A 144179-nucleotide genomic window follows, 5' to 3' on the forward strand; every position below is an offset into this window, starting at 1 on the left:
GCGACGCAAGAACCCTAAAATAAGACAATGCACAAATGTTAAAGTATGACTCCACAAGCGTTGACCATTTTTAGACGTCTACACAAACCTATATTATCTCATAATGAGGAAATAATTACAATTAGATACATATTAAATCTAGATTAAGTGTAATTCAAAAAGAATTGAGTGTTTTGCAAACGTTGTGAGAGTAAGCCTCAAAGTACTTTTTTCGGGCTAGTAGTTATGGGTGGAGTTGTATGAGGATTTGAGTAAAACTATAAAATGTGAAATGTCATGGTGAATACATAAGCAAAATCAAAGATTGGTTGAGAGAAGATCACAACCACCACCCACAACGCCACCATGTTGTAATTGGGGGAGCAACATGATCGTGTGCAACATGCAATGCATGAGGGGGACCTTGTACTTGGAACACCACCACTCCTTCAGAATAGATTTTAATTATAGACTTTCATTCGCTCTGATAATTGTCATTTGTAAATTTGCAGACATTATTTGACAATCATAGGGTTTATTAACAAACATAAAATCATTCTAGCATAAAACATAATAATTTTATATACACCCATATCAACCTGCTAGATCTGTACACAAAAATGATATGAGATAATAAAATACTTTAAAAAGACATTAAAAACCAAAGTAATTTTTAGAGTCTGACAATATTAGGTGACTCTATATCCTCATGCAAACCTTCCCATGATTGCTCGTTACAACTATATCTTCATGCAAAACATAATGGCCAAGAAAGCACGTCTGACAGGAGTAAGCAAGTCAATTTAAACCTATAAAGTTTTTGTTTACACAAAATCTTTGACCATGCTATGCTTGTAGAAAGGCTTCTCAATGTAATAAATTTGATCTAACTCACCCTTATTTGTTGTCAGAAGTCATAAGACTTAGTAGTAGTTAGGAAGAAGGATCCCTTCTTTGTCCCCTTAAATGAGCCCCACCTAACTCATTCAACTATCAAATCACTTTTAAATAAGGTTGTAGTGTATAATTATTGGGGCATCTTTAAGTAGGTATCAAGCAACACTTCAAAATGATCACTTTTTGACTCACGTGCATAACAGATCCCAAACGTTCGTCATTACTATTTAGAAGCCAATACAATAGCCATAGTTAAGTGCATACACAAAAAAAAAATCGTCATATCTAATATATCATTTAATATATCATTTAAAATCTGTGAATATTAAAAATTAGCTATGAGGACTTGTGGTCTTCCCCTAGGCTCCTTGGCAGTTATCTCACTCAATCCTGCCCGCCGGCAGCACCTAATAAACACGGTAAGAGAATCCCAAATGCGATCCGCCAATAACTAGGAATTACCTACATGAAGCCTGGAGATTAAAATATTACTATGCTAATTTCATGGCGATGAGCATCTTCAAATTCAACGACTCGACGATAGTAGGAGTCAGCCGGGCAAAATTATCTCCTGAAATTTCAAATGGAGGTAAGTTCGATTCTCACTGACGTTACGATTATTTTTAGTTTTGATTGCTTAAGCAACCATTCTGAGTTGTCTGAAACTGTCATCTGAAACTACGTTTATCTGCCAACTATAAAGGATTTCCGGTCATTAGAGCAGAGAAATTTCATTTCGCAGCTCAAAGCTTTCGAAACCGTAGGTTTAATCTTTGCAGCAATGGAGGAATTATTAAGAAGGTTAGTTTGTACAAGACAAAGCATCACGATCAGACATGCCGCCGCCTTATTTATTTTAGCATGGCCTACGGTGGGGGAGTAGGAGGCGATGGAGGGAGCCGTGGCGGAAACAGCGGAGGAAATGGCCGTGACAATGAGGACAATGATGAATATAGTGATATTAATTATTCGTTGTGGAAGGCGTCCTTGACTGGCCTGATAATATGTTGGCAAGTTCTTGCTAAGGATAGGTCTAAGATGCCCTTAGACAGGGGTTTTATATTGATGTCTTTGGCAGCCGGCTGTATCTGGCACTGGCAGTCGTTCTCTGCTCTTGCTAAAACTGCAATTACTGACAGCCTTCCCATTCCATTAAACAGCAATCCAGATAATCCTGAAAATAAAACTGCAGAGGCAGGGGATGCACCTGATTTCGTGTGGGAAGTTAAAGGTGGGAAATGGAGAAGAATTATATCAAATCATTTGAAAGATGATTTTTTCGTGGAAGGGAGAATTGCAGGTCAGGACGAGACTTCCGAGCTACATAGAGGGAAGGAATTTTCTAAGGTTGATACAGGAATACGCAGGAAAAGCTTGAAAAATATTTTTTCAATCTCAATAGGACGCTGCAAAGACTTTGTTCTTCATCTTATGCTACCAGAAGGATATCCTGGGAGTGTGAGTAATGATTATTTGGACTATTCTCTATGGCGGATGGGTCAGGGTATTGCCAGTCAAATGAACTCTGTTCTGACAACTCAGGTAATCTTGTTAATTTATCTACATGATTGCTCTGTATTGTATTTTAGATTTAACTGTTCATAAATTCCTTTCATTTTATTTTATTATGAAGGGCAAATTCCTCATAGATTTTTGATTTATGCTGCTACATGCGCAGTCTCTTCTCTACGCATAGTCATCTCAATACATGGGATACAGGGAAAGGGTTGAGGGTGGCTTTTTGAAATTGGGTATGGGAGTATATTATATAACATTTAAATATGCACCTGGGTCGGAGATTTGAGCACAAATACCGAGCCCTGTGCCTGAACCCGAGTTTACAAAATGTGCTTAATTTGCATATTTTTAAAGTCCAATGGAATGGAGGAATTGAAAACCTCGAGCTTGTATTTTGAAATTCAAACCTATTTTTCCATCAAGCTGAGTGTGAAGCAACTTAAGGATCAAGTTTGGAACAGCAAAGAGTAAGAGAAAGATCATATGTATAACGCATTAGCCTTTAAACTTGAAAGAGTAGGAAGATTGAACCATATTCTATTGTATGGATGATGATTAAGGATGAGACCATATATAATAATATGTGCAATCCAAAAAGTGCTGCCAAAGGGAGCCTAGGTCGAAATCCCTGGTGGTGACATTTCATTTAACATACCTAATATTGTCTTTTAAAATTAAACAGGCTATTTTATGCTTAAATCTTCTACACTGGCTGGGTTCATCTACCTAAACACTGTTTGGATTCAGTACCGCTCTGATATTTGGAAACAAGAAGTTCTGTTGATTCTAGTGGCCAATTTGAAAGTTCACTACCACAAAATCTTGGCCTATCTAAATTTAAAAGTGCTCTGACACAAGCATTTGTCAAACTATGCTTCAAAAATGGGCCCATTCCAGCAACATCGTTTGGAAAAATGCGAGGAAAGTACAATGTAAGGCATGTGAATATTGCTAAAAATATGAAATTTATTATTTCTTCACCAAGGGTGAGGAGCTTTTGTGGCATACGTGATGAAAATTAACAAATACTGAACAGAGATAATCATGATTCACGTTTATAGGATTGCTAGTGTTCTGAAATATATGCTGGCATTCTATGTTTAGACTGACTTATTTTCCAAAAATATTGAAGAAAGAGAGTTATTGTTTTAATATTTGGAGTATGCCAATGGTTGTTCAGACTCTTTGAGTTTTGTGAGAACTCTATCCTTAAAGACTAAATTTTATAGACTATAATTCAAACTGTTAATTTATGGTAAAAATTCAAATCAATGAGCTAAAGTGTCTTGATATTATAGAGTTTTGTATGTTTTCGATTGTTCAAGTGTGGGAAGTTGATTAAAGACACTTTAAATCCTCTACTCATATAAGCATAGCGGAGGACAAGTTAAAGACTACATGTGTGGTCAGAGATGGGGTGGACACATAGAATTGGATGCCATTTGGATTGTGCAATGCTTTGACAACTTTTTAAAGAATTATTTTACACATTCTTTGATAAAATGGCGGTTGGAAACTTTAAAGCATTCTTGGATGATTGGTCGATCTACAGTGGTCAGGAGACCCACCTAAAAGCCCTCAAGGAATGCATGGAACAATGTAGAGCAACACAATTTGCACTGAACTCAATGAAGTGCCAATTCATGGTACCACAGGGTAAGTTGCTTGGGCATATAGTTTGTAAAGCCATACTGAAGATGGACCTAGACAAGATAAGGGGATTGTGTAGATGGAAGCACCACAAAATGTTACAAGTGTAAAATCATTTTTGGGTTATGTTGGCTACTATAGAAGATTTGTAAATTTTTTTGTTTAGATATCTTACTTGCTCGACACACTCACAAGGGCGGGCTAACATTCACATGGATTGATGATCAGGAGAAAGCCTTTGATGAATTGAAGGTACGATTAATCATTCACCTATCCTTGCATACTCGGATTGGAGTAAGTCCACATGCATGTTGATGCATCCAACTATGCAATTGGAGCAACATTGGCATAGTTGGGATCCCAAGGATTGGATCATCCAATGTTCTGTGCTAGCTGATTTTTGTCAAAGGCAAAGAAGAACTACAACACAATGGAGAGGGAAGTGCTTGGTATGGTCTATTCTGTACAAAAGTTCAAGCATTACTTGTTGGCAACACCATTAAATAGAGTTGTTGTGTTAATATGTGGAGTAGGCCAATGGTTGTTTAGACTCTTTGAGTTTTGTTAGAATTCTATCCTTAAAGACTAAATTTTATAGACTATAATTCAAATTGTTAATTTATGGTAAAAATTCAAATCAATGAGCTAAAGTGTTTTGATATTATAGAGTTTTGTATGTTTTCAATTCTTCAAGTTGGGGAAGTTAATTAAAGACACATTAAATCCTCTACTCATATAAGCATAGCGGAGGAAAAGTTAAAGACTACATGTGCGGTCAAAGATGGGTTTTGAACATAGAATTGGATGTCATTTGGATTGTGCAATGCTTCGACAACTTTTTAAAGAATCATCCTACACATCTTTGATAAAATGTCGGTTAGAAACTTTAAAGCATTCTTGGACAATTGGTCAATCTACAATGGTCAGGAGACCCACCTGAAAGTCCTCAGGGAATGCATGGAACGATGTGGAGCAACACGATTAGCATTGAACTCTATGAAGTGCCGATTTATGGTACCACAGGGTAAGTTGCTTGGGCATATACTCTGTAAAGCCATATTGAAGATTGACCTAGACAAGATAAGGGGATCGTACTAATGGAAGCACCACAAACAAGAGTAAAATCATTTGTGGGTGACGTCGACTACTATAGAAGATTCGTAATTTTTTTTAATAGATATCTTACTTGCTCGACACACTCACAAGGAAGGGCTAATATTCACATGGACTGAGGACCAGGAGAAAGCCTTTGATGAATTGAAGGTACAATTAATCAATTCGCCTATCCTTGCATACCTGGATTGGAGTAAGGAGTCCACATGCACGTTGATGCATCCAACTATGCAATTGGAGCAACATTGGTACAAGTGGGATCCCAACGATTGGATCATACAATGTTCTTTGCTAGCCGATTTTTGTCAGAGGCAGAAAAGAACTACAATACAATGGAGAGGGAAGCACTTGGTATGGTCTATTCAGTACAAAAGTTCAAGCATTATTTGCTAGCAACACCATTAAACTTCTAGGTTGATCACTAGGCCCTCATGTACTTGATGAACAAGCCAATTATTTATACAAGGCTGGGTAAGTAGGTGAATATTATTATTGCAAGAGTTCACATTTACCATCATTGTTTGGCTAGGGAAAAGCCATGTCATAGTTGACCAATTGTCAAGGATTAAGTTGGGTGAACCTTTCGAGGGAGTGAATGATGACTTCCTAGATGCTCATATGTTCTAGATTGCAGTACTACCTCCCTGGTATGGGAATGTTAGAGAATACCTCTCCACTTCCACCTTTTCAAAGGGGATGCCGCTAGGAGAGAGAAGGAAGTTAGCCTTGAAGAGAAACCCTTAAGCTCATTAATGGGTTACTGTATAAAATGGGGTTTGACCACGTCTCAAGGCAATGACTCATGCATGAAGAAATAGCCGGAGTACCTAAAGAAGCACATGAAGGGCTTGTTGGAGGACATATGGGATTGGATGCCATAGCTCGAAAAATTCTTCTAGCAGGTTTGTGGTGGCCAACACTGCACATGGATGCTCGAGAATGGGTGTGGGATGTGACACTAGTTAGAGGGTTGGGAAATGTTTGAAAAGAGATTATATGCCATTTTCCCCATCACAACCACAAGAACTCTTTGAGATGTGGGGCCTTGATTTCATCGGTCCACTCAAAGTCAGCTAGCTACACAAGTGTAGATACATTATCATAGCTACTGATTACTTAACCAAGCGGCTAAGGCTAGAGCACTTTTAGATAATACGAGGCAATACAATAAGGTTCATTTATGAGCAAATTGTAACTAGATGTGACATCCTTATACAAATTAGTAGTGATTGGGAGGACACTTCGTGAACCGTGCCTTGTCTGATGATGATTGAGCTCCACATTTTTCATAGTCTTTTAATTCCATACTACCTGAGAGCCAATGGACAAGCGGATTCTACAAACCAAGTGCTTATCTTGGTCATTCACAAGTGCTACGACATTGAAGAAGACTAGGAAGAAAAGTTGCCAGTTGTACTATGGGCATATTGAATGACGTACATGGTCACTATTAGATATACACCATTTCAATTGATGTACGGTCATGAAGCGGTGGTCTTTGTTGAATATATGGTATCGAGTTTAAGGATTGTGGTGGAGAATTGACTAGGAGATATAAAGAGTTTAAAAGAATGTTTTTTCCAGTTGAACAAACTTGATGAACAAAGGGTGCTTTCCCAGTGGGCAACTTTGAGTAATGCAAACACAAAGGAAGTGTTGGCACGACAAACATCTTCGACAAATGAATTTCTTGTCTAGATAGTTAGTTTTAAAATATAAGTTTTAACGAAATCAAACCAAGCAAATTCAAGGTAAGATGGCTTGGCCCCTTTAAAATCCAAGACGTATTTGACAACAGGGCTATCAACTTAGAAACTCTGGACGACACACTGCTAAAAGACAATATTAATGGCTCAAAGTTAAGGCCATACAGGAGAGGAGAGAGACCACAATTGCAATCAACATGTTGGATTGGACAACTTGCATGGATGAACCTATCAGCTAGCTTGGAGCAATATTGGAAGAGAAACCTATCGCTAAGGAGGTTGAAGGAGTCTTCATAGCAAGGATAGATCCACATTTGACTACTTGTCTGCTTGGTCCATCAGCTACTGAGTTGAGTTAAGTCTTTACAAGTGCTCTTGGATAATGTGTGCGCCCTATTCTAGAAGGACGGGTTACATAAACCATGAACCGGATACATACACAATAGATGAAGGAAATGGCAAACAAGAGGTAAAATGTCTGAGATATGCTGATGGAGATGGAGAAGGCCCAAAGCTATGATTTGTATTAATGGTGGAATGCTATGTGGTAGTAGAAAGGTTAGGGTACTTGAGGCCGTAATTGAATATGCAAAGAAACAACAAATACCATCATGCCATTACCTTGCACAAATGGGCTTTGGCGAACTATACACAAACCATTAGGCAACTTGAAAATACAAGGGGAGGAGGTTAGTTGGTACCAATAGCCTGGTGGGAGATTTATTGCTGGTTGTTGAGATTTGGAAAAAGGTATGCCAACATTTGCTATCGTTGATAAAATTTGACTTAGAATACATTGGTTCTTGTTGCAAAAATGAAGAGACCATATGACTCATGTATGTGCAAGCACGATAAGGAAATAAATGTAAAAAATATGAAAGGCCGAAAGAGGAAAATAGAAAATGGGGAAGAAAGTAAAAGGAAAAAGCTTAAAAAATTAAAATGGTGAAGTCAAAAAATATTAAAATATTGACTTCTAAAAAGTATATGGGCCATGTGATTTTTATGTTGGATGGCATAAAAGGGGAGTAAATTATAGTGCCAATTATAAATAGAAAATATAACCAAAAAATTATATAAAGGGACACAATAGGAAGTACGACGATATTATCACTTTAATGTATGGGCTAAGGTTTATATTCAAGGAATCATTCTACACTTTAGTCAAAGCCTATGGTGGTTACTTCACAACATACGACCTCTTCCCAATGTACAACATCCTTTGGATTCCCCCCTTATCTTGGTTGTATGGCACCCTCCGGTCTTGGACATATGACAAGACTCACTTGATGATTACACTCCGGTTAGCACATTCTCATTGTATGACGAGTTTGGCGTCATTCCTCTGACCCACTATATGGTCACTCCATCTCTATGTACAATGACTTGTTTCCTTTATTCGGCTATTTAATTGCTTCATTGAGCGATGGTCAGTCCTTGCACAACGTCTTCCTACCGTACAATGAGCACTCTTCCATTGTACGGTCTACCCTCCATTCTAGTGTATGACCATTCCAAGCTTGCAGTGTATAGGTTGCTCTCACCATTCCCCATATGTGCTACGTACGATGTCCACCCTTGATCTACATTTTATGATGGGGTTGTATGACCTTCACATGGTATAGGGTTAATTTACTTTGTGTAGCGGTATTGGCATTTCATTTGACAAGCACATGAGTAGAGAAAGATTGGTATATCGAGCATAAGGTTGCAAGCCATAAACCTCTCCAATATACGACCACCATCGCTCTTCATTGCTTGCGCTAGACAACATTCTTCAATTGCACGACATTTTGACATTGTACAACCTCTCACACGATTAGGCAGTTATCAATTTTTTTTTTTCAAAAGGTACTACTTATTTAAATTCAATTGTACATTTCTGAGCATATATTTTTCAAATTTGGACAGCAATAGTAGTAAGGGGAAACAATCGATGGATCACTACGGGCTGAGGATTGCAATGGGAAAAAAATAGTAAAGGAAAAGAGGAGGATAACATAGTCGATTCCATGACTTGGGAATTTCTCACTTGCAGTGAATGTCAGACATGGTGGTAGAGTAATCTAGACAATCATGTGTTGAAAGTGGCGCCAACACACAAGTAGACAAAGCCACCCAACTTCCATTCTTCAATTCTTGGGAGTTTGGACCACAATTGAAAGCCATGGTGGCAAATTACAATCGACATTCTCACAAAGTAGTAATCGACTACAGGGGTTGCTCAATTACCATTTCCTTCTGGCTAGTGGACTTCACAAGGGTGTTTGACATCCCATCCATTGGAGCGATGTGTGCAAACTAGAAGGGAAAATTACACTACAGCATAAAGAGGCAGCCCTTCACCAACCGTGTCACCTGACTTAAATCAATAGGAGAAGGACAACATATGGAGTGCTCGGAATAGAGGACTGTGTAAGCACTTGTTGGCCAATGCTGAATGGAAGTGTATAATGGACTTAGTAAAATGTCAGTTGATAGGTGCTAGCCGAGCTTTTGACGTAGCTATATGGATGGATAAATGAGGTAAGTTCATGGCCAACTCCATTTTTTTGGACTACTTTAGACATTCAGGCACTAGCAGGGGAAGAGGCACAACCGACAAGGAAGAAAAGGAAGCACAAGGACATGTCAAGAGAAGGTGAAGATAGTACAAAAGGTAATGATGAGCCTATTGAGCTGTCCTCGTCCACATCGATCACCATACCTAGGGACACATTCCTCAATTTACACTCCTGTTGCATATTCATTCTAACATGCATCTTGTTGCTAAATGCAACTATAATTGTCCCAATGATAGTCACAACAAAAGACCTCATGTGACCCTATAACTTGTATAAGATTAGGAAGCACTCCTCAAGTGACCTCATGTCTTTTAAGCTGAGTTACCGGGTTCGGCCCCCCTAGACCCCTGGTACTGGTCCGGTACGGTCCTGTTCGGGGTTGGGGTCCGGTTCGCCTGTGGTTCGGACATGGTTCGTGGTTCACAGGCTTGGTTCGAACCAGGGCGAACCCAAGAGGACCCAGGGTTGAACCCAAGAGAACCCAAGTCGAACCCAGGGGTCTGACAGCCCAAAAATGGATTTTTTTTTGAATTCCACCACATAAAAAATTAAAATGACCCTAAAAGTGAGTTTTAAAACATTAACTTGGCTCATTTCACACAAGCAACATGACTACAAGCAAGGGGAAACGAAGATGTGGGATATGGAGCCAAAACATACTGATTCGGATAAATTCACTTCTCAGCTTGTTGCATTTGATGACTCAGATAGCTAGCAAACTTAAAGTGCAAGTGCAAGTGTCATTGGCATTGGCATTGATTCATCTAATGCCAATGTCAATGATGAGGAGGAGAATGAGGATGACGAATTAGAGAATCCATTTGATGATCAAACTTTAAATTGTTGAAAGTTGAAACAATGATACTAGAATATTCTATCATTTTGATATTAAACTTGATGTATATGATGCTGTTATGGTATGATCATGATGCTATGATTACAAGTTTATGTTGGTTTTGTTGTTTATATGATGCTATGTGACATGCTAATCTTAATTCATGCTTATAGGCTGCATATATATATATAATTTACATGTTTTTGTAGTAACAAACCCAAACCCCTTTTCAAAATTTTGCCGTACCGGCATACCGGTGCCCGAACCCGAACCGGCAACCTAGCTTTTAAGGTATGAGATATAACACCTGCAACAGCTGATTATCACCTATAGCAGCTTACCTGATGCTCTAGCAGCCTGCACAATTCATGCATTAGCCTCCAGAACAGCTGTAGCACTACTAAGAGTGACCTACAAGTGAATTGATAGTGTGTGTATGACTTTGGAACCCTCCTGATTTGAACTACCCAATCAATTTCCAGTATAGGAAACACAATGTAATGCGTATGATATCTGAGAAACCTCAATAGGAAGATACCCAACTTTCAAGGGATGCTAGTAAGAGATGTATAGAGACACAAAAAAGTTCACCAGAACTCTCATAATGTTTGGAGATGTCCCTGAGATGTCCCCATAGAGGCCTTTGAGATGGGGGTACAATTTTGATCAATAAAATAAGTAACAAGGACTAGGGTACAAGTCTCCTAGTAACTATGAATCACTTGATTGTTTTTCACATTATGAATTGTTTGTCAGGTCAACGTGCTTGACTACTACACATACTTGTGCATTCAACTCTCCCCTTGGGAATTCGCTTAGATCTACTCTTGGTAATGCTTGATTGCTCTTGAATTCCTTTATTTGACAGCACGTGCAATGGAGTTGCGCAAAGTATTCTAAATGCCTTACACATGCAGATATAGAAGAAGAACTAATTCAACTTTGACAGCTTCATAAGAAGGCAAACCTGTCTTAGTAAACTTGTCCATGTATGGGATCCTTCAAAATCAAACTCGGTGTACGGGTTCATATAAAGCTGAACCCATCACTTAGGACTTTATCTTCAATTGTTGCGGTCCCGAGATGTCTGAATCGTCTTTGAACTCCATTAACCTATTTTGTCTATTCTGCATCTGACTATACATCTTTGTCTTCTCCAATACTATTTTGATGACGTTAAAAGCATGTTTCAAGCTCTTCTTTAGGCACTTGAACTAGAAAGGACAGCTGTTCAGCTGAATCAAATGAATTATGACATTTTTAGGATTCAATTAGGTTCAATGTCACCATGATAGAGCATGAGACTATCAAACAGTGTCGATTTCTTCCTTGCAATTCAAGAACACCAAACTTATGTGTCAATTTTTCTCTTGCATAATAAGACCATCAAACATGAATGTCGATTCTGTTCTTGCATTACAATGCCAACAGTTTTGAGCATCTATTCTAATCTTGCAATATGAGATCACCGAACTGTGAGGGTCAATTTGTTTTGCATTACAAGTCTGCCAACTTAAGAATTAGTTTTTCCTGGCAATTTTCTTGTTGACAACAAGAATGAAACAATGACAAGAGACTGCGTGCTTTTAAGAACTTAAAATACTTTGTTTCATGGCAATCTGTAGTTACCACACACATTCTTTGGGAGTTTCAAACTGTTTTGAGGAAGATCAATAACACTTGGAAGATTTGAGCTAAAGACTGCATCTGATAACTTTTATTTTTAGCTTGTAACTTTCTCAAAAAAGCAATATACATCATTGTTTTTAAGTTGACGTTTACAAAAAACTCTGAAAAATAGGATTTGAAAAAAACTATATATAATGTAATTTTAACTTATCCCATGCAACAGTTCATTTCGAGTTTGCAACTTTTTTCTTAAAATTTAATTCAAATAAAAATAGATGTCAATTATGTGTTTCACAATGGTTTTCATGACTGCTAATTTATACATTTTCACAAAAAACCAATCTAGATTATTGTTTCCAAGTTTACATTTTATATTAATTTAATTGTTATCATTCCATGCGACAATTCATTTCTAGATTGCAAAGTTCATCTTAAAATAAATTCAGATTGAAATAGATAGCAATTATGTATTTCATCAATATCCCGTTGAGAGGGTCAGAGACTTTAAAATTGATAGAAATAGTGGGGATTTGAAGTGTTTTGATGAGAAGAATTAGGTTTGGGACCCTCCCTGAAAATTTAGTAAAATTAAACTTTGAGGGTGTATCCTCCTGTGGCAATCCTGACAATGCTGGTGCAGGTTTCCTTGTCAGAGATGTAGGTGGTAACTTTTTGCATGGTGTTCTCTCTTACTAGGAGTAAGAATCGATAATGAAGCTGAATGGGAAAGATTGTGGTTGGCATGGCAATGGCAATTGGTAAAGGAATGCAAATTCTAATTGTGGAAGGGGACCTCTTGATTGTATCAATGCATTGAAGAAAGGCTTATGCCCTAACTAGCATTTTAAGTGTTATGTAGAGGAAGCATTAGCTCGGGGATCTAAGTTTTGTGAAGTTAATACCAACATTGCAGGTGGAAAGCTAATTATGGTATGGTTCAGGATCCCATAACTATGTTATAATTGTCACATTTGTTTGTTTTAGGAGGGATTATATGCTCATTTTCCATCTAAGCTCTAATGATTCACCACCCCCATCTTTTTTAAGATCCTTTGGTCTTTGGGTCCCTGCGGGATGCATTTGTTGAAACTATATGTTATCAATATGTTAAGTGTGGTTTTAATTCCATGCGTATGATATTCTTTGTAAGGTGATCTACATTAAAGTGGTGCATGTGAAGGGTTTATTTGTGCCTATGTGTTTGTTATGTGGATGTATATTTGGTGGCTTGTGGTAGGGTGGTTGTAGGCTGGTGCCATGCATGTTGTCTACTAGGCCTTGGCTGGAAAGGTGATGACATCTCTCCTAAAGGGATTTATCAGTGTTCGAGGGATCCACAACTCAAGGTTTTGTCTTTCATAGTAGGCTTGCTTCCATTTTCAGTTGTAAGGTTTTGACTGTGTGATGTTTCATCAAAGTTGTTCATGGGGAGGATGGTTTAGGTCACTTCAGGTTCATAGAGGCCTTCTCGGTCTAAGGCCATGATTAGACAAGATTTCATTTTGAAATTGACTATGTATGTCCCAGATGCTATGCAGTTGCTTTTGGATCAATTTGAGGGGATGCCACTTTTTGGCTCTTCAACAAAACTGGATGGTAAAGGGAAGAAATTAGGGGGAGGCTCCAACAAGTGGGCTCTTTCGAATGTTGGGGTTGTGAATGAATTGTTGAATGATCTTTGGAAGGAGGTGCATGCATTATGAGCTTACTATTCAGAGATGGGCAAGGTCTTGTTGGGTTTAATGGTTATGCATTGTGGAGGGTTCTTAGAGGTCACTAGCGACTACACAATTCTGGTTTTCTGTGGAAAAATGGCACACTATTGAGGTGGACAACAGAGGTTATTCCTGGAGTTCGTTTTTTGTCTCTTGACTCTACTGTAAACATGAGAGGCAAAAATGTGCTTGGATTGGAGGAATTGGCTAGATGGATTTTTTTAAAGTCATTTAGTGTAGAGTGCTGGAGGGTTGTTTAAGTTGGTTGGTTATGCTTGCTTGGAGGGTTATTTTTTTCTGCTGGCATTCCTGGTTGTGGCATTTTTTTGGCTTTGGAGGCCTTGTTTGGTTCCTGTCATTGGTAGCGGTGGTGGTTCTTGTGGTTAGCAGCTTTGGTGGTTGTTTGTTTTTGCCTTGATTTTGTGCTGTTTCTATTATTTGAGTTTTGCTCAACATCTATATCTATATTTGTATTTTGTATTTCTGTTATGCTTTTCAGCTAGGGGTCTGTATAGATTTACCCATCTAATTATTTTTAAAAACTATGTATTTCAGTGTTTTAATTACTGCATTTACTGCAGCCCCATATAAATCAAGGTCAGAAAATTGCCAATAAGTGCCACTCCCAATGATTTTATAGCCATATCATCCATTCATCTTGTACTCAAGGAAAACATGTGGATGCAAAAAGAAAAAGGTGTGGTGCCTATCAGGCTATAATTCTATCCCTGGTTTTTATGGGTCAGAGCTTGTATACTTTATTCCTTGCATAGAAACATCGAACCGAGTCTTTATCTACTAGTTGTCCTCGAAAAGTAAATTCTTTTCTTGAAGACTTAATTAAAATCAACTAAAGAATTGTTTTTCAACTTCTGTGTCCAGAACAATTCACAGACCATACGACTTTGTTTTGAAGTTACAAATTATTTTCTTTGTCTCTTTTATGGTCCTTTCTGACCTTTGAATAAAATTTGTTTGCACTCAAACCAAGATTAAAAATTCTTTTCTATGTTGCTTGAGATATTATGCAGTTTACTTTTAACAATTATGGAAAGGGCCTTGAATGAATAAAAGATAGTTATAAATTTTTTATTTACTTATGGATTGGCTTGCAGGCATTACTTTATGCTATAGGATTGGGTAAAGGTGCTATTCCAACAGCTGCAGCAGTGAATTGGGTCCTGAAAGATGGCATTGGCTACCTGAGTAAAATTCTGCTATCTAAGTATGGGCGTCATTTTGATGTTCATCCAAAGGGTTGGAGACTTTTTGCAGATATTTTAGAAAACACTGCCTGTGGTATGGAGCTCTTAACTCCTGTATTTCCTCACCTTTTTGTCTATCTTGGTGCAGTTGCAGGAGCTGGCCGTTCAGCAGCAGGTTTGATTCAGGTATCTTCACTTCCAACAATTTGAAATTTAACTACAATTTGTCAATTAATGATTCTGCATTATAAGGTTTACTTTGGTTGTAAAGCAGAGTAGCCTGACACTGTTACTTATGGCATTGATTCAGATTGTACACATTAACTCTCAGCTTGTAGTTTGGTGACCTAATATTTTCAATCTAGTACAATGTGTACTGATTTCTTGTTCAGTAACTGTTAAATTCTTCAACATCCTACAGCTATATCTAGTAGTTAATAAAATAAGGCATTATGTGTGTACATTTTAACATCCTGCTTATGAAAATAAATACATTGATTGAGTACTTTCCTTGTCTAGAAGCCTGTTAGTGGGTATAACTTTTAACTTAGACACCATAAGCCATTCTAATCTAGATTTAACTCTTTCTAAGAATAGCACAAACTTTCATGCTACATGCGATGCAACTAAACTGACTAATGATCATATATAGCTCTCTATATACAAGGGAATGAGGAGCAAGAAAGGTGAGTTTTGTCAACATCAATATTGATATTGAAGACATGAGCAAGCATCCTGGTCTTATCTACATGCATAAGAGATGGTGAGAGAATCATGTAGGTTTGTTAGCCTTAAAAAGATTAAATGTGGTTTTTTATTCAAATTTTGAGAACACAATATTTGATTATTGCAGAGTATGCAAAGGTGTGTTGTGGTTAGTTACTAAATATTTTGTATTCAAATATTGAGAACACAATATTTGATTATTGCAGAGTATGCAAAGGTGTGATGTGGTTAGTTACTATATGTGCCTCTGGGTAAGGCAATAACGAAGAAGAATAATGTAGGTTGTTATAAGCCTCTGGGTTGGTTACTAAATATTTTGTATTCAAATATTGAGAACACAATATTTGATTATTGCAGAGTATGCAAAGGTGTGATGTGGTTAGTTACTATATGTGCCTCTGGGTAAGGCAATAATGAAGAAAAATAATGTAGGTGTTATAAGCTACTAAGTACTTTAAAGACTGTTAATGATATTTCTATTCCACCCTTAAATACCGTGCTACTTTTATAACAAGTGGGAAAAGGAAAACAATACCGATATTGCAGCTTGGAGATCATCATTTGAATGGAAGATGAATAATATACATTAAAGCATTGGTTAGATTAGTGGGATGACAATAGGCAGTCATGCACACAATCACCAATTGCCACTTGTAAATTTCAGATAATGGCATGAAATATCTGTTCAAGGACAAGTGCCTTAAAAGCTATTTACAACAACCTATTTCGTCAAGGAAATGACATAGATTCAACATACAAAAGAAATGACTACAACATTCAATTAAAAAAATATGGTTAATCCATTGATAAAAGTGTAAAGAATGAATGTGAAGCTACCATTTTGGGTTTGGGTATGGGGGTTTGGTAAGTGGATTCAGCCAAAAACAAATGGGTTTGGGTTTGTTTTAGGTTCATCCATACATAAAACATATAAAAATGAGAATTATATACATATTTACAGTCTAAAAAACAGGAATTAAGTTCAGAATTTAAATATATTAAATTAAATTAAATGATATTTAAATTTGAAATATTATATTAAATTAAAAATATTGAAATTTAAATGTAATTGTATTAAATTTTAAATACTAAAATTTAAAGTGTTTGAGCAGTTTGCTTGACTCAGAAAAGAAGCATGCATTTGAGCGAACAGAATTTTTTTATATTTTTCGACACATACAAACTGAAACAAGAATAATTCTTTATTTGCAACAGTGGATAAAGCTTACAAGAACAAGATATACATTTTTCTGACCTCTTCATTACAGATGTCAATCTGAGATTAACAGCAGCAATTACATTCATCAATTTGGAGCAAACAGCAGCAGCACAATATCCCTCAATAAATTTTATAATGCAGTCTATTATCAGAGAAGAGTTGCTGGTGCTTGCTACGACTCAGCTTGAGTCCCAATTCCTCAAGAGTCTGCAATGAAGGGTCTGACTTGAATGCAACTTCAAATCTGGAACAGAGTTTGGGCTACGAACAGGCAGAACTTCATTGGTATGCTCAGGTCTGTAATTTATATTGTAGTGCACAGAATTGATTACGTCTATCTCCATAATAAAAAGCAATCTGAAATTACACATACAGTCTGAAACAATAGTAACCACAAATCTCAATTAACCCCTCTAACTCTATCTGTCCATTTCCAAGTCTTCAACCTAATCGATTCACATTGAAGAAAATAAGCATAGCATGCCCTTTTAAATATGCATATCAGTTATGACTGGAATAATATAATGAACATCAACTGTGATGGAAACTTGAGTCTCAACGTCCCAGGATTTTTGCAAAGGATAACACATCTTGAATGCAAAGTCAATAGCCACGCCCAAGCAGAATTATTCTGGTCACTCCATGGCTCCTATCCAGCTCCAAAAACTTAGAGGGTAACCCCATGACTAGCCAGTGAGAAAACCACGACTTGCAATAGAGAATAAGAATTAATTCCAGCTATTTTAAAGTCTGTCCACTGCTAAGCACGACGAGCAGAATACTCACGACTTAATTACCATCCTTGTTAACTCTAGGCCATAAATATAATCTCCACACAATTTCCTTAACCAACAAAAATAGTCCCAGCTATGATAATGAATGGAGACGCGCAACAACAAATCCACGACCCCTCAAAGCTTCTTAATTCGGCAATTACAATCATAAAGAAATCCCATGATGGTCTCTAATTCCCACACACAAGTAAGTCTTCTTCATATGCCCAGCAAATGAACTTTAAGATATTCATTATATTCCATTCTCATGTAGCGAAAAGGAGCAAATAGACTTTACACTAGTAAAAATAATCTTCAAAATACTTGAAATTTGTCTCTGCAAATAGACTTTACAAATCTCTTGAAAATCTCAATTGATTAATCCAAACTTGAAAATCCTCTTAATGCTCAAATGTGAACCCTGGCTGAGTTCACATCTGAATCGGTACCAAGAACAAGGGTTGTCATCCCAGCTTAATCCTTCAACACCTTGTTGAACCCTGTGTAGAACCACTCTGGTAAAGCAAGAGGGTTTCCGTCCTCAGCTCCAATAAACCTTTGGGGTTTTTGCCCCATAGGTGAGAGTTTGGCTACAGGGACAAATGTTTGAATCTTCGTAGAGAAGACAACAAGATTCTAAATCTTCTGTATTTAACAAATGAACCCTCAACCACCTTTTATAACCACCCCGAGAACTTTCCGGAAAGCGTATTATAAAATCACTTTATAATTTAATTTATCCTTATAATCCATCATTTAAAACTTTCCTTTCTCTTTCCAACGAACTACAATTTTAATTAAAATGGCAACCTTAGTAAAATAAATTAAATATAGCTCAAAATTATACTTGAGCTGCAAAAATGGTTGAAATGCATCAGAATTGAAAATTGACTGCACAAGAGTGATAATGATGATGAATGATGATAGTCGGACCCAATCGGGTGACTTACTATAAATAGATGCTCTCTCCAAGAATCTTGGAGAGCACACACCATAAGCGGAAAATAACCTCAACAAGTGCCCTTTGAGTTCTCTAGGCCATCTGAACTTGCTGGTAACATCAAATAACCACTCTGATACTGTTGACACATACCTAGAAGGACAAAATTAATTGCAAAGCAAGAGAACTTGAAAATGGGGACATTACATTTGAAATGAGAGTTTTATGAACCCAATTTTACTTGATACTTTGGGTCTATAAAATTCAGTGCTTTAGGTTTAAGGCCACAATGGATGTGAGAATCCTAGTAAAATAGAACATAACATAGGTTGGGTTTGGCCTTAATGTGATTTACATTAGCATTTTTCATTGGGACACATGTTAGTATGTAGTTCACTTGAGATATCCATGGTTGGGAGACACTCTTAGGAATCAACATATATGCATGTTTGCGAGGCTAGATTTTAGGCTTCTATGATTTTCCTCACTTAAACCAAAATGCCTCCATTTTTGGCATTACATGAGTACTACCTGCAATCAATCATCTCTTCATTGTGGGGACACCCAAAGGTTAGAGTAGTTAAAGAGCTCATCTAGCACCAACGAGAGATACCCTCTAGGCTCAAGGAAAAACCAGCGATGGGACAAATTAGAATGAAGCAACAAGCTGATCAACACTGCAGTGGAAGGGCTTTTGAAGCAGAAGATTGGGTATTTGTGCAATTACAACCATATATGTGGATGTTAGTGGGACAACAGAAGAAGGATACCAAGCTTACACCCAAGTAGTATGGCCCTTATAAGTTTTTGCGAAGGATTGGTTGTGTGGTGTGTATATTGGAGTTCCCAAGTCAATACAAAATGCATCTAGCCTTTCATGTTTCTTGCTTGAAGAAGGTTATTAGATAGAGTTTCAGCGTAGATTGAGTTACTAGAGCTTGACGAGGAGAGAAAAATGATTTTGAAACCTGAGGGAATCCTTCAAACATGCACTATGAGGTTGTGGATGAGGGTGATCATAGAGTATTTGATCAAATGGAAGAATTATTCAGTCAAAGATGCTGTTATCACAAAAGCTTGCACCCTTGCTGAGCTATCAACTCAACAACCTTGTGAAACATGGAAACAACCCCGAAGTGTGGGACCTTGCATGAGGGGGTTGAATCTCCGGAGAAGGCCAGCTTCCTTCTCAATCCAGGTGTAGGTGTTGAACCAACTCAACACTTCAAAACTAACTCCTAGGCCTATCCTAACAAACTGCAGAGGTAAAGGGAAGAGAGAAATGCTTGAAATAAAAGGAGGTGATACACCAGGAAGAGATTGTTCCTCTTCTTACTCGAAATGACACAAAAAAACAACTAAAACACCCAAGATATGTACAAACTTCAGTTGTATGAGTGATCCCAATGCATGTATGAAGGTTAGAATTCACTGAATGCCAAGAGGGGAGAAGGTTTCCCACAAGTCACACTCAGAAATAAATTTAACACAGCATATATGAGAGAAGAACCACAAAACATACACCTATGATGAAGGTAAGGAAACATACACAGTATACATAAGATGAAAGTAGGCAAGAATGGTGATTTCAATTAATTATAAGGCCAATGGCCAAACTTACAGTTGCACAAATGCAAGATAAATACAAGAGAAGTGGGAGAGCATGGAATAGCTCAAGCCAGCAGGGAGAGAGCCCTTTACAACAAGGCTTAACAACCTTATATAGAAAAATGGTTATAAGAGTGATCATGACCCTTGCATGTCAATCTGGGAATGCAGGGAAGTGCATGCACTTGACTTGTACATGCAAGCAACCTAGCCATACCCACAAAAGGCAATTTTGAGAAGGGTCGATTGGCTAACCTTCCAAAGTCAGAGTATGCGGTCATGACACAAGTCACCACAACAAGCATGGCCCCGTACCTCCCTTGATGGAAATCCTGCCAAAAACATTAAATGCATCCCTGTGGCTCCAAAAAAGAAGGTGCATAAGTCACCAAAACTGTCGGAGCATTTAAAGCCTTGAGTGTCGATCACGCCATCCGGAAGTGTCGCCAGTCGGAAGGAAGTCCGGGGACCTCAAAAACTTAGGTTCCCGAAGTGGGGAAGACAAGGAAAGAACTTTGGAACCTCGGGGTTCCGGGATGGAGAAAAGAGAGTAGCAGGGAACCTCGGAACCTCGGGGTTCTGGAGTTCCAGAAAACTAAAAGAAAGGCTAAGGAAGGAACTTCGGAACTTTGGGGTTTCAAAGTTCTGGGGGAACTAGAGAGAAAAGGCAAGGAGGGAAGGAACTTCGGAACCTCGGGGTTTTGAAGAAAAGAAGGAAGTAAGGCTAGGAGGGAACTTTGGAACCTCGAAGTTCCGGGAAACTGGCAAGGAAAAGGCGGAACTGAGCAAAAGAACTTTGGAATCTCGGGGTTCTGAAGTTCTGGGGAAGGGAAGAAGAAAAGAAAGGAACTTTGGAACCTCGAGGTTCCAAAGAACTAAAAAAAAGGGGCTAAGGAAGGAACTTCAGAACCTTAGGGTTCCGGAGAATGGAAGAGAAAGGGAAAGAAAGAGGGGAACCAAAGGGAAGGAACTTCGGAACCTCGGGGTTTCAGAGAAGGAAAAGCGAGAGAAGGCAAAGAGAAGGAACTTCAGAACCTCGAGGTTTCGGAGAAGGAGAACAGGAGAAGGCAAATGGAAAGAACCTCCGGGGTTCCGGGGAAGGAAAAAAAGGCCAAGGGAGGAACTTCCTCCGGTCAAGGCAACACTTAGCACTTCATGATTCTTCTGCTTTCTCCCTGATCAACTAGGGCAGTCCTGGTCCATGGATCGTATCTCTGATCGGTTCTTACTGATGGACCAAGGGGGTCATAAAATGACAACAGATGCTACGTGGGAAAATGGAGATTTTTGTAAAAGCATCCATAGTTGATCTATGTTGAAGGCAATGCTTCTCTAAAGAGAGTGGGCTGCTATGCCCTTAACCCATTGATTGTATTAGGAGATGTTGTCATGTCCCCTCCTTGATCGTTATATACATCCTAAATAAAGTAATTATTATTATTAATTAATATAATAATAATAACGAATTTTATTTGGAATTTATTTATTTATTAAATGTATTATTTAATTAATATCTATTAATATTTATTACTAATAATATTCTTGAAATATTCAAATAAAAATAAATAATATAAATAATATAAATAAATAAATAAGTAACATTACATATCAGGTTATGGTGATTTCCAGATTACAATGATCATGTCATATTAAATAAATTCAGTAATAAACTATAGTGATTAGCATAATGAGAATCATGTGAAAAGACACGATATTAATTGGAGAACACTAAAACAAAGGTATCGATAGTTATGCATGACCATAATCGGTGAATATCTTAAAGTCTAATAGTAAATATAATAAATAGAATTGATGGCAAACAAAACCATTAAAAAGAATTATTGATGGTTTATTAATATTAAAACCGATAGTCATATTAAAACAAGAGAATTAGGTATCGGTAATTAAAAGTAATAAAACATGACCGATAATTATCGAATTGGTATAATCAAGAGAGATGCATTTATAGTCACGACCTTTGGGTTTCAAAAAGATGTGACCTTTTCATGAATGGTTACATGAAAGATATATAAGAAAATAGAATCAGGTGGAAAAGGGGATGGTGTGTACCGAAAAAAAGAGAAAAAGAAAATAAATATAAACTTTCTTGCAGCACGGATCAGATCAGATCCGAACTTTTATGAATTTAAAGGCAGTAACATCCCTGTTCTGGGTGGTATGCATGGGGGGATGTGTTTAGTAAGTATGCTTAATATATGAGGCACATGAAACCCGATAATGTTGTATGCAGAATGTAATATTAATAATATTATCATAAACTACAAAGATACTAAGACTAAGGCATTCATACTAAACAATTTCATATACTATGGCAGACCAGATTTGACGCAAATCAGATTTGTCTGCCCCTACAGTTACTAAGTGGAATAATGATCGTAAATGGGTAGGGAAAGTAATTTATATTATAGGGAATATAATCTGATTTATTGACTAGTGACTTAGTAAATCGGTAGGGAAAGTAATTTATAGGGAATATAATCTGATTTATTGACTAGTGACTTGGTAAATGGGTCGGGAAAGTAATTTATAGGGAATATAATCTGATTTATTTATTTTATGTGTTTATACAAAGGTTGATTAGTCAACTAATATCTTATAAAGAACTATTCTGTAGTGAAACATATAGTGTAATACTACCTAAACTTAAATATATATATGTATGTATGCGGTATATATATATATATATATATATATATGTATGTATGTATGCAGTATATATGTATGTATGCAGGATATTTATATGTATGTAGGATCATGTAAATGTAGGCTTAATTTATGGATTGAAAAATGATAATGAATTGTAGGATGTTATATGAATAATGTGGCTATATGATGGAGGCTATTGGGAGGAAATTATATATAAATGTATGTATGGAGTATATATATATATATATATGTATGTATGTATGTATGTATGTATGTAGGATATTTATATGTATGTAGGATCATGTAAATGTAGGCTTAATTTATGGATTGAAAAATGATAATGAATTGTAGGATGTTATATGAATAATGTGGCTATATGATGGAGGCTATTGGGAGGAAATTTCCTTAGCCTAATTCAGGGATTATGATAATCCCTGGTAGGCAGTATATACTGAATATCTATATGCATATATATGGCTTGGTTGACTAAGTTCATCCAAGAAGAGGCGGATCTGGCCGGTCTCCTCTGAGGACTTGGATGATGGGATGCATCATCCAAGGCAAGGAATTGACATATGGTCTTCCTTGGATGGCTTGGGTGTAAGAGGTTACATCCAAGACAGGAATCAAATTAACTTTCGATTTTCTGGATGGCTTGGGTGTAAGAGGTTACATTCAAGACAGGAATCGAATTAACTTTCGATTTCTTGGATGGCTTGGGTGTAAGAGGTTACATCCAAGACAGGAATCGAATTAACCTTCGATTTCTTGGATGGCTTGGGTGTAAGACGTTACATCCAAGACAGGTATCGAATTAACCTTCGATTTCCTGGATGGCTTGGGTGTAAGAAATTACATCCAAGATAGGAATCGAATTCACCTTCGATTTCTTGGATGGCTTGGAACCAAGATGGGTTCCAAGAAGGCGAGCTTCACAGCCGCCTAAGGGCATATCTCCGTATGGCATTCGTATCCTTTTTATTAGATAAGAATCGTGATTAGTGTTAATTAAGTATTTTAAGGTTAAATTGCAAGTTAGATTAGTTATATATGTATATTTGTTGTATTCTAACAATCTGTTTTGCAGGATAGTGATCTCTAACTAGTAGGGACATTATAGATGTGTAGCCGATTTGTGGTTAGCATAACCCTTAATTAAGTTATATAATCATTAATATAGTCTTCAATAGGTAGTTTGGCTGGCTTGGTTGGTATCCAAGGCATGAGTATGGTATATAATATTATAAAGGAGGTAGTAAGTGGTAGTTGATCATCATATTTTGACTTGTATTCTTGTTGAAGACTTTTGGAGGTTTTCCTTCTCAAAATGGTTATTTTCCAACTATTTGCTGTTGCATTTTGTAATGTTCCCTTTATGTTAACATTATAATTTAATTAAATGATTAAAATTTAAGTTGTTGCATATAAATAAATTTATTGATGACTTATTTTAATCATTTAATAAGGTTATTAAAGTGAATTATTTTAATCATTTAAAAAGGTTATTAAAGTGACTTTTATGTCAACAAAGAATTAAAAGGGGTCAGTTTATTAATTCCCACTTGCAAAACTAAATATAAAAAGTGCATGAAATTTTAAAAGGGTTTTTGGAAGCTTTAGGGAGTTCTAAAAAAAATGTTTTGAGTCTCTTTTGGGTAGGCTTGGTTTTGTTATTTCTTTTTATAGCTTAGAGAGCTTCTGGCTTTTGTTTGAGAAGCCCTAGTTAACTGGAGATCGAGGGTTTACAAGTAAGCTTATAAATTTTGCAATGTCTCATTTTGAGGCAAATTATGCAAAACATGATTTTAGGTATTCATTTGCATGAATTATTTTGGAGGTTATTAAGAGTTTAATATATTTGAACAAATGTAAAGTGATGAAATGGTTGCCCTTTTGCTTACATTGGCTAATGAATAGTTCGAGCGATTGATTATTGAGGAGAAAGTTTTAATTCTTCCTTGCGTGAGATTAAGATAGAAGATTATTTGCTAAGTTATTATGTAGTTGATTTGAGCTGTAAATTTAATATTTATTGGTGTTGCATTGATTTCATTAGCAAATCAATTTTCTACTATTGCTTTGGACACCCAAAAGTGAAAACTATATGGCTGGGCGTTTTAATTAAAATGTGTTTGGAGGCCGTGGGTTATTCTATACAAGCCATGGAAAATAAATATTTCAGCTGGGTAATTTTAATATAATATGGATGGCATCGAAGGGTTTGGCGTGATGTTATTATGAGGACATTTGGAAGATTATTCAAAACCTTAGAAATCAAAGGCATATCATACTAGGTGAGCTTGGTATTGGAGAATTTGGTTGGTGTGGTTTCTCCTTCAACGGGTCTGTAGAACATTGACATGGCTTTAGGAAATTTTTGATAAATTTTTGTGTGGCAAAGACTGTATAAGGAATGGAATCATGTAAGCAGCTAGGTTGAAATCCCCTTGCAAGTCATGCCATTAATTCATTGGTTGGAGTGATGGGCCTGTAGTTAAATATTTTCCTACCCTAGTGTATTTAAGGTCTCTTGTTGGGCATGGTTTTAGAAGGGTTGTTTTGGCTGTTCTTATTGAATTCATTGTACAGGGATGTATCTACTATCCTTGGCATGAGAGTTAATTGTATATTAGATGATTCTCCTTTGTATGGCATGTGAAATTTTATTCCTGAGTCATGGTCTTGATCTTAATTTCTCTGGCGTGGTGTTTTTGCTGGTTGGGTGTTGGATAGTTCATCATTACTGGAAAGACATTAGTCTAGATTTATCTCCATTTGTGGAGAAGTATTTGCAACTTTTGAGGTATCTGATAGAGTTGGAAAGTAATAGAGCAAGAGTTATACATTGAAGAATGGATGCAACCCATGGTAAGAAGGTAGATTGAGCTCAAAGCCGTTATCTCATATTTGCTGGGGGATGGTGTAGGTATTGAAGTGGACAAAGTTTGTGGCAATCTCTTGGTCTTTCCTTTTGTATGTGTTGTTAGACTTGATAACCAACTTGAAAGGTTTGCAATGCCCAATGCGTGTTATGGTGCTTCTTATAATTTTCATAAGCTTGTTGTAGAGTGGTTTGCACTTATCATTGAATGTGCTCAAGGATTTGAATAACTTTGTCAACTTGCTTTTGAGTTGAAGGAGTTATTGTTGTTGCTGGAGGAATATGATAAGCTACGCTAATGGGCACCAAAGGTTAGAAATAGAGTTGTGTAGAGCTTAGATGTAGTCTTGTTGAATAAAAGACAAACTTTAATCTTAAGTACATTATTTCTTCATGTTGTATGCTTTGAGATAATGCACTATCATCCTATTTATCACTTTTGTTTGTCCATTAGTCTGGGGACAAAATGGTAGATTTGTTCAACCTTGTATGTAGCATAGACCAAAATTCTTTTCAAAAAGCACACAAGAACCTTGTATCTCTATCTAACATGACAGTTTTTGGGATTCCAAAGTGGATCTAGACATGTTGAAAGTGCAATTGAGTCGTTTCTAGAGATTAAATTGCTTTCTTGCAAGGAATTAAAATTGCTATCTTTGAGAATCTACGAACACAATCATTACCATGCTTGGTTGTAGGGTAGCCTAATAGGAAGTCCTTGGAAATAGATATCGAGAATCTCATTGGAACCAATAGAGTTTGTACAAACCTTTCTTGTCGATTAGTTTGGCAATTGCACATGCATCGTAAGACTTGATGTATTTTGTGACATTAAAATTGAGTTGTGGTCAAAAGAAGTACATTTGCAACATTGTAAGAGTCGTTTCAACTCCAAAATGTTTTGTAACCTTGTTGAAATGAGCTTCCCATATCAATTTAGTCTTTTTTCCTCGTGCAGAACGTATAAGTGCCCAAGGTGGAAGAGGAGTCCATCTTGCACATAGAAATCTAGAACTAAATTATTGCGAAGTAACTTTTGATAGATACTTTAAAAATCCTTGCTAGAAGAATACAGTTTTGACCATATGTTGACTTCATGTCCACACGTGTCAAGAATTGAAAGAAGAGCTTGAACTGATAGATGACTCATTTTGTGATTGGATTGACACTTCCCTTTTTATGCTTGCTGTTCAAATGGAATTCCTAAAGATAAGAAGACCATTTTGATTCTGCTCTTGCTGCAACTTGTTCTATGTCTGCAAGATTTTAAGCAACTTATGACCTATGTGGATCACAATCTTCTTGCCCAAATTATAATGCTTGCGACTCTTACATGCATGAGCAATAACATAGAGCTGACAAACATATGTTGGGTAGTTTCTTATTGGTGTGATGAATGTCTTGTTGGAGTAATTAGGACATTTATCTAATTATTTATTAATTAGGTTCTTTATTACTTTTTCACTCAAGCTAAACTTAGGTGCTTTTTGTTATCTAGAGTTTGCTTTTCTAGCCTTAGTTCTAGCTATAGTTGAGCTTAATTTAACTCATCATGCCTTTCTCTAGTTCTCCTAATTTTAGCATTATGGTTTTGCATCTAGGGTTTCATCATCCTTTATAAGGATTCATTCATTCATTGTAATTGTATCTCCAATATTGTTTTGTGCAGTAATACAAAATTCTCTGGTTAGAGCATACAATCTTTGCTGATCTCTTTTGTGTGACATGTGTTTTGCTTGCAGATGAATCTTGGCTCCTGCGGTTGATCATCAACTCCTACATGTTGAGCATCAATGTTATTCAAAGAAGATTGATGAGCTGGCACATCTTTTACAGAAGCACAATATTCGGCCACCTTCATCTAGTACATCTTCTTATACCACTTTAGGATCTGGACATTCTAGATCTTCTTCTATGGCATGTGGTGAAGACAAGATGAAGGGCCATGCTCTCTTTGCATCCACACATCAGTCCTCTAGGTGGCTTCTTGATTTAGGAACCTCACATCATATGGCATCATCAAAGGGCATGTTCTCTTCTTTTGAGCATTGTGCATTTACATAGATTTTGATGGGTAATAACACTTACATGAGTGTTAATGGGAGTGGTTCTATTGAGGTTGATGGTGGCACATTTAATAATGTTCTTTGTATCCCTGCATTATCTTCCAATCTCCTTTCCATTTATTAGATTACTCACAGTGGGACATGCAAGATAGTTGAGTTCACCTTTGATTCAATGCTCATTAGAGATTTGCATAGTAGAGAGCTTGTTGCAATTGGTAGTGTTGATCATGCATCTCGATTGTATGAGTTTTCTCATTTTGCTCCCATTGAGCATGCAAATCCATTGACTGGTCCTACCTCTCATGTATCAAGATTGGATCAAAATCTGAGGAGAGGTTTGGTCACTTGAACCTGTGTGCTTTGGTTAGCCACAGTGGTTCTTGAGATTTATTTTGATCCTCCACCTCTTACTTCTTTAGAGATTAGTTCAATTCAGTAGGCAGATTGTTCCCTTTCAGTTTCAACAGAGTGGGATGAGTACTTGCCATATATTGTAGGGTTATTTGATACATCACACACTCCAAACATTGGGGACATGATTGAGCATATTTCATTCCTCCTTGATGGCAGCTTGAGCATTCCTGTCATCCCATCTTCAATGCCTTTAGAGGTTGTTCATCAGGTATTTTCACATTTGTTTGGATTTGCTTTGGCATCTTTTGATTCAGACAGCTAGATAATAGTTGAGTAGTCTTCCATGGCACACATCTTGAGACTATTCCGTCCATCTCCTTTCATGGAGTCGCTTCTGCCTTGGCCATTTGATTTATTTCTTCCCAAGGGGAGGAACGTGGTTTGCCACTCTTGAATCTTCATTAGCATTCGTCCTCGAGCCTTCATCTTCGGCATTGGAGCTTCTCTCCTTAGGGGGGGGATACATTGTCTCTTCATTTCTCATCTACGGGCATATTCTTATTCATAGTTTTAATCTCAAATGGTTGATGATTTGATAAGGCAAGTATTGGCGTAGAATAGAGTATGCATTTCAATTTTATGAATGCTTTCTATTGTGCAACTGACCAAATGAATATTTATTTAGCTTCATCTTTTGTCTAGCGACCAAGTCACATAAGAGAAAATAAGTACGAATCTCTTGTAGAAATTTGCCAAACCTAAGAAGCAATAGAACTTTGTGAGATTCTTGGTTGTGGCCAATCTTGGATGAATTGAATCTTGGCCAAATCCACTTGCACTATATGTGCATATACAATGAATCCTGGATGGTGTATCCCTTGCATATCAAATGAACATTTCTCCATGTTTGCACACAACTTATGTGTAAATATTATTGACTAAATTGATGATTACAAAAGGAGATGAAAGCTCCTTATAAAGAGTTTACAAGACAATATTTCCATAAGGGAAACGATCGAGAATAGAAACGTGAAAGGCATAAACAAAAGTTATTAAAAACGAGTAATTAACATACAAAATAGAAAGATACTAATGTAAAATTCCCTAACTAGAATTTGGTAGCAATCAGTTTTATAATCAGGACATAGCAGAAGATTGTTTGTGCAGTACAACCAATGGTGGGAATACAATCTTATACAACATCTCTTAATTTGGAGTCTTCCTTATTTGCATTGATTCTAAATCTATATAAGTAATCACTGATAAATATAACAAACTAGAGCAGTCATTGCAGACATGGAAATCAATTTATTCCTTCAAAGAACAGGGGTGAGAATTGTTTTCATAATGCACCCGGTTCGGTAGTGACAACCGTTGATTACACTTCACGTTGATTCATCGAAGTGTACTATGCCTGTACAGTGTCGTGTCTGAGACTTTGCATTTACTCTCTTTGCAACACCACGATGCCCTTCCCGCAACTAACACACCGCGATGATGACAAATTCGTCTTCCGTCATAACAGTCGGATCCTCCCGCGTTACTACCCGATATCGGGTTATCACGACACACTGTGGAGTTTTACACAGTGGCAATGGTTTCGGATTTCAGAAGTGCTGACGATAGGATATGAGATGCTTGTTTTATCTCCCGCATTTCCATTGTTCAATACGCACACCGTGGCAACCTGGAATCTCCGTTGACTTTGATAGGGTATATGACGTCGGGCTTCACTTCCCCCGTGATTCTGTTGTTCAACACACACGCTGTGGCAACTTGGAATCACCGTCGACTACAATAGGATGTCTGACGTCGGGTTTCACTTCCCGCGATTCTGCTATGCAATATACACGCCCGTGGCAAACCTGGAATCCCTAATGAATTCCACTTATTCAAGCAATTTGATTCTTTTCCAGAATTGTGAGACCAATAGGTCAGTTGGAGACTGACGAAAGGCAAGATAGGTTTGTGTGTTAACACACGCAAGATTCAAATATTTCTTACACGCATTTTTTTTTATAAAATCCGATTCTTCCCTTGTTTGCCAAATCCTTATTTAAAAGACAAATAGCGGGTAAAATTCCCGTAGGAAAACCAACTCCCGCAAGGATTAAAGAATCAAATAATAGTTAGGCAAAATAATTAAGCAAAACTAATATTTAACTTTTAATCTTTATTGAAAAATCAAATATTGAACTCTTATTATAATATATTAGTCATTATTTGAACTAATATAAAATAAGGAAAGTTCATTTTATTCACAATTAATACCACCAAATGGTATTAATTTCATGGGGACATCACAATCTCCCCTGCCTCGTGCTGCTTGCCCTCAAGCAACTCCAAAACTCTTTCATTTTCCCAGGTAGCATCATCCTGAGGCAGATTTTTCCATTTCATGAGATATTCCCTGTTAGTTCTGTTCCGCAGTTGCCTGTCCCGTGTTTCCAAAATTACTTCTGGAATCATTGTGAGCTTTCCTTCATCATTCAAAGGATGTAAATCTTCGGAAACTGACACCTGTTGCCCCAAAGCTTTCTTGAGACAAGATACATGAAATACATTGTGTATCTTGCTATCCACTGGTAAATCAAGTTCATAGGCTACTGCACCAACCTTCCGAACTACCTGATATGGACCATAAAACCGAGGTTTTAATTTTTCAGACCCACTACGTTTGAGAGAAGATTGCCGATAAGGTTGCAACCTGAGAAATACCAAATCTCCCACTTCGAAATGGCGTTCAACTCGCTTTTTATTTGCATAAGATTTTCTGTTGATTCTGAGCACATTGCAAATTCTCCTTAAGAGCTGACAAAATGTCTTGGCTTTTTTGAAGCCAATCACAAGATTTAGGTACATTACTCTGCTCAAAAGCAAGGTCAAGAAAAGAGAGTACATCATAGCCATATAATGCTTTGAAAGGAGACATATCAATTGACATATGAAAGGTAGTATTATAGCAATATTCACCCAAATATAACCAACGAACCCAAGCCTTTTGATGATCGGCTATATAGTTACGAAGGTAACCTTCGATCCACTTGCTCACTATTTCCATCTGTCCATCAGTTTGCGGATGATAACTGGTACTATGATTCAACTCTGTACTTGTCAATCTGAAAAGCTCCCCCCAAAATATACTAAAAAATCTGCTATCTCTATCACTGATTATAGTCTTTGGTAAACCATGTAAATGAAAAATCTCTCTGAAGAATAACTCTGCAATCTGAACTGCTGTAAATTCTGTAGTGATAGAAAAGAAGTGTGCAAATTTAGTTAATCTATCAACCACAACAAAAATACAATCTTTACCTTGGTATCTCGGTAAATCTGTGATGAAATCCATTGATATACTTTCCCATTTCTGATCTGGTATAGGTAGTGGCTGTAATAAACCTGCAGGATAAGTTTGCTCTGCTTTATTTTGCTGGCAAGTGGTGCATTCCTTGACATAGCGTAGGACATCGTTTTTTAATCCTTTCCAAGTGAACCTTTCTCTTATTTGTTGATATGTTTTGAAGTATCCAGGATGCCCTGCTAGAGGAGTATCATGCATAGATTGGAGGATTTTTTCTTTCAACTTCGAACCTGGAATTAAATAAATCCTGTCCTTGTAATAGATAACATCATTAACAACTTTATATTTATCATCTTGTATATTACCATCTAGCAAATCACATGCAAAAGAATCCTTTGAATATTCAACCAACAATAAAGATTTCTAATCAACTGTTACTACAGATAATGCATTGATTTCAGGTGTTCTAGATAAAGCATCTGCAACAACATTATTTTTACCCTTTACATATTCAATCTCAAAATCATAAGCTTGGATCTTACTAATCCATTTCTATTGCCTGTCATTTAAATCTTTTTGTCCCAGGAAATATCTCAGACTGTTATGGTCAGTTTTCACTACAAATCTGGTACCAACCAAATATTGTCTAAATTTTGTCAATGCATGCATGATTGCCAACATTTCTTTATCATAGATAGAATACAATTTCTCAAGGTTATTAAGTTTCCTGCTTTCATAAACTATAGGATGTTTGTTTTGCATTAAAACTGCCCCTATTCCTTCACCAAAAGCATCACATTCCAACACAAAAGGCTGATTAAAATCTTGAAGAGCAAGTACTAGGCAAGAACTCATTACCTCTTTAAGTTTCTCAAATACCTGTTGAGCTTCCTCAGTCCATCAGAATTCCCCTTTTTTGGTAAGATCTGTCAAGGGTGCCCCAAGCTGTGAAAAACCTCTTACAAACCTCCTGTAATAACTACATAAACCAAAGAATCCTCTTAATTCTGTAAGATTCTGTGGTCGTGGCCAATCCAAAGTGGCTCTTATCTTTTCTTGATGAACCTGTACCCCTGTTGCACTGATCATATGCCCTAAATACAAAATTTCAATCATTCCAAATTCACACTTAGAAGCCTTTGCATACAGTGATTGAGATTCCATAATACCAAGAACTATATCAATATATTTCAAATGCTCTCCCCAAGTTTTGCTATAAATCAATATATCATCAAAGAAAACTAGCAAAAAATTCCTTAATTGTTTGTTAAAGATATGATTCATACAAGACTGAAATGTTGCCGGAGCATTTGTTAGACCAAACGGCATAACCAAGAATTCATAATGACCATAATGACAGTGAAAAGCAGTTTTATGAATATCTTGATCTCTTAACTTAATTTGATGATATCCCGATCTCAAATAAATTTTAGAAAAATAAGCAGCACCACGCAATTCATCTAACAATTCATCAATTCGAGGAATTGGATACCTATTTTTGATTGTTTTCTTGTTAAGTGCTCTGTAATCAATACACATACGAAGAGTTCCATCCTTCTTTTTTACCAACACTATAGATGATGCAAAAGGACTAGAACTAGGTCTGATATGCCCCATTTCCAACAATTCCTTAATTGCCTTTTCTATTTCATCCCTGAATGTTTTAGGGTGTCTATAAGGAGTTGTGATAATTGGTTTAGCACCTTCTTCTAATTCAATAGTATGTTCAAATCCTCTATTAGGTGGAACTCCTGGAGGAATATCACTAAAAACCAAATGATGTGAATCTAATACTTTTAACAAATCATCTTGATAAGATTTAGATTCAAAGCCTGATACCTTGTTGGAGATTAAACATTGTGCTGACCATGCCACATCTCCATGTTTGAAAATAGCCTCCATTCTTTTAGCACTAACGATCCTGGGACCACTGTTAGACATACCACGAAGGACTACCTTCTTATCATCAATTTTAAAAGAAAATTCCAATCTTTTAAAACTCTGTGTATATTCATCTAATGTTTCCATCCATTGTATACCCAAGACAACATCAGTGTCAGCAAAATCAGTCACATAAAAATCATCAGTAATAGTGTAATTGCCAAGAGTAATATTCAATTTAGGGACTTTATGAGTACTAGATAAATTAGTTCCACCTGCTACTCTAACATCAAATCCCTCATGTTTTTCAGTCTGCAAACCACATCTTTCCACAAGTGCTGCATCTATAAAATTATGAGTAGAACCACTATCAAGCATGACAATCACACGCTGTCCATTCAAAACTCCTCTAACTCTGAAAATATTATAATGTGGAGTTCCAGTCATAGATGCTATTACTCCTCCTTGTTTAGTACCTGTTTCTGACTTTGTGTTCTGTGATGCTTGTTCTATGTTAGGATCAACATTCTCTTCATCCTCACTGTCAGACATAACCTCAATATAATGAATTTTCCCCTTCGCTAAACATCTATGTCTAGGCTGCCATGCCTCTCTACAATTGAAACATAGTTTTTTCCTTCTGAGTTCTTCCCTTTCTTCTTTATCTAACCCGTTTTTAGGGAAATTATCTTTATTGAAAGGTTGTTTGTCTTTTTCTGGTTTAGGTGGTGGTCCTTTATTAATTTTTTTTTCTTTTGAAGATGGTTCTAATTCTCTTGCTCTTTTGACAATTGTTTGTAAGGTAAGAGGGTTTAAGGACTTAACCCAACCTTTGAGGGAATCAAACAATCCATCTATAAATATTACAATCTTGTGTCTTTCTGAAATTTTAGTAACTAAAACTACCGATTTTTCAAATTCAGAAATATATTGCTCAACAGTTCCAGTTTGCTTAAGCCGAGTCAAATCGTTAAGATGTAATTCAGGATCTTTAGAATCAAATCTGTCAATAAGTTTCTCAGTGAACTCAACATAAGTACCTATCAAATTATGACCCAAGGTTACTTGCCCATGATGCCACCATTCATGTGCTACACCTTCAAGATGTAATGTAGCATATTTAATTGCCCCATCTTCCAACATAGGATTTAATTGGAAGTATGTGTCTAATTTTTGCACCCATGCCCGAGTAGTTGTTTTACCTGTTCCATCAAAATAAGGAATGGACATTTTCCCAATTTTCCTTTGCAATTCACTGTTGTTTCCTCGCTGTCCTCTTGGCCTATGTTTCATTCTGACATCTAAATATTCTCTAAATGTCATTGTTGATCTGAATTCTTCTCCAGAACCTAACCAATCCTGATGTATTTCTTCCTGTATTTCTCTTATTGTAGGTTCATTTTCAGGCGGCTGGTTTCTAGCAGTAAATGTAGGCATAAAAGGTCTAGCTGTTCGTGTTCTTTCTGGCTGATTATTGACAGAGTGTTCATCTCTACCCCCATTGTTTCCCCCATTATTTTGCTGTTGATTATTCTGTCTTCCATTAATTTGGTGCTGATTTATATTATTAGCCATAAATTGGGTCATCGAGTTGGACATTTTGTTAACATTATCTTGCACATCTTGCTAACTTCTGACTAATACAGCCAATAGGTCCCTATTGTTATCCGGTTCTCCCATGTTGGTTTCAAAAATAAATTCCTCATCAGTTTTGGTGTGGCTATCCTCAATTTCAAACGGAATAGATGAACTACTCTGTGCTAAAGGAGAGTTTTGAAACCCGTTTTGATGGGCCCTAGTACTTCGGAAATTATAATTTCTCTGGTGCATACTCAACTGTGCATTAAGTTTTCATGAATTTCCAATAACCCTACAGGCTGGCAGGATTCAAGAGCTCTGATACCACTATAAAATTCCCTAACTAGAATTTGGTAGCAAGCAGTTTTATAACCAGGACATAGCAGAAGATTGTTTGTGCAGTACAACCAATGGTGGGAATACAATCTTATACAACATCTCTTAATTTGGAGTCTTCCTTATTTGCATTGATTCTAAATCTATTTAAGTAATCACTGATAAATATAACAAACTAGAGCAGTCATTGCAGACATGGAAATCAATTTATTCCTTCAAAGAACAGGGGTGAGAATTGTTTTCATAATGCACCTGGTTCAGTAGTGACAACCGTTGATTACACTTCACGTTGATTCATTGAAGTGTACTATGCCTGTACAGTGTCGTGTCTGAGACTCTGTATTTACTCTCTTTGCAACACCACGATGCCCTTCCCACAACTAACACACCGCGATGATGACAAATTCGTCTTCCGTCATAATAGTCGGATCCTCCCGCGTTACTACCTGATATCAGGTTATCATGACACACTGTGGAGTTTTACGTAGTGGCAATGGTTTCGGATTTCAGAAGTGCTGACGATAGGATATGAGATGCTTGTTTTATCTCCTGCATTTCCACTGTTCAATACGCACACCGTGGCAACCTGGAATCTCCGTTGACTTCGATAGAGTATATGACGTCGGGCTTCACTTCCCCCGTGATTCCGCTGTTCAACACACACGCCGTGGCAACTTGGAATCACTGTCGACTGCGATAGGATGTGTGACATCGGGTTTCACTTCCCGCGATTCTGCTATGCAATATACACGCCCGTGGCAAACCTGGAATCCTTGATGAATTCCACTTATTCAAGCAATTCGATTCTTTTCCAGAATTGTGAGACCAATAGGTCAGTTGGAGACTGACGAAAGGCAAGATAGGTCTGTGTGTTAACACATGCAAGATTCAAATATTTCTTCCACGCATTGTTTTTTATAAAATCCAATTCTTCCCTTGTTTGCCAAATCCTTATTTAAAAGACAAATAGCGGGTAAAATTCCTATAGGAAAACCAACTCCCGCAAGGATTAAATAATCAAATAATAGTTAGGCAAAATAATTAAGCAAAACTAATATTTAACTTTTAATCTTTATTGAAAAATCAAATATTGAACTCTTATTATAATATATTAGTCATCATTTGAACTAAAATAAAATAAGGAAAGTTCATTTTATTCACAATTAATACCACCAAATGGTATTAATTTGATGGGGACATCACAACTAACTAAACTGTTTAGAAGACTCAAATGACCATTAAATATTACATAATACTTTAATACCCTTCCTTAATGGTCATTCCACTAACTACCCTACAAAAGAGTAGACAAAAACTGTAGGTGATTTGGCCATGAATGCATAGAAGGCTGACTCCTCTTCAGAATAGTCTGCGACATGAGTTTGCTGCTAAGACTCTCCCTGGTTGGACTTTTGATCAGCCAACTGCTTTTTGTAGAACCTCTAGATATGACCAAGTTTACTACAATAGTAATGTGATATTCTTCTTGAAATTCTCCTCAGAGTTCTTTTTGTTGATGTCGTACCAGCAGGAGTTATCTTGATTGCTATCTTACCTTTTAATATTATTTCATTCATTTCTCTTATCGCTACTGCGATTTTCTATTGTTTGTTAATATTTATACAAGTGATTCCTTATGGTTAGTTAACGGATAATTAAAGAATGGTGTCAGTTCTAATCGCACCCTTTGCATGAGTCATATTTCCCGTCTAGGGTCATGTCCCTTCATCCATCTTGGTCAGGCATTTAGTTCCCTTGGTTGGGAGTCTTGGGGAATGTTCGTCGAAGATCATACTGCATATTTGCGTGTAATACCCATCAAGGATTTTGTGTACATATACGTGTATTGTCTGTGAAGAGATTGCGCTGCACATTCGCATTATCTGTGAGGAGATATATTATGTTCATATTCATACAATGGTCAATGAATGATATGCCGTGATTGATATTTTTGCTGTGTGGTTCGTGTAATACATGCTGTGCACTCACATATCCATGTGATATTCATGCTGTACATATATTCAATCTGAAAACTTAATCAATCAGTTTAAACACTTTGAAGAAATATATTCATAATCGATATCTTCAGCACAATCTATATATTCAGAATTCTTAATTAGAACAATAATATCAAAAATATTGTTCTGTACCTCTGTGATTTTTAATTCTGATCCAAATTTAATAGTTTTGTCCTTTTTGCTGAGTGGACTCACCTTTGCCTTTGTCCTTGGTAGTAAATGCTTGTTCCACACTAGCCATGTGATTGCTACTACCAAATTGTTGTCTCCACTTGGCTTGCTGAAAGAGCTTATTGCACATCTTATAAAACTTGAAGTCAACATTAGTGGATGTAATGTTGAGGGCTTCGATGAGGTGCTCATTGTTTACCTCACTGGGTAAACAGGAAGAATACAGAAATCGAACAGCAATGTACAATACAAATATAAAAGAAGTACCAGAATAAGCTTTCCATTAATGTCAAAGGATGTTCATATTATATCTGTCGCCAACATTACATCTGACACGACTAACATTACACACCACAACACCCGGAGGTGATACAATATATGATTGCCGAAGGGGTGCGACCCAACCGTCGTGACTCCAACTACCTACCCGTCGGCTAACTAACTATTGATAATTAACATTACTAACTATACACTTTTTCCCGATAACATCATCCCCCCCAAGAAAAGAAGTCGACTCCGACGACTTAATACAAAATAGAGATGAATGGCAGGAACTACTGACGCTAGTCGGGCCCAGATCTTATACACTTGCTGCGTCCTCGCCTGAAAACCTTTTCTGCTACCAGCCAATGCTCAAGTGCGGATTTCACCAATATGGCTTCCTTGGCCATCACAATCCTCCTGTGCCTAACCCAAACTTGTCTGCAAAACACGTTTTTCAGTCTCAGCTTCCACCCACTGCTACTCAATTGATATGGTCTCCCTAGCCAATTTGTCCTCGATAGCCACCCGTGCTGCTCTCCCGGCATCCAACTCCTGGGTACGCTGAACTAAGTCGCACGCGACTATTGCCTCCAACCTGGTGGTCAGCTCCTCCCGAGCCCTCTATGCATCCACCACGGCAACCTCACGTCCCGCCGAGACATCCTCCGAGTTCCTCAAAGCGTACCAGTCATGCCTGGAGGTGACCACAATCCACTGGCACAAATGCTAGGAGACACCTCAAATCCTCCATCACACTCCCCAAAGGCTAAAAACTGAACTGAATAACTCCCTGGTGTCATACAACTGTGCGGACCTGCAATGCCTTCCCTCAAACTCTGTTTGTTCCCAACCTCCAAATCCGTCTCCCTCTACGGCTTATGGCATTCCCGCCAATGCTTAGCTGCAGGCTTCCTTCTCACAGTGCGGACAAGCACAACACTTCCCGTGGTATTCTGTAGCTCCAAAATAAACTGGGGGTCTGGGGGCAACGCCCCCAGCGGGGTCGAGGGGCAGCGCCCCCGCGGGGTCTGGGGCAGTGCCCCCGCGGGGTCGAGGGGCAGCGCCCCCGCGGGGTCCTGGGGCAGCGCCCCAGGTGCGCTCCCTGTCGCAGTACAGGGCGGGGTCGAGGGGCAGCGCCCCCGCCGCCAACACCAATTTACAACGTTCAGAACCCCATGAAAGTCCATGGCGCACTGCATTTCTGTGATATTTTATGATGTCAAAAACCCTTCTTCTACACTCCAATATTTTTAGTGTCCAGGCTCCAGATGTCATCGAATCATTTTTCAATCCGTCGTCGTTTTTTTTTTTTTTTATTTTTTTTTTAGGCACTGTAATGTCCCGCCATACCACCTCCAATCGTGCGGTGTAATTGGTTCTTTCTGCATTTGTGCGGTGATTGTCTTCCCTTCGGCTGCTTTTCTTCCTTCGGCATGTGCGGCTTTCCCTTCGGTAGCTTTTTATCTCCTTCGGCATGTGCGGCTTTCCCTTCGGTAGCTTTTTATCTCCTTCGGCGGTTTTCCCTTCGGTAGGCGGCTTTATGCCCACGCGGCCCTTCGCGGCTTCCACCGCACGATGGGCTCCACCTTCGGTGGTGCCACCGCACGGTGGCTTCCACCTTCGGTGGTGCCACCGCACGGTGGCTTCCACCGCACGGTGGGTTCCACCTTCGGTGGTGCCACCGCACGGTGGTGTCCATCGTTGGTGGTGCCACCGTACGGTGGTCTCTTTTCCTTCGTTTTTCTTTCTTTCTCTTTCTTTCTTTTTTTTTTTTTGACCGTACGGTCGCCTGTCATACGACCGTACGGTTTTTTTTTTTTCCTCCTCTCCTAATTTAGATGTCTTAGAAAGTCGTCTGTTCGGGTCCCATGTCTCTGGGATTGCCCTTCATCCTTCTCGGTTTTCCTCGCTCGACAGTCTCCTGTTTTGGTCCTATACCTGGCGAGTCGCCTACGCGGCCTCTCGAGTCTCCTTCCATCCCCTCGGGTCCCCCTCCGAACTCCCGGGTGTCCTTCCGGCCTCTCGGGTCCCCTACACACTTCTCGTGGTAGGGTTTCCATTTGAACCTATTGGTGGCAAGTTTATTTTCCATGGCCATCCGAAGACCTGGAACCACAAATTCTACAGGGACCATGGTCTCCTTCCCGTACATAAGAAGAAGAAGAATAATAAAGATTTTGAAGGCTGCGGCCTTCCACACAGGATTCCAATCAGTGCCGACACTCTTCGGATTATTTACGTCCCCAGGGTTTGGGGTGTCTCCCTTCCAATATTCTTTGTATTCCGGCAGGTACACCTCTGTTGGTTGCTCTGGTTCCTCTACTTCGAGCCTGTAGCTTTGGAACATTTCGTAATCTTCCATCTGCCAGTGGAAGAGCCCGTTAGTTGAGCATACCTCATCTTCAGAACATCCCTCCAATTCTAGCACCCCTTCACTGTTTGGCTCCGTCGCGTTCTTGCCCTTACTTTCATCGGGACCCCCTTCCCCTTTATTAGAGTCCTCCAAGTCGGAAGAGGCGAGCTCTTCGCCGACATTTTGGGTGTGTAGGTCAATGGTATATTTTCGCCCTCCCTTCTCCATGGAAAGTGTATTTTTCTTCCAGTTGTGGTTTACCCTTGCGTTGATCAACCACACTCTCCCCAGGATGGCATCATAGCCTTTCTTCTTCGAGGGAATGACCACGAAATCTAACAAGAATGGTTGCGTACCAATTGTCACTTGCTGGGCCATCAACAGGCCGAGTGGCTTAATGTCATGTTGATCCGCTCCCACCAGGTTGAATGTGGGTGGCCATAGGGTGGGCTTCCCCAGCCGCTTCCATGTTTCTTCTAATAGTACATTCACCCCAGATCCACCGTCCACAATGGTGTCCTTCAGAATGGTCCCACGGATACCCATTTCTACCACAGCTGGGTGTCTACCACTACTCACGGCTAGTAACATCGGGTTAGTCGAAGGGCTGACGGAAACCTCCACCTGTGGTGTACTCTTCGTAGCGGTGGCGGGAACCCCTACCTATGGTGCACTCGACGATGCGGTGCTTTGCACATTGGTGAGGATGGCAGTCCTCAATTGTGGCATAGAGTCTAGAAGGTCTTTTACCTTTATCGGCACCTCCATCTGCAAGATTTGCCCAATGATGTTATTTTCCGCTTCCGTACGGGATGATGTACTCGCCACCTCGTTGTCCCGTCGTTCGGTCGTCATCTCATGTTCAATATTGGCCTTTGCCTCCTGTAATCTCTCCTTCTCCGTACGGGGGTCGGGATAAGTGGCTTTTTTCGTCTGGGCGCGGGTGATCGCCAGTACTTCTTTCTCACCAGTCTTCTCAGCCTTCTCAATGTTGAGGAGATTAACCCCTGCCTGCGGGCAATTTGCGTCCTCATGGTCGCCTGGCCCACACCAACGGCAGAGGTGCTGAGGGGTGGCTTCCTTCGTGCAATCACGGGCGAAGTGCCCCCACTGATTACAGGCCCTACATTGGATAATTGGCCGGCCCTTGACGTCATACTGGATACGGCTTCCGTTATTGGTATTGTTGCTATTCCTTCCACCGCCGCGTCTGTTGTCCCGGTATCCTCCAGATGATGCATTATTGTTTGCCTCCGATGTGGATGGCTGCTCCTGCGCAAAGAGCACTTGCTGGTTACGTGCCTTCAGATTGTATGGGCATTCCTTCGTAGAATGACCCATAATCTGGCAGATGTCGCAAAATGCCTTCTTGGGACAGGCACCTTTCGTGTGGCCGCTCTCCTTACACTCCGTGCACCATAGTTCATCGTCCTTACTTGTAGTCCCCTTCATTGTCTTAAATTCTTTTAACATCCTTTCCATATCTTTTTGAAGGGCTGTGACTTTCTTCCTCGGCTTCTCGTCACTACTACTCTCTTCTTCCGATGTGTCATCATCTTCAGATGATGATGAAGGTCTATTCTTCTTCTTTTTGGCCGTCTTATTTTCACTTTCCAGGTCCATGGCCCGGTTGTATGCGTCGTCGTAGGATGTTGGAGGCACAATTTTCATCTTCCGTCGTAGCTTAGGGTTCAAACCCTCGACAAACCACCTCTTCTTCAAGCCATCGGCCGGTTGGCTTTCCATTTTCCCGACTAACTCTTTTAGTCGGCGCCCGTACGCCCGTACGGTCTCCTTCTTTCCTTGCTTTGTTCCGTAGATTTCAGAAACTATCTCGTTATCATCTCGGAGAAGCCGGAATTCCTTCTCGAATGCCTTCTTCAATTCATCCCACGTAGTTACATTGGTTTTATCCAAGTCTGCATACCAGTCAATAGCCACTCCTCTCAGTGTGGCGGGGAACTGCTTCATCCATTCATCCTGGTCAGTCACCCCGTTGGCTGTCCAGATGGTTTCGCATGTACGGCAATGCCGTGCGGGATCATCTTTGCTATCCCCGTTGAATTTGGGTAACTTCTGTTTGGTCGCCATTGATGGAAATCGTCTACTTGGAGGTGGTTGTGGCTGTGTCTGCCCTCCGGTGCTGCTCCCTCCGATGCCGCTAATGCCTCCTGTGGTGGTGACCAAAGGTACGGTGTTCTGCCTTGTACCTACCGTGCGGTTACTTCCTCCGATGCCACTGATGTCTCCTGTGGTGGTGACCGAAGGTACAGTGTTCTGCCTTATACCTACCGTGCGGTTAACTTCCCCTTCGTCGTCACCCGTGCCAGGCTCCCTTCGGTGATCCTCCCTTTGTGGCACTTCGTCGTCACCCGTGCCCGGCTCCCTTCGGTGATCCTCCCTTTGTGGCGTGAGAGATAAGTTTTTGAACCGATCTCGAGTCTCTTCAACTAGTTCTCTCCGTAACCTAGTTTCCTCCAGAAACTCTTCAAGGCTTCTCGCTCTACCGTAGTCTGGCGACGCATAGAAATTCCCCTCGGCTTCTGCACCTTCCGTGACACCTCCTTGGTTCCCTTCGGGCAACCCTTCGGCAAGTCGTCCTTCGGCAAGTTGCCTCAGCCTCCGTCTACGTTCTACACGTTGTTCCAGAATCAAAGCCTTCTGCGCAGCCTCCCACTCGTCGGTTTCTAATTTCTTATTTCTGTCTTTATTCAGTAAATTGGGCATTAATTGTGGTACAATTTCATGTTTCTCAACACATAAATCAAAACACAACACGTCTTTATTAATTCATTCTTTTGTATACAATCAACATAATTCTTCTGCTTCTAACAGTGTTCTTTATTTCTCTCCTTTCACAATTTAAGGATTATTTGTCCTTTGTCGGTCTTCCCTACGTCCGTCATCTTGGCGCTCATGAAATTCTCGTAAAATTTGCTGTCGTCGGTTCTCCGGGTTTACTTCACCAACGGGTAGGCCCATTGTGTCTGTGCGCCATCCGTGTCTTCCATTCCTGAGTTCGTCTAGGCAACGGCGCCAAATGTTTACCTCACTGGGTAAACAGGAAGAATACAGAAATCGAACAGCAATGTACAATACAAATATAAAAGAAGTACCAGAATAAGCTTTCCATTAATGTCAAAGGATGTTCATATTATATCTGTCGCCAACATTACATCTGACACGACTAACATTACACACCACAACACCCGGAGGTGATACAATATATGATTGCCGAAGGGGTGCAACCCAACCGTCGTGACTCCAACTACCTACCCGTCGGCTAACTAACTATTGATAATTAACATTACTAACTATACACTTTTTCCCGATAACACTCATAGGATCGTGGTAAGCTTTTCAGTGTAATGACCACCATATCCTCTTCTTCCATCTTGCGACCAATGGCCTCAAATTAATAATGAATGTCTTTGATCTTCATAAGATGATCTTGCAAAGACATCTTGTTGTCCATCTTAATCGAGAACAAAATGTTCTCAAGGAAGAAAGCTTTGCCTTTATTAGACGTCTCATGTAGATCCTTTAGGTGATTCCATATCTCTTTAGCAGTCTTGTTTGATGGCACTTCTAGAAGCATCTCATTGGTGATTGATAACTTCGACAACATAACCGCTTCATGTTTACACTCATCAAACTTGTCCTAGTCTTTGCCTACCACTATGGGACAAGCAATATTACCCAGAACAATCTGGTCTAGACATCAGTACTCAAAAATAGAGAGCATCCTTTGCTTCCAGGTATTATAGTTCTTGTGTTGAATTATTGATTGCTTTCCAACATGATATTGTTCAATGATGCCATCCCTCCCATTTTCCAATGACACGATAAATGATGTCAACTTAAAACTTCGATTTTTGTAAAAAATCAGCCAAAAAAAGGTCTAATTTTATGTCATAAACCTATTAAAACCTTCAGCATGCAGCTGGCATCAAAGTTCCCAGACTTGGACTCGGCTCTGACTCGGCAAGGCCGACTCGACTCGTGACTCGGCTATGACTCGGCAACAACTCGGCAATGACTCGGCAAAATAAAAAAACCCTTGAAATTTAGAGATTTTTAACGATTTAAAACTTGTTTTATGCACTCATTATTGAATAAAGCTTAAAGACACTATAACATCATCAAATAGAAGCTCTGGTTCATCCTCAGCCTCAGAGTAGTTTGTCTGCCTCCTACAAAGGCGTCTAAGGTAGGTCCTGGATGACTGAGTAGCCATATTCTCCGCCTGTGAGGTGCCACAATGATTAACATCAGTTGTGCCTGTGTCAGATCGTGCTCTATCCTCCTCCTCTGGCATAGCCACAACCTCAGCCTCTCTATCTGCCATATCTGACATTCCGTGGCGCGAGTCTTGGAGCTCGAACTCGGCGAGTTTTACCGTAACTCGCCTGGCGAGTTATGAGAAAAATTCGCCGAGTCCGAGTCACGAGTTTTCAAAACTCGCTGAGCTTGGTTCGACTCGCCAACTCGGCGCAAGTCAGGCGAGTTATGAGAAAAATTTGCCAAGTCCGAGTCACAAGTTGTCAAAACTCACTGAGCTTGGCTCGACTCGGCAACTTGGCAAACTCGCCTGACTCGCAACGAGTTTGGGAACTTTGGTTGGCACAAATTTCAAAGCAAGCAGCCTAGAAACTATAAACCCTTTATTTTATTGAAAAAATCAGTAAAAAACAAAACCCTTGTAGAAACAAATTCCAAGGTCTACAAAGTGCCACGATTTTTTAGGAAAAAAATCATAAAAAACCTTGTACAAAAATTTTTATGGAAAAAGTTTGAAAACCCCTTCATACGATTAGAGAATGAGCAACAACCATACATGTCTTTACGCAACACAAAACACCCAGACTCAAATTTGTCGAAAAAACGACTAGAAAAACTGTCCAGAAAAAAAAGCACCTCAATCTTGTATATTCATTGCACAATTTGTGACTATAAAAACTTTCATCGCGGAAAACCCAGAGTCAAAGAACTCCTGACATGGAAGAAACAAATGCCGTCGTGTGGGGAATGAAAAACCGTTGTTTGTGGAAACTCGTTGGCTAAAGAAACCTACAAACCGAGCTTAAACCTACAATTTTATAGCAAAAATCATTGAAAAAAGTTGTGAAAGAAGTCTCACGGCTGCGGAAAATACAAATCCACGATTTGTAGTGAAATCCATTCTCGTGGCAAACTAAACTGTTAATGCATTATAGCTTCGGTAAGATAAATGATTGAATGAGAGATAAATGAAGTTTCTCATTCAATCATTTATCCTATTGATAAACTATGATGAAAAACTTCAAGCTATTGTTCCTTCATTTGATGATCATTCTTCATTTGTATATGTTCAATCTACTTAGTCCGATCAATGCATAAACCATCGATAATCATATCATAGCATAGAATACCGATTAAATTCGGTTTACATTATAACTGTGATCACCGATTATTATCGGGCTAACCAATGTATTTCGATTTATATCGGTTTATATATTAAACAATGAACAATAATGGTTATCGAGATTAACTAGTATACACCGATTGTTATCGGGTGGAAAATTAAGCATACACCGATTGGTATCGAATGATTAGTTAAGTGTACACCGATTGGTATCGGGTAGCAAGTTAAGTATAAACCGATTGGTATTGGGTAGCAAGTTAAGTATACACCGATTGGTATCGGGCTGTTAATTAAGTAAACACCAATTGGTAATTGTAACGATGAGTCAAAGGGTGCGATCAAGTAATGTCTTGATCGGTCATGTCTAAAAGACATGACTGGTCAAGGCATTGCTTGATCCTCCCTGCTTGCATATACATATCAATCAGCATTTGTGAGAAGGACATCGAAACCAATAAATGCTCCTCTCACCTGCAATATAAAAGAAGATAATCAGATTTATCATATTACATAGATAAAAGTAAAGATAACCTAGAATATAACTTGCATTTTGAATTGAGAATTGAATAACATTTATATAAACAACTGTTGCACAAACCCTATATGCGTGCGCCCAAAAAATACAAAAAAAAAATTGTGTTTGCAAAAGCTTGGTCTGATGCACGCAGGAGCCCTCAACTTTCAAAAAGAGCCCTCAATTTTTCAAAAAATCGATCAAAAAAACCCTTCAAATTTGCACCTACGATATTTTCATTAAAAAATTGATTAAAAAAATTTCTAGATAGAAGCCTTGAATTTTTATTAAAAAACTCGCCGAAAATTAAACTCGCTTTGATACCATGTAAATATTATTGACTAAGTTGATGATTACAAAAGGAGATGAAGCTCCTTATAAAGAGTTTACAAGACAAACTTTCCATAAGGGAAACGATTGAGAATAGAAACACAAAAGGCATAAACAAAAGTTACTAAAAACGACTAATTGACATATAAAATAGAAAGATACTAGCTAAACTTTTTAGAAGACTTAAATGACCATTAAATATTACAATAATACTTTAATTTTATGTTCCCACAAAGTGTCAAGCACATTGCTTGATATGGTGCATATGTTCATCCCACATTTTGGTGAAGGTAAAGATGTCATAAAGGTAGATTGCAACAAATAAAGTAGTGTGTCTTGAGGATATGATTCATTATCTACTGACCACTTGAACAAACCTTCTTTTGCCTTGAAGGTTATTTTCTAGATGTTTGTAGGTTCAATAGGGATTTGATGATACTAAAACTTGAGGTCAAATTTGGTGAAGAACTTTGCATTATAGATCTGTTCCAGTAAGTCCTTAAAACTTGGAATAGGCTAGCAATTTTTTATTGTGATTTCTTAGAAAGCACTATAGTTGATGCACAAACCTCCATGTGGTGTCCTTATCCTGTGCAAGCAGAATTTGGCTGTGCAAGGCAATGAGCTAGGTTTGATATGCCATTTATCCATGAGTTCATGGAACTATTGCTTGATCTCTCAATTTTCTAGAAATGATCTATTGTACAATGAAGCATTAGGTAGAGGTAGTCTAGGAATCAAATCAATAGTGTGCCTTATCACACAGTGCGTGGGCACTTCCTTTGGTGAATAAAAGACATCCTTGTATTCTACCCTACTTGCAGTTCTACTTTGAGGTCTTTGTTCATGTTGCTGGAGGAACTGTAGTGTGTTTTGTTGTCACAATAATGTTTTTACATTGAGGTCTTGCCATTAAAAGCACAATATCTTTCTAGAACTGACTAGCTTCTTACATTGTTTGGCATGAATAAGTGAAAGCTTTGGAACTAGTTTTGGTATGTAGTATCTCTCTATAGTTACATCTCTTGGATTTGATTCGTAGACTACATGTTGATTGTAAAACATGAGATGCCTCTAATGGAGTGACATTCCAAAGGGCTGTATCTTGAAAAGGCTTGATGTTGTACATCAGGAGACATTGCTGAGTGATGCTTTTTGTAGAGCTTGCACTAAAGCATCCAATGGAGTATGGAAGGCTTGATGTTGTACATCAGGTGACATTGCTGAGTGATGCTTTTTGTAGAGCTTGCACTAAAGCATCCAATGGAGTATGGTTGCAGGCAAGGTATTAGTGGCAAGTTAAGTCTTTGAACTGCTTCAGGAGAAATCAGGTTCTTCTGACTTTTTGTTGTCAACAAAGAAATGCACTGGTTATAACCCCTTGACTTTTGGATAAAAATCAAGACTAGGAATCCTTCTACTTATTAAAGTTATAACCCCATTATTATAAATAAGACTTCTAACAACTAATGCCATGTTTTGGAATGGAATGAGAACAAATCCATGATTGAAAATTTCAATAATTGTATAATGTGACCGAAACACACTTTCAATATGATATTATGATGGGTAGAAAGGTTTGAATAGGTGTTTCGTACCTTGCCATATGATATTATGATGTATATGGGGTTATGTGGTAGCAGACCTGTGTGTGTATAACCTATGGGTAGGTATATTTGGTCAATGAGTAACTTGTTGAATAAGCTATGATGCCGTATATATATTTGGGAATTAGCTGTCTAGATGTGTAACTTGTGGGTTAAGGGTTTATGGTAACCTTAGTGTAATTAGAGGTGAGGCTATTGTATCATAAGGGCAACATGTAAAGGTATTACATATGGTTTGAGCTCTTAGAGTGATATGCTTTAGAATGATTCTTACATGAGAATTTATGGTGTAGCCGTACCTCAAGGGTCTTCTTTTGTTTTGAATATATTGAATACTTAAGTAATATTGTACCATGCTATTCTTTGTGTTGTGTGATCTCAGCTTTCTTTCTGCATATTTTCTATAATTTGATGTTTGCATCTTTACCTTTTCTTTTAAAGCAATGACTTGGGCAAATGGAAGAGATTTCTATAGGATTGGGAGTCAATTTGTCTAATTTTTTCAAAGAAAACTTTTCATCATGCAGCGTAAATTCCTCCTAGCAGAAACTTTCCCCAGAACAATTTGTGCATCATTAAAAACTGTTCTTTTAGAGCTTTCTGGCAAGTCAATTATAAAATGCCAAACAATATTAATGGAAGTATGACCCTGAGAAGCTGCCCTTCTGGAACTACTGTACTTCATTTTTTTTCCGATTGCAACCTAGAAAAGAGGGGAAATTATTCATATCTTGCAATTCAGGTAAACAAATCACATCTCAAATTTTACATTGCGAAGAAATTTTAAGATCTGCTTGCTGACATGTTATTATTTTCAGATTGAGTAGGCAAGGAGATTCATTAGATGCAAGTGTTGTTGAAACCCTAGGTGTTATTAAAAGCATGATTAATGGAATAACTTTAAGTTTTCTAGTAAGGATGATGTTAGAGAATGGTGGATTAAAATCAAGAGAATAATTGTTAATTTTTTTTTTGAAACAGTGATCTGGTTAGGAACCTTCAGTTTGAAACATGGATCTGGTAGAAAAGCTTCTGCAATAATTGGTTCTAGTTTTCTTGGGAAGGAATGGAATCTTAGATAGATGGAGGATGAGATCATAAGTAGAAGCAACAGTTATAGATGAAGAAGAATAAGAGGAAACATTACCCTCAGATCAATAAAGCAACACTAAAGTCGCTTCAACATTGCAGGTTTATGGAGTTAAATAAAAAGATCCATAAACCTTATAGCTTCATCAACATTGGCTTGCCTAAGCGATTGCATTTAAAAATAAAATAAAATATTGAGGCATATGTATATGGTTAGAAGGATCAGAAGTTTGAAGATTTGAAGATCACTATGGACAAATATGTTTTACTCTTCTACTTTGATGCTATGCGTCGGTCGGATGAAATGGATATAGTTTTTGGGGATCCTTGGTTAGAATTGTGGGAACATTAATATTGATATGCAAAATAACTCTTAAAGGTTTGGTATGTGAAAAGGAAGGCAAGTTTGGAAGTTATTGTCGGGCGTGATGAACTAACCAAGAATAAGGTTGTCTATAAGATCTACGATCAAAAAGAGTTGATGACAATGAAGTACAATCTAGAAAAGGTTACAGAGAACTAGAAAAGAGAATAGGAGGATCTAGGTACTAGGGAAGGAAATTTGTAAACTTCATCCACTCAAGAGCCAAAGGAACAAGTGGAAGATAAGGAAGAGGAGTCAAATGATGTCAAATAAGTAGCTAAATCTCCAATGGTTGCAGCATTTTGGCATTCACAACACCATTGCAGGCAACAATTACAGTTGCACGTTGCAGAGTGTAAGGAACAACAGTTATGGATATACTTGGCATTCAATTACTTTGGATATACATAGATCAAAGATGCAACTATTACAAATAAACATAATCCAGGATCAACAAGCACAAACATATGCACCTAAGGAGGAGCAATTATTGACATGCATGGAAGAAAGGTAGGACAAAGGAGTTATGGCACCATCAAAAGCCATTGACTATGAAGATTTTATGTGGATCAATGGATGATCGAGCTTGTTTACAATTGTCATACAAAAGGAAATATATGTAGTAGAGTTGTTGTATGCCTTAAAGACTTTTTATTCTTTTTTTACTATAGAATTACTTTGTAATCATTTTGTGCATTTACTAGTTTCTCATGTTTACTACATATATTAATCAGAAATTTTAATAGATCACTAATCCACATACTTTTTATTGACATCAAAAACAACCTTTGTAGTAAACAATTATATTCCAATCCTTCTACACATATGCTGGTTCCTCATGTTGATTGCGTATATAACCTGAGGTTGTTACAAACCAGTCACATGAGACTATGATTTACTTAAGTAACTTCCTCTAAGTATTATCCAGAAAGGCTTATGGATCAACATGTCCATGTACTTGTTATTGACATGGATAAGAGGCGTGCCTGGATGATGAAAATTGAAATGTTGAATGCTAAAAGTAAAACTTTACAATTTTGCATTAGTTTCTAACATAATTATTGGCACTTTTAATGTCTTTGGTCCTAACAACTTGCTTTTTCATATGCTATATAAAAAAGCTGATATCCTATTTAGCCAAACAATTTCACCAAAAACTTGAATTTATAGTAAAATTCAGAATTGCACTCTTGAATCATTAAGTGAAGTGTAACTAAATTGCTTTGCTTTGGTATCCTAGAAGGAAGTTAACTTTCTTCGTAAATTTTTGGAGAAACTGTGTAGTTATTTTGTCATTCCTTACAAAAGAAGAGATCGCCTGAATGAAACTAGCTTCCAGTTTAGAAGTTTGCTTGAGAGGTGGTGGTCTGCTATGCTTGTAACAGATCATGCACAATGCTTATGACTTGAAATCAGTTGTTTTCTGCTGTACTGAAGGAATTGAGATAGCCAAAGACTGCAATCCATCTCTAGGGTAGTAGATTGTTTTCTTGGTCCACTTCTAGTTATTATGAGAAGGACCTGATATTGTATGTGGGGTTAAACAAGGTATTTTTATTGTCTAAAACATCAAAATGTTCCATCTTCCTATTGGAGTCCAGACAAGGCAGATTAAGACTCTGACAACCTAGTGGTAGATTAATAAAAGGAAAACTTTATGTGCATGTTCTTCACAGACTTTTAAGGGCCATTTCATTAGGAAGGTGAAGTGCATTTTTGTATCAAGAGACTTGTTGGATTCGATCTTTACATCATAAAAATAAGTATATTGGATGGTCATCATTAGTTATGCATATTGTAACTATAACCAGGAAGGATACAGTAAATCATACTTTCCTGTTCATGTGAATGTGCAGGATTGTCACTAAAAAGGTAGTGGATGTTGGGAAAAACAGGCATATGAATTATAAATTGCAAAGACAATACTATAGAAAATTGTTATGTCTGATGCCATAGCAGTTAATATCTGTTCTTCACTGTTGATATATTCATTTTGGAAAAGCCTATGCTTATCTTGTTTCATTTTCACTATTCTTGCTTTCATTTGTAGATTTCCTGATCCTTTAAAATTGAGCAGGCTGCTACAAAGAGCTGTTTTTATGCGGGATTTGCTGCACAACGTAATTTTGCAGAGGTAAAATTACTTTACTTTTTGAATGTACATTCATATTTAGGATGTTTGTTGGATTAAACTGTTGAAGGCTATGGTACTCGTTAGTTTGGATTTGAACATTGCCTATAGCTTCCTGTCAACAAATGTAATTTTTTATTAATGGCGATCCCAGTGACACCTTTTATTAATCATAATTAAATTTGTAACTTGTTGCATATATGTAATGTGTTATTAGCATTTCTACTGTTAAATTTTCATCTATGATTTTTTTTCATTTGTAGTTCATAATGTATCTTCCCTAGAAAATGTCTGTTTAAAGCTTTCTTTTCCTGCTGGCAGGTAATAGCCAAGGGTGAAGCTCAAGGAATGGTGAGCAAATCTCTTGGAATTATGTTTGGTATTGCCTTGTCAAGCTATGCTGGCTCATCGGGATCATTATTGATGGCGTCTTTTGTGATAGTGACTGGGATTCACATGTTCTGCAATCTTAAATCATACCAAGCTGTTCAACTACGAACCTTGAATCCGTATCGTGCAAGTTAAGATCATTTTGAATCTTCTATTTATAGAATGTTTTCTTATTTTTCTCTCAATAAAAATGAAGTAAATATAAATATTTATAGTGATTTGACACACCACGTATCTTTCTTGAGATAGATACAAGGCTATAGAACTTATCTGATACTTTGCTCACATACTTTGCCCTCCCAAATCATCCATCAAATTATTTGTCAGAGCATTTGACATGTATTGGCAATCCATCTAGAAGGGATAAGAAATTCACCTTCCTTAAAAAATGTAAAAATGTTGCCATACCCTTTTTTTTTGTGTTGAAAAGATAGCTTTTTCGCTGTACACAATATTTACATGTTTCATCTAGAATATGTTTTTCAACTGCAGCTTATTGCAGTGGGACAATAAATACAAACTTGAAACTACTCATTGCATGCACAAGTTTTAAAATGTAAATGTCTTCAAGGCTCATACCTCGTATAACAATTTTCCACAGAGAGAAATAATTAGTCTCTTGATATTCTATTATTATCGAGAAGTCATATAAATAATAATATTTCATATAGCTTATGAGGATCTGTCTTGCATAATATATTTATTTGATTATTAATAAATATAAAATTGAATGCATGTCAGTGAGCAATAAGAAAGAAAGCATGCTCTGTCTACCTTGGGAGCAATGTCTAGGAAGAGAAGTGAAGGTTGCTTTGAATCTAGTGATGGAAGTTCAAAGACATCATTGTGGGTCAAATGCTGCAACATGGTCTGGATGACTACATAATCTCACATCATACTAAGTTGGCAGAATGGATTGAGCCAGAAGAAATGGGAATTGAATTAAACAAGAGAGATGAAGAGGAAGATTAAGTTGTCTTGTTGGTGGAGAGAGATGAACATGTAGACCAATTTAGTGCACAAGCAGCTAGATCATGAAAAGTTCTTGAGCAACACAAATTCTAAATTGATGAGTAATAAGATGCAATAACTTTGAGGAGAACTCAGATTTGGATCCTATTGAATTACATGATGGGTGTAATGTGAACAAGAAATTTGGTGCCATTGATTTTATTCAGCACGTAGGAGAAGGAAGAATCAATTTGAAGCATCACAAATTAAGATGACAAGATCATCAAGAGGCTAGGAGGAAATAGCTTGCAATTTTTAAGCCTCTAAAGATTTAAGTTTATCATGAAATGCTTCCAATTGTAAAATAACATTGTAGAGAAGAAACAAGGGTTTCTTCAGAAACTTAATTCTTGACATCTTCATAATTCCCAAGCACATTTTATATCACATTTGAGAGCTCTTGTTAGGCTTAAAGCATGTCCAAAGGAATTTCGTTTGGAGGAAGTTTGTCTGATAGAAGTTGTTAACAAGAAACAATAACAAGTCATCCTTGGAAAACATTTAGTTCTGTAACAAAAAGGAATCATAAATTTCAAGCTAAAGAAGAATCTTGCACAAATTTTATAAATTTGATAGTGAAAGGAATCACCATAGGTGAGTTCCTTGGTGCTAGACGCAAGAAATCAGATTGAACATTGAATATGATAGACTTCTGGAACATGGAAGCCAGTGGGTTGGAAACAAGGAAGTTGGAATTTCAGAAGTTAAAATCTGGGAAGCTAGAATCAAACTCTAGAATGCAAGTCACTTGGGTTATCAGGAACAAGAAATTGGGCATTTGGATCTTGGGAAGAAGCTTGAGAAGACTTAGGTGTGGAGAAATGTTGGACAGTATGAACTTGATAGGGGATGTTGAGGATGATATTGAAAGCCAAGCGATTTGAACAGTATTGAACTCAAAAATCAAGTGTTATGCTACACTAGGAATGATGTAAAATGTTTGGGCTTTGAGTGAATTCTAAATTTTGAATAAATAGTTTGGGAAGAGGTGGATATCGAAGTTGATCTTGGTGTGATTTTGAAGAGGACATAATGAAAATAGAATGGGACCAAAAGAAATGCTATGGAAAACTCTTGGTTTGTCAAATGCATCCTTGCTCACAAGGGTAATCTAGAGCATAAAGGCATGGTTGCTTCTTAGACACTATGAGCCCCTTGTGTTGAATTTACAACTAAGAGACTAATCATTGAAAGAAGAAAGAAGAAGAGAGGAGAATAGATAGAGAAGATAACTATAGGGAAAAATATTTGCAGTCTCCTTATCACTTCAACCTTTATAGCACTCAAATATACCTCTAGGGCATCACTTCCTAGGGTATGAGAGGGTAATCTTGCCAAATGTTTTGTTTGGTGTACAATAGAGGGGCTTAAGAACCAAATTTTTGTTGGTATGTATATTGGATTCCTTGCAAAGGAATTTAGTATTTTCAACAATATAAAGTTAAACATTTACAATGTTACACAATTACTAAATATTGGTCTCTTTTAGGGTAGTAAGTACACCCTAATTGTAACCCTAACCCTAGAAAAGTTCTTGACTTTAGAGTTATAATTAGGGCATATATAGTTACCCACAAAAACCCTAGAAAAGTTCTTGAGTTTAGGATTATGGTTAGGGCATATATAGTTACCCACAAAAACCCTAGAAATGTTCTTGAGTTTAGGATTATAGTTAGGGCATATATAGTTACCCACAAAAGCCATAACCCTAATTTATTTAGTGGTTAGGATTGGCGTCGGGGTCTTTTAGCTAGCAAGTATGCTCTAACCTTTACCTTAAACCTTGAAATTTGCTAGGGTATATTTGCTAGTAAAAGAACCCTAATGCTAATCCGTAGCCTTGGAAAATTTTAGCGTTTGGGGTTAGTGTTAGGGTTTTTTTGCTAGCAAATACAACTTAACCCTAACAAAAATGCTGTTTTTCCTTTTTTTAGAAAATCGTAACTTTAAAAATGCTGAAAAAGCCCCTAACCTCAACCCAAAAGTTCCAATGTTCCACGGGGATGCGTAGCCCTCAAAAAAACCCGCACCACTTGTATGGGGACATATCCAAGACTTGGGGACTTGGGGAAAATGTCCCCCCACAACACCACCACCTCTGCCACCTTCGCCGGGGATGCCGCGGGGTCGCTTGCTATATGGACATGCCATTACATATTGATTGCATCCTTTAACTTAGTGAAAACTAGTTTGCCTTTCATGGGGCACTCATAGAGATGTTTAATTGCAGATTTTTCCTTTAGGATTTCAATTCACCTCAATTTGTATATCGATGCTCCCCCCCCCCATGGCCACTCCGTCACTGTGCCCCCACCGTCCCCAAATTTAGGCCCTTGGTTCCCCCATCCTTGAAACATCCCCACATCCCCCCGTTAGGAAACTCCGTGGAACTATGCCCTAAACGCTGACAAAATATATATAAATTTTTTGGTTAGGGTTAAGAGGTGTAGTTGCTAGGAAAAACCCTAAATTTAGTGTTTGGTGTTAGGATTAGGAAATTTTAGTTTAAAAAACCCTAACCTTAACCCTAGATGCTGAAAAAACTTGTGTTTAAGGTTATGGTCAGGGCATATAAAAACCCAAATCCTAACTGCTGCTGATATTTCATTATTTATAAACAAGATAATTTAAAAGAAATTTGTGTACGTGTAGGTTGAAGATTACTTAGTTGATTCGGTGTAGCATGAAATTGATGTTGAAACCCTGCTGTGTATTCAAATGCTCTGAAAATCTTGAAAATCTGTTTGAAAAAAGCTCCAAAATCTTGAAAAGATTGTTTCAACTTTCAACCAATCAAACATCCCAAAAATCACCATATAAAGTCAAATAATTGCGCCCAACTCAAAAAATTGGTATAGAAGCAGGATAAATCGGCATAAAATTGAATGTTCCAAGTTTTGTAGAGTTCATTTAGAAAAAATGTAATTTAATAAGAAAACTTGACAAAAACCAATTTTTTTGATGAAAATGCTGATTTCCAGATCCACTTCCGAGTAATTGCAATTACTCAGGATTTTTTCCTGATTAATGCTAGTATGCTTTATGTCATCAGATTTCAACTTATATATATAGAAATTGATATTTGCTACTGCTATATATTGCCATATACACCATATGACAGAATTGAATCTGCTTATTAGAAAAATACATGACTTCACTATGGAAAATCAGATTTATACACATCCTTATTCTGATGCTTCAAAGCTAGAAGTACATGCAAATAGAACTATACTCAACCATTTACATGGGATGCAATACATGTAGCTGTCTGAAAGTGTGCGAAGCCCCATACTCCCTTGTATTGCATATATTCATCCCTTTGTAATGCTTGAATGCCTCGTACACCTTATGTGCAAAAATTGAAACAGTGAAGAAGTCAAAGAAAACACATCGAAAGAATTCACATGAAAAAACGCTGATATTTATGTTGCATATTGCATTGTGGGTATAACTCCAGTAATGAAAATTTATGCTTAATTTATATTTATGGCTTGAGATTTAATACAACGTAGAAGCTCCTTTGAGCATGGAAGCTTATAAATCCCTCAACTCTGTAAGGTACTACATCCTCTTGTTGCTCTGCTCATTCGTCTCCATTACCTAGAAGACCTGTACAATTATTAATGAGCTGAATGATTGAATTTGATGGATAATTTGAAAATGGATGATTTTAATTTGGGAATTTATTTCAGTACTCCCAAGGCAATAATTTTTTTGAAGTTTGGTTTTCTTGAAGAAATAGAATATCAAATATTAGTGACAACAAATCAATTGGAGGGAAAAATATATATCTAATTGTAATTGGAAAAGTCCACCTCTTACACTAGCTACAGAAAGACTCACTTAGAAAGTTCAATAGGATTGGTTAAACTGGAAAATGACATCTTTGGGATTTTAAATATGAAGTGCCTAAAATGTTTCCTATGTACACATTTGCTACGAACATGACCTAGGAGACGCAACATCCCAGGTCTATGAAAGCTAGGCAATATGTGATAAAAAAAAAAATACACAATCAGATCTCAGAAATAAAACCTCAAGTCGACCTGCCTCAATCTCAAGTTTTAAGCATAATTGCAAGGATGAAATTTTGAAGAATTTTTTTTTGAACATGATTGATCCTTTAAAGCAAGAAATGAGCACCTGGATGCAATCGGGAGTTAGTATCCTTTATTTGGCAAAAAAAGGTCATGAACAATTACATAACAGGTTTCAATTGGCAGCAAGATAAGTTTTATCAGCCATTGAATACTCGAACATGAATGATATATCAAAGTGTTTTAAATAAATGACCCCAATCTCAATATCTAAAGCATTATCGCAAGGATGAAATTTTTAGGAAAAAATAAAAATAAAACATGTTTGATCCTTTCAAGCAAGAAATGAGCACCTCGATACAATCAGGAAATAGTAACCTTTGTGTCCTAAAAAAAGCCATGATACAAAGACCATTCAACAATTCCATAACAGGTTTAAATTGGCAGCAAGATAAGTTTTATCAAGTCACTGAATAATCGAACAAGAATGATTATATTACAGTGTCTTAAGTAAATGACCATACGTCACTAAAAATATTTAGCCATTGAAATTGGCCCATTTAGACAAGCAAAATAGAAGGGAATGCTAAATGAGTTTGTCTTTTAAATTAAATGCTAAATGTGTTTGAAATTTACATTAACATTTATTCAACTGCAATAAATATCTTCAATATAGTATATGGATTTGAACCTTTTACTTGAATCAATCAAAAGAGGAAAAGATCTCTCTATGTAATTCAAGAACAGATGGACTCTGAAAAGTATGATATCTTTAATAAATTGAAGCTCACTTGCAACAATAAAACCAATTGAACGATCCATTAAATCAGTATAGCACTGAACTAAACAAGTTTTAGAAAGGTCAGCGTTTTTCTTTAAATGGATTGTTTTTGTGTTAGAGCCTCTCAAAAAAATTATCATCAGGTTACCTAAACAGCTCTTCACCTATCCATACTGATGTCTATTGTAGCGCGTATCTTTGAGAGTGATATTGTATATCTGGAGACTACAAAAATCCAGATTACACTCAGACTTTTGTATGTGAAAAAGCTATAGTTTGTTAAATTCTAATTTATTGGGTTCTGCTGAAAAGGTTGCTGTATTGGTCAAATAAAGTTTGGGTTCTGGTTCTGGGCCAGGACAGGCTGGGGTTTTCCTGAGTTCAGCTTTGGCACCTTGGGTACCTATAGAAGGACCCACTGGGTACCCAGGATGCTTGGGCGAACCTGGGTTGGACTTAGGCAGATCAACAGGCTGCCAATGCTAAAATGGCAAAAATCTGTGTTTAAAAAATATATTCTTAAACAAAAAACCTAAGTTACCAGTCATGGTACTGGTTCGGGTTTGGGTTTGAGAGTTTGGTTTGTGGGTTTGGTCAAAATGTTTTTTTGCGTCAGGTTTGTTCGTACAAAGATGTATAAAAATCAGAAATATATACATATTTGCAGCAGTAATTAAGTTCTAAATACATCACACATAGCATCTATTATTAATTATTGTGTAATAAACAAAACCATGATATTAATAGTCAAATATTACTCAAACTCGAATGTCATCATATATATTAAAGTAAAATAATAATAATGTCAAGTGTCAACAATCAGCCATCATTGATAAAAAATCATGCGTGTCTTCAAAAATATCATCACCATCCATATAGATGATGTAGGTAGTGGTAAATTAGAAGAACCACAAATTAGTGCCATTGGCACTGCCGCTAGCACTAGCATTCTCATGCTCACTAGTCGACTTAAATGTGCAAGATGACTTAGGTACCTATTAGAATAATATCTTTACAATTATTTAGTTAATGGTCAATAATAAAATATATTGTAAGCCCAACGAGGTAGCGTATTTGGCTTGGGCCGTGGGTTTGCTCCCCATTGGTTTCGGGTTCGATTCCGAGGCCTTGTACTCACCTAACGGGTCTGGCAAGCGGGCTGCTTGGTCCATCCCCATGGACTAGTCTCGCCTCAGCTCGCCCCTCTCTTGAGCTCCAACTTGGTTGTTAATGGCCAAGGTAAGGTTAACAGGTTTGGGCGCTGGGCTGGGATGCGGGGATACCCCGAATTACAAAAAAAAAATAATGTAATATATTGTACATATTATATAGTTTCTATTTTCTTCAGTTTACGATTGTTTTGTAATAGAAACATCGTTTTTGTAAATGCTATATGTACATCTTCATTCATTTAATAAATTATGCAATTACTTGAACATGGTATTAGAGTAGGTTTAGATTTTTCAAAAACTTTTATAATTTTAAAAATTGTCTAACAAGGAATTTTTTAGTGAAATTTTTTCTTTATTCCTATTTTGGGTTCAAATTTTGTGTCTCCCGCGTCTTTTTGTGAGGGCATTTTTTTCTGGATTGGGGGTTCTTGTGCTTGTGTTTTAATTCTTGTTGAGGGTTTCTGTTCGAAGTTTTTGCTGTGTACACAACATTCTACAAATCTTGAAAGCGTGACCTTTCTTTTCGTGGTCGTTTTTTGTCTTCATCCCGTGTTCTTGGTTTGCAAAAATTGAAGGGTGTTTGACGGCTTATGGTGCTTCTTTTCTACCCGATTTTTGCCGTCGTGACTTTGTTTTTCAGCGCACGTGTGAAGGTTTTCTTCCCCGTTGTTTTCCCATGCCACCTCTGTTCTTCTGCAACACAAAAGGTGTTTTCTGCTTGCAACGGGCTTTGCTTTTCTCCTGCGACGACCCTATGTGATTTTCAGTGTGTCGCGATTTTTTGAATTGCATGACTTTGAGGATTTCGTTTCTGCATTTTGGCCAAGCTTTGTTTTGCCACGACTTGTCACCCACAATCTCTGTTTGCTTGCGTTTTTTGAATTTGCGAAGATTTTTTCGCGTTTTTCAAAAAATCGTGATCTGTAGACTAGGGTTTTTGATAAACCCTTTGGTTTTTTTATTGGAATTAATTTTAAATAGTAGATTCCTTGTGGGTTTTTTAATAAAGATGTTTGGGTCTTCAACAAATTTTTTTGGGTATGTAAAAATCCGTACCTTGGGATTTGTGCCAGCCGTACTTCTTTCACTCTTGAAATCTGTAATTGTCTCTGCCTCAGTTTTTGCATTGGGATCTCTGCCTCGGGTTTTGTGCTCTTTCGAAATCATTTTTTTTGCCTCTTTAGTGAATCTTGTTTTTAGTGCATCGGAAAGCGTGCAAGATGGCATCTTTGACCAACATATTGTTGGAAGGCAGTCAGTGATTTAATGACATAAATTACAACACATGGAAGCTGTGGATGATGACGATATTTGAATATCGTCACCTAGATGATCTCGTTCTGGGTAAAGAGACTCGTCCTACCGTAGTTGGACAAGATCAGGATAAGTTTGATGAGCGCAACTGGGAAGCAGTCATGCTTATCAAACTTTCGGTTACTGATGATCAACTAGCTCAAGTGCCATTCGGCAAGACAACTACTGAGATCTGGACTTATTTGAAGGATCTTCATGAGACATCGGACAAGAGCCGTGTGTTCTTTCTGGAGAACCAACTATTTTCTATCATGATGGATGAGCGTATGTCCTTACAGGAGCATCTGACGAAGATTAAGGACATTCGAGATCAGCTAGAAGAAATTGGTCGGAAAATGGATGCAGAAGATATGGTAGTCATCACCTTGAAGTTTCTACCTAAATCCTATGAGCACTTTATAGAAACGTTCAACATTACTTCAACTAATATTAATTTGAAGTTTCCAGAGTTGTGCACCAAACTTCTGCAGCAGGATTGTTGGAAACAATAGGTTGGTAGTAGTGCCACTTCGTCCTCCACACAACAAGCCTTTGCAGCCAAATCCTTTCACGAGGATAAAGGCAAATCTCAGTCCTCTTAGCAGAAAGGGCCCAGTCAATCTCAGGGTAGCTCGAAGAAGAAGAAAGTCTAGTGTAACTATTGCCACAAGTATGGTCACTTGATAGAGGATTGTCGGAATCGTTTGGCTTCCGAACAACGGAAGTAGGGAGGGTCTCAACCTAAGGCCAATATTGCAGAGCACTCAGAGTAGAAAGAATCTCCATTTTATGCTTTCATGGCGAAAAGACCTGCAGATCATGTGAAATCTTCTACTTGGGACATAGAATCCGATGCCTCTCGACACTTCACTCATTGGCGTGATTGGTTCATAGACTTCTCACCTTTCACTGATTCAGTCAGTTTTGGAGTAGGTGAAGAGTATACTGTTGTCGGCAAGGGCAACTTTCAGATTCAGTTTGGTGGGAGGAATCTCATTTTCCTCATTGTATACTATGTTGCTAGCATAGAACTAAACCTTCTCTCTGTGAGCCAGATTATGTGGCACTTTCCTCAGCTTGATGTGGTCTTTAGTTCACACAAGTGTTCGATAGTTGATCGTGCGACTCACACTACTATGGCTGTTGGCATCGAGGTTCATGGTCTATACAAACTTGTGGATATGGGTGATTATCTGGAGGATGCCTTTGCAGCTAAATCATCTTCTTTAAGAAGTCTCTGGCATTAGTGGTACGACCACCTAAACATTCATTATCTTGCTCAGCTTGATCGGGAAAATTTAGTTCTTGGCTTACCTGAGATTCAAACTTAAAATCAGTGAGTTTGTGGAGCTTGTCAAGCTGGGAAGCAACATAGGACACCATTCAAAGATGGTGACTCATGGCGAGTCTCCAAGGTACTACAGTTGGTTCACGCTGATGTATGTGGACCAATGAATACACCTTTTGTTACTGGTTCCAGGTATTTCTAACTTTTTGTTGATTATTTCAGTCATAAAATGTGTGTACTTTCTTAGATAGAAATCGGATGTGTTTATTGTATTTCAGAAGTTTAAGGCTTTAGTAGAAAAAGAGTTTGGCTGTCCCATAGTCACTTGTAGGGCCGATAATGGGGGGGAGTTTTGTTCTACTGCTTTCTCCAACTTCTGTGATACTCATGACATCAAACGCCAATTAACCACACCTTACACTCCTCAGTAAAACGACGTTGTAGAGCATCACAACCGCACTATAACTGAGATCTCTAGGTTAATGTTGGAACACAAGAGTGTTCCTAAGAAATATTGGGCAGAAGTAGTATATACAGTCTATCTCCTTAATTGGTCTCCCACATAGACTGTTAAGGGGAAGACACTCGAGGAAGCCTGGATTGGTCTCAAACCTAGGATCAATCATTTGAAAGTCTTTGGCTCTTTAGCATATGTTTGGATTCCAGATGCCAAGCGCTCCAAGTTGGATTCCAAGAGTCAGAAACTTATGTTCACAGGGTACAGTGACAACCACAAGGCTTACTGACTGATTGATGTAGACACTCATCGTCTCATCTTCAATCATGATGTTGTCTTTGATGAAGAACAAGGACCTTTTCAGCTATTCTGGTTTGTGTAGAATTCCGAGGATCAACCTTTGAAGGCTCTTAATTTGTGTGTTCGTCTTCCATTAGGTTCACTTGATGGGAGGGACGATGCAAAACCTGAATTTGATGATGCTCATCCTGACTTTCCTACGGATAATGTTGATCTTCCACCGGTTGAACCTGTTTTAGATCTAGTTCCAGTTATCCCTCCTGCATCTGATGTTGGTCCTTCTACTCTTTGCCCTAAATGGTGGGTTAAGACCATAAGTGATCTTCATCCTAATGAGCTCATCGAGGGTAGATCTTTCAAAAACAAGAGCAAGCAGCCAACTATAGCCAACTTTGCGCTCATGGCCAACATTCATAGTATTTTTGAGCCCCACACATATTCTGAGGCTGAAGGAATTTCTGAGTGGGAAAAGGCTATGGAAGTTGAACACTAGAGTCTTTTGAAGAACAACACTTGGGTCCTCTCTGATCTTTCGCTAGGGAAGAAGCCCATTAGCTGCAAATGGGTGTATAAGGTTAAGTACAAAGCTGATGGAACCCTTGACAAGTACAAAGCTCGTTTCATTGCTAGGGGGTTCTCACAAAAGGAAGGCATTGACTATGAGGAGACTTTTGCTTCTACAGCCAAGATGAGTACCATTCAGCTTGTCCTTGCCTTAGCAGCTTAATTTGGTTGGAAAGTCCATCAGATGGACGTTAAGAGTGCATTCCTTAATGGCGAGTTGTAGGAAGTCTACATGATTCAACCTCTAGGGTTCAAGGTTGCTGGAAAAGAACACCGTGCAAATTGGTGAAAGCACTCTATGGCCTCAAACAGGCTCCTCGGGCTTGATACATCAAAATTGAAAAGTACCTCACAGTCCATCTGATTCTTATCTGTATGTCAAAAACACGGGTGGTGATATTCTTAATCTTGTTGTCTATGTTGATGACCTCATTATCACTGGTAGTTCGACGCTTTTGATCGATCAACACAAACTGAGTTTGTGTCAATCTTTTGACATGACAGACTTGGGACTTCTGCACTATTGCTTAGGTGTTGAAGTTTGGCAGATTGAAGGTTGTATCTTCATATCTTAGTCTAAGTATGCCTGCGGTCTGCTGGACAAGTTTCAGATGCAAGATTGGAAACTTGCATCCACACCTGTGGAGAAAGGGCTGACAACTAAATCAGATTCACTTGTGTTGAATGAATCAACATTCGGGCAACTGGTGGGCAGTCTCATCTACCTTACTGCTACTAGGCCCGATCTTAGTTTTGCAGTGAGCTACATTTCACACTTCATGACAGCCCCCAAGGCTAATCATTGGGTAGCAGGGAAGTGTGTGCTGCGTAATGTGAAAGGCACTTTTGATTTTGGTCTTCTGTAGAGTAGAAGTCACAATCCTAGACTCATTGGTTTTATAGACTCAGATTGGGTAGGTTCCATTGATCACAAAAAATCAACATCTGGGCATGTTTTCAGATTGGGATTTGGTGCAGTCACATGGACTAGCAAGAAGCAGTAGGCAGTGGCTCTTTCCTCGACAGATCCAGAGCATTGAGGAATAGTTAAGGCAGCTGTGAGGCAGTTTGGCTTCGGAGGATGCTTTCAGACATGCAGTTGTCTCAAGCAGGTCCTACTCCCCTTTACCATGATAATCAAGGGTTGCTCAAACTGGCTAAGAATCTGGTCTTCCACGAGAGAACCAAGCATGTTGAACTTCATTGTCACTTCATTCGGAAGCTGGTTGAAGACGGATCAGTTCACTTGCTGTATGTTCTAAAAGAGGATCAAACAACAAATATTCTCACCACCTCTGAGCCCGGACAAGTTCATTAAATTTAGGGGGCAACTTGGTGTAGTTGACAGATTGACCATTAAGGGAGAGTATTAGAATAATATCTTTATAATAATTTAGTTAGTGGTCAATAATGTAATATATTGTACATATTAGATAGTTTCTATTTTCTTCAATTTACGATTGTTTTGTAATAGAGAAATTGTCTTTGTAATTGCTATATGTACATCTTCATTCATTTAATAAATTATGCAATTACATAAATAGTACCTGCCGGAAAGTGTAATGTCCCCTTCCACCTAGCACATTAATAGTTAATTTCGCTAGCCTATTTTATTCCCATAGGCTAAGGTAAAATATTGTGGAGAGAATAAAGCTAATATTTAATTATGAGTGGACTTCACGTCTTAAGTTCATAATTTATTCATATTTAATTATTATATAGGCCCACTTTATTATTGACATGAGGGTGCCTAATATCACTTAAGTGATTTATTGATCTTAAGCCTAATTTAGAGTATAATTTGTCATGGGCGGCTTATTAACGAGGGCAATGAAGGCAATTTAATATTTTGGACGGCACACACATAAGATAAAGTATTAACACTTAAATGTTAATAAATCATGGAGGGAAAAGGCAACTTAAAAGGAAGGAGTCGAGGGGTTTTGGCATTCATTCCTGATTATTGTTTTCTATTGTAATGCTTAATCCCTGAGCATTGATTGCTACCTTCTAACCCTACGACGTCTTCCCTAGAGGGTGATTGATGGGTTGGACAGAAACCTGAACCATCCATGATAGCAGCGCTTCAATTCTAATCAGCAAGGCGTGAGAAAGATTTGTTGAGGAAGTTGTGGAATAGAAATACAAAGGCTGTCACCCCTCGCAAGGTTTTCATCAATCTGCTGATTGTGGCTGTTCAATATGCTAATTGCTGTTGAGCTTGCTTGTATCTAAATGTCATGGGAGTTGTGAGGGAGGTCATGGAGCTTGCTGGGAGGTTATGAGGCCTTGTTGAATGCTACAGTGGTCGTGAACAGTGCTGCAGCTACAGTATTTGGTTTCTTTTTTTTGGGCATGGATTAATTCCTTTGCTTGGCATGGAGCTTGACTTCATATCTTTGGCGTGGGAGCTTAAATGATTGAAGAAAGGCAAAGAAATATTGAGCTTCAGCTTGCTCATAGTGGTGAAAAGATTGTTGGTAGTGAAGAGGACTTTCTCGAGAGAATATCGAAACTTGGCAGAGAAGCTGAAGGTCAAAATGGACTGTCAAACAATAATTATTTGAGTGTGGCAATCTGCTGTTGCCTTAAAACAGGTCTGAGATCAGAGCTTATCCCTTGTATTTTGCATAACAAGATTTAATGAAATATTTATCCATTGCTAGTTTATTATGTATTTCTTGATATGTATATTTCCTTGGGAATTAAAGCATTAACTTCATGTATAAACACAGGCAAATATCAATACCCTTGCAAAGAAAATTGAAACATACATCAGCAGCTTCAAACAAACTGTTTGTCTAAACGTTTGAGTACTAAATTAAGGAAAAGAGTGCAAAAACTTAGTGGCACACGGGGGTAGGTCATTTCAGTGGTATCAGAGCTAGGTTAATCCTGCCAGCCAGTGTGGTACCAGTTACATCTCAGTGTTCTCATACAATCTGAAAGTTTGTTGATGAGGACAGAATAGTATTTATTTTCTACTATGTAATGTTTGACATTGTTAATTTGCAATCCTACAATAAGCCTCAAACAAACCAATATTGTCATCTTGCAACTGAAAACAATAACTAAATACACGTGCAAACAAACTGTTTGACAAATTATCTAAGGTAGAGAATGTGCAAGAAAATTGGTCCAAAAGAGGGGTAGGACACTACAGTGTTATCAGATACTACACTTGGATTGTCTATATGAGGGTTTGATATCACCTAGATTGTCCATATGATCTCTAGAGAGGTTGGTCCTCACAGATACTACACCAGATGAAGAGCAGGACAACTTGAAGAGGAAGTAGTAGAAGAACAGGAACCCTTGTTCGAACCAAGCAATATGGCAGAACAACGGAATGATGGTGGAAATGGTCAACCCAATATACAAGATGTATTGGGACAGTTGGCTCAACAACAACAGCAGATGATGCAAACCTTTATGCAGTCACAACAACAACTTTTGAATTCAATTGGTAATCTAAGGATCCAACAGCCACATGTAAGGAATCAAGACGGTGAAGGTAGTGAGATAGGATGTGAAAACCTTGCTGGAGCAGCCTCTAGTGCTGTTAGGACCAAAGTTCCCAGACTCGGACTCGGCTCGGACTCGGCAAGGCCGACTCGACTCGTGACTCGGCTATGACTCGGCAACGACTCGGCAATGACTCGGCAAAATTAAAAAAACCTTGAAATTAAGAGATTTTTAACAATTTAAAACTTGTTTCATGCACCCATTATTGAATAAAGCCCAATTATAATGTGTGCTAGCTTGTTATGCCATGAAAGGCATGTTGGTAGAGTATCTACTTGTTTGGGGCTTCTGTTTAGTATTTTCTTTGGCCAAATTGAAATTTTGGGAGCACCAACATGAGACATCATGAACATCTTCACTTGGAAACTGTAAGGAATGCTTGTGTATGGTAGCATTAAATAGTGTGCTTTTTGAACTTAGGTTTTACCTTGGGACTATAGTTGACCTTGGTCTTTCTTGGACCTCTTAGTTTTTAGGCTATATATATGCTGGATGGAAGGGGGAATTGTGAGGCCAGAAGGGTTTGAAATATGCTCCTCAGAGACATGTCCCTTGCCAAAAATAACCTTGTGCCCCATGGGGGGATTTTTTGGTATGTGGGGATAGGTAGGAAATATCCCCAACTCACCCCCTTTTTTCAAAATTTTAAGAAACATCCCTGTTGTGAGGTACTCACACATCGCCCCATTGCAAATGAAGACCCCCACTTTTTGCTTTCTAGGGTTAGCTCTTTTAGTTTTGTTGTTGGTCGTTTTAGTGTCTTAGCCTTTGCATTGAAGGGATTGAGTTTCTCAAAGGTCATCAAATCAGGTGGATCTCCTCAAGGTGGAGTGAAGGAGGTTAGGTCAGTTGAGTGATTAGGGGTTATTTAGATCATTCCTAGGGTTTTTGTGTACTATCTAGTCACGCTTCAAGTTGCTAAATCAAACCTTGGTTGAATGCATAGTGTCCTCCTAGGTCCCATCCCTTACATCATGGTCAGAGTGAACTCGCCTTAAAAATCTGGAATGTCATCCTGATCCTGAAATGGCCTGAAATTTGACTAAGTCTGGAAATTTGAAGGATCCTCCAAAAACTAGATTTTGCATTATAACTCATGGAGGTCCGAAACCACTCTCAAACATCCTGACAATATATATGGAATATAACTTAAAGTATAAGAAAGAGAAAAGACATAAGGAAATGTCACTTATACTTAAATGTTATATTCCATATATGAATCCTGACGAAGATACTAACTTGTCAAACAAGTCAAAACATTGACCTGTGGTGGCCGAGTTTTGGAGCTTGGACTCGGCGAGTTTTGCCATAACTCGCCTGACTCGCGAGTTAGGCGAGTTATGGTCAAAACTCGCCGAGTCCGAGTCCCGAGTCAGCAAAACTCGCCGAGCTTGGCTCGACTCGCCAACTCGGCGAACTCGCCTGACTCGCGGCGAGTTTGGGAACTCTGGTTAGGACAGCAAATACAATGTTTGATCGACCATTTCATCCTACCGTTTTGCCAATAAGAAATGAAGAGGAAGAGGGTTGTGAGGAAGAGGTTGAAGAGACACATACCATGGATGATGTCATGGCTGCTTATGATGATTATATGGCACTCCTGAAACAAGTCAAGACATTAATAAATCTGAATCAGTTCATGAATCAATGGAAAGATAGGGCCAGATTTAGATTGGAAAGGCAAGACAGAGGGCCTAGAAGGCAAATTGGGCAAGGCACTCCACTTAAGGAGTATAAGGAAGCATTAAATAAGGTTCCTTTATTGACGTTCGATGGGAGTGGAGAGACAAGTGCCAAATGTTGGGTGCATAAAGTAGATACATTCTTATCACTTAGACCCATGGAGGAGGATAAAGCTATACAGTTTGCCACAATGCATCTGGAAGGAGTAGCTTATGATTGGTGGTACCATAGATTAGTGTCACAAGATCATGCCATGGTACATTCCTATGAGGAATTTGTAAACAAGCGGTTTGCTCATTTTGAAAGGAAAGACATAGAGGTCTACTACAAAGATCTAGCTCAACTCAAGCAAGTGGGACATGTGGAATCATACACCAATGAGTTCCAAAAGATTGCAGTGATGGTTCTAGATATGTCAGAAAAGAGGGTCACTATGCTATTTGTGGAAGGGTTGAGTGACAGATTAGGGGGAATGGTCAAGGCACACAAACCTAATACTTTGCATGATGCTATCGGGTTAGCTTTTGACCTTGAAACTACACCTTTTCAGCCACAAGAAAAGTTTCAGCCCATGGAAACCAAATAAAAAAGGCTTTAATTAGTAGAAGTATACACCACCGAAGGGTGATCAAGAGTCTAGGAATGAACTGAGAAGGAAGAAGCTATGCTTCTCTTGTAAGGAACCATGGGAGCTGGGACACTGTTGCCTTGGAAAAGGTAAGGCTCATTTGATTGAGGTCATATCTGATGATGAAGAGCATGAAGAGAAAGAGGCTAGTGTTGGAGACGATAGTGATCATGAGGATCAACCACCACAAGTAGAATTGGAGGATACTACTGATGATATGATGAATCAATAAGGATCCAGACAACTATTGAGAGGGGGGGGGGTGAATCAGTAGATAGAATAACAAACTAAACTTTCACCAAACTCAAACCCAACTCATAAATCAATCACTGAACTAACTGGTTCAAACATTGAACTACAAACTGCAACTGCATTGTCAAGTTTACCAGTTGACTGGCATAACAAAATAACAGTGTAACAGATCTGAAACTCTCAAACCATTTAACCAAAACATCAAACCACTTAACTAACAATAGTAAAAACACATTTCAGATCATTGCCGGTCACCTTAACACATCTAAGTGTCTTTACCAATCAAACAAATTAACCATATCAAAACATAACCGCAAAAACCATTCACCACTTGACACAATGATTTTTGACGTGGAAACCCAAATGGGAAAAAACCACGGTGGGGATGTGTTGTGACGTATTCACACATCGCCCCATTGCAAATGGGGACCCCTACTTTTTTTTTGCTTTCTGGGGTTTGCTTTCTAGGTTTTTAGGGTTTTGTCTGTTAGCCTTTGCATTTTGAGTGTTGCCAGGGGGATCACTAGGATGGCAGTCTGCTTGAGCCAGGGTGAGTCAGTGAATTAGTGGGGATGTGTTTGAGTTTCAGGAGGTCAATGAAGGTTGGTGAGTGAATATCATCTTTGAAGATATGAGTTAGGTCAAATTGGCGAGTGATGAAGTCTGGAATGTCATCCTGATCTTCAAATGTCCTGAAATTTGGCTGTCTGGAATGTCATCCTGATCCTGAAATTTGACTGTCTGGAAAATTAAAGAATCCTCCAAAAACTAGATTTTGCATTATAACTCTTGGAGGTCCGAAACCACTCTCAAACATCCTGACAGTATATATGGAATATAACTTAAAGTATAAGAAAGAAGAAAGATATAAGGAAATGTCACTTATACCAAAATGAATCCTGACGGAGAGACCAAAATGTCAAATTTCGCTCCCGACCCTTCCAAAGGGTCCAAAGCGAATTTCAATTTCGCTCCTGACCCTTCCAAAGGGTCCAGAGCGAATTTCTCCATAAGACATTCTACTTTGACCCAAACTTAGAACTAACTCATTCCTAGGCATTATTGAGGGCAAAACACTTATTTGGAGTAAAGAAATATGAAAATGAAGTCAGGATTTGAGCATAAGGAGGAATTTCGCTCCCGACCCTTCCAAAGGGTCTAGAGCGAAATTCATATGAGACCCTTTTTTCTTCACAAAACCTTGAAGTGAATGCTAACTTGGACTGGAGGATGATCAGGAGAGGTCTAATAAGTTATATCCAAGCCAAAGAAGGAAGGAAAAATGTGAAAATGAGCCTAAAATGAGAATTTTGCTCTGGACCCTTCCGAAGGGTCCAGAGCGAAATTCATATTTCCTCTATTTTGCTCTTTAACTTGACCAAGTTTGGAACTTCTAAGGCATGGTTTGGAAGACTTGGATGCATATTTGCCTTGGAGAGGGGGTTTGAGGCGATGAAATGATGGAAATCAACCTAGAAGGAGAATTTCGCTCCTGACCCTTCCAAAGTGTCTATAGCGAAATCCTCAGTTTGACCCCCTATCTTGCCTAAAATGATGAAAATGACCTTGTCTTGAACTAATTTGATGGTAGATTCACTTAAGTGAGAAGAAAGGAGCTTGAATTTGATCAAGTTTGAAGGAGAATTGGATGAAGGAAGTGGGAAACCAACCAAGAACACGGATTTCGCTCCTGACCCTTCCAAAGGGTCCAGAGCGAAAATCCCCATAGACCTCGATTTCTTCCTTGTTCAGACCAAGTTCTTAGTTTCTAAGGCATGTTGGGAAGTGTTTGACATGTTTTTTTGCCTTAGGGAGTGACTTAAGGTGGTGGAGATGAAGAATTTTAGCGTAGAACTTGAATTTCGCTCCTGACCCTTCCGAAGGGTCCAGAGCGAAATTCTTGAAAACACCCATTTTCTCCTTAGATGAGATCACGACCTTGGTTCCTATGGCGTGGTGTATATTTGCCTTGCAAAGAAGATTGGAGTTGAAAAGATGAAATATCAAGCCTAGAGTGTGAATTCTGCTCCTGACCCTTCCAAAGGGTCCAGAGCAAAATTCCACAAAACCACTTTTTTTTTCCAATTTTGTGCCAAGTCAAAGTGTGGGTCAGGGTGAGATATGATTGAATTTGTCCTTAGGAATGACTTTGAGTTGCTAGTGATCAATAAATGTGAAGGAATTGAGCAAAAACTAGAATTTCGCTCCTGACCCTTCCAAAGGGTCCAGAGCGAAATTCCTAAGATCACCTATTTCCCCTTCAAAACAAGTCAAACTTTTGGTTTTTTTGGCCTAGAGAGGAATAGAGTAACGTTTCCTTGACCTTTGAGGTGAATTGAAGTGGAAAATGATGAAATAAGCTCAAGAAGGTGAATTTCGCTCCTGATCCTTCCAAAGGGTCCAAAGCGAAATTCCTAAAATCCACCTTTTCCTTTCATTTTTGTGTCAAGCTAAGTGTGGATCAAGGTAGATTGAGCTTGGAAGGACCCCTAGGCATGCCTTGGAATGGATTGTGGCCACCAATGATGAAGATTTTAGGCTAGCACTTGAATTTCGCTCCTGACCCTTCCAAAGGGTCCAGAGCGAAATCCTAGATAGGTCCTGTCCCTGGCCATGATTTTTAGCGAAATTCTCCTTTCTAGCCATTTTGAGGTCAAACAAAGTGTTGCAAGCATGAGAGAAGGATCCAAAGGGAGAGTCAAGGGGGAAAAAAGTGAGAAGAATGCAGCTAAGCAAGAGAAAACAAGCAAAGAAGAATTTCGCTCTTGACCCTTCCAAACGTTCCAGAGCGAAATTCCTCAAAGCACCTATTTTCTCCTTGTGTGAAGCCAAAACGTTGATTCCTATGGCATGCTTGAAGGAGGAGTGAGGTATTCTTGTCTTTCGAAGTAAATTGGAATGAAGAAAATGAAGGATCAAGTCAAAATCAAGAATTTCGCTCCTGACCCTTCCAAGGGGTCCACAGCGAAATTCTCAATTTCACCTAATTTTCTCATGATGAAGTTCAAGTTGTGGATTCCTAGCCTTTGGTGAAGAGAAGGATAGCGTATGCTTGCCTTGGAAGGCATTTTGGAGTAGAGACATGATGGAATTTGTCCTAAAATGCAAATTTCACTCTTGACCCTTCCAAAGGGTCCAGAGCGAAATCCTTAAAAACTCCATTTTGCTCCAATTTTGCATCAAGCTTGGTGTTGGTTGAGATTGAGGGCATCCTTGGACATGTATCTGAGCAAGTATGGTCACAAAGTGAAAAGAATTTGAGCCAAGAATGCAAATTTCACTCTTGACCCTTCCAAAGGGTCCAGAGCGAAATTCCTAAGTGGTCTACTATTTTGCTTAGGTCCTTGAGCAAAACCTTGTCCTTGGCAATTTTGGTGGCGAATGACTTGATCTTGGTGAGGTAGTGTTGAAAATGAGGTCTGATTGAGCAACTTTGTCAAAATTCGCTCTTGACCCTTCCAAAGGGTCCATAGCGAAAATCTAATAGGGCCTGTCCCTGGAGAGGATATTGAGCGAAATTCCATTTTAATGTCTTCTTGTTGATGATTTAAGGTAGGAAATGCTATGTTAGAATGAATTCATTTATGTGTCCTTAATCACCTTTTGGCTGGTTTTGCAGATGGAAGAAGACCAAGCCTGGGCAAGGACGACCTATTCCAGTCCATCATTATCAAGGACACTTCAAAGGCATGGAGGAGGACTCAAGGTGTTTTGAAGCCTTGGAAAACTACATGTGTTCAAGGAGCTGCCAGCTATCTCCAAAACCTTCACTTCGCCACACTAAGGAACCACAAGATGACAAAGAAAGGCTTTGCCAACACTTCAAGGCGAGATATGCTACTGGAGTAGGAAGACTTGACAGTAAGGAGGCCTCATCAAGCATATGGGAGTCAAGGGGGTACATCAAGGACGAAGGAAGATCAACCAGGTCACAAGCATTAGACAAGGTGGCATCCCAGTCATCATTCCTCTGGTCGGATTGGTCCACCTCAGCATGACCAGATTCAATGTACCTAATTTATCAGAGGCGGCATAAACTTCGGTGTACCTACCCCTGCTTCCTATTGGTCCTCATTCCGGGAATGTAATTTTCTAATTGGCTAAGGAAGTTTGTTGTAACAAACCCTAATTAGGGTTTCTATCCTTTAATCCTAGCCATCGATTCTAAGTCAATCAGAGCCGTCAATTTGTAAGGGCTCCCTATATAAAGCCTTGGCTTCTCATTTGCAAAGGTTAATAGTTAGCTAATAGTGAATAGTCAGAGAGTAGGAAATAGTTAGAGTAGAGTAGAAAGAGAAGGCAAAGATTGTTGCCAAGATATTGTTGCAAAAAAAACTTGTAAACTTCATTGAAGAAATGGTGAATTCTATGGGTCGATTCAACAATTTGCATGGTCTCTATACTTCTCAAATTTGATTTCATGTTATTAGATGAATGGAAGAAATTTGTATGATCAACGGTGAAATTCGTATATCCATACTACTAGTGGTTTGTTGATTGCAGACTTGCCTTGCGTAGTCAACTGGAATCATTCAGCTTAAGCTTAACTTCAATTATCGCTTCTTCATTGATATGCATCAACCTGACGGTGTCCATGCTTGTAGCGGTGATCTAAACATCATAAAGCTTTCCTCAGAAGATCGCACTAACCTTGTGGAGATGATCCTAGGATGTCAAAGCAAGACTTAGTTAGAATTTTATCAAGGGTCATTCATTGCTCTTACGTTCTTAGTGTTAGAAATAGATCCCATTCCAACCCTTATCCTTTTTTCTTTTTTCAAAATCAAGGGCCGGTGAAATTCCACGTTCCAGTAATATCCAAAGCAAATCAGGCGTTCAGGTCGTCGAAAGTAAGTCCCCTTGTGATTCCAGCAAAATCACATCGTACCGCAAAGAGCTTATCCACACGTAGAGAACCTACATATCAGAACCTTGGGGTTGCTTCGACTGATCCTTCGGCGAGATCTTCAGCAGTCGGGAAACTTTGTTCAAGAGAGGATAAGGTACCTTTAGGTATTTTATTCTGTGTTTGGTCGTGTACAAAAGACACATCAACAAGACGAATACCCACAAGTATTCTGAACTCTTCTAAAGTTCGCCCTGTTAGGAGCCAAGCCTTGTTAGAAGCTTTACAAAAATGTCCTGTTAGGAACAGATCCAGTTAAGGACCACCCGGTTAAGGGATTGACTACAATTCCCTGTTAGGAGTAACCTCGATAGAGGATTTGAAATCCAAGCTAATGGATCACCTGGTTAGAGGATTTAGAAAACACCAAGCCTGTTAAAGCTTACCCGGTTAAGGGATTTAACGATTGTAATTGTTAGAGAACAACAGGGTTTTGCTAATCTGGTAATAGCACTACTCTGCTTGATCAGATCCTTTTCATGCTCCTATCCGCCTTCAAACATTCTGCAGATACTCCTTCTGGTTCGACAATCAATCACACTGACACTTACCCTAAATTGCCAACTGTACAACAAAACAACTCATCGACCTTATAAGCAAAACAATAGGTCAGTAACACATCACAAGACCTAAGATCTCATTGAGATTACAAACAAATCGGTTCAAACATGACCGTTGGATTACATAGCAATCACTGCACATTGTACAAGACAACCTCGACTGTTTTTGGATCATCGCTCATCGAATCCTGTAACTCATCACGCGGTTTCCACTTCGTGCAATGCACTCGCTCATTCCCAAGATAAAACAGTTATCTCTACTCGCCAAAACCACTTTGAAACTCATCACGTGCATCATGCATACGTGGCATAATCATCTCTGATCACCATCTAATCATAGATCAACACAACCAATTCCCCAAGCTCCATCGGTTAGGGTTCGACATATCAACAGGTAGGGTTACCGGTTGATCTCACTGCTTCTATAGTAATACCGGTTTCCTTTACTTGCTCAACTACCGGTTGCATTACAACTCCATTACTGGTTACAATTGACATCAATGACAACACAATAGTTCATCAATGCAATCTTCATGAAATGCCAACAATACTACAACCAAAGAAAATCCATGCAACACTATTGCCACATTATTTGGAGTACCCAGAAGTTGCCCTTTTCGGTTGAGAGGTGTCCTTAAGGGGCAATGGATGGTTTGTTTAGTGGACAACGGAGACACATAATTTTATTGATGAAGGACTAGTGGTGAAGCATGGACTACAGGTTGAGGACTTTCCAAGATTCAGTTTTATTGTTGTTGATGGAATTACATTGAGTTGCACCAGGGTGGTACCTAAGTTGAGCATTTGGGTTGGAGATTATACCTTAACCTGATGACTTTATGTGCTTGGGCTTAGCAATATAGATGCCATCTTGGGACTCCAATGGTTAGAGTCACTTGAGCATTATGTACAGGAATTTCGCTAGATGCAACTTGAATTTATGATGGATGGTAAGAAGATTGTGCTTAAGGCCATGTCGGATGATGGTCCTCGAGTAGTTTTAGGATGGAGACTATACAGGCACAGTGATGTGGATTGGGCAACACAGTGTTTCGTGTCTACTAATTCTTCCTTCAATAATGAGCCGCAATATCATGCTAATATCCAGATAGTGTTGGATAAACATAGTGGGGTGTTTGGGGATATTCCTCTGGGAAGGCTGCTTGAATGTGGATTTGAGCATGTCATATAGCTTGAGGACAATGCCAAGCCAGTTATCACTACACCATATCGACATCCACGCCATTTCGAGGAGGAGATTGAAAAAACAATCAAGGAATTGTTGAGCATTAGACACATCCGACCCAACTCCAGTCCCTTCACCTCATCAGTTGTTTTGGTAAAAAAGAAGGATGGCACTATGCATGTGTATAGATTATAGAGCCCCGAACAAGAAAACCATTAATAACAGATATCCCATCCCTAGGATCGAAGAGTTGATTGATAAGCTGCACGGGGCTGTGTACTTCTTTAAGATTGATCTTCGTTCAGGCTATCACCAAATTCATGCCTGGGAAGAAGACATACACAAGACTGCATTTTGCTGCCACTATGGAAACTTCGAGCTCTTGGTCATGCCATTCAAACTCACCAATGCACCAACGACATTTCAGTCTTGTATGAACCACACCTTCCGAGAGAAGTTACGCAAGTTTGTTCTAGTCTTTTTTGATGACATATTGATATACAACAAGAATTGGAATGATCATCTTTAGCATTTGGATGTGGTATTGGGTATTATGGAGACCCAGTAACTGTATGCAAAGGCCTCCAAGTGTGAGTACAAAATGACATAGATTCTCTACCTTGGGGATGTGATTGGAGCAGATGGTGTGAAGGTACATTAGGAAAAGATTCAGGCTATCCTGGACTGGCCGCCACCTAAAAACATTTGAGAGTTGAGAGGCTTCTTGGACTTATGTTGATATTATAGGAGATTTGTGAAGGGCTTCTCACAATTGGCATCTCCTCTTACATCCCTTACTAAAAAGGGAGCATATCTTTCCTATTGGATTATTTCAGCCATTGCCTATAATTGAATAGAAGTGGGAAGGAATATTCATGGATTTTATTACAGGGCTACCACAAGTTCAGGGAAGAGATTGCATATTTGTGGTTGTTGACAGATTAATTAAATATGCACATTTCTTTGCTATACCTACAGATTATTCAGCAGCTCAAGTTGCAGATGTGTTTTACCGAGAGGTGTTCAGGTTACACGGGCTCCCTAAGATCATTGTTAGTGATTGGGACAATCGATTCCTCGGTATTTTTTGGCAGGAGCTATTTTGTTTAACAAGTACAGAGTTGACACCAAGCACCAACTACCACCCTCAAACGGATGGTCAGACATAAATTGTAAATAAATGGATTGAGGGGTATCTCCAAAATTATGTTTCAGGACAGCAACGTGCTTGGATTAAATGGCTATACTTAGGTGAGTATTGCTACAATACCACCTACCACACGTCAATTGGCATGTTGCCATTCAAGGCCTTAAATGGTTATGATGCCCTTTCATTTTTAGATTTGACCTTTGATGACAGTAAGGTTCCCCGAGCCAAGGATATGATACTAAGTTGTCAGGACATTCTCAAGGCACTTAAAGATAACCTCCAACATGCTCAGAATCAACAAAAGATGTATGCAGATAGGCATCGAGTTGAGAGATCATTTGAGATTGGGGACTTAGTTTTCTTGTGTCTACAACCATACAGGCAGTCTACAATGAAGAAAAGTGGTGGAAAAAAACTCCAGCCACATTTCTATGGGCCCTATAGGATACTTAGGAGAATTGGAGAGGTTGCATATGAGTTGGAACTTCTAGAGAATAGCAAAATCGATAATGTATTTCATGTTTCATGTCTCAAGAAGGCATTGGGTCAGCATATAGCTTCCTCTCCAGTATTGCCACCTCTTGATGAAGAAGGGAATTTGATCCTAGTTCCTAACAGTATTGTTAACATAAGAGAGAGAAAGCTGAGTAACAGAGTGATTCGTGAATTCTGGTTAGATGGAGAGACCTGCTAGTTGAAGATGCAACTTGGGAAGGAGAACAGATTTTGTAGCATCCCAGTTTGTGATTGCTAGAGGTCCAACAATCCCGGGAAGGGATGACTGTAATGTTCTCTTCCACCTAGCATTAATAATTAATTTCGCTAGCCTATTTTATTCCCATAGGCTAAGGCGAAATATTGTGGAGGGAATAAAGCTAATATTTAAATATGAATGGACCTCACGTCTTAAGTTCATAATTTTTTCTTATGTAATTATTATGTAGGCCCACTTTATTATTGACATGAGGGCACCTAATATCACTAAGGTGATTTATTTATCTTAAGCCTAAGTTAGAGTATTATTTGTCATGGGTGGCTTATTAACGAGGGCAATGAAAGTGATTTAATATTTTGGACGACACACACATAAGATAAAGTATTAACACTTAAATGTTAATAAATCGTGGAGGGAAAAGGCGACTTAAAAGGAAGGAGTCGAGGGTTTTTGGCATTCATTCGTGATTATTGTTTTCAATTGGAATGCTTTGTTGTCCTCATTTTTGGCCTCTTGAATTTTTTGATTAAAATTTATCTTTAGGGTCCCTTTGCATGCTTTCCAAGGTTGAAATTTGTCTCAATTTTTGTCTATTTTGAATGTATGTTTTTTCTTTAGTTTTCCTTGGTTAGCTTTTAAGTGTTTTAAGCTTTCATTTTGCACCTTTAGTGCAATTTCGGGTTTTAAAAGTCCTAGTGCAAGTTGGGGGCCTTTTATGTTTCCTTGCAAGTAAGAACTTCACTTGCAGTCGAGTCTCTCTAAGACTTGACTACAAGTGCATATAGTCTTTTAATTTTAAAGCAAGTGTTAAAAGTTACTTGTAATCGGGTTATAATGACTCGACTACAAGTTGTTTTAATTTTTCAAGTGTTTTAAGTTGCTTGCAGTCCGGTCTTAATAGCTCGACTACAAGTCTTTTTATTTTCTCATTAACTTGTGGTTGAGCTCATCTTACCTGATTAGGTGTTTGAATGTGTTCTTTACTTGCAAGTGCGAGAATTTGCTTGTCCTTGGTCTTTCTCTGCGATTTTTGGGGAGATTGTTTAATGCAGAGGTGTTTGCGTCCAAATAGGAGTCTCCTCCTTAGCACTTATAATTGCGTGATTGATCCTTGCAGTTAGTAAGGTTTTATTGCTTCTTCTAAAGTTCTTTCATTGATTTGGCAAGTTCTTCTTTCCAGGTATGAACTTTTGTTTTCTTTTTCTTAGCGGGTTGTGCTAAGGGTTTTTGCGTTTTTTGCTGTTTTTCATTTCTTAGCAAGTGTTGATTGCTTATAAATCGGGTCTTAATAACCTAACTAAAAGCAGTGGGATCTACCTATTGCACCACGACCAATGTTTCTGCCGAGTTCATAGCCTTCCATTATTATCTTTCTCAGTAAGTTTTTACATTCATTCGATTGTAGCCTTGCGTTCCTTCCCAGTGCATCCAAGCATATGCCCTCGTTTTGCATTCATCGTCGTCCTTGTGTTTGCGTCGTGTTCTTCCTATTGATTGATTCATATGTATCTTAGGCGCATTGACTTGTTTATATTGTCTATTTGCAATTGGGTCATCCGTTTCATCATGCAAGTCTTTAGAATTCAAATGACTTGTAGTCGGGTTTCCAAACCCGACCACAAGTTAATTATTGCCTTTAAAATCGGGTTTATCACATGTCATTACAAGTTGATGAAATGCAAGTGAAAAATATCTACTTGCAGTCGGGTCTTATAGACCCGACTACAAGTAGATTATGTGAGAATATATTCTCACCATACCAGCCGTCCAAGAGATCAATCCTCAAAAGCAATCTGTTGTATTCATGTGTTTTGCATGTGCTAAGATGGCTTGTAGTCGGGGTTTCCAAACCCAACTACAAATAAGATATTGCCTTTCAAAGTCGGGTCTATAGGATGTTGTTGCAAGTTTTATAACTTCAAGTAAAACACATTATTTCCCCTTTTTGCTCACTTGCAATTGGGTTCCCAAGACCCGATTGCAAGTGCCAAAATTGTCATTTCGCCTTAGTTTGGTGCGCTCATTTCACTTGCAGTCATATCCCTTCATGACATGATGCTTTCCAAAATGCTTTGGGTTCATGCTTTAGTTGTAATCGGGTCCCAAACCTTCCATTACAAGTATTCATCATTCCATGCCTTCACATTTCCACTTGCATGTCCAAGCTAAAGTTTTCCCACTTGCAATTACCTCCACGAAATCCGATCTGCCCTCCCATCGCTGTCCAAGCTTATCCATAAGCATCTTTGAGTCAGTCCAAGTTGTTTCATAATGAAATCCATCCCAAGTTGTGGTATGAGCATTAGTTTTCAAGGCTTGAAAACTATGGAATCTCCAGTCGTTGCTGAAGATGTTCTTACCCTTTTGAATTTTCATCACAGTGTTGCAGATTCTTGTTTGATGTTAGACGAGCCGACATCACCTCCAAACAAAGAGATGAAATGCAAATACGACAAATATTAGAATGAGATTGCTCCCACTCAAGTGGTCTCTCTCATTGATGAGATCTGTGGCACAGAGATCGGACATGTGGACATGTTTGAGTTCTTGGAAAGGACAGAGGGTTTGCCTACACATGGGATGTAGCTGCTTATGAACAGTCATTCATTTGGTGTCTTCATTTCCAATGGCTGCCGTAGAGCTTGAAATTGTTCTCGCATGTGCTGCTCATTTTGATCGAGAAACGAGAACAATTATGGATGAAGATGGGAATGTTATAATCAAATTAGATCCAGAAACAATTGACAAGATCTTCAAAGTCCCCGCAACTCCTTTGTATGTAGACATCACTATGAAAGGTGCCTTGGATCATTGCAATCAGAGAAGGTCAAATGCATCAGGCATATTAATGCTAAGTGGCTGAAGACTCCCAGAACTTGTTTTTCCAGATGGCCTAAGCTTTATCGCTGTGACTTCATTGAGGAAGTTGGCGATATGATCACCCTTCTCAGCAGGATTATGGGTTTGAAACACTAACGTGTTTGAGATCTGGATGTGCAAATATATTGTGATCATGAGAAAGGGGCAATCTCACATTTTCTGGGGAGAAATCGTCAGCGACAACCTGTGTGAGCAGCTGTTGCAAGTTCCCAATACCCTCACCTTCTATATGAATTCATATTTGGTGTATATTGCAGCATCACTCAGACAATTTCCTAGTCTTTCCACCAAGGGTAACAGATCACTGGTACTTGTATGGAAATATTATGATCATCTGACTCTTAGGCCCAACATGATTCATTATAGAAGAGTGCAGGATGCGTTCTTTGGACACTTCATGTGTCTCTTTGATAAGACCCTAAAAAATGGAAGACTCTTCAAGGCAGCCTGGAACAAGGTAAATGAGTACAGTTGCCTGTTTCTGCAGTTTCCAACTCTCACCTACATGAGAGTTGGATGTTTTGAAGGCCAACCGTACATGTTGCCAAGGTACCCCACAAACAAGATCATCTTGATGGAGTTGGCAAGAAAGTTGATGGTAGTTCATGCAGTACAACTTGCTAATCATAAGCTGGGTATCAACTTTTCTTCGCACAAGCCATTACAGATTGGTCGGTACTCTTTGAATACTTCAGCAAGTGCCAAAGCAATCGAAATTGAACTTCAGGAGACTAAGTTGAAGAAGTTTGTAGTGAGAAAGGATTTTGATTACTGAGGAATGAAGGATAAGATCAAGAAGGCCTTCACCCATGTCCATCGTTTGGAAGATATTTGGGTTGATCTTTGCACTGAAGAAGAAATCAGAAGGATGGATTACAGTCGGCTCACCTTGGAGTAGATTGTTGATCTTGATTTGACCCGGATTCCGGAAGGCATGATAGATGATGGAAAGATCCTAGATCAGGAGTACATACAACAAGGACTTGCCGAAGCTCCTCTTCCTTCCCCTCAATGATCAAAGAAGGAATGTGACTCTCTCTTTGATAGATTTCAGCCTATTCTCGCAAACACCAATGCTTGGCTCAAAAGCAACAATGTCAGAACTATCAAGATCAAAGGTGGAGCACAAGTCGTTTCAGCTGGACTTGTTGGACGAAGATCTGAGGTCAAGATTAAGTCTAAGGAGGGTGCCTCCTCTTCCGGCACAAGAATCAAGTTGAGAGTCAATAGAGCTTTGGTTATCCCTCCTCAGGAAGTTTCACTAAAAGGAAAGGAGAAACCAGAAGTACAGATTCATGTCCTTGAGGATGCCGACAATGATACTCGTGAGAATATAGCAGGATCACCTCCTTTTGTGGGTTCGGAGTCTCCTCATACAACCCTTCCCCAATTATCATTGGATGTACCTATGTCTCCAATTGATACGGATGTAGATTCTTTCTCTACCGTTCATGTGGAACCTGTGGAACTAAGTACATTTGCCTGTACTAGCATGGAAAAACCTGTTGAGACCTCTCACGGTGACTTGGAGAATGTCTTTAATATAAATCCCTCATACGCTGTACTGTCTAATGTTTCTCTTCCTGAGATCGATACTTCCAAAACAGGTTTTGATAAATTCATGAGGGAGGCAAGTCATGGATTGCCACCTGAGCAAAGGATCATCGCTGTCCAGACAGAAGCTTCTCCTCGAGTCACAACTATGGTATAGGTAGAGCCTGTTTCTTCAGAAACCACAGTTGCTGTCTCTAATGTGAACTCATTAGAACTACCCCCTTGGTTGAGTTCAATCACACCTAAGAGGAAGAAGCAGGAGATCTCTCCTGATATCTTTGATTTTCGACAAGTTGCGAAACTTAAGCCCATAGCTCCTAAGAAGGCTAAGACAGTTTCGCGGGTGGTAGTGGACAAGAACAAAATGAAATATGCAGAAAGCAGAGCCACTAGTTGAGAAGCCGCTAGAAGAGATGCAGTTGTCAGATTACAAGCTCACAAGGATAGAACCTGGGAAACAAACACATTCTGGTCGCAAGCATGATGCCCAAGATTCTGTCGCTTCTTTGGTCTAAAGTTATGATGAGCTGCTTGCAAAGAAGGATGAGCTTAAAGAAAAGAATTCACAACTCATAACAGTGATTCAGAAGATCACAAACTCTTCAGAGAAGGTTGATCCTTTGACCTCGTACACCTCTGAAGAATCTATCAAACAATTGGAGAAAGCTGCTTGAAAGGCTAAGGCAGTGGATTCTTGGGTAGATCAGCTGATTGATCAAAGTACCCAAGTGGTGAAGAAAGCATTGCACGCATTGAGTAATGTAAGAGCAACAAAAGTAAAACTGAATCAAACCTTGGAAACTTTTAACCAGAGTCTAGTTTCAATTGAAAATGACTTGAAGATCTGGCATGAGATGGATCAGGTCAAACTAGAAATTTTATGCAACAATATGGTGATTCCGAACAGGGAAAGATACATAGAATTTGAAGAACTCATGACAAACAAGTCATTGGTCATCAAGGATCTCATCAAAGATGTGCAAGCCACCCTTGAGATAAGTGATGAAGCTGAGCAGGATATCATCTCCAGTTTTGACAAAGTATCTTGCAAAATCATAAGTCACAATGGAGAGCTACTCGCTGAAAATATGATTCTTAATGACTTAGTGTCGAGCCTTCATCAGGAATAGAGCCAGAGCAGTTTGCTGTAGCTTCTATTCACAAGTTCGTGAATTACCAGGTGTTCTTTGATAAAATGCAAACCACTCTTGAAGAACACGAAGAAGCAACAGTAAGGTGTTTTCATGTCATCATCAAGACTGTTGTAGTTGCTAGAAATACAACAGGCCCAGATCCTAATGAGTTGCAAAGATTTATTAGCAATTTCTAGTCTTTCGGAGTTAGGAATGTAAAGGAATAAAAAGTGTGTCATGACACTTACTCTTCGTTTTATGTATTTTGTTTTTTGACAAGTTACATGTAAAGACAAATTTTGTGATTGCAAGTGTTACTTTCACTCGCATTCTTGAAAATGTAATTACATGTAAGGCAACCATAAGTTGAGTTAGATTAGGACTGTAGTTGGAATAAGTCATGGTGGTCGAGATAATTTCTCAAGTTAGTTAGGATATTCCCACCTTTTTCTCAAGGCTCCTCTCCTATATATACTGGAGAGGGTCTATTGTATTTCTTATCTTTTTGCAAGCAAGTAAATTCTGTACTCATAAAGAAACTGAGCTTTATAGTTGTAAATTGTTCTCTTTTGAGTAATATAAAGGAGTGGGATTTCAGATTTTGTGTTGAAATCTTAACTTGTTCCCATTGTGTTCTTGTGTCATATTGGGGCAGTTCTTTGTGCTTACTTGAAGATTGTAGAAGGCTGTTAAGAAGAGCTTCACCCCAAATACTTGCAGACTTTGTGTTGCTGATATTGAAGGCGTAATTAGTTTAGTTTGTGATTTGAAATTGAGAAATGTTGCAAGACTTTGTGCTTGTAGTAATTCCCATCTGAAGTAGTTTTTAAAGTGCATCATATTTGTAGACTTTGTGCTGCTATACGCTGTACTTTGTTCCTAAATTATCATTATAAAAGGGTAGATAGGATTTCAGATTCAAGACTTTGTGCTTGTTATTGTTTTCCCGTCTTGAAGGAGTTGACGAAAGTCTTTGTGCTTTCAGGAAACTTTATTTCCTCTCGTGGTTTTGCTTCAAAAAGTTGTTATTATTTCTTTACAACTGTCATTACTTTTCTATGAAGAGAAAATAATATAGTCTTCCTTGAAAAAAGAGGAAAGATTGCTGTCCTACCCATATTAGATTAAATTAGTTAGTAGATAGGGGAGCCTTCCCTAAATTAGGAGAGTATTATACTCACACACTGTGGCTGAAACCACAATTTTGCACATCCCTCTAGGTGTACAAAATTTCAACCAATAGTTTTTGGTGACTTTGTTGGGGACACGAACGCATTCGAAAGTCTCACGCTTTCGTTTGAAGTCTAGTGTCTTGTTGTTTTCAATATATTTCCTTGGGTTTGTGCTAACTCTCTATGTTGGAAGGAATTCATTATTACATTTGTCGTAAGAAGGGTGAAAGATCTCAAGAGATTACTCCAGGTGAACAAGCTAAGTTTCATTTACTCACCAGTACATCCTCCCTTTCGTGAACTACTAGTTTCCCACCATCAAAGAAGAAAAAGCCTATTCCAAGTGAAGCCCCACCTTTCTATTTCAAGCTATTAATATCTTCCATTCCTGTTATTTCCAAGATGGCTGTTGCTGCTGCCACTGCTGCTCCTACAGGCCCTTGGGGGGTAGCTTTTGGTCCTTTGGCTTTAACACCACCTCTTCATCCCCTTCCACAAGGCTCTCGAAAGAATCTTCCTAAGTTCTATGGGGATGGTAAACAACATCCTGATGAACATGTCAAGTCTTTCTATATGGCATGTGGTGTTCGGGGAGTGGAACATCAAGATGTTGCTGTTCGCTTGTTTGTGGAAACTCTACAAGGTATTGCAGCTGATAGGTTCTGTAATCTTTCTGCTAGTTCAATCATATCTTGGGCCACGCTGAAAGACAAGTTCGAGGAACGTGTGAAGCCCGTAGAAGATGAACATGCCTTTTTGGCTCAGTTGATCCAGATGAAGAAGTATATGCATGAAGGCATGCGTGAATTCATTGCTAAGTTTAATAAACTAGCAAATAGAATTCCCACGACCTCTCAGCCTACTCCTAAAAATCTCAAGTGCTTCTTCATCAACACGCAGCTCCCAGAAGTCAATTTTCTGCTGAGACGAGCTACTCCAACGGATCTGGCCACTGCTCAGACAATGGCTACAAAAACTGAGGATGACTTGATCTTGGCTGGAAAAATCAGAAGACCCTAATCGGTCAAAAGGAAACTCATTAATAGAGGCGTCTTCCTCAGGCACTACTGATCCTATGGTGCAAAAATTGGCGAATCAACTTCTTGCTTTGAAGAAGCAAATATCCCAAAATTCTTTTGCTACACCTTACAAGGATATTCCAAGACAGACATATCCTAATACTGTTGCTAGTTATGCTGCCAAAAATCAGTCCAAGCTTCCTCCTCCCAAGAGACTTGCGCTTGAACCACCACCGCAGAAGGCAGTAGTTGGTTATTTTGAGATTGATCAAAATGAATCTTCATCCTTTGATTATTAGTCTGATGATGCTGCTGTTCCTCAACAAGAGGTAGAAGAAGCAGTTGGCGACTCTACCATAAGGTACATGCACTATGATGATTCAATAGCAACTGAAAGAGTTCATAGTCAAGCATTTGCTGTGATGACACGTTCCCAGACAAGGTTGGCTCAATGTAATGTCCCTACTAGTTAGAGATCACTGTCCTGTAAAACAGATTGTTAGAAATACAACAAATATACATATATAACTAATCTAATTTGCAATTAAACTTAAATTACTTAATTAACACTAATCTCAATTCTTATTTAATAAAAAGGATACGAGTGCAGTACTGGGACATGTCCTTAGGCGGCTGTGAAGCTCACCTTCTTGGAACCCATCTTGGTTCCAAGCCATCCAAGAAATCGAAGGTTAATTCGATTCCTGTCTTGGATGTAATTTCTTACACCCAAGCCATCCAGGAAATCAAAGGTTAATTCAATTCCTGTCTTGGATGTAATTTCTTACACCCAAGCCATACCAAGGAAGACCATCATATATGATCCATTTCTTGCCTTGGATGATGCATCTCATCATCCAAGTCTACCAGAGAGGACTGGCCAGATCCGTCTCTTCTTGGACGAGCTTTGTCAATCAAGCCATAACATATATGCATATAGATATTCAGTATATACTGCCTACCAGGGATTATCATAATCCCTCCATTAGGATAAGGGACTTTCCTCCCTATAGCCTCCATCACATTTATATAACATTTTACAATTCATTACTATTTTCCATTCCATAATCTACATTTACATATTCCTAGTATTCCATAACATATATTCAAAAAACTATTCATTAACATATATTCAAAAATATCCATTATCATATATTCATAATTATTTATTAACGTATATTCCTAACTATTCATTAATATGTATTTATTAAAATATATCTACACATATTCATTAACATATGTTTACACCTATTCATTAACATATTTACACATATTCATTAACATATAAAAACCATTCATTAACATATATATTAAATATTCATTACTTATATTCCTTAACATATATATATTTTGTGACATCCTTACCTGTTCGTAACCCGCAGCAGTAGTTTCCAGACCTCCTTCTCTGTCTACGCAGCAGTCCTCCTTATACCATGCGCTCCCCTCCTTCCCATTCTATGTGCTGCTGTTCCTCCCTTATACCCCGTGAAGGGTTGTATCCCTCCATGGGTCCCCTTCCGCATGAAGGGATGTGATTACCATCGCACCACTTCGTGCGGGGGGGCCTCCTTTGGTATTTTACATAGTTTGTAATTTATTTAATAGCGTTGATTAATAATAGTTTCCTTATTACTAAATATTGACATTTTAAATATATTAAATATTAAATAATACTTTTCTTTATTATTATATATTAAATATATTACCAGTTTAATCATTTATTTAATACTTTTCCTTTATTATTTTATATATTAAATATATTAACATTTTAATCATTTATTTATAATAACCTTATTTAATTAATTCGTATATTAATATTATTTAATAATTTTACATCAGGTGATACCGTAGGGGTTATCACACTCAACAAGAAGAAGCAATAGAAGCTACGGGTGATTCCCAGTTGTTTTTTACTATTGCTAAAAGAGGAACACCGCTGCCTACCCTTCCTAAGGATGTAGCGAAAGGTCAAGTAAGTGGTAACAATCCTCTTTTTGTTTCTTCGAGTGATCCAAAGTCCGATATGCCTAATCTTAAGCCCCAAATTGATAATCCTCATTCTTCCTTAGCTGGTTTGTTTCAAGCTTTTGATATTATTGATCATGCTAGGAAGACCAAAATCCAAATGTCTGAAGTTGAATACTTACAAGCTAATCCTGACTAGTTTGATAGGTTAGCTAGTTTTGTGAAAAGTAAAGACACTCGTCCTATAGTTGAAAGTACTCCTATCTCAGAACCTAAGAATCTGCCCAACCATTTGGTAACCATCCCATCTGTTGTCCTAGGAAAATAGAGCCCTTCTATATTTCTTTGCTCATTAATGGTTTCCAATTAAGTAATTGTGTCTTGGATTCTGGCGCCTCCGATAATGTCATGCCAGCTAAGTTAGCTCATGCCTTAGGGCTGACCTTGACCAAACTTTTGGTCTTTGTTATTCCATGGAGAAGAAGCAAGTGCCCTTAATTGGGTAAATCAAAGATGCTCAGTTTACATTTGTAGCTTTTCCAGAAAAGAAGATAAAGATGACTGTTTTGGTAGCAGATGTTTCTGCCTCTTACGGAATGTTACTTGGCCGTAACTTTTGTAAAGATGTGGGAGGTGAACTCAATACGGACATGACCAAAGCAAGGATACCTGTCAAAGGTATTGTGCAGAAGTTAGTACCTGAAAGGGAGACCAAGTACATGGTTGTCAAATCAAATGATCCCCATGCCCAAACTGTTTTTGAATTTGCCGAGTTTGGGAATTATCATCTCCATATCGATGAAGTCTCTGAGTTTGCTGAAGATTGGCCCTGCAGTGGTTCTGATTCTTCATTACGTTCAGCCAGTGAAAGATTTGCTGATGCTGATGAAAATCAAGTGTCGGAAGTAGGTTCTTCCGATTCTTATGTCATGGTCGAAGATGCCTCATCTTTTATTGTTGGCGGAGATGTTCAATCACCTACTCAAATAGAAGAAGTTCAGTCTTCTCCTATTGAAGAAGAAGGTTCATCTTCTCCTATGGAGGAAGAAGATTGTTTTTCTTTTCAGAATACGCCTATTTCAGAGGAAGGTAGTACCAGTAATTCTAATGAAGGTAGTAGCTCAAATGATGTTTGGACTCTTGAGTTTGATGGTAGTTGTGCTGCTAACGGATTTGAAGTTGGTGTTGTTCTCATTTCTTCCAAGGGAGAGATCTTCCCTTATTCTTTTAAGTTGCAATTCGCCAATACCAACAATACGACTGAATATGAGTTGCTCTTGTTGGGAATGGGTGTTGCGCTGAAAAGAGGAATCACGAATCTCCATGCCCAAGGTGACGCAAAGTTGGTAGTTTGTCAAGTAAGGAATATATATCAGACAAGGAATGACAGACTCAAACACTATTGCAACCTTGTGTGGGAAAATATTTAAGGTTTTGATGCTTTCAGTATTTCAGTTGTACCCCGTGAATATAATGATAGAGCTGATTCTCTTGCGGTTTTATCTACTCTTTTGATTCCACATCTTGATTTTGGTCAAGACAAGTATATCATTGAATTGATCTACAGACCTAGTGTGCCTGATAATTGAGATCATTGGCAGATTTTTAATGATGATAAACAGATTATTAATTTCTTGCAGACCAAAGACAATTTTAATAATCTGTATTTTGAAGGGAGTAACTCTTCTTCCTCATCTTCAGACTCAATGTTAGATACATCATCCGAGTCGGATGAAGAAATTCTTCAACTGAAAGGGAATAAAATTCCTAAAGGGCTGGTTTCGCTTTAGAAACCTTTTGATAAGCATGATCGCTATATCAAGAGGCAATAGTAGGAAACTTCTGATTCTCCTATGGGATACGAAAAGTATAACAATGGATCTGATGATGATCCAAAGTTTGTCAATATTGGCAACAATTGCACTCAAGTAGAAAGAGATCAGTTTATTCAGCTTTTACGCCAATACCGAGATTTGTTGCAGAAGTTGTGGAATAGAAATATAGAGGCCATTGCACCTTGCAAGGTTTTCATCAAACTACTGATCGTGGCTGTTCAATCTACTAATTGTTGTTGAGCTTTGCTTGTATCTAAATGTCATGGGAGTTGTGAGGGAGGTCATGGAGCTTGCTGGGAGGTTAGGAGTCCTTTTTGAATGCTATAGTGGTCGTGAGTAGTGCTGCGGCTACAGTATTTGGTTTCATTTTTTGGCATGGATTAATTCCTTTGCTTGGCATGGAGCTTGACTTCATATCTTTGTTGTGGGAGCTTGAATGATCGATGAAAGGCAAAGAAATATTGAGCTTTAGCTTGCTCATAGTGATGAAAAGATTGCTGGTAGTGAAGAAGACTTTCCTGAGAGAATACCAAGTCTTGGCATTGAAGCTGAAGGTCAAAATGGATTGTCAAACAATAATTTTCTGAGTGTGGCAATTTGCTGTTACCTTAAAACTGTTACATGCAATTTAAAACTATGCAAAATAAACTATAACTTTTCAATTTGAAACAGAAAGGAAGGAAACACGAGCATTTTTAAAAAAATATTAATTAACTGAAAGGAAACTTGAACTTAAAACTGATCTTGAATTGAACAGAGATCTAAGCTATGAGCAAAATTAGTAGATACAACTGAAAACTTTAACATTTTAAATTAAACGAAAATAGAGGTTTAGAAGATACATTATTTCAGATGCCAATATTCTGAACTTTCATAACTTTACCATTAGACCAATGAGGAGGGAAAGTATCATCAGGGCGCTTTTCTGCCCAACCCCGGACTTACTAGTCTCCCGTGCCATATCCAACTGGATTGTCTTGACCCTTCGCAGGGAGGTAACGAGAAGTTGAACTCATGCCATCTGAGACTTGGTGTATAATCCTACACAACTCCCTAGATGATCATACACTATAGGATACCCCTAACTAGTATGACCTCTGAATGGGGTGTATATCTGAACTTTTTAACTGATTGACGCTCTTGATATGAGAACCACCTTGGCCAAAGGTTTTCAAATAGATGCAATCACACTTAAGTATGAAGTCAAAGTTCCATCCTTCTCGGCTGCAACTTGAGGTTCTAGGACATAGGTTTTGTTTCAGAGTTTTAAGTTTTGGATGACCATTATCGCAACCACTTAGTGACCAAATGCCACTAATAAGCAAATACAGAAATTAAGTAGCCAGACAATAGTTCTTAAGCAGTTTCCTAATTTGTTTCTCTCTCTATTTATGGTAACATGGGTTTAATTTAAAATAATGCCTTAGTTACAAAAGGTAAGATAGGCTATAGTTGCCTGCTCTCTTGTACTCTCAATACTCGTATGTTTATCATTCATGACATGACTTTGATGTCACTGCAATGTTTATGTGCTCTGTTATACTGATATGCTAAACTGCATATTTGAGTACTGAAAAGCTACTCTTGCCTGTCCTCCCTTTTCCAACTAAGGAGAAAATTAGACATCTTATCAGACAAGGTTAATCTCAAGTTCTAGAGCTGCTTCCCAGCTGAAGATTAGTACCTATTTCTTGTATTTCATAATGTCAGAACTAAAAAGGCAATCTAAACAGCTCATTCATTTCCTTCTTGGATAAATTCAAGTATTAATGTACCTCAATGGTTATAAGTGTTTAATTGAGAACCCAACTGGGGTTTCTTAATACCAGACTACAAAGACCAGTTTAACAATTTAGGCAAATATCTTTCCTATTCCATTTAAGAACTAAATTCTGCCATAATTTAAATGCATGGCCATACTGTAAAATTATATACTGTAAACATTTTCCTACTGTCCATGGAATCATACACAGCCATACTGCATAATGAACAGTATAGTATATTCTTCAACTTCAGAAGAATGTATATCTCCATCAGTCATTATCCAGTATGCTGTGGTTAATTTCTTTATCAAATTGCCATTAGTAATTGCTTACTACATAATACATCAAAGTACATGCATTTCTTGCCTTTAAAATTAAACTTACAGCCATACTTAGTATATCTTTAGAAATATACATCTATCATACTACCATTTGCTTAATACACAGTCTTACTGAATTTTAATTACTTTCTTACAACCCTTTTCCTTCATAATTCGAAATTTAGAGAAAAAGATTAATTGCACAAAGCTGTCTAGGCTTGGAAAGAGTAGCATGACCTGGTAAACAGAGAGTAATACGAGTTGCTGTGCCTTTCCTTGCAGATTGAGCAGCCCCACGCATTCTCCAATGGATGCCACAAACAGGTTTGAACAAGGCACCACTTTCCAGAACAGTCGCTCTTATTCTCCCAAATGAAGAAACAAATAAACTGTTTTGTAGAGCCGTATTTTCAAAACCAAACAAAGCTGCAGAAGAAGTGTTTTTATTCTTTCCCAAAATAAATTATCTCTTATGATATGAGAGGATTAAATTAATTCTAACCTCATTTCACTTGCATTACAACAAATTTCATTACCAAAGATCACACCAAAACTGCTGCCCTTTTTCTTCCCGGAGAATATAATACTCACGCCAAAATGCCTTCTTCCCTTTAGAAGCTTCTGGAAGAATCACTTCATCACATTTTGACTTAATTTCTTATTAATTTCAATGCATTTGCCAAAACACATGAAAGGCATGTCGAGTTTAGTCTTGCCCTTACGGTGGTTTCCAACACAAAACATTTTCCTTATTTTATGCCCGATGGAGATATATAATGAAATTTCCCTTTCATAGAAATCGATATTTCCACATATGACTTTATGCTGTTGCTTTCAATATAAAGTCTTCATAAATTAAAATAAGATAAGCTTTCAAAGAAGCTTTTATTCATTTAAATAAAGGTATATATATTCGGTGTTAATGATAAATCACACTAGACTCGCACAACATTAATGAATACATACATATAAGTGCTTGTATAGAGAAATACGCATATAATATGTATATATATTAATATAAACATGTATAGATTATATTAAAGCATGAACGATAAAATGATTAAATTTCATTATTAAAATAATAATAAATTAGCTTGGAAACGAATCTACAACTTAGAGTCGTGAAACCCTAAAAACTCCTATTCAAACCTAATTAGGGTTACCTGACAACCGATTGACGAAAGACATGGTCAATATGAGACGACCTGACTCAACTTACAATTAGGGTTTCTAGATGGCACGAGTTCTCTTTCCTTACCTCCCGACCTGATGATACTTCCCCTCCCCTGGTTGAAGGATGACGAACTCCTGCACACACTTGGCCAGTTCAAACAGTTAGCCTGAAATCTTGTCATAACTTTGACATTTCAAAAATGTTATCAACAAAGGTAAAACATCTTAAATGTCATCATGTTAAATTTTAAAACATCAATTTAATAGTTATGGTTCATCATTTCATTATACCGAGCACAAATAACATCATTCAATTATAAGTATAACATAAAACATCTTGGGCATCATCATTCAGTTAAAACATAAAACATCTAGGGCATGATTTACTTCTCGTAATTATAGCATAGAACAACTAGGGCACATATAACATGGCGTAAAGTAGCATAAAAATAACTAGGGCACAAGTGGGATGTAACAAAAACAGGTCTGAGATCATAGCTTATCCTCTGTATTTTGCATAACAAGATTTAATGAAATATTTATCCATTGCTAGTTCATTATGTAATGCTTGATATGCATATTTCCTTGGGAATTATAGCATGGACTTATGTACAAACACAAGCAAATATGAATACCCTTGCAAAGAAAATTGAAACATACATCAGCAACTTCAAGCAAACTGTTTGTCTAAATGTTTGAGTACTAAATTAAGGAAAAGAGTGCAAAAAATTAGTGGCACACGGGGGTAGGTCATTTCATAAAGTATGACTTACATTTGCAAGATAACTTAGGTACCCGACTGTGAAGGATGACATGCATGTGCAAGATGATATACTTGGTGGGAAAGTGACAGTTTGAAGGGGAACCACCTGCTCTTTGGGGTTTTAAATGGATGTTTGTTGTGTTAGAGCCTCTCAATGAAATTGTCATAAAGTTACCTAAACAACTCTTGACCTATCCATCCTGAAGTCTATTTTTAGTGCACATCTTTGAGAGTGATATTGTATATCTAGAGACTTTCAAAATCCAGATTATACTCAAACTTTCGTATGTGGAAAGGCTATCGTTTGTTAATAGGAACCTCCATTATAAGAATGAGAATCATGTTCCCGTTCTGTACCCACATGTTTAGGGGACCAAATTTATATATTATATAGCAATACCCTTATTCCATTACTTATTTCTCCTAATTTTAATGTTGGTCATGCCCCCTTACTGGTATCCGTAACCCCACATCTTCCAATAATTATATGGTAAATTCCTTCCAAAGTTCTCCTTGATGATAAATTGCCCTTGAAAAACTGGTTCTCGTATCCCCTTCTTTTCTTGAATGTAGTATTTACTTGCTACCAGCAAGTTTGGCATCTGACAGTATAACAAAGTTCTGGTAATTGATATTATTTTTAAAAGAGTTGGTAGAGCGTTCAACTGAATTGATTCTCTCAAAATTTGTCAAGAGTATATGCTTGTCTTTGTAATTAGAAAATTGTAACCCTTGCTTTTTTCAGAATGTTATGTATATTTCACTATTGATGACTGCTTTTACCTGTTTGCTATTTTAAGGCGTTTGCACAATGCTCAAATATCCTATACAATATCTTTGTAAATTAGAAAACAGATTTATTGTAAAGAGATCCCAACAGCATGCTAAAGATCATAAAGAGTTTTTTGCAATTTTCAGTGGAGAATTTATGGGCAGTTGATTGCTAGAAATTCTATCAAAGTTGAAATGTGTGTTTGCTGTGATTTCATTGATGGGTTTTTTCCTTGTAAACTATACACTGCAGGTTTAGTATTCAGCGAGTACCTTTATAGTGGCTGCATCCCTACTGTGAAGGAGGTCAATGATGAGGAACCCATATTTACTCGAGTACCTTTCCTCAATGCTCAATTTAATTCATGTCTAGTAAGTTCTAAATAAATTTTCCTTTATTATTTCTTTTTCTTTGCAGCCAGATTTGAAGTACATTATTCAACAAGGCCATCGTAAACAACTTTTTTTTTTGGTTGAAATGATGTTTATTACAAAATTAGGTATCTGGATTCTGTCTATTGAGGTGTGTGGAAAACATATTGTCAGGAAAATATATGGTTATTTTTACAAAAATATATGGCTATTTTTTTATTGATAACAAATATATGGTTATTAAGATTGTGAATAATAAATTAATTAGTAGTCTGGTATGGACCAAAAGGGTAATATTGCTACAGACCTAAGAAACAACTGCCAATTGAGGGACCAAAATGGTAATATTGCTACAGACCTAAGAAACAATTGCCAATTGAGTAGGAGAATGTGGCTTATGGAGTAGTGTACTATGTGGTACAAACTCCAATATGTGTAGGGTGCAATTGTCAATGTATGGGGAAGTTACATTGGTGGTTTTAATTTCCAATACCCTCCTTGATAACCCAACTAAAAACAACCCCAATTTAGTCTAAACATTATATCATATCCAATACCCTCCTTGATAACCCAACTAAAAACAACCCCAATTTTGTTTTGAAATTTAACAAACAGAATAAAAACAAGAGATTGGGTGATCAGATCAGCAGATTACTCTGGAGATGTGTAGTAGAAGAGAGAAGTGTCTCCAATATCAACCAAATTTTGAAGGTAGTGATAAATTGTAACAACTGCTACTTATTTATGAAATTAAGAAATATGCTGGACATAATGTTGACCAAAATCAAAGAGTCAACATGTGAGAAAAAAGAAAGAAAAAAAAGAAGAAAATTATCATATAGAATGATTCTACAAGCAATACTATTAATACTGGTCCATTTACAATATTGCAACAATCTAATTATGTCAGCCTTGCTCTTTCATAAAGAAAAAGAAAACAAAGTTCTAGTACCATAAATAAATGACAAATATATGCAATCAAGAGTCACCTACTTGTTGACGTGTTTTTTATGACAGCGCCTAACACAGAATAAAGTTGCCTAACGGTCACTTCACTCTCTCTTGATCAAAGTGTGATTGCATGCTAAGATTGCAGGAAGTTCAAACAATTGACTCCAAGGTTCCTTTATGCTACGGACGTGACTCAGTTGGCTGATGTGATTGCTGGTAATCCAAGGGGCCTTATGTTTGGATCGTTCTTTCACTTCTTTGCTGTGGTTTGAATTCCATCATCGGATATAGCGATTTTGTGATGTTTTTGCTTCGAACGAACTAAAATGAACTGAAAATAAAGGGGAAAGGGTTAGAAAGATCTAAATCTACTCCTAAGGGCAATGATATCAATAGATAGTGCTCTAGTGGACAAATTCCAAATAAACCAAGCTCTGCTTCGCCAAGATCAACTACAACTCCGCAAGAACCGGTGCAATCTTCTGAGGATGTTAGAGGATTTTCAAATCGAGAAAGTGCATTTGAATACCCAAAACGACACAATCCAAACGACTATCCACAATCGAATTTAGCACAAATTTAGGGGCTCGGGCTAACTTTACACTACGACTTACAATCAGCAAGATGCAAAAAGTATGAACCATGGAAATTCATCAAACACCATTACATTCTCCATTGAAATCAAAGCACTATTCTACTTCTACTCTAAGTGAGGAAGGTGAAACCATGCAAGTTTTGAAAAATAACTTAAGTGGACACCATCAGAGAACAATGTTTCACTGTTATTATCTCAAAAACTTATTGCAACAATTTCATACAAGTCTCTCTCCATTACAAATGAGGGGGGTCACCCCTTTATATAGGCTTCATACCTTGAGGACACATGCAAACCCTAATTAGGGTTTTCCCAAAAAGATTCTCCACACATGATGCAACAAGGTGGTGTTGATGTGTTTTTTATGCACATGCGAACACAGAATAAAATACCGAAGTATCTTATCCTCTCTTGAACAAAGTTCCCGACTGCTGAAGATCTTGCTGAAGGATCAGTTGGAGTAACTCCAAGGTTCTGTTATGTAGGATCTCTACATGTGGATAAGCTCTCTGTGGTATGATGTGATTTTGCGGGAATCACAAGGGGACTTACACTTGACGACCTAAACGTCTGATTTGCAGGAATCACAGGTCCTATTAACTAACTGGAAGACAAACAAATGGCAAAAGATGCAGGGTTCAGGAAGTTTACTCTACTACCTAGAATGCGAGAAGATGGATGAACGACTAGGTGGAGTCCTACTGGGCTGGGTCTCACCATCAAGTTGAACAATTCAACACCAACTCAGTGCGATCTTCTGGGGATGCTTCCAATACGTTCAAATCGTACACCATCCGACAATGATCACCATTCAAGATAATGCATGAACAATAGACGTGTAACGACTTAAGATTAAGCTCAGTTTATGCCAGTTGACCACGCAGAGCGCACTTACAATCAGTAAGAGGCTAGTGGTATGGACTAGACAGATTCCACACAGGTGCATTCAACAATTTTCTTCACTCAATCTAATCATCTATCATCAAAAATGAAGATTCAACAAGAGACCATGCACATTGCAAAGAAACAACATATTCCACCATATCTTCAATGAAAAGAAGTCTTTACAATTAAGGCAACAATGTCTTGCCTTCTCTTCTTAATCTACTCTAATTGCTATTCTACTATTCTGGCCTCTATTTACTAACTATTAACTATTAGCTATTATTGACTAACTATTCCCTATTAGCTAACCATTGACTAACTATTAGCCTTTACAAATGAGGAGCCAGGGCTTATATAGCGCCCTCAATACAATTCAATGGCTCAGATCACTTTGAGATCAATGGCTGAGATTTTACAATGAAACCCTAATTAGGGTTTGTCACAACAAACTCAATTCTGGCCAATGAAATAATTGCATTATTTGGACACGTCTTCTCTGGAATATTCGACCAATGGAGAACCGGGGTAGGTACATCGAAGTTTGTGCCATCTCCCATGAGTTAGGTACATTGAATCCGGACATGTTGAATTGGACCAACCCGATTGGAGGAGTGATGACTGGGATGCCACTTTGTCTTTCCTTCAAATGTTGGACTGGAAGAGGTCGCCCTTGATGAGGCTGGGCTGGAGAAGGTCGTCCTTGTTGATGCTGGGCTGGAGAAGGTCGTCCTTGTCCTGGCCTGGTCTTCTTTCATCTGCTAAAACAAACCAAAAGATGATTAAGGACACATGATAAATTCATTTCAACATAGCATTTTCAACTTAAATCATCAACAAAAAGATATTATCCAAATAGCCTTTCTCACCCTAGTCCAGGCCTGACTTAGCACAAAATTTGGAGAAAAGGATGGTTTTAGTGTTTTTCGCTCTAGACCCTTTGGAAGGGTCAGGAGCGATTTTCAAGTTTTGAGCATGTTCCTCCATCCTTTCAACTTCAGTTCTCCTCCAAGACTAAGGACACATTGCCTCACTCCTATCTAGGCCACAAAAATCAAAATTTCAACTTGTCTTGCAAAGAAAGTAGGTGATCCTAGGATTTTCGCTTTGGACCCTTTGGAAGGGACAGGAGCGAAATCCTTGGTTTGGGCTAATTTCCATCATTTTCAACACCAACTAACTTCAAAAGGAAAGATCATGTCTCCTCGCACCCATCCAAGCCATGAAAACCTAACGTTTGACTAGACTTGCAAGGAAAATAGGTGGTTTTAAGATTTTCGTTCTGGACCCTTTGGAAGGGTCAGGAGCGAAAATCACTTTTTGGCTCAATTCCTTCAAGTTTGATAATCATTGTTAAGTCAAAGTCATTCCTGAGGACCTCTCCCATCAAAACTCGCCCTAGTCAACACTTGGCTTGGCACAAATTTGGGAAAAAAGGTGATTTAGAGAAAATTCGCTCTGGACCCTTTGGAAGGGTCAGGAGCGAATTTCTTAATTTAGGCTTATTCCTCCATCATTTCAAGTTGCACTCACCTCAAAAGGCTAGAAAACACTTCTCCTCTCACGTCCAACCCAAGTTTAACTTGATTTTGCAAGGCAAAATAGGTGATTGAAGGATTTTCGCCTTGGACCCTTTGGAAGGGTCAGGAGCGAATTTCCTCCTCTGGCCTAAAATCATCATTCCTGGAGACAACAATCAACTCAAGGGCAATCTTAAGGGCATCTTTCACCTTGGTCTAGGCATAGCTTAGCATAAATTTGAAAGGAATAGGTAGATTTTAGGTTTTTCGCTCTGGACCCTTTGGAAGGGTCAGGAGCGAAAATCTTGTTTTAGGGCTATTTTGCCATCCTTTCAACTTCAAATTACCTCTAAGACTTAGAACATCTTGCCTCACTCCTCTCCAGGGTATAAAAACCAAAATCTTGACTTGATTTGCAAGGAAAAAAGGGTGATCTTAAGAATTTCGCTCTGGACCCTTTGGAAGGGTCAGGAGCGAAAATCTCATTTGGCTTCAAAATTTGCATTCTTGGTGACCAAAATCCACTCCAAAGCAATCCAAATGACCTCTCTCACCTTTGTCCAAGCTTGGCTTTGTTCAAAATTTGGAAGAAAAGATGACTTTAAGGATTTTCGCTCTGGACCCTTTGGAAGGGTCAGGAGCGAAAATCTCTTTTAGGCTCAATTCCTTCATCTTTCATGGTCTCTAGCAACTTCAAGTCACTCTTAAGGGCAACTTCCTCTTGATTTTGCCTTATCCCACACTTGACCTAGCAAAAACTTGATAGCAAAAAGAAGTTTTGAGAAAATTCGCTCTGGACCCTTTGGAAGGGTCAGGAGCGAAATTTTCATTCTTGACCAAAAATCATTATTTTTTCAACTTGAAACTTCTCTGCAGGTAGGATTTCATCTTTCATTGCCCTAGGAACAAGGTTTCATGTCCAAGAAAGGTCAAAAAAGTAGGCTAATAAGGAATTTCGCTCTGGACCCTTTGGAAGGGTCAAGAGCGAAATTTCCTTTCCTGGCTAGAATCCTTCATTTTCATAACTTCCAAACATTCTCAAAGGCTAAATCATGCTCATTCTTCTTCTCATCATGTCTTGGATACCAAAATTTGGCCAAATAAGGCAAGAAATGTCTCTTAGAGAGATTTTCGCTCTGGACCCTTTGGAAGGGTCAGGAGCGATTTTCCTTTTCTAGCCCAAAATCATCATTCTTTCAATCCCAATCTTCTTTACAAGATACATTTCATCATTTTTCCTCCAAGGAACAAGGATTGAAGCCTAAGCAAGGTCAAAAAACTAGGTTTACAAGGAATTTCGTTCTGGACCCTTTGGAAGGGTCAGGAGTGAAATTTCCTTTCTAGGCTTGAAATTTCATCTTTTGTTGCTTTCCATCATTCCTCAAGGCAAGAATATGTTTATCCTTCCTCCAACATACCTTGGACACTAAGGACTTGGCCTAACAAGGAAGACAATGAGGTCCATGAAGATTTTCGCTCTGGACCCTTTGGAAGGGTCAGGAGCGATTTTCATGATTTGAGCTTGATTCTCCATTTCTCCAACTCCAAACCACCTCGAGAGGCAAAAACATGCTATCCCACTTCCATCTATGCCATAAAAAAACTAAGGACTTGACCTCCTCCAATGGAAAAATAGGTGTTTCTAAGAATTTCGCTCTGGACCCTTTGGAAGGGTCAGGAGCGAAATTCTCCTTTAGGCCAAAATCTTGTTCTTCAAAATCAATCAAACTCCCTCTCAAGGCAAAAACATACCCATTCATCTCCCATCAAGCCAACGCCTAGCCAAAATAAGGAAGAAAACAAGAGTTATAAGGATTTTCGCTCTGGACCCTTTGGAAGGGTCAGGAGCGAAAATCATGTTTTGACCTTGATTCTTGATTTTTCAAACTCGAATCTTCCTTGGGGGGCAAACATAGATCTTTCTTCATGCATCTCCACCTTGGTCCTGACTCTTGCTAAAGGAAAAAATGAGTGTTTCAAGAATTTCGCTCTGGACCCTTTGGAAGGGTCAGGAGCGAAATTCACATTCTTGGCTAAAATCTTCACCTCATCCACCTTTACTCACCTCCTAAAGTTAGAACATGTCAAGACACCCCCAAACATGCCTAAGGAACTATGAAATTGGTCTTGACAAGTGATAAATTGAGGTGCACAAAGATTTTCGCTCTGGACCCTTTGGAAGGGTCAGGTGCGAAATTCCTAATCTTGGCCAAGATCCTGATTTCATTTTCACATTTCTTCATTCAAACAAGCGTTTTTGCCTTCATTCAAGCCTAGGAATGCATTAGTTCTAGGTTTTGGTCAAAGTAGAATGTCTTATGGAGAATTTCGCTCTGGACCCTTTGGAAGGGTCAGGAGCGAAATTCGCTTTGGACCCTTTGGAAGGGTCAGGAGCGAAATTTGACATTTTGAACTCTCCGTCAGGATCATTTTATGGAATATAACATTTAAGTATAAGTGAGACATTCCTTATATCCTTCTTCTCACTTATACTTTAAGTTATATTCCATATATACTTTCAGGATGTTTGAGAGTGGTTTCGGACCTCCAGAAGTTATATTGCAAAATCTAGTTTTTGGAGGATTCTTCAGTTTTCCAGACTTAGTCAAATTTCAGGATTAGGACATTCCAGACCTAGCCAAATTTCAGGATCAGGACATTCCAGACTTAGCCAAATTTCAGGATCAGGACATTCCAGACTTAGCCAAATTTCAGGATCAGGACATTCCATACTTCATCACTCACCAACTTGACCTAGCTCGGACCTTCAAGAATGATACCCACTCACAAAGCAAGACACAATTAGCAACGAGAGCAAAACCAGGCCCTAAGGAAGACTTCTCAAAGAAACCCTAATTCTGGGGCCCTGTGGACTCACCCTAGCTCAAGCAAAGCCTGTAATCCAACGATCCCCTCGACAACACTCATCCTGCAAAGGCTAACAGACAAAACCCTAAAAGACCTAGAAAACAAACCCTAGAAAGCAAAAAGCAGGGGTCCCCATTTGCAATGGGGCGATGTGTGAATACGTCACAACAGGTGGGAATCAACAATTAATGACCCATCATGCCCATATACAATTAATTTTACGTGCCCAAAATGGCATCCATTGTGCATTAAATGCACCACTTCTTTCAAATTCTCCCAATGTGTAATAAATGCTCCATCATCTCTTGAATACGATAGTTACATGCGAAAGATGCTCCACCACTGCATTAAGTATGACGGTTGCCATGCAATGAATTAGCCGCCACCATGGTCAAATATTCCAGCAATGAATGCGCCACTATACCTTCACGCGATGGTTGCATGCAAAAAGAGGCTCCATTGACTCAACATGCGTTGACCCAACTGCCACTTGGCAAGAGACCCCTGGAGAGAGAAAAAATTGATCCATGAATTTTCTTGAAGTTTTTCGAACATTCCTTGCTTTGGAGGAGATTTTTAATGATTTTCCACCATCTCCTATTTTTTAGGAACTTTCCAAAAATAGGGTTCCAGGTTCTGAGAGAGGAAATTCTATCACGAATCCAAATGTGAAAGAATTTTGAAATTTGGATGTGATTTGATGCTGGAAGATGGATTTTTCAAAATTTTTTCCCGGGGGAAATTTCTTGTTCAGTTCATCCTTGGTTCCTTCGTTGCCTTAGAAATTTTATCTTTAATTCATCCTTGGGTGTGAATTCTTCCTTGCTTGGAATTTCGTCTCGAAGGAAGGAATTTCCAACACTTATTTACAAAGATGACTATGGGGTAGACCCATTCAGTAGTTTCAACCTTGAAAGCCTCAAACGTCTTTTCTATGTCCTCTTGGACTTCAACAACATAATTCTTACCTGTTTTGTATGGGTTGTGCTCTTGGCACTAGAGGAATCCTGTGAACACAGTTCTAGGGGTATCCCTTTTAGGTCCTTGTACGTCCAAGCAAAAGTGTCCTTATATTCCACGAAGATTTTGAATGTTGCTGCCTTCAACATTTGGTCCCAATCATCTTTGACTATAATTGTCTATGGATTACCTTCGTCTCCCAAGTTCACTTTCTTCATTCTTGTTTTCTTGTACTTGATCACTTTGCCTCCCTCAAAGCTATGAGCTAGCGTATCATCAAACCAGGCTACCCCCACCTTGTATTCTTCATACTCCGGAGGAAATGTCAAACTTGTGGCTTTGTCATCTTTTTCTTCAATCTCCCTAATCTACAACATTTTTCAATCAGCTTGGAGCACTTTGTAGTCTTCCATTTGCCAATGAAAAAGTTCATTGAGAGAGCTTGTTTCATCCTTAGAGCAATGTTGGAGGTCAAGAATTCCTTTGTTGTTTGGTTCCATGAATCTTATGTCTTCTACTCTTGATTCTCCTTTCAACTCCAAATCTAAGGAAGCCATCGCTTTACTCACCACCTGGTTCCTCAAGTTGATGACATACTTCCTCCCATTATTCTCTATTGAGAGGGTGTTTTGTTTCCAATTATGATTTGCTTTGGTTGCAATCTACTATCCTCTCCCGAGCAATGCATTTTACTCTTTCTTTTACAATGGAATAACCACAAAGTTTAGAAAGAAATGTTGGGTCTTGATCGTCACCTTCTGCACTATCATTATCCCCAATAACTTGATTCCATGTTGGTTGGTGCCTACTAGTTGGAATGTCGATGGCTAGAGGGTTGGTTTCTTGAGGCACTTCCATGTATCTTCAGGCAATATGTTGAATCCCAATCCTCCATCGATAACAGTGTTCGTTAGGTTATTCCCCATCATTTGCATTTGAATGACAACCGACTTCTTCCCTATGTTCATCATCAACAACATCGGGTACTTTTTCTCCTTGGGGTGGTAGTTCTAATATCATGTCTACACTTGTGCTTTTCTGTCACAGGTTTTGGTCATCACCGACTATGTTGGTGATTGCCGCTCTCAGTTGTGGCGTAGTTTGAAGGTGTGTAACCTTGATTGGTATGATTGTTTGTAGCACCTACTATACTATGTTCTTCTTCGACTCCAACCGCAATGAAGTACTTGCAGTTTCATTGGAGGTTCTTCGTTCCTTGGCCATCACCTATTCTACTTCTGCTTTGACTTCTTAGAGTCGTTCCTTCTTTGTATGAGGGTTTGGGCATAGTGCCTTCTTCCTTTGTGCTTTGGTGATTGCCAAAACTACCTTATCTTGTTCCTCCTTTGTGCTTTGGTGCATCATAATTCTTTAGTCTCCTTTGAAATTTCTTTCTTAGCTTTGAGCTCTTTCATCATTCTCATCATTTCTCATTAGAGGGCTTGATCTGTCTTTGATTCTTGATCGTTGTTGTCTTTTGTGCTCTCTTCATTGCCCGTCTTCCACTTCCCTTGGGGGGATGTCTTGTCCTTGCTCTTAAGGTCAATTGTCCGATTGTAGGTGTCAACATTCGAGGATGAAGGCACAACCTTCACTTTCTTACACAATGAAGGGATCAATCCTTCAACGAACCATTGTTTCTTGAGTCCATCTTCTAGTTGGTTCTCCAACTTCACCAACAATTCTTTAAGCCTACAATTATAAGCTTGTAGGTTGTCATGCTTTCCTTGCTTGTTGTTGTAAATCTTTATGACAATCTTGTTATCATCGTGCAACAATGCGAATTCCACCTTGACTGCTTTCTTTAGTGCGTACCATAAGGTTATAGACTATGTGTCAAGCTTTGTGAACCAGTCTATGGCTATACTTTGTAGCATTGCTGGAAACACTTTAAGCCAATAATCTTTGTCCTCTGGTCGCTCACTATCCATAAGGTGTCACATGTTTTACAATGTTGAACAAGATCCTTAGACCCATTCCTCGTGAACTTTGGGAGTTTATGGCTTTTAATGTTTGGACTTGTTGAGGGAGTCACCATTTTCCTTGACTGATGTGTTCCTTGCGTGTTGGACCTGATTGGACTTTTTTGACCTCTAAGTTCCGGTGCCTGCCTTACACTCTTGGCCATGTATGAGTCCTCTACATGTCCTCCTTTAGTGTCGCTTGCACTCTAGTTATCTTCAAACTCGTTTTTGAACTCACTACATCTGGGGGTCTTTGGGTCAGTTCTTCCAATTCTTGGTTCCCTTGAAATGAGTATCTCTTGGATGTGGTTGTAAAGTGGAAAAATTGGGGCTTAGCAAATTCACCACATGGAAGGGTGTAATGTCCCCGATATTATTAAATAATTTAATAATTGTGTGTATGGCCCCGAAAGTTAAATTTATTATATCTCGGGCCCTTTTTACTTTTGGCGGTAACATTTTGTTCGTGTCGACTCTTTTTGTAATCATTCGGGAAGTTTCCTCGAAGCCATATATATGGCCGAGTTAGTCATTGTTGTAGGTATGTGAATTTGGTGTTTTCTCTGTGTGTGCGAATCCTAGTTGGAGTTTAGTCGTCTGCCATTTCGGAGGTGGAAGATCCTCCCTACTTGGCATCCGTAGTTTCGGAGGGATTAACTCCTCACCCTACTTTGCTCAGCCCTCAGTCCGAGATTTTTTTGTAATCTGAAGTGTTATTATTATTGAATCTGAATTTCTACTTGCCTGGTGTGTTCATTCCTGTGCCAAATCGTGTTAAATTAATTATATTGTCCAACATATTGCATATAACGGAACCATCTTTTCGAGGCCGTGATTATTAGTTCATACACAGAGAGTCAATTGACTGTATGGAAGGCAAGGAGCGTACGGAGTGTAGGGTCGTACGATGGAGGGTGTACGAGAGTTGTGTTGGCTGTACAGTGGGGTTGGCCCTACGGTATTGACCGAACGGTGGAGGGTGTTGGCCGTACGGTGGAGGTAGCGTTGCGCGTACGGTGGAGGTGGAGTTGTCCGTATGGTGGAGGTGGTGTTGTCGTACGACAAGAATGCGTACGGTACATTACAGCTGTAATGTCCCCAATTTTAATAAAGTGACTTAATTAAGTGGTCCTAAATTTTAAATAATATCATAAGGACTTATTTAATTAATAAATTTAATTATTAAATAAAGGGGCCCAAATTAATAAAATAATAAACTAGTGTCGGCCTGCTTGTAACCCTTCGGGAAACTTCCTGGAGCTCTTTATAAGGCCGAGTTTGGCATAGTTGTAGGGTATGCTGAATTTGATGTTTTCTTTGTATTTGTGAATTCCAGTTGGAGTTCCGTTCTGTTGCAGTTTCGGAGGTGCAAGATCCTCCCTATTCTGTAATCGCAGTTTCGGTGGTGCAAGATTCTCCCTATTTTGTAATCGCAGTTTCGGTGGTTAGCAACCACCTTAGTTTGTCGTTGGAGATATCATTTTTGATATTTCACTTTGTACTTCATTGTTGGATCTATCTCTACCGTGTGGAAATATAATTACAAATATTTAGTTCTTGGCCATTCCATGTTGTTGGTGTATACTCTGTGTTGATAATTCATACCCGTACCTGCAATAATCTTTTCGACGAAGGTAATATCTACGATTGGTAATCTTGCTGAGTGAAACCCGCCGAAGGTGTAGTACGCTGAGAGTGTAATCTTGCAGAGAGTGAAACTCGTTGAAGGTATAGTACGTCGAGAGTGCAATCCTGCCGAGAGTGAAACTCGTTGAAGGTATAGTACGTCGAGAGTGCAATCCTGCCGAGAGTGAAACTCACTGAAGGTGTAGTACGCCAAGAGTGAAATCCTGTCGAGAGTGAAACCCGCCGAAGGTGTAGTGCGCCGAGAGTGTAATCCAGTACGCCGAGAGTGTAATCCTATCAAGAGTGAAACCTGCCGAAGGTGTAGTACGCCGAGAGTGAAATCCTGTCGAGAGTGAAACCCGCTGAAGGTGTAGTACACCGAGAGTGTAATCCAGTACGCCGAGAGTGTAATCCTGCCGAGAGTGAAACCCGTCGAAGGTGTAGTATGCCGAGAGTGTAATCCTGCCCAGAGTGAAACCTGCTGAAGGTGTAGTACGCCCAGAGTGTAATCTTGCCGAGAGTGAAAACCTGCCGAAGGTGAAATTCGGGTATTGTGCGGTTGGGTACATTACAGTGGTATTATATCAAATGGTGATTTTGAACTCACTACATCCGGGGGTCTTTGGGTCAGTTCTTTCAATTCTTGGTTCCCTTGAAATGAGTAGCTCTTGGATGTGGCTGTAAAGTGGAAAAATTGGGGCTTAGCAAATTCACCACATGGAAGGGGGAAATCACTAAGTCAATTTTCTCTTGGAGGACTTTACATTCAAAAGAGGGGATGAATCTACTAGATCCAATCCTAAATGATACAAGGACTGAATACTAAGTAAATGTGTTGTGTTTAGAATGTGTTTGACCCTCTTTTGTAAGTTGACTAGTTGAATTAAGACTAAGTGCTGGAAATGAAGACAAATATGAGAAAACAACAAGCTATAGATTCGAGATTTTGTCGTGCACCCAGATTTGAGAAGTTTGAGATGATTCAGAGCTGCTCTGCAAAATTTGCCAAAAGTTGCCGGGACTGTGTCCAGACCAGTTCGCCCCCCTCTTGGTCCTTCAAAATTTTCGCGCGTCGAAAAGGGTTTTTCTGTCTCTGCAAATAAAGCTTAACTCCAGAAGAACAGCTACGCACCTGCTTCCTGCACACATAGGAAAAGGGAAATGTGTTGGGAATAGGGGTTTGCCTTTAGGTCAAACCTCGGTTTTGGAATTAACCAAGTGGTTGAAACAATGCAATTGAAATGACTGAAAGTAGAAATCCTCCTCTTTGAGGGGATGTTGAATTGACTGAAAATGAAATGCTTATACCTCCTTGTGAAGTTTTGCTTGCCTCCACATGGAATTATGATTTCATGAATTAGAATTACGATCTCCTCTCCAATGCTTGAAATCTTGACTCTATTGCTGCTCCAAAGCTTGAAGGAAGATTGAAAATGCTCAATTACTCTTGAATGCTTGATCTCTTGAATGCTTGGATGCTTGATTGAATTTCATGTATGATCTATATCTCCAAATGAGAGGGGAAATCCCTCTTATATACTTGCCCATAGGATTAATTGAGTAATTTTTTGACATGAGCCGACATAGAGGGGTTCTCCTGCTTCAAATTTGAGATAGGTAAGGAGGAGGGGCCCAAGGATAGGTCCCCATTAAGGGGGACCAGGGCGCCACGCCCTGGTCCTGCCCTAATTTGGGGTAGGATCAAGGTGGCAGCTGGGTGCATTACTGAGTTGAATAAAGTTTTTGACATGTGTGAGCATGATTAGGTGAAGCCCCAAATGCGGTTGGAAATTGCAAGGGGTGCAATTTTAGGACGCTACAGTGGCTTATGTTATTCTCAAATGTTTTGGTTAATTCAATTATGGAGTTCACTTCTTCCTCCTCTTCGTCCAATGCTGATTGTACGTATGAATTGTCTGCTTGGTTAACAAGGTCCTGATATGCTTCGTTAGGGAGTGGTAGGTGTTTGGCTATCTCCTCCCACTCTCCCTTTGTGTGTGCTTCGGTGAAGGTTTTCCTTTCTTCCCAACTATGACTTCGATTGACGCTTCGACTTTTGCTTCTTGGTGGGCTTGGATGTTTTGTTAGAAATCCTTCAGTTTCTTTGACTATTCTCCTTAGACATCTTCATCATTCTCCTTGTTCTCTTAGCCGAAGGGATCTTCTCACTGATCCTTTTGTTGCTTTGTGACTGCTTGGAATATGTGTACTGTTTTTGTTAGGATGCATGGGCATTAATTCCTAGAGATGCATTTGTTGTTGGTGTCATGTTCCTCCTCTTTCCATCGGTTCCTCTCTTCATACAATTGCAGTATTTGTTGCCTTCATTGCTCTTGATCCCTTTTAGCCTGAAGGTCTTGTAGGATGATAAAATGGCATGCGATAAGCCTTGGCACTCTATGCAACATACGACTTGTTCGTTGATGGTTAGATTGTCCTAGATGGCATCTTGAGGGATGTCTCTTCTGAGAGCTTCCCTTTGAATGTGTTCCTTTAATGAGATTTTCCATAACTTCACCAGGTCTCGTGTAAGTTGGTTTTCCCATTCCTCATTGGCTTGTAAAGGTTTTGTGTATAGGCTGTCCCTTACATCACCATGATTCTTGTCTATGAGTTATACTTTGCTAGGGTTCATATCAACAATGGCACTAAATGTTTACTTGGTAATTCTACTTGAATGATTAACATAGAGTAAATGGAAGTGATAGAATAACAAAGTATATTAGTTACTTGCAATAATGTTCTAGAAAGATGTCTTTTTAGTCATTCATTTATTGGATGTGCAATAGATACAGGAATGTCATGCATGTGGTCCCCTACTATGAGTACAATAAGAAATATATAACAAAACTGACATTGGTTGAGAACGCCAATCGTCAATAACTACCAACTAGCAACCAATTGTCGGGGAGTAATTCCTTAAATACAAAATAACCAATTGTCAAGGAGTAATTCCTTAAATACAAAATAACCAATTGTCAGGGAGTAATTCTTTCCTTGGTCATGGCGCAATTCTCCATTTGTGAAGGAATTTGGTGATTTCCATTTTTTTCATGATGTTTGTCATTTGGCGCCTTATGTATTCCTTGGGCAGATTTTTGCATTGGTGGAGGAATTCATGATTTTAAACATTTTCCTTCATCACCTCCCTTTAGCACCTTCTTCTCTCCTAGGGCGCTATTTAGCCTTTGTCAAGGAATTCAATGTTTTCCACGCTTTCCTTGCTACCTATGTTTTGGCGCCCACTTGAAGACCTAGGTGCTATTCTCCACAAGGCGTGGATTTTCAACTTTTTGAAACTTTCCTTGGACACTCCATTCTAGCGCTCTCCTTCACTACTAGGGTGCATTTTGCACTTGGTGGGGGAATTCAACATTTCCTAGGATTCCATGGATACTTGGTTTCAGCGCTCTTAAGCCTTCTTGGGCACATTTTCACCTTAGGCGTAGAATTCTGCATCTTTTCATGAATTCCTTGGCTACTTGAGTTTAGTGCCCTATGTTGCCTTGGGGTGGAATTTTGGACTTGGCATGGAATTCACACAATTTTCCATCTCTTCATGCACACTCCGTTTTGGCGCCCTTACTTGGCTTTGGGTGGATTTTTGCAGTGAAGGAGGAATTCATCATTTCCTTGCTTCCTTCGGACTTAGGTAAATTTTTGAGCTTTCCATTTCAGGAATGGGCTTCCAACACTTGGCCATTTTGACTCACTCTATCTGCTTTTTTGACTTTCCGGAATTAGAAGTAATTGTGAATGCTTGATCTTCATCGTTTGCCTGAATGGTCCTATCAAAACAAACTATCCAAAAATAGAAACTTTTCAAAACGTCAGTGTTAGACCCCAAAACAGGACACAGGATGACTTACTATGAATAGAAACTTACTAAATATAGTAAGTTTGATTTTTGGCAAAATGAAGATATTTCGAGACTCAGTAAAATCCCTAAAAAATAGGAACTTTCTAAACTGGGAGGTTCCTTGAAGGGTCCTGATTCCAGTTATATGTTCAGTTTTTCCAAAACCCTAACATAAACCCCTAAAATCTAGGAGTAAAGGTAGAAACCCTAAAATTGACGAAACAGGCCCTAGACTTCACCAAATTCACTCAAACGAAAAGCAGACTTAATCAGTTTGACCCCCGAACACTCGCAAAGCAGAGAGACTGACGAGACTGCCACCAAAAGACCCAAAAACCAAAACAAAAGACCGAGAGGGCCTAAAAAAGTAGGGGGTCCCCATCTGGGATGGGGTTATAGAAATTTGATACTCATTTGTTGGGGACTTGAATTTGTATGAAGCAAAGCTAATTACCATGTATATATTCAAATAGGTTGGTGATTGTTTTGCTATCATGATATTATATGTTGATGTGTTACTAATTGGAAATAAGCAAGGACGTTAAATCTCAGTTGTCATCACAGTTTGATATGAAGAATTTTGGTGCTACAAAATTTTATTTTGTGCATGGAAATAGAAAGGGGTCATTTAATTAGGTTGAATCAGAGGACATATGTTAAGATTATGCTACAGAAGTTTAGAATGCAAGGATGCACACTTGTTAATTTTCCCATACATGTTTTAAAGTTATCTATAGAATAGTTTCCCAAAACACAAGATGTAATGTTCATTATGCAAGTGTTGTTGGAAGTCTAATGTGTGCGATGGTTTGTACCAAACTAGACATGGCCCAAATAACTTGAATTTTGAAGAAATATATGTCAAACCTAGGGAAAAAACATTGGATTACAATAAATAGTCTTCAAATATTTGAGCACACTACTGATTATGTAATTTGCTACCAAGGAGGTAGTAGATGTACAAAGCTTTCTTGATTTAAATTGAACCTGAGTTATTGATTGCCAGAGATCTACAAGTGGTGTTTATTTTATTTGGTGGAGCAAGAGGCAGTCAATTTTTGCACTTTCAACTACGGACTCTTATGCATGCAAGGACATTGTATGTTTATAAAGGTGTTCAGATGTTGGTTTCTTACAGAAATCTATAAGGATAGACTGCAATAGTTAAAGTGCCTGTCTAGCAAATAACTGTACTTATCATGCTTGGATGAAGCATGATGATGTGCAATTATATTTTGTTAGAGACATGGTTGAAGACAAAAAGGATAGCTAAAGAAGCTTGATACCTTGGAGAATGTTTGTGACTTGTGACAAGTCAGCTAGCACTGAGAAGTTTTCTTGATGCAATAAATCAATGGCAACTGATTTATGAATGCATGACCCCTTATGCAAAGTATTTAACAAGTGGGCGAGTTTTTGGATGTGTTGTATGATATTCATTTTCTAAGCCCCTCATAGACACTACAAATTGTCATAATCAGTGAGGTTCAGAGCAGCTCCCTAGCTAGGGGTTATGGGGGCTAGTGTCTCCTATGCAAGGGTTTAATTTTTTTTTTTGCAGGGAGAGGGGGACTCAGGTGGGTAGTGGGTGGCGCATTATATATAGCTTTTTAGGCCTATGGTTTAATACCCATTGGATTATAATAGCAGTTCGATATGGTGATGTTCCTATAAATATTCACAGACTAATGTCAAGCATACAGTAGAAATATCTTATCGTGTTGTGAAGGTTGAGTTTATACAATAAATGAGTGCTGTTTTTGCTGGGTTTTTCCTCTCACAGGGTATTCCAAGGTAATATCTCTTGCTGTACTGTGAGTGTGCCATTTATTGTTTCTGCTGCATTTAAAATTTTGTTAGCATTGCTTCTCCTATGCAAAGTTTGAAAACTCAGACTTGGCATCCCAAAATAGGACTCGGCACAGATGTGGCAAAAAACTCAGCTAGGAGTCGGAAAAAAATAAAACAGAAGTTTTACCATAAAAAAAAAGAAATTAATTCATTTAGAGAATATGAAAGCCTAATTTGACTATCATTTTGTCATAATTCAAACATTACACATGTCATATGATCTTCAAACACTCAATATTTGAAATTTGAAATTTCATAATTCATACCAAATGTATAACAGCATCATAAATTTATAAATGTTTGCTTACAATGATATGTCAAAATGAGAAAAACAACCAAATACAATCTACATCTTCCTCTTTTCCCTTCTAATGTAACTCAATTTGTTAGGCGTCAAACTAAAAGGTGCTATAGTATAAAAATGATGACAAATTGTTTCTTCAACATTGTCTTTTTGGATCTCAAATGCTCCTCTTCTCCTCTCCTTTCCTATTTTGGTGTTCAGACCTGTTTTAGTCAAGATTAGACAAAAATTAAAGTGAAGAAAAAGTCACTTTTTAATGTTTTTTTTTTCTCCCTAGCAGCACCCAAGTGGACCTGAGAGTCCGTGCCCAAAATTCGTGAGTTTGAGTCTGGGACTCGGATAGTCCTGGGGGGAGACTCGGACGAGTACTCCCCATAACTCTTCTGGACTTGCTTCAGGAGTCAATGGCAAGTGGGCTCGGCTAGAGATAGGACTCAGGAGTCTGGAGAGTTCTAGAGAGTCCTTGAAGAGTTCTCAAACTATGCTCCTATGAATATTATTTCTCTTCATTTGGATACTGGTTTTACTTTTAGCTTGTTCTTTGTTTTTGCTCATGTGCTCATGTTAAAGAGCCAATTTATAAATAAATATCAACTCAAATCTTAGTAAATTTTAGGAATGAAAATGTGATCTCTTTAATGCAATTTTTCTCTGTTGCATCTGTATATTAATTTTGCATGTCTGCTGTTCCTATCCAGTAGAACCACTGATTTGTATTTTCTACTTTTCTAGTTACTGTCTGTAACCTCCATCCATGATGAATCAGTTAGTGCATTCAATGATTTTAGCTAACACCTTACATGGATATCTATTATAACTGAGAACGGGGTCCACATACAGATGCCTGGCCATCTTGATGTTTTTAGACTCTTGATTTTGACTTAATTTTCTCAAACAAGACTTATATTTGTTGATATCTGTTCCCCTTTTTAAGTCTAATCTTAACGTTTTGATCTTCCCTGGATGTTGTGGCTCTCAATTCAGAGTTATATATTATTTTTCTCTTTTTTGACATTTTATAACATCTCAGTTTCAGATATCAAGTCAGGTACTTTCCCCAGAAACAAAGAAGGCAGCGGAAGAAATCAATGCAAAACTGCAATTGGGATCTAAGTTCAATAATGTCATACATAGCAAGGGGGAAGCAGATGCTCTATTTGATCTATACCAAAATGAAAAGTATCTTTTAGCTGAAAATGCCGGTAAATTTAATGTAAGTACTAGGATCCTAACTTGGTTTTCTTCTGCTTGAAGTTTGTTGAAGTTAATTGGTAGTATCTGATAAGTTAAAAGAACTTTTGTTGAAGTTAATTGATAGTATCTGATAAGTTAAAGAACAAGTGGTTTGTAATCGAATCTGATGGTTTTTTGTTACTCAGGTTATGCTTAAGAGTGGGGCTTCTCCTCAAGATATGTTGAGAGCAATGTTCCAAATTTGTTACCTTTATTGGCTTGAAAGGCATTTAGTTATCAAATCCAGAAATATCATTAGTGATTGTGAGCCTGGGGGGAAACTAACACGATCTCTTGAATACATGCAGAGGGAATTTGATGCTCTCCAACAAAATGCAACAACAGTAGGTTGGCTTCCTGATGGGCTAGTTGCTCGGCCATTGCCCTTTAGGTTGCATGTAGATAATATCCTTCCTGGCCAGTGACATTCAAGTTCTTGATTACGATATTCCTTACTGATTTCAAATCACATTGTCTATTAACGTATCTCTCTTGAATAATTCTTGGAGCTAGTGGTTTGTTTCAGAACCCTGGGAGTTAGCACCAGCAATTACAGTGAATATATTTTTTTGCATTGGGACAGGGTTGAAGCTACAAAATCCAAATTCAGGGCAACATGCAGAAGTTGGTTATACCAAGGCCAGAAACTCGACTAACCATAATTCTCTTTTCACATGTCTTGGGCTGTAATGGTTCAGTCATATGAATGCCATGAAAACTTGCTCTATATACTCTAAATTACAAGAGTATGGAACATGGTGGAAAAGAAAGCTCTTAGCTCTTATGTTTAACTACTTCTGATATCATTCCACATTCATATGGTTCTTTGGTGATATAATTGGTTTAAGATGTTCATTTGATCATATAACAAGGAAGTGCTGTCTGGTTGAGCTTATCCGGAAACAAACAAATTCACATTAATTTTGCCCCAACTGGAATTTTGGGGGCCATAAAAATATTTATCCACAATCATTTTACTTATTTCTAATCAGTTATTCATACAAATCTGGTGCAAAATTTCACTTCCATCAGTTGTAGAACACGTGACTTGGAATTGTACAACAATCAGTCCTCTAGAAAAATTCTAGTATTTTGTGTCTGTAATTTCACATTTTCCTATACCGATATTAATGAGTTGTGAAATTGGTTAATAATTGCTCTATTTAAAGATTTACCGTTTTTACCTGTGTATGCCTTAAGTAACCATTGTGGCAGGGGCATTTGTGTTTCTTCTCAAATTATATGTTTGTAAACCAGTGAAATAAGGGAAAGAATGATGATAATATGAGTTCTAGCCACGTCTTGATGTTGAACAATTTTCTTTAAGTTGGAGGGTTTTATATCAAACTCACAGAATCGTTTAGCTCCGTGATACTGGAGTGTGGGCCTTGACTGAAATCTCTTTGGCTAAGAGCTAACGACTGAGGGTATCCGTTGCATCAAAATCACCTGGGTTATATCAAACTCACAGAATCGTTTAGCTCCTTGATACTGGAGTGTGGGCCTTGACTGAAATCTCTTTGGCTAAGAGCTAACGACTGAGGGTATCCGTTGCATCAAAATCACCTGGGGCATGATACCAATCTCATCCCCTATGGTGTTGGGGCTTTTCACTTTCGGAGAATTGATCCCTGGTGGACTCATTTAGAACCACTCAACTTCACTGGTAGACAAAGGACCCATTGACAAGTCCTGAACAAATTTGAGAACATATTTCACAAAATTTGAGCTGCAGTTATTCTTGAACAGCTAGAGTAGCTGGACCCAATAAACCAGCAATCACAATCCAAGTAGTTATAAGTAGCTATGCGTGAACTTGAAACCCCCTATTTGCAATAAAATTGTTGACCTCCCTCTGCACTGGATATCTTGTCTAAACGATTCAACGTGTTAAATGCAAATTGTACAATATCCATATTATCATTTATAAATTAGAACTTTAAAAATAAATGATTTTGGCTCAATGATGGATTTCGCAATTGTATTGATTTTAAAGGACTATTAGCTTTATCATTTAGAAACTTGAAACATAATTAAGCTTTGAGATTTCTCATAATTGGTCGTATCTGGGTCTTGAAAGCAGTCTTATGATATCAGAAAATTATGTCATTTTTTCAGCTTTATTTATCATGAAGTGGAAAATTTTAATGCCTCTTATTGAGTCCGTAGAGTTGTCTTATGTCTTTCAAAACTGTGGTCCTTACAGAACCTATTAGTCTCAGTGGATCAAAACTCACCACTGTCATCCATCCTGAAGCACTTAATTTTCCTACTAGTCTGATTTTCACACAAGGACTTAAATTTCTTAAAGTGACTAAAAACTTCATATTTGGTTATGAGGAAATAAACAAATGTCCTTCTAGAATAGTCATCCTTGACTGAAACAAAGTACATAGATTTATATAAAGAAGGCACATTAACAAGACCAAACACATTGGGATGAACATATTTCAAAACCCCATAAGACTTACGAGAACTAGAATAGAAAGAAACCAATGTTCTTTTCCATATGGACAATGTTCGTGAAAGTCAAACTTGAGATTACAATCATCGGTGCCTTCAACAAGGATATGATGGTAAGGATGGAGAGTTCAAAGCCCGTTTCTTGGACTTCATTGAAGCACTATTGCGTTATATTGTGCATGCATCTAGCTTATATAGAGTGCCTTTTCGAACTTCGTTAGCAAGCCCCATAGAACCTTTAGTTATGTTGCATCCACCTTGTGAGAAAATAATTTGCAATCCCACATCGATCAACTTACTGATTAAAAGAAGGTTTCGTGCAAAACTAGGAATGTGCAGAACACCATCAATCAACTTCACTCTACCATTAGGGAATCATATCTTGACTCTTCCATGACCAACAATTTTCAGGTGAGACATCAGCCAAGTACACCTTCCCACCATCATATTCTTTGTACATTGAGAACCAATCCCTGTAAAAGGTCATGTGGAAGGAAGCACCCGAGTCAATCAACCATACATCTTCAAATGCATGGGTTGCTAAAGTAGTGACAAAAACATCTGCATCATATTGAAAGGATTGGTTGGAATCAAAATCAGAGACTTATTTTTCTTTTTTGTCTCCTCTTTATGATCATTCTTGAAATGATTGGATTTGTTGCAGTTCCAACATTTATCCTTGCACTTTTTACCAAGAGACTTAGGTCTCCTTAGAGACTTAGACTTACGTTTCTTGTCCTTCTTGCCTTTCTTCATTGATCTTCCATGAGAAACAAGGGCCTCCTTGGCCATCTCAAAAGATTCCCTCCACATTTCTTTAGACCTTAGCGAAGTAACCACATCCTCCATTTTGAAAGTGGTTGTTGTACTTCCAATAGCCATTACCAGGTGGTCCTATGAGTCCGACAAAGAACACAACATGAACATGAATCTCTCTTGATCATCAATCTTTACACCAACAGAGTTTAGTTGGGCAACCAACATGTTAAAATCATTCAAATAATCCAAAATGGATCCTCCTTACTCCATTCTCAAGGAATATAGCCTTTTCCTTAGAAAGAGCTTATTTAGCAAGGATTTCCCTTGATAAATGTCACCAATATTTTCCAAAGCTCATTTGCAATCTTTGCCTCATTAACATTCAGGAGCATAGAGTTAGCCATACAGAGTCTTATTAGACCCTTAGCTTTTTGATCCACTCAAACATCTTGCTCTATGACTTGAGGCTTAGATCCACCTATCACAACCCACAAGTCTTTGTCAACAAGCATGTCCTCTATTTTGAGTTTCCACAACTCAAAATTGCCGCCATTGAATTTGTCCATCTCTATTCTTCTAGATGTGTTTGCCATCTTAGATCTACGAGGTTAAGAAACTTCTACCTACAAGAAACTCCCACTAAAAAAGACATGCACAAAAATCCCTACAACTCACTAAGGATAACAAAGATGGCTAGACTCTAATACCAATTGAAAGGAAAGAAGAGGAGGCGAAATAGCCTTCCTAATACAAATTCCCTAGGAGAGAATGCAATTTTTTTTGCAAACCTATGAATAGCGTTATAGATAAAAGAAAACACAAAGAATTGAATTTCGGATTTCCACATTAACACATAAACATATAGATTTGCGTGGGAAAACCTGTAAACTTGTTTGGGAAAAAGTCCACCTCTCCAAAGAACAAATCAATTGTATTAGAGTACAATATGCAAAGATTATGTTCTTGCAGATGTCAACAACTATGAAATAGAAATCCAGAATAATTTTGGCAGCATAACGACTTCTCAATCAACAATGCATCATACAACTCTTCTAGCAACACTTGTATTTATAGAGCTTACAATGCACAAATTAGCAACTTCTCAAATGTGTCCACATTTAATGTATCTTCAAGTACGTAATTAGAAACTCCTCTTTTTGCATAACTCTTGTATAAATAATGTTCAATACAAATATTTAATCGTCACATACAAAGCGTCCAAGATGAGAAAATCAAGCCTTTTGCCAATTTCAAATTTTCTATTTTACACCAAGCCTATCTAGGTGGAAGATTTGATCTTGCTGAGAATCTTTCCAAATTCATGCATAAGGATAAGACATAACAGTAGGATTTTGCCAAGATCAAGGGCACAATGAAAAGCATAAAAGAGACAATAGAATGACAAGAACAAACTATATTCTCATCAATATACAAATGATCAACTGGATTAACCAATACAATGAATAGAGGCCTGCTTATATAGGCAAGGCCATATGGATGTATAAGCACACAAATATGACATGTGGCTCAATGAGAAACAAGGGTAGGTAAGAAATACTAAGGGTAGGTAGGAGAAATAATATAATATTCCACAAGAGGTGGATGACCCACCGAATGTGGAGTGTAACAGCAAAATAAGACCACAAAAGGTGGAATTTCTCCTACAAGCTTTATCCCTAAGTGCACACTTCCCTAAGTGTCTCAAATCCAAACTACGAAGAGATGCATTATCCTAAGTTAACTTAAGTAAGTGTAATAATATCCATAATGAATATTTATTTACACCAACACCCCCCCTTAAGTGCAACTTAGGGGAATGAAGACTCAAGTCAACAATGCAAGATGGGTCCCGGCTACTAGGCCATGATAGGTACCCATGTACAATATGCAAATGCAAGCAAAACTATGCAATGCAATCTCTCACAAAGGGAGAAAGGGAGAAAACCCAGTGGGAAAAAACTCCCCCCCAAAAGAGAGATGAATGTACAAAAGACTCTCAAAGAAGGAGGACAAAACCTCAGAGGAAAAAGTCCCCCCCATAAGAGAGGAAGGAGAAGTCAGTTGACCCCCCCTAATGACACAACCCGCACTCCCAAGAGAGCTCGCAACTGCTGGAACTTACTCTCGGTGAAAGGTTTGGTGAATATGTCAGCAACCTGCTCTGCTGTAGGACAATACTGCAAATCAATGACCTGCTCCTGGATGAGCTCTCAGATATAGTGCATATGAATCTCGATGTGTTTGGTCCGCTGGTGCTGGAACGAGTTCTTCGAGATCGCAATAGCACTCTGATTGTCGCAATGTAGAACTGTCGGCCGTGGAGTGGTGAAACCAAAATCTGTGAGAATCTGCTGGAGCCAAATGGTCTCAGTCGCTGCATTAACAGCGCCTCGATACTCAACCTCAGTCGAAGAGAGAGCAATAGCATGCTGCTTCTTGCTCTGCCAACAAATGGGGCCCGAACCAAGGTGAAAACTGTAACCAGAAGTAGACTTACGATCAACTAGATCGCCAGCCCAATCGGAGTCTGTGTAACCAGCCAAGCGAAGTCCTGTGCCTGCTGCATAGTGAATCCCATAGTGATGTGTACCTTGGATGTAATGAAGGATGCGTTTGGCAGCTTTCCAATGAAGCTCATGTGGATCTTGCATGAAGCGGGAAACCATGCCAACTGCAAATGAAATATTAGGGCGTGTGTGAGTCAAGTAGATGAGACTACCCACAAGCTGACGATACAAAGTGGCATCAACTGGTGGAGAAGAACAATGAGCCTCAAGCTTGACTCCTGAAAGAAAGGGAGTCGGGGCAGGCTTACAATCAGCCATATGAAAGCGTGCAAGTAGATCAAGAGCATACTTGGGCTGCGATAGTGTGATCCCGGAAGGTGACTGTGAAATCTCTATCCCGAGAAAGTAGTGCAAAAGACCCAAGTCAGTCATAGCAAATCTGTCATGCAAAGCAGATTTGACCCTGCTAACGATGGATGAAGTACTCCCTGTAATGATCAAGTCATCAACATAGAGCACAAGTATCAAGTGAGAATCATCCTGTCGCAAAATGTAGACATTCGGATCAGAATGACACCTGGTGAACCCTGCAGAGAGAAGAAAGGAATCCATCTTGGCGTACCAAGCCCTGGGGGCCTGCTTAAGGCCATAGAGAGATTTCCTTAGTTTGCAAACCAAGGAAGTATCCTGGATGAAACCCTGTGGCTGCTCCATATAAATCTCCTCATCAAGATCACCATGAAGAAAAGCACTCTTCACATCCATCTGATGTACAACCCAACCATGAGCTGCAGCAATAGCAAGTGTCAAACGAATGGAGTTCATCTTGGCTACGGGGGCAAAGGTCTCAGTATAGTCAACACCTGCAACCTGAGAAAAACCTTTTGCAACAAGCCGAGCCTTATACTTATCCACACTACCATCCGTTGCAAACTTGGTCCGATAGATCCACTTACATCGAACCATCTTTCTCCCCTTAGGGAGATGGACTAGATCCCATGTGTTGTTCCTCATCAAGGAACTATACTCTTCCTCCATAGCTTGGTCCCACTCAGGAACCCCTGATGCTTCCCTAAATGTCTGTGGATCGGAAGCGGTAGCAATGAATGCATGTGGAAGATCCTGATGTTGTGATCGAGTTCTCCGTGTATCCGAAGGATCCCCAACAAGAGAACCCGCGGACTCAAGTGTCTGTCGAGCCCAACGAGGTCTAGGTGGAGGTGGAGAACGAGGCTCCTCAACTGCAAGTGGACCCTGCGGAGGTGGAACCCTGCGAGTCGGAGTTGAGGGAGTCTCATCATCTGAATCACTAACATCACTATCCACAATGGAGGAAGGTGGAGGAGGTAGAGAGGCTAAGCTAGGAGAGCTTTCCTCAAAGTGAACACTCCTTTCAATGAATACCTCATGTGTCTCTGGATCCATCAATCTGTATGCCTTAACACCCTCAGGATATTCAACAAATATGCAAGGTCGACTCTGAGGTTCCAATGCCTTGCGTTTCTATGGAGGTATGCGAGCCCATGCTGGACACCCAAAGACTCTGAAATGTCGCACAATTGGTTTCCTACCAGCCCAAGCTTCAAAAGGAGTAATACCTTGTAAAGCTTTGTGAGGAACCCGATTCTGGATGTGTGTGGCACAACTGATAGCCTCTGCCCAAAAGGCGGGATCAAGAGAACGTGCATGTATCATACAACTAGCCATTTCTTTGAGAGTTCTATTCTTGCATTCTGCAACCCCGTTCTGCTGTGGAGTGTATGCTACAGAATGTTGAAGATCAATCCCCTCAAATGTACAAAAATCCTCAAGTCTCTTGTTCACATATTCCCTTCCATTATCTATGCGAAGAATCTTGACCACTTTCCCTGATTGCTTCTCCACACGAGTCTTGAAGTTCTGAAATTTGTCAAATACTTCACTCTTATGAATGAGAAAGTAGACCCAAGTGAAGCGGGAGTAGTCATCAATGAAGGTAAGAACATAGCAGGCCTTACTAAATGAAGGTGTTGGAAATGGACCTGCTACATCGCTGTGAACAAGTTGAAGAACTTCCAAAGCTCTCCAAGTTTTCCCTTTATCAAACTTCTCTTCGGGATGCTTGCCCATGGAACAACTTGAACATACACCCTCTGAAAAACTGATTCGAGGTAGACTTGTGACCATGTCTTTAGTGCTTAGCTACTGAAGATAGCGGTAGTTGAGGTGACCAAACCGTTCATGCCATAGCTTACTTTCTGAATTTGAATGAGTAAGCAAGGCCCTAGAAGGTGAACTTGGCACAAAGTGGGAGAATGAATAAAGCCTTGAGTTGTCATTGACTTGTCCCACTGCTACCAAGACATCATCATCAAGTTCCTTTACCACAACTGAATTTGGTGTAAACTCAACCTTTTTCCCATTCCCATAGTGAGAGATTTGGTAGATGGAGAGAAGGTTGGTAGACAAGTTAGGAACATAGAGAACATTCTCAAATGTTCCATCATCCATGTCAACTGAACCTTTCCCTTCAACCTCTACTTGTGTGTCATCACCTATGTAAATGTGAGGTACCTTGGATGGCTCCAATGAAGAAAACTGCTCCTGTGTAGAACCCATGTGATATGAGGCACCCGAGTCAAGTATCCATTGGTGTGAAGAACCTGTTGTAGCCACAAATGCTTGCCCTTTTCCCTTAGACTGTGAGGAAGAGGAAGGAGTTGAATCCTTCTTTGTGTAGGCGGATGGCAAGTTGATGTTGTTTTTCTTGAGAAGATTGGTTAACTCATCAACTTGCTTTGCGTGGCATCGATGCTCATCATGACCATACTTCTTGCAATATGCACAAGTTGGTTTATCCTTCTTAGGTGGTGTCCCCTTCTTGGAAGAGGATGAAGAATCACCTTGTGATGGAGAGGATGATTGTCCTTTTTCCTGGTGTGGCTTAGACTTGGATTGCTTCTTCTTCTTGTTGGAATCTTTGCCTTGACTTCCTTGATTTCCTTGATTTGCTACCAAAGCCTTGGACTTTGAAGACTTGAGAAACCCCATGTTCAACAACTTAGATTGTTCCAATATCAACATTTCTGTGAAAGCATCAAATGAAGGCATAACATAAGAACTCCCCACTGTCAAACGATGAGTTTGGAAGCTAGACACAAATGCTGCATATTCTGGTGCAAGCTTATCCAACAAGTTGAATATCAATTGAGCATCCTTTTTGTCAATTCCACAATTCTTTAGCTTTGCTCTTAGCTCATTTGCTTTGGTGACATAATCTTGGATTGTATCAAAACTCTTGGGATCTAAGTTGGTGAGCTCATTGTCAATCTGATAGCCTCTGATTTCATCAACTTGTCCATACAATTTCTGAAACATATCCCAAGCCTCTTTAATTGTTTTACACTTCTTAATGTGGAAAATGAGGTCATCTGATACATACTTGCGTAAGGTTCCAAGAGCCATGCAATTCTTTGTGAGCCATTCTAATTGAGAAATTGGATCAGCCTTAGGATCAGGTGGTGCTGTTATTGTTCCATCTATGTAGTGTGTGAGACCCTTTTCCATTAGTTTACTCCATACTTTAATTTTCCATGATGCATAATTATATGGAGTTAAAGGTGGAAACTTATTAGGACTCATTGTAACAAGAATGGAAAGAGCACAAAGAGAGGCACAATCACACAAGACAACCCCCCAAATTCACTCAATCAAAGAACCCCCCCCAAATGTGATGATTTGGCACTTTATAAGTAGTGCGTATACAATGGGCCACTTGCAAAAAATGGCAAAGTGGACTTCTGATTTACAATTTTACAACTGCCTCAATAAGGCCAAAAGAGTCTCAAACTGATAATGCAAGAGATCTAACTAAGATCCAACCAATTTACAAGTACCTAATAGGCCAAAGAAGACCAATATCTGAAAGTACAATTTTCATTCAAAATCTCTGAAATTTGATCATAGATTCTGAAAGTAGACGGAAAAATAAGCACTTAAAAAACAAACGGCACCTGAAAAGGAGGTCGTGTGAGCTCAAACGAGGCCTTTGAAGTTGCAGAATTGAGAATTGGACAGGTACAGCTGAGAGAATCCGAAAATTCCGAAAAACCTCTGCTCCAAAATCAGAAAATAACCACACCACTGCGAAGATCACGAAATTTTAGCCCATTTCAAAAAAAATTGCACCAAAAAAGGAGCAAAAATGAGCAAGATATGGCCTTCCAAAGTTGGACTGCAAAACTGAAAAACCCAATGGAGAGGGGTCAAATTTTTTTCAAAAAGTGCTGATGTGGCGCTGACGTCAGCAAGTCACTGTGTTAATTTTGACGGCCGTATGACTGTCGCAAAAACTTCGCCTTCTTGCTGACTGGGAATCCGTACTGTACGGACTGCTGACTGTGCAGGCTGTACGGATGACGTGGCACTGTACGGACGAGTTGTGTGGCGCAGTGACGTGGTAGTTGACTGGGCTGCTGTACAGAGCTGACGTGTCAGACGAGGTGGCCACGGGCCAGTGGCCTCCTGCCACGTGGCGGATGTGGATCGCCGGTTTTAAATACACCGGCGGAAGGAGGTGCTGCCGGAGATGGGAGAGCGGAGACCAGCGGCGAGTGGCGGCAACGGGCTCCGGAGGGTGTGGGCGGTGGCGTGCTCGGCAGTGGCGGGTCTCGGCGGTAGGTCTCGGCAGCGGCGGCGTGCTCGGCAGCGACCGACGGGAGGAGAACCAAGGCGTCCGTCGGGGAAGCGAGGTGGCCGACGGGTACACGGCGCGGCGGCCGGGGTCCCGCACGGTGCTGATAGAGGCCGGACGGACTGCACGGCCTGCAACTGCAGATACTTGCAACCTGTGCACAGCGGGTACGACTGAGTACGGGGGGTCTGCGGACCCCTCAAAAAATGCAAAAAAAACTTTTTTTTGCTTTGTTTTTTTAATTTTTTTTTTGAAATTTTTCGAAATCTTTTTTTTGAAAAAAATAATTTTTTTTTTTTTGTAAAAAAAATTTCGAAATCCGTACGATAATAGCCAAAATGGGGAAATTTTTTTTTCTCACCAAAATAGGTAGACTTTATAGTCAAAATTTATGGAAATGGCCTCCCAGATTCAACGGTGATGTCCAAATCGCTGTATGATGCCCCCCAAAAATGAAGATCCCCAAATCCGAAAATAGAAGCCTTCCACGATGTCTCCAAAAACCGATCAACGAAGCCCCAATAGCTCTGATACCATGTAGGATTTTGCCAAGATCAAGGGCACAATGAAAAGCATAAAAGAGACAATAGAATGACAAGAACAAACTGTATTCTCATCAATATACAAATGATCAACTGGATTAACCAATACAATGAATAGAGGCCTGCTTATATAGGCAAGGCCATATGGATGTATGAGCACACAAATATGACATGTGGCTCAATGAGAAACAAGGGTAGGTAAGAAATACTAAGGGTAGGTAGGAGAAATAATATAATATTCCACAAGAGGTGGATGACCCACCGAATGTGGAGTGTAACAGCAAAATAAGACCACAAAAGGTGGAATTTCTCCTACAAGCTCTATCCCTAAGTGCACACTTCCCTAAGTGTCTCAAATCCAAACTACGAAGAGATGCATTATCCTAAGTTAACTTAAGTAAGTGTAATAATATCCATAATGAATATTTATTTACACCAACAATAACCACTGACACATGTCACTTGGAAGCAACTTTGAGGAGCTCCTATGCATTGCTCTTATTCAAAATTCTCTCCTTGTGACAAGTGTCACAATTTTCCTACTCTCCTCAATGCTAATTGCAACTCAGCTTGCCGTTGGGTCTTGCAATGTAGCATAGAACTTTGGAAACTTAAAATATATCATTAAATGAATACAATCAGCAACATAGGACCATGAAATAATTAATTAAATACTTGGGACACCTAAGGTTGAGACACCTCAATCTTAACAGTTTTCTTAGTACTAATTTCCCAAATCCCAACCCAATAGATAAACTTTAGATGCAAATGAATCTTTGTAAAAAATATGATATGTATTTAGGGTACTTATTTATAAATCCTCAAGAAAATTTAAAGGGAAAATAAGAATAAAATAATCTCAAAATACTTTGCTTTACAATAAAATTTATCCCTATCTTCTAAGATATGCAAACAAAACAATCTTACAATAATTAAAGCCAAAAGAATATAGACATATAATTGGCAAAAAATAGGCTCTCATTTTCTCAAAAAAATTAATGGGCTCAAAATATAATATGATAAAAAATGACTTAATATCAATCATCGAATTCTATTTTAGTATCTAAAATTGAATTTTCTAAATATTTTAGAGACTCTAGGGATGGTACATTACATTTCTCCCTTGCCAGTCAATCCTGATCTAGAAACTCTTTGACTTCATAAGAGGCTTTGTAGTGATCCTTCTGTAGCTAGTTGTTGGATAAAGCTTCTATTGTTTATAAACATTATTTGGTACATTGACAATTGAAAGTCTATATGTGACAATCTTGATTACAATCTATATTAGGTTAAAAATTAGGGTTTCACCCAATGATGTAGTAAAACCATTAATTTTTGCATAGGAACCAATTACATTAAAGGGGTGAATCCAATAGCTCTATCCTCAAATCAACAACGATAGGGCTGCGAATTTTGATTAGATTAACTGGTTGGAGTTTGATTCCCTCTTTTTAAGTTGAATTGCGAAAATGTTGAATTTAGGGTAAATGTGTTGAAATTGAAGAGATTGTGCATAAACAGTGAGCTACTATCATCAAACAGAGCCACGAACCTGGATATGAGCAATACGTGAGTGTTTGGATCTGTTCCCACAAGGTCGTATTGAATTGTCAGGACCAGAATGCCCGTCACTCTGGTCCTTCGCACTTTTCGTCATCCAAAGGGGAATTTGTACGTCTCTGTGAATTATGTCGATCCTGAAAGTTACAGCTTCACATATGTCCCTGCACACAATATAGAAGGAAAATGGTTGGGAATAGGTGTTTGCCTAAGTCAAACCCTCGTTTAGGAATTAACCTTGAATGAAATAATGCAAATACTGAAATAAATACTCGAAAGATATACCTCAGATTTGCAATTGTTGATGATGCTTGAATGTAATCACATATGTTGTATGAAATGACATGAACATGACAAAACCCTAATCACACACAAATGCTTGCCTATGAATGATATAATTTTGCTCCACAATGGTTGAATGAAGAATATGTAGCCTTGAAGATCTCTGAAAATGCTTAGTAATGAATGTTTCATGGATGCATGGATGCTAGGAATTGATTGCTTGAATGGATAGTTGAAATTAGGTTGATCGAATGTCTTTATATAGGGGTATCTAGGTCATTTACTGATTAGGCCGATCTCCAATGGTCATGCAGAGCCACAAAGTTGAATTCCTATTGGAGAGATAAGACCCATCTCCCATTTCAAAATAGGGCCCAACGAAGAGACCAGGGCACTAGCATCCTGGTCCTTCTTTGTTAGGGACCTCAGTTTAGCCCTAGGGAGAAGCACACCCCTTTAGGAAATCAATTAGTGTGTGTACATGGCATCAAAATAAGAGACAAGACACATAATGAACCTAAATAGGAGATGAGAAAGGGACATGCTAAAGTAGGGGCACAAACATGAGGTATAAATTGGCACAACGACAATTTGTGATGCTACATTTATCCCTCACTTTAACGAGAGTATGAGCCTATGCAAATACTCGTGGTAAAGTAGACGAAAGAGATGAAGGAGAGGATAAATTAGGAGCACAATCACTAGGAGTATAAGACATCACTAATTTCATGGAACCAAACCCTCAATCTTAGGATCTTAACTCACTCAAATGCATGCAAGGTCACACAAAACAAGACAAAAACAAAAAGACAAACAAAGATAGTCAAAGGCAAAAAGACAAAAAACAAAGTTAAAGACCAAAACAAGACCTCAAGTCAACTAGGCGAAGAGACCTCGATATCAAAATGTCTTAACCAGTAATATCTCTTGAAAATGCCATCTCATGAACACAAGTGATCACATAAAAGAGCAAGAGCACGCATCATCCATGAACTACAAATAATAAAGCTATGAGCTCATGAGAAGCATGGATACACATTCTAGATGTGTTTTTCTAGGTGATCCATGAGAATGTTGGCATAATTGTCATTGATGTCGAAATGATGTCAAATGGTTGCAGAGAAGCAGGTAGATGTCAAGGGGTATCCAGAGGTTGCAGGTCGCTGAGAAGCAGATAGAAAGCGATCACGCATAACATGTAGGTTATGCTGTGCAGGGGTTTGGACCAAATTCGTCGTCGTCATTATGTTGTGCAGGGGTTTCGATCAGATAACATGCAGGTTATGCTATGCAGGGGTTTCAACCATATTCATCGTCTTCACATGTCGGTCATGTCGGCAACAGTCACCGAGTCGATTTCCACGTGGCAACAGTTATTTGGCTCACATGTATCAATGCCTCCATGTTGTGTTCACGAGCAGGGAAGACTGTGCATGATAACTTTGATGAATAGCAAATGATGTTTCCTCTTATCCCAGAACATGTTGGTTGAGCATTGAAAGCCTCGCGAGATAACACAAAAGTAGTGGTCCCTCTTATCCCACGGTGTGGAAAAGGTCATGTGTTTTTTGCGTGGGATAACTTAAGTTCGTTGAACAAATTGGTTCCTCTTATCCCGCGTTGTCAAAAGTGATCAACAATGGTTGTTTGGGATAAGTAAGTCAAAGAGGTCAAAGCAGTGTCAAATGTGACTAACAAAAGTCATGCAGGATAAGAAACTAAAGCGAAGATTGCTGATTCCCTTATCCCACATGGGGTAAGATGCACACAAAATATCACGCGGGATAACAAGTGAAAGTGTTCCTTGAAGAAAAACTTATCCCGCACGAGATGAGGATGATGTCAGTGGGCCCACGGGATAAGAAAAACAAAAGGAAGCGAAGGGCTTGCTTATCCAGCGAGGGTTCACAACAAAAAGAAGAGTGTTGCGCGATAAGAGTAGAGAGGATAAGGAAAGGGCTGCAAAACAACAAGATTCTTGTTAAGGATAAAGACAAAGCTTATCTCGCAAGGTGAAACAAGATTAAGGAATGTATTGCGAGATAAGGACAAGCAAAGACAAAAGGGAGAAATCTTATAGTGCGTGGGTTGAGAGACCATGCTAATGTGGTGCGGGCTAACAAAGAAATAGGAAGGCCTCTTGAGAATAACATAAGCTTATCCCGCATGGGAAGAACATGCATGAAGTTCAATGGATTTGAGCAGCTCGATAGTCCATCTGGGCGTTGACCAAGTTTGACTCGACGACATGGCATATTAGAGGACACCTGTCGAAAGATGAAAGGGTATTTTATCGATAGAATTAAAGTTTGTGATCGACTTTGTGGCCATGTCTACAAGTTGATAGACTCAAAGGTCCATGTAGATGATTGATCAGGATTGACCAAGTGACTTGGACGCTGATGAAGAAGATGTATGCATGCCGATTGGCACAAGGTTGTTAAGTGGAGGCCGACCGACCTTGACCATTTGATCTGGACGTATAATATGACGACATGAGGCTCCCTGATGAACATAAAACAAATCAGATATGTTGAAGGTGACGGTGGATTTCAGTTGGGTAGGTCAACAGAGGATGAAAGATGCATTAATGACGACCGTGTTGTAGGCAGGCTGTGTAGCTCGAGGAAAGATTGCAGATAGTTTTGGGAAGAGGAATATTACTAAAATTAGTAATCCAAGTACATAGTATGATCTGACGACATATAGAATGCATTTAATTCAGTCAGCTAATCTGAGATATTATTCAAGATAGAGAATAAAATCTCTTGAGTTATAGACCTCCAAGACAACCGACTTGAATAAAATATTCTGCAGTAGAAGAAAGATCTGGTATGTACAAAGTCGATCTAATCTAGTAGAAGTTGTAAATGTAATTCGACTTTGGTCGGTGTGATAGAGGTAGAGAGCATGTATAGAATATACAGTGTGCTAAAAGTTGTGTTGTGTAGAAATTAGTGTGTAGACAAAGAGAGTAAGTGTGAGAGCAACTGCAAAAACATAGTAGGGAGGACAATTATAGAAGAAGTTTGAGAGCAGAGTAGGTTGAGAAAGGTGAAGATGATACAGAGAGAAGAAGACTACCAGACAGAGGAAGAAGAAAGAAACATAGGAAGAATACCAACAGACAGAGAAAGTCATTCTCAAGATATGAGAATTTAGTAAGTGTTACAAAATTCATTTATAACAGGGCTTTATCATTGCATTGTAAATTTGAACAATCATTGCATTTCTCTGAGTGGGTGCTCAGAGTAGTGGTAGGTGTGTTGGTATTTTGGTATGGTTTTGTCATTGATGTCAACACCTATCAACACTTATCAACTCTGGCACTTTGGAGAATTGACAATGTTCACCGGCAAGCAAGTGACTTATGCACAGTCACCGGTTTCTGGTACACCGGCAGGATATATTGTTCATCGACACTTGGAATGACATGGAAAACATCTGGTTATGTCGAAGACATTGTTTGGACACTTTGTCTTGGAAAATTTCTCATTGGTATATTCGTATTTGCATATTTGCTGTTACTGGCAAATAGGTCCAAGTTATGCACCGACAGACTTATCTATTCCAGATCAGCATGACACGCTTTGGAGATGATTTCATTGTTATTATAAATGCATTAAGCCGACATGTTGAATCGGATATTGCATCGGTTATTGATTTACTTGTAATTATTTTATTGTAATATCGTTTAGAGCCGACCTACTAAAATTGTTCTTAGGTTATGGTATATATGTAAGATCTTATTTGTAAGATCGATATGCGATTAGGAAAAAGAATTATAAGAAGGTATATGCGAGAATAAGAAGAGCTATACATGCAGACATCATTTGAAGGTGAAACAAGTTTTTTGTGAAGGCAATCAGAACTACATCGGTACTGAATCCATCATATGAAGATGCTATTTTGAGCAGTACATCATTATTGGATTTAACCATCCAATTGTAGTTAGTGTGACTCCTATTTGTGTTTGAGCAACGAGCTCTAGGTGCTTGGCCTTTCTGCATGTGCAGACCCCATTTGTATACACATACTATCTGCAGTAGTATCATCTGATTGTGGGTAAGGTTTCCCACTGTGGTTTTTCCCCTTACATGGTTTTCACGTACAAATATTGGTGTTATGTGTTGTGGATTTTATTGTCTTTCTGTTTCATGCATTAATCTTTATCGGTACTATAATTAACTGATAAACTGTCTACCAACATAAAGTCTGATTTACCGGTATTAAGCATTAAGGTTGGTTGCGTTGTTTTTGGTTTGAATTTATTTGACAACTAATTCACCCCTCCCCTCTCAGTTGTCTCCGGGACCTAACAATTGGTATCAGAACTTAGTCCTCTTTTTGCAGAAGTTTAACAACTTGGGGAGATCTAATGTCTACTAACTATTTCAGGAAGGACAGTCCTAAACTTGATGGAACCAACTATGACATATGGAAGATCAGAATGGAGACACATTTGAATTGCATTGGAAAGGACATCTGGGATGTTACAAAGAATGGCTATGCTGCTCCTACATCCGGTCAGCCTAATCCACCTACCTTAGGAAAAGATGAAGAAAATGATTGCAAAGCAAGAGAAGCACTTTTGAGCTCATTATCAAATCAGCAAATCATGAGATTATCAAATAGGTCTACTGCTAATGCTATTTGGGATCATTTGGAAAGATTGAATGAAGGAGATTCCACAGTCAAAATTGCAAAACTTGAAAGCTTTTCGGGTCAAGTATGAAAATCTAAAAATGGAAGAAGATGAGCGGATTTCTGCTTTTATGGAAAGAGTAAATGAAATTGTTTTGGGTATTAAATGTTGTGGAGGAACCTTAAGTGAAGATGAAATTGTTTCAAAAGTTTTAAGAGGATTGCCACCGGCATATAAAATGAAAGTTACTGCTATAAATGAGTTGAGAATAATGCTTAATACATCAGCAACTAGGGATACATTGATTGGAAAACTTTCAACTTTTGAAATTGAGGAATTTGGTCCTGTTGCTACTATAAGGATAGATTTAGCTTTTAAGGCATCAACATCATCTGCACCATCATTTGAAAAATCTAATTGGAAAGCCTTTTATGCAAGAGAACTTGAAGAAAGCAAGAGAGAAAATAAAGAACTTGAAGAACTTGAAGCACTATTTGCAAGGAAAATGCCTAAAGGTCTAGTTGGAAGTAATATGAAGGTAAAGAACCCTTTAAATGTTTTAACTGTAATAAGATTGGTCATATGGCTTCAAGATGCCCTGATAGACATGCTAGACTAAGAGAAGAAGCTAGAAGAACATACAAGCCTAACCCTGAATATCAGAGATACATATTTAAGAAGAATAAAGATAAATCTTGTTATCTTGCTGATGAAGGAGTCACTGATGATTTTGATGAAGATCCGATAGACAATGGATGGGTTTTTGTTGCTATAACAGAAGATCAACCAACACCTAATGTTCAACTGGTAGAGCAGGCCCTGACAGCTTAAGTTGAAGTTAAGGATGAATGGATCATTGATTCAGGATGTTCACATCACATGACTAGTGATAAAGGTAAATTATTGAACTTTCAGGAATATAATGGAGGTCTGGTAAGATTTGGAGATGATAAAGCTTGTTTGATAAAAGGAAAAGGTACTATATCTCTTGATGGTTAGCATAATACTGACAATGTCTACTATGTAGAAGGTTTAAAGCATAACCTTTTGAGTGTTGGTCAATTAGTTGAAAAAGGATTTCAGTTACAATTCAAGAATGGAAAATGCAAAATTATGAACAGAACTGGTTTGAAAATTGCAACCGGTAATCAAACTAGAGGAATATCTTTCATTTGAATAATAGTGAAAAGACATGCTTGATTGCACATATTGATGAAAGTTGGCTATGGCATAAGAGACTCTGTCATGTAAATTTTGATTGCATGTTAAAAATCAGTACTACTAAGGCAGTTAGAGATTTACCTAAGATTGTTAAGCCTCACAATCCGATATGTAAGGAATGCCAATTTGGAAAACAAGTTAGAGCATCTTTTAAAAGTATTCCAGAAAAATCCAATAATGCTCTTGACTTAATTCACACTGATTTATGTGGTCCATCTAGAACTAAAAGTTTACAAGGTGATAGATATTTCATTCTAATCATTGATGACTATTCTAGAATGTGTTGGGTTACTTTTCTTAGAGAAAAATCAGAAGCACTTGGGAAATTCAAACTATTCAAGGCAATGGTAGAAAATGAGACCGGTAATAAAATCAAATGTCTGAGATTAGATCAAGGAGGTGAATTCACATCTAAGGAATTTAATGCATTCTATGAAGTGAATGGAATCATAAGACAATTATCAGCACCCCGAACACCATAGCAAAATGGAGTTGTAGAAAGGAAGAACATAACTATCTTGGATGCAACTAGAAGTATGTTATCAAAAACAAATCTACCACATGTATATTGGAGAGAGGCAGTAAGCACAACGGTCTATACATTCAACAAAGTTCACATCAAAGGAGAAACTGGTAAGACCCCTCATGAACTATGGTTTGGTATTACTCCTACTCTTAAATATTTCAGAATATTTGGAAGTAAATGCTATATTAGAAGAGATGAGTATATTGGAAAATTTGATCCTAGAAGTGATGAAGGAATATTTCTTGGTTATTCATCTAAGAGCAAGGCATATAGATGTTTTAACAAAAGATTACAGAAAATTGTTGAGAGTACAAATGTGAAGATTGATGAACAATTTAGAGGAACTTCAAGGTATATAGACTCTGAACCGGCAACAGAGATATTGACAAATGAACCTACATTGAATCCATCGGTATAGAATGAAGATCTAGTTACACCGGTATCATCTGAAAATTCCACTGTAACTGAGGAACAATAGCAAAGGAAGACACCCCGGTATGTAAGACTGAATCACTCTGAAAATCAGATAATTGGGAACAAGTATCAAGGAGTTATGACAAGAGGAAGACTGAAAAATGAAGAGGTATGTCTTATTTCTCAAATTAAACTATCATCAATTAATGAGGCATGTGAAGATGAGCACTTGATTAAAGCTATGGAAGAGGAACTAGAACAAATTGAGAAGAACAACACATGAACATTAGTTCCCTGGCCTAAAGACAAAAATGTGATTGGAACAAAATGGGTATTCAGAAAAAAAATTAATGAAGATGAGAAGGTAATAAAAAATTAAGTAAGACTAGTGTGTAAAGGATATTCTCAAAAAGAAGGAATTGACTATAATGAAACCTTTGCACCGGTAGCTAGAATTGAGGCAATCGGATTATTCTTGGCTTTTGTAGCACACAAGAACTACAAAGTACATCAAATGAATATTAAATGTGCATTTTTGAATGGAGATCTTGAAGAAGAAGTGTACATTGAACAACCCAATGGATTTTCTTTAACAAATAACAAAGATATGGTTTGCAGGTTAAGGAAAGCTTTGTAATGGTTGAAGCAAGCTCCAAGAGCTTGGTATGCTAGATTGGATAAATATCTTTTGAAGATTGGATTTTCTAAAGGTAATGCTGACAACAACTTATACTATAAAATGACTAATGATGACATCTTGGTTATAGAAGTTTTTGTTGATGATATAATCTTTGGAGGAGAAAATGGATTATGTAAAGACTTTTCTATTGAAATGCAACAAGAATTTGAAATGTCTATGGTTGGAGAGATAAAATTCTTTTTAGGATTGCAGATTTCACAGACTGATAAAGGTATATTCTTAAGTCAATCCAAGTGCTTGAAGGAGCTACTTAAGAAATTTGGGATGGAGAACTCTAAACCGGTAAGCATCCCTATGACTACAAATGACAAATTATCACTAAGGGATGAATCTACACCTGTCAATCCGACTAGATACAAATCTATGATAGGAGACCTACTGTATTTGACACAAACAAGACCTGATATTATGAATGCAGTATGTATTGTATCAAGATTTCAAAGTAATCTTAGAGAAAATCATGAATCAACAGTAAAAAGGATTTTCCGGTACTTACAAGGCACTACAAATCTTGGTTTATGGTATCCTAGAGATGAGAACTTTGAATTATGTGCATATACAAATGCAAATTGGGCAGGAGATGTGGATGACAGAAAAAGCACCACCGATAGAGCATTTTTTCTTGGAAGCAGATTAATTTCTTGGTTGAGTAAGAAACAAAGTTGTACATCTTTATCAACAACAGAATCAAAATATGTTGCAACAACAACTAACTGTACACAGGTATTATGGCTTAAGAAAATGTTGAAGGACATAAAGGTAAAATGGAAGGAACCTATAACTATCTATTGTGATAACACTGCAATAATTGATATATCTAAGAATCCGGTATTACATTCTAAAACTAAACATGTTTCTATCAAACTGAATTTTCTGAAAGAGAATGTTGAAGCAAAAGAAGTAAAAATGGTTTATGTGAATACTAAAGAGCAGATTGCAGATATTTTCACTAAGGCTTTGCCTAAGGAGACTTTTGAATATCTTAGAGACCAGCTTGGGGTCATACCCCCACCGGTAGAGACTTAGACAGTTGATGTTTGTCATCAACCGACATAATTAACAGAGAAATATTACTCCGGCTTTGATGAGGAGAGCTACTTCTCAGGGGGAGTAGTTGGCATATCGAATTGGTTGGTATTTTGTATTTGAACCTGGCTTTTGTATTAACTTTGGCATTTGATGTCAAAGGGGGAGAGATTGATATGGAAAAACATAAGGAAATCACATGTTACTCTTAGGGGGAGAGATTGTTACTTTGGGAGAGATTGATTACTCTCTGTATCTGAATTTTGATCTCTTTTGGGAGATTGTTGGTTTTTGGGATTTGACATTTTTGTTTTGGCACTTTGATGGCTTTTCCATCTTGTGTTGCCATCAATGCCAAAGGGGGAGATTGTTGGTATTTTGGTATGGTTTTGTCATTAATGTCAACACCTATCAACACTTATCAACTCTGGCACTTTGGAGAATTGACAATGTTCATCGGCAAGCAAGTGACTTATGCACAGTCACCGGTATCTGGTACACCGACAAGATACATTGTTCACCGGCACTTGGAATGACATGGAAAACATCTAGTTATGTCAAAGACATTGTTTGGACACTTTGTCTTGGAAAATTGCTCATTGGTATATTCGTATTTGCATATTTGCTGTTACCGACAAAAAGGTCTAGGTTATGCACCGACAGGCTTATCTATTCCAGATCAGCACGACACGCTTTGGAGATGATTTTGTTGTTATTATAAATGCATTAAGCTGACATGTTGAATTGGATATTGCATCAGTTATTGATTTACTTGTAATTATTTTATTGTAATATCTTTTAGAGCCGACCTACTAAAATTGGTCTTAGGTTATGGTATATATGTAAGATCTTATTTGTAAGATCGATATGCGATTAGGAAAAAGAATTATAAGAAGGTATATAAGATAATAAGCAGAGCTATACACGCAGACATCATTTGAAGGTGAAACAAGGTTTTTGTGAAGGCAATCAGAACTACACCAGTACTGAATCAAGCATATGAAGATGCTATTTTGAGCAGTACATCATTATTGGATTTAACCATGCAATTGTAGTCAGTGTGACTCCTATTTGTGTTTGAGTAGTGAGCTCTAGGTGCTTGACCTTTCTGCATGTGCAGACCCCATTTGTATACACATACTATCTGCAGTAGTATCATTTGATTGTGGGTAAGGTTTCCCACCGTGGTTTTTCCCCTTACAGGGTTTCCACGTACAAATATTGGTGTTATGTGTTGTGGATGTTATTGTCTTTCTGTTTCATGCATTAATCTTTACCGGTACTATAATTAATCGATAAACTGTCTACCAACATAAAGTTTGATTTACGGGTATTAAGCATTAAGGTTGGTTGAGTTGTTTTTGGTTTGAATTAATTTGACAACTGATTCACCCCCCCTCTTAGTTGTCTTCGAGACCTAACAAGGTGCTCATAAAACTAGGGGTTGGTGCTCCTTGAGTTGGTGCTCAGAATATCAGGGGTTGGTGCCCTAAAACATATTGTAAACTGTTATTTCTTGTGAGGCTGGATTGTAGTAGTAGACTCCAGTAGCTATTCTCACCGAGGTTTTTACCACATTGGTTTTTCCTCATACATCTAGTGTTATGTGATGTGCTCTTGTGTGTGTGCGTTCTCAATTAATTTGCAGTAGCAGTATTAGCACACATAATTAAACGTTTTAAAAATACTGATTGACCCGCCCTCTCAGTGTTCATTTGTGTTCTTCAGAGAATAAGAGAGAGGACATGGATACACATTCTAGATGCGTTATTCTAGGTGATCCATGTTTGGGAGGAGAGTAGGAATAGTCTAGCTTTGTTTTGCTAGTTCCACTCATCCTCATACGCATGTGCAAGTAATGTCTGGTTTCATGTGTTAAGCATCCAACATAAGAGTTTTTTTTCTCTGGTTTCAAGCATGCAACAACTTGTGTAAGAAATGCAATGAAAATGCAAATGCGTGTCTAGTATCGGGAACATCTCGTATAAGAGTTTGTTTGCTTTGTTTCGAGAATGAACACCCCATTTAAGACATGCAAAAATGTAGTACAATATAGTATAAAGAGGTTGATATGTATGCCCCCCCCTTAAAATGTCAACATAGCCCTATGTTGATGTCTTAAGGAAGCTTAGAAAAAAAGATAGCTACCTTCAACACCAAGGAGATATCCTTTTAGGCAACAATGTTCATAAGTCGAAACTAAAGAGGGTATTTTCTTATAAGCAAGGATAAGATAGTTGAAAAAGAGATATCTTGCAACAAGTGTAAAGAGGATCCTTGGAGGAGAAGAGATCTTTGCTCAAAAGACATATACCTAAACATAATATATTCTACCAAAATAAGGGAAGGAGAACAATAATGTGTACCTTCTCCTAATTTTTAGGTGAAAGGGATTCTTGATGAAGGATGACATACTTTTGACCCAATGTGAGGGGTAAGTTTATAATAGATATACATTGCCAAGTGAATAAGAGGTTGTAGTCAAGGACACACACCTCTTGTATAAGAGAGAATCCTTGAGCTAAAACATAACTTTACACAAGGAATGAAATCAAATCATAATCAAACACCACTCAACAAATGAAAAGTGGATCCTTACAAAGGGTAGGAGAGATTAATGCTCCCCAAGCTTAGGGTCAAAGAGAAGGACTGCACAACTTCCAAAGAGAGATTATTTATAAGAGACGTACCATTTCAAACAAAGAATAGGTCCTAACTAAAGAACACAGATGTACTCACATGAAGGATAATTCTATGCAAGAAAGGACACCGTGTTATGAAAAATGCAACCCATAAAGGAAAAAGTGAATCCCAAGAAAGAGGAAAGAGAGAGAAAATTATTCTTGCCCCCTAGGAATAGAGACAAGAATAAATAGACTATTATGTTACTTACTAAGTATGATTGCACCTGAAATCGTACCACCATGAATGACAATGAGCCCCCGATAGGTAAGCTAACAATGTCACATAGTGAGGAGCAACATAATAGGAACTTAAATGTTATTTGAAATGATTATGAGAAATATGCCATTCATTGTCAAATGTTTCTTTTATGATACCTAAATCAATATAATGTATTTTTGTTTTCAAAGCTTGACACTCATTAGTAGAATGGTCATGAATTTGATGATACTTGCAAAAAGAAGAATTTTCAAGATGTTGTCTACGTTTCCTTCTTCTTTTAGGCCAAAGAAGAGATATTAAATTGACGTGAATAAGATTGGACAAAACATTCTTATTGTAATATCATATTGTAATGACAAGATGTAGATTCATTAGACAATGGAGGAGTTTGGAAACCTAGCTTTTTCATTAGAAAAGTGTGATTTATCATGACTTTCAATACTTTGTTGCACACATCCTAAACCATGTCCATTGTATCTATGTGGATTGTTGGCATTTTTGATGTTTATGTTGTGATTGTGATTGATGGACACACACTTGTATTGAGATCCCCTTTATATGTATGAGCTTGTGCTCAACCGGTATTTGTTCCAACCGGTATGTGGTATACTAGTCTTTAGACTAGTGGTGATTTTGCAGAATGTACTTCCCGGTCTGAAGCGGCATGTCGACCCCAAGCGGTTCGTAGATCTCAAGCGGTACGAGGGAGCAAAGCGGCACAACACATTCTTATCAGTCTTCATTTTTGTCAAACCGGCAACCGGTATTTTGTATGGACTGGTAATACTCTGTGATAAGTTACCAACCGACATTTTGTGATGAGTTACCAATCCACCGATTGTTTGATGGTGCCGACACATTGACGGTGCTTCTTGTGTCGTGTTACTGAGTATGTCTAGATTCATTGAACCTAGGAAATTGTAATGTAATCCTATTGGACCGACATGAAATCAGATTCCTTTAAAAGGACATCATGTCTAGGGTTTTAAGTTGTTGCTGAAAGGGTTAATGTCAAGCTAGGGTTTAAGGTGGAAGTTGAGAACGATCTTATATGAGAAGATCAAGTTGTAACTATGAGAGAGAGAGAGAAGACTGAAGTAATGCTGGAATGCATTAGCTATGAGCAATACTGGATCTAACCAAGCAATTTGTGCTATTAGATAGATCTAACACTTGTTGATTACTCACATCTTTGACAAGTCTGTAGCCCTTAACCGGGTAGGCCTCAAAGCCTTTGTAAAATCCTCTAACAAGGTGGTTCACACATGTGAATCTAAAATCCTCTAACAAGGTAGTCTTTTATCGGACTTATCTCCTAACAGAGATTGAGATTCCTAACAGGATCTGTTCTGATGAAGAACATTGTAAGACCTTAACTGGTCTGACCTTAACCGGTCTGGTTTCTATTTTGCAGATAGTGACTTGTGAGTTCCATCTCACCGTGGTTTTTCCCAGTTGGGTTTCCATGTCAAATATCTTGTGTTATGGTTGTATTGCTTTTGTGGGTGAATGCTTTATTCACATTTTGGTTTGCATGTGTGGTAACTGGTTTGACTGTTAGACTGCATTACCGGTTTATCTTTAGACTGTGTAAGTGTTTTAGTGCAGAGATTTTTGGCATACTAATTCACCCCCCCTCTTAGTATTCATCAATTGGTATCAAAGCCTACCTTTCTATAAGTTTAACCACTTGGAAAGAGATATGGGGGAATACACCTTGAGGGAACTTACTCAATGACTCACTAAGTCTGAGTAAGCCTATGATAATCTTATGGTCAAATACAAGGCATCTCAAGCAAAAAGGAGAGAACATGCAGAGAGGCTGAGGGAACTATCTAAAAGTAGTTCTGAAGATGAAGCTAACATGGAAGCCATGATTGCTGAAGTGAATAAGCTGAATGATTCAAACTCCAATCTGAGAAAGGATTTGGAAGGACTGACTATTTGGTTTAGTCAAGAGCTTGAGAACCGGAGAAAAGCTGAAGATCTGGTAAAGGATAGAGATCATGAGATCTCCAAGTAGAGATTAGTGCACTGACTGCTCACCTTCATGAGAGCAAAATTGAAAAAGAAGACATGCAAAGAGAACTGAACATTGCCATCTTTGAAAATGCAAGTCTAATGGAGACAAATACTGCTATTTCCAAAGAACTCTTTGAGTCAAAGGAAATACTTGCTAAGTTTGGCAAAAGTACCGTCAAGCTAGAGCAAAAGCTTGAGTCATCTAGACCGGCAAAGAATACCAATGGTCTTGGTTTTTTTGGATATGAGGAAGGAGAATCCTCAGGAACAAATGCTGAAGCATCAAAGAAGAAACCAACACTCAAAGGAAAAGGTAAGAAAAAATTCAAACCTGTTTGCTTTAACTGTCTTAAAGAAGGACACACTGCCAATGTATGTAGGAGCAAGGCCTACAATAATTTTCCTTATTTTATCAACAATTTACCTAGATCAAATAAGTTCAATGGTCATTGTTATGCATGCAACAAGTTTGGGCATAGAGCATTTGAATGCAGGTATGTAATGAATAACACTGGAAGATATCCTCAGAGGACCCAAGGAACTGGTCTTGAACCTTTTATGAACCGGAACCACAGCCGGTTTAATGTCTTCAATCATCAGTCAAGAAGCGGTGGCCATCAAGCGGCAATCGAATGGAGAGAAAGTTGTATGATCTATCATGGTCATGGTCACACTGCTGCAACATGCAGAAGGAAGAATGGAAACATGTACAATGGACCTTGGAGAGCACCTGGACTTGTTTTCTATCACTGCAACAAACTGGGTCACATTGCAAGATTGTGCAGAAGAAGAAAAAGTATATATGATGATATACCGATCACTCAGGAAGGAGAAATAGATGTTGAAAAAGTTCAAGGAGACATGAATAAAACATGGAAGAAGAAACCAATAATGTCAGAAGAGGAACCGGTTTCTGCACCTAGTGTGGAAATATCAGAACCGACAAATTAAGCCTTAAAGGCTTAGGGGGAGCAAATGGCGAAATGCTTTCGAACCCCTAGTTGACACCGGTAAAAGACCTTAACCGGTATGCGATACCTGCCGCTTGGCAGAAGACTGAAAATGGTAAAAAGGCAAATTAGGGTTTATGCCCTAATAGAGGAGCATTAATGATGGTAGGTGAGAAACATGTATAAATGCATTTTTCAAATCATTTCTCACTATCTGTTTTTGAGCGAAGAAAAGTTTTCAAGTGCAGAGAGAAGAAAAGGCGATTTGAGCTTAGATTTCAAGAAATTGGATAACCTTGAAAGAGATTCAAATCCAGTTTGCAAGCGGTAGTGGAGAACACAAAGCGGTGATTTGGCATCCGACGGAGAGTGAAGTGAAGCAGAATCAGGAAGCCCTAAATTTGCGTTTGAAAGGTATTTTTCATGTTCTTGAAATACTCTTCAATGGATTCCGCATCTCATACCAGTTCAAGTACATCCATTGAGTCAGAAAGTTTCATTCAGAGGAAGTCCAAGTATAATGCTTCATCACAAGTTCTAGCTGGAGTCATAGTCGAAGAAGGAATTTCTGATTATATTGATTGCAAAATAGAAGACCTAGGGTCTTTAGCTATTCATACTCAGTTAGGTCTATTTTGTGGCAAGGACAAAAAGATCAAACCAGAATTTAGTGTCATAGAGAAGAAGAAATTCCACAATGCAGTGTATTTTCTAGAAGACTTCATAGAGGATCACATCAGGATCATTTTGAGCAAAGTCCACAGTGACAAGATGTACCTGGAGAGGACGCATGATATCATGCCTCAGGCAATTCATGCAGTCACTGGTTTCTGCAACACAGGGGAAGTGCCAGCCCTGAGAAAAGTGAGCAAAATGGAAATGACCAAGCTCACCGGTTCAACAAGTGATTCATGGGGTATGACAGTCAATCCTATCAAGGATGATCTGGTGAAATACACCTGCATGGTGATAGGATACAAAATGTTTTCAGCTAGCAGGATTAATTCTGTATCTGTTGCAGCGGTAAATGCCACTTACCGAATGATAAAAGAGGATGCATCTTTTGACTTATGCACCAGTATGCAGAGGAAACTCCTGTTAAATCTTAAGGAAATCAAACAGGACAACTCATTGAGGTTTAAGTTTGGACAACTACTGGTAGGGTTATTCTTTTATTTCCAAGGCAACTTTCCGGGTGTAGGAGATGTCCAGTGGTCCCCTGACCAACCGATAACCAAGTAGATAAAGGAAAGCGTACAAGCCATTGGAACTGGCTACCCTGGAGGTACTGAACAAATATTTTGATGAATTTAGAAGAAATATGAGTCAGAGGGTAAGAATCTCAGGTGACATAGTGAAGAAATACGAAGATGACATCTGTTTCACTATTTAGGTGGACAAATGTCTAATGGAGGCTGTTGAGCCTAGAATGGAGGAGGTAGAGCCAATGGGCTATGAAGTTATGTTTGACATGCTGGAAGGGTATGCCTCAACCCTTATTGCCTCGCCTCTTGATCCAAAGGCTAAGAGGACCAAAACCTACTTGGAGAGGATTGCACAGGTGGAAGAACCATCGATAAAGAAAGGAAAAGAACTGGCAACTAAGAAAGCTAAGGCAGTGCCTGCAGCATCGGCACCGGCTACCACTGCAACTCCAAGAGTGACGAAGCGGTCACCGACAAAGAAGAAACTGGAGGTAACACCAGCAAAAGTCTTCAAAAGAAAGAGGAAGACTAAGGCAAATGAATCAGACTCTGAAGAAACCAAGTCTGATGAACAGCCAAAGAAGGCTAGACAGACAAAGAAGATGAATAAGAATGAACTGACAGCATCTACACCGGTAAATATATATATCTCCTCTTACAAACCTTTGACACATTGTCAAAGAACAGTAAAAAATATTAGGAGAAAGCTACTTCATGATTTAATAGATTATTATGATGAATTCAATAGTGAGGAAAAAGATGAAGTACTATAGGAAATCATTCTTTATTTATGTAAAAATGACCGGTCACCATCAGAGATTAAATCTTAGACACCAGATTCATTATTTAAAGCATTAGATAATAAATGGCACATTTCCATTGAAAAGGAACAGGAGATTAGGGAGAAAGCCTTTGCACAGTACTTTCCCGAACTCTCAAATTCAGAATTATTTGATGCCCTGGATCAAAATAAAGGTCTCTTCTTCACAAGGAGAAGAAGACTCTGGTTGTTGGAGGGGAGAGTTGATGATGTTGAAAAAGATACACATCAGCATATGGCTCATGCTATCAGCTCTCACAAAGCATGAATGGCCAACCTCCAAGCGGAAAAGGAACCGGTTATTTCCAAACAAGATGAGGTCTTTGATGAGGAAGGAAACCTGGTTGAAGAACCAATTGACACCATCGATGTCGATGCCCTGGATGTAGATGATGTCACCCAGGACATACCTTCTGAGGGAACTGAACAGGGGCAACAAGCTGATCAGGGTGGTGAACAAGCTGAGGACACACAACAAGTGGCAAAGGAATAGGAAGAGAAAAAGAAGAAGGATGAAGATGAGAAACAGAAGAAAGAGGAAGAGAAGAGAAAAGAGGAAGAGGTGAAATGGAAAGATGAAGAAAATAAGAAGCAAGAAGATGACAGGAAAAAGAAAGAAGAAGAGGATAAGGAAGAAAAGAGAAAGAAGGAAGAAGAGGAGAAGAAGAAGAAGGAAGCGGAAGAAGAGAAGAAGAAGGAAGCGGAAGAGAAGAAGAAGAAGGAAGAGGAAGAACAAAAGAAGAAGGAAGAGGAAGCACAGAAGAAGAAGGAAGAAGAAGCAAAGAAGAAGGTAGAAGCAGAGCAGAAGCAGAAATAAGAAGAAGACAAGAAGAAGATGGAAGAGGAAGAGAAGAAAAAGAGAGAAGAGAAAGAGAAGGAAGAGAAGGAGAGGAAAAATAAGGAAGAAGCAGACAAGACAATCAAAGCAATGAAGAGCACACAGATGGAGACTCCTAAGGCAACCGGTAGCCAAGCCAAGCCGGCTGCTATCTCGAGCCCCATTGATCTCCAATCTGCAAGTGAGTCTGAGCATATGCAGAGCATCAAGGTTGCCCAAGAGCGCCTTGAAGGCATTCGCAGGAAAAGAGAACAAGATATTATTCAGGTGGCTGTAGACACACTTGCTGGTTTAATCCCCGGTACTAATCTTCCTGACACCGAATCATCACTAGCACAACTCAAACTTCTATGTACTGTAGTGGATGATCAGGTGCAGAGTCTAGAAGAAGCAATAGAGGCCAATGTAAAGAAAGAGCGCCAAAAGGCTCTTAATGTTTCTCTAGTGAAGAAGTTGAATGAGCTTAGGACTGAACTACTAAAAGATCAAAAGGACATAAGGAATGCCTTGGATGAGGGAAACTTGCTACTCAGCAAAATCTGTCAACCTCATCTGTTCTGTGATGATGTGATAGCCAAGAAGCAATAGCTTCAAATGGACTTACAGTCCTACTTGGGCACATTCAAGACTCCTTATGACTCCTTTGCAGCATATGGGCAAACCGTTCATCGGTTCCAGATCCAGTCAGCCAAGATGGAGCAAGAGATCAGTACACGGTCTAGGGATTTGCAGGAGCTTCAACTGCTATTACTTCCACGACTGCAAATTCTTCAGAAGTGTTATCTAAACTTGGATGCCCTGACAATCACATAAGAACTGAGCACAATAGATGCCATGGAGGAACAGGTATCCCAGATGCAGACAGAGAAGGAAGTGGCAACCTCCCTACTTGAGTCTTGGTCCCTATCCATGAAACAATTTTTGTAGGACTATAAATCGGTTTTTGACAAGTATTATTCATTATTGTCATAAACTCTTTTATATATATATGGAAACAGGGTTTTTTAGCGGTACTTTGTCATTGTTGGCAAAGGGAGAGAAGTATATCTGGTTTTTGTTTTTAAAATTTTGATCTTCTGTCATATGGGGGAGAAGTATATCAGGGGGAGAAGTATCTGTTTTGAAATTTTGATATATGCTGTGATATATGCTATATGCTCTGATGATTATGCTCTGTATGCAAAATTGCTATACATTGTGTTGATTAAGGGATAGTGTATATGCTTAGGGGGAGCAATTTTGTTAATGGCAAGTTTTTATTGTAAAACACTTAGATGTCAAAATTTTATTTTCCTAAGTGTTGCCATCAATGCCAAAGGGGGAGATTGTTGGCATTTTTGATGTTTATGTTGTGATTGTCATTGATGGACACACACTTGTATTGAGATCCCCTTTATATGTATGAGCTTGTGCTCAACCGGTATTTGTTCCAACCGGTATGTGGTATACTAGTCTTTAGACTAGTGGTGATTTTGCAGAATGTGTTTCCCGGTCTGAAGCGGCATG

General features: G+C 38.5%; 1 protein-coding gene across 2 annotated transcripts; it reads left to right on the plus strand.

Annotated features, from left to right (window-relative positions):
- Positions 1–1246: 1246 nt before the first annotated feature.
- Positions 1247–113774, plus strand: LOC131055265 (protein root UVB sensitive 1, chloroplastic). 2 transcript variants are annotated; one of them, XM_057989812.2, is made up of 8 exons: positions 1247–1465; positions 1580–2418; positions 14722–14997; positions 51333–51389; positions 51708–51906; positions 93886–94004; positions 112421–112597; positions 112764–113774. In XM_057989812.2, the coding sequence occupies exons 1-8, from the start codon at positions 1381–1383 to the stop codon at positions 113040–113042; spliced, it is 2031 nt and encodes a 676-aa protein (XP_057845795.1). In that variant the 5' UTR covers positions 1247–1380; the 3' UTR covers positions 113043–113774. The 2 variants fall into 2 exon arrangements, with proteins under 2 accessions (XP_057845795.1, XP_057845794.1); XM_057989811.2 differs by having other exon boundaries at positions 1249–1465; positions 112415–112597.
- Positions 113775–144179: the final 30405 nt, after the last annotated feature.

Source organism: Cryptomeria japonica, chromosome 2 (assembly GCF_030272615.1).
Source record: "Cryptomeria japonica chromosome 2, Sugi_1.0, whole genome shotgun sequence".
Lineage (NCBI taxonomy): Eukaryota > Viridiplantae > Streptophyta > Pinopsida > Cupressales > Cupressaceae > Cryptomeria > Cryptomeria japonica.

Bases quoted from the DNA above. Each gene is read 5' to 3' on its own strand.
- LOC131055265 (XM_057989811.2), top strand. From the start codon at position 1,381: ATGGCGATGAGCATCTTCAAATTCAACGACTCGACGATAGTAGGAGTC. The intron at 51,907-93,885 runs GTTAAGATCATT...TATACACTGCAG, and splicing joins CTTGAATCCGTATCGTGCAA to GTTTAGTATTCAGCGAGTAC. The intron at 94,005-112,414 runs GTAAGTTCTAAA...ATAACATCTCAG, and splicing joins CTCAATTTAATTCATGTCTA to TTTCAGATATCAAGTCAGGT.